This window comes from Bufo gargarizans, chromosome 9 (genome assembly GCF_014858855.1).
Source record: "Bufo gargarizans isolate SCDJY-AF-19 chromosome 9, ASM1485885v1, whole genome shotgun sequence".
Classification (NCBI taxonomy): domain Eukaryota; kingdom Metazoa; phylum Chordata; class Amphibia; order Anura; family Bufonidae; genus Bufo; species Bufo gargarizans.
Genome location: NC_058088.1, coordinates 2521063 through 2642958, shown reverse-complemented (window position 1 = coordinate 2642958; position 121896 = coordinate 2521063). Strand labels below are relative to the sequence as shown.

The window sequence follows — 121896 nt, the reverse complement described above, 5'->3', positions numbered from 1 at the left end:
CATAAAAATTTGGGTCGTTAAACCACCATGTGCGCAGAATCGCTACAAAAGTGTCTGGAGATTTGGGGGTTAACCTATTCTGTGATCATTGTGGATGAGTAATGATAATGAGCACTTGTATCAGTCATGTATTGTCAGACGTATACTGGAGGAGGGTAGGGGGGCACCATTGCTCTGCGCTCGCTGCACTAATCCTGAGTAAGCATTTTGTCATCCAGATAATCAGGGATAAACCACGGCTTGTTAATTATATCTACTCAAGGGCACAGGGAGAATGGAAAGTGTTAGCGAGACGTTTATGTACAAGTTCATTATCCGTGGAAGTGTCACGCCGGGACACGGGCAGGGAGGACATGTCATGTTCGGGGAGCAATGCAATCATGCAGATTTCTTATATGAACGAACAAGTCCATGCATAGTCGTTAAAGATTAAGATCGGTTCGGTAATTAGCACAGGAAACGGATGGAGGTTTATCTGCTGGAAGTTCAAAGGAATGGAAAGACAGTGTAACCAAGGATCAGATTAAAGGGGATTTCTGTGTTCATGATATTGATGGTCTATCCTTTGGTAGCAGGCGTGCTCGGTATCAGGGACAGACTGGCCATTGACCCTACAGGGAAATTTTCCAGGGGGACGAGGAAGCCCTCCTCATGACCACCAGTCAGGCACATAATGACCCTCAGTATTAATTAATGCTAGGAGTATCAGGTACTTATGCACCTGGCCGGTGGCCGCAAGTGCTCTCCTGCGTTCAACTGTATCACCATCCTCAGAACAGTGATACAATTGAATACTGTGGCAGGGGTGGCAGTATATTGTTCTGCACTACGGTATCTGGAGCTGCTGGGGTGGTATTGTGTGCTGCACTGTGGTATTGCTGTCCCTGCCCACTTCTGTTGGCCCTGCTTTTTGTCAGTTTGGACCCGCTTACAACATGGGGCCACTTTTAGTTTTTTTCCAGGGCCACTTTAAATTCCCAGTCCGCCCCTGCTCGGTATTAGAGCTTTGTTCCATTCAAGTGAGCGCCGAACTTGAGAAACGTAGTAAAACTGCATTCACGCAGTCAGTGTGTGATCAGTGATTTCCATCAGTGATTGTGAGCCAAAAATAATGGAAAGATTTTCATCTGTTCTGTGATTTTGACCCACCACGAGTAAGGACACGTAACCTGTCCAAAACCCGTAGGCATTGTTTGGATCTTTTTGCAACCACTTGTTATGTATGGATTTTCTTGAATAAAGCCCTGATTTTTGGATCCTGAGATGCTATTTTTGACCCGCACCTGGTTTTGGCTCAAAACTGATGAGAATCACTGATAAAACATTGACCAAACACTGACTGCATGAAGCGGCCTAAGGTTGATCCAGAACTGAAAACAACCCCTATGAGATACTTACCATCTGTAAACATTTTGGGGGGCAACAATACCTTCCTGACTTCAAATATGAGAAAATACCATTAAATGTCTGGGTCAATGACTCATCTCTAGTAATCTAGTAACAGTGGTCCCTCAAGTTGCAATATTAAAGGGGTTGTCCAGTCGGATTACATTTTTATATATGGTGAGTTAAAAAAAAAGAATCATTACTCACCTACTCTGCCACTTCCTTTCCAATGCTTACTGGGCTCTCCACTTCCTGGTACCGCCTCCACACACATGAGATGGTTGCTCAGCCAATCAATGGTCATGGCAGTCACTCGCCTCAGCCAGTGATTGGCTAATCAGTTATCTCTAAGCATTTCCTGCATGTTGAACCAGGACCAGGAAGTGGACAGCAGTGGAGACCCAGCAAGGGTTGGAACGGCAAGAGCAGGGATTGGTGAAGGTGTGTAATGCATCATTTTTTTTAACCCACTCTGAGCCATATATATGTATAAATCTCTGATAATTGTGACATTATACTCAGCAACATATGAGAAAAAAAACTGGAATAAAGAATTTTTCTGATCCTTGTTTTCTGGAAGATATGAATTTAATAACGTTATTTCTGTTCACGTCCTCATTAGTGAAATAACAAAGAATTGGTCAGGCAGCCATGTCATTAATAATCATCCAACTTATAATCATTGCAAAAGAACAAATTATTATATAAGGTCCTGCTCCTCCGTAAGTGTCCAATTTCCAGCTCATCAGAAATGATCTGCACTTGAACCAATATAGGACAGAGTAAAAAGAAAGTGCAAGATATACTGTAAATAACACAAGGGTGGTATTGCTGGATCATGAATGATTGAGGTGTGTCCAATTGAGCAATCTGTGAAGTCATAATGGGTATCCATTCCCACTAGGATGGGATCTCTTGTCTGTTCCTATAGAAGCTTGGTACACCATAGTCCTATGTAGAGCAGTGATGTTCTTCAGGAAACAGTCTTGGCCTCCTAGGTTGGTGCTCTGTTTGACAGGTATGCAATGAGGGCCACCACCGCACCTACGTAGGTGCAAATGCCAAGGAAGATGGACAGAACAGCCAGCATAAAAGTTTGTCTGGAAGCCACACTTGCTCCGTGGTAGTCACCTTGAGCTGAGGCCTTGTTGGTCTGCAGAGAAAGGCAAGTCTCTATTACCAAAGTGGAAAATAATCAAAATTGGCAAAATTATTTGGTTTGCCAACATTCTTCTAGGTTCTTCTCCAGAATTAGAAACCAGTCCGGTGTAATCCCTGTCAGGTGAATGGTTGGTCAACCAACAGTTATCTAATGTTTGTGGCCAGCTCAATATATGATAGGTCTCAAGAACAACACAAGACCAGCCTAGCAAATGATGGCAATGAATGTACATGATACTGTATGTAGCGCTATACTGTAAAATGGTGCTAAAATGAATTTCTGATTTCAAGACCATTTCCACTCATTATATTTTTATACATGGATGTAAATAGCCTCCCAGAACCCCCCAGGCTATTGTACAGCAACATTCATAATGCATGTGGTGAACCACCTCTTGGTTCTGAATGTGCAGGAAGAATTGAGTTACTAGATGAGTTTTTTTTTTTTTATGCAGCCTTTGGCCTTGAAAGAGAAGCTTTAGAATAGTTATGTCTGGCCACACTTTAGATATAAAGAGTAATTATTGGGATAAACACTGGAGGGAAGGGGGAGATTACATTCATCTGTCTATGGCCACCAAGGGTTTATGTAGGTTGAGATCATGTCCCATTTACGCAATCTATGGAGAGGACAATACGAAATATTATGCTAATATTCCAGTACTCTTTGTGATGTGAACATGTGACAGCATCTTCTTCCCAGTGTTGCAGTGTTAGAAAACATTGGGAATCCAAGGGTCATAAGGAATGGAACGCAGTAGCTCAAGTTGGGTCAATCAATATCCCTCACCAATGTGTGGAGATGTGGAGAAACCATCTTTCCACAGATATTGCAATGTTAGCAAACATTAGGGGTCCAAGCCAAGGGTCATAAAGGATGGGACACAGTAGCTCAAGTTGGGTCAATATCCCTTACTAATGTGTGGACGTGTAACTAGGATCCATCTTTCCATAGATACTGAAATCTTAGCAAACATTGGGGATCCATCCAAAGGGTCATGAGGAATGGGGGGACATTAAGCTCAAGTTGGGCCAGTATCCCTTGATGTGATGAACACGCGGCGGCTCCCACTTTTTTCCACTTTCTTTATTAACAAATAAACATGGGAGATCCAGCCTAAGAGTCGCAGGGAGAGAGTGGCACTAGGTCAGGTTGGATCGATATACTTTACCAATGGTGGAGTGATTATTCGGAAGCGTCATCTCACTATAGACACTGCAGGGGTTATGACAAGAAGGGATAACTAGCTCCTATTGGGCCAATATCTTTTACCAATGGTGATGGGGACATGTGTGGCTCCTTTTCTTCATAAATAGCAATGTTAACAAATAATGAGTAATCAGTCCAAGATTAATGAAGCAAGGGGATCACTATTTTAGGTTTAGACAATAGTACTTGACCAATGGTGGTAGGACCATGTGGGGACTTCCTGTCTCTATATATATACTGGAATGTTGGCAACCACTAGGGATCAAGCCAAAGGGTCATGTCTACATACCCTACTAAAAATAAGAAGTAGAGATGAGGGCCTCTGTGTAGTGCTCTACTATCATGGATGATGGAGATGGGGGTGCAAGGGTGCTGGCCCTATATAGATATGGCCTACACAGACGCTGTTATCTATACATTAACATATCAGTTCTGCACAAGCTTAGAAAAGCATTGAGACATTATTTGTTCTACTCTGAACCTTTTTTTCCTGTCTTTGTCTTATTCAATGTTCTCTGGAGCAGAAAGCAATGTTGCCAGCTCTTACCTTTTGTGACAGGAAGAATGCAGCAATACCCAAGGGCCAAAAACAGCACAGCATGGAGAAAACAGCCAGTCCCAGGTAATCTTGGGGCAAGAGCAGAGAAAAGTGACTCTCGCTGTCTGTGTCACTCTCACTGGATGAATCGTTCTGTGGAGAGAGACAGAGGTGACACTCAGACACTTTATGAGGTATCTCAACATACGTGCACACAATAGTAATGGACGTTATGGGGCATATAGAACAATTTCTGGAAAAGTGTGGAAGATGCAAAAATTGACATTCAGAGTTCCATACGTTGCACATTTTTACCCCAAAATATATATAGTACTGTATTTTATAAATGACCCCCCCTATAATGTGGCCGACTGACTGGGCATGCGGGTAAAGCCTGAGGAATTGTATATGGTAAGCTTTCCCCAGTCCTCCAAAATCACAGCTGATCAATCTAGCTGCGAACAATACCCGATGCCAGTGGTGGCGAACCTGTGGCACATGTGCTAGAGGTGGCACTCAGAGCTCTCTCTGTGGGCACGTGCGCAGGGCCGGATTATAGGAAGGCAGGCCTGGACTGGCAATCGGTTGGCCAACCAGTCCGCTCTTTAAATGTGAGGCACGGTGACGCATCCTGGCTGGCGGCACGCCCACCTTCTACTAGCTTTGTGTGGGCAGCCGGCAACATTGCCATGCGCAGGAAGGAGTGCTGACGTCAGCCCTCCCACCTCCAGCCTCAGGGTGCGGTGGATTACCATACTGTCTGTGACCACCGAGTCGATGTAGGTGGGCTTCAGCCCTTAGGCCTGTATATGGACTTCATATTATGGAGGTCCTCCATTGGAGGATGTATGTAAGGAGATGATGAGCTATGTAATATACTGCCCTGTTTATGGATAATGTGTATATATGGATGTAGTAAGGAGACCGTGAATCCATATACAGGGCAGTATAATACATAGGTCATGGCTGCTGCCCAAATCTCTGTGCAGCCATTTTATGTTTGTAGGCTGGTGTAGGCTGGTTTGTTTGGCCGGCCCATGTTAATGTATAAGTGTTTTTTTCTAAACTAAAACCTCAATATTCAGGTAAAATTGCCGTGTTGGCACTTTGCGATAAATAAGTGGGTTTTTGGTTGCAGTCTGGGCACTTAGGGGATTTATCAAAACTGGTGTAGAGGAAAACTGGCTTAGTTGCCCATAGCAACCAATCAGATTCCACCTTTCATTTTTCAGAACTCCACTGGAAAATGAAAGGTGGAATCTGATTGGTTGCTGCATTCTTCTTTACACCACTTTGATATATTCCCCCCCCCCCCCCCCCGGCCTCTAAACGGTTCGCCATAACTGCCCTATGGCATAATGCCGCCATTCAATGCCTAAATAATACCACTGCATAATCCCCAGTGGTTTTAAGGTTAATTCCAATCTAGGCTGTTAATAGGAATTTAATAGAGACAATCTTGTCGGTCTAGGGTGCCACATTTTGTAGAAATATCCTTAGTGCTCAGGGGTAGTGAAGGGGTGAATAGAGATATCTCTGGAAGAAAAATGGGTTAATGGTCGCGCCTTTGCTGATCTTGAGTAGTGAATTGGTTAATTGAGATACCTCTAGTGGTCTAGGTTGGTAAAAGGTCTAGGGGTGTGAAGGGATTAATGATGTTATCTTTGGTGGTCCATTTTAGTGAAGAAAGTATCGTTAAATCTCTGGTGGTCTACAGCAATGAAGGAATTAATAATTAAATCATTGGTGGTCTGCAGCAATTAAGAGGTTACTAGTTAATCTCTAGTGGTCTACAGCCATGAAAGGGCTAAAAAAGTATTGGGTTGGTTTATGGTCCCTCCCTTGGTGGTCTAGGGTAGTGAATAGGTTAATGGAGACATCTCTGGTTGTCCAGGCTAGCAAAGGGTTTAATGTTATTATCCCTTCTTTTTTTTAGGGTGGTGAAGGAGTTAGTGGTGATATCTCTGGTGGTCCATTTTAGTGAAGAAAGTATTGGTAAATCACTGGTTGGCTACAGCAATAAAGGGGACTCAGTGGTTAACTCCCTGGTGGTCTAGGGCAATAAAGGGCAAAATCCTAGATTAGATGGTGATAGCTCAAGCCACCATGCCCCCGTCTTGGAATATGAGGACCCAGCAGATGTCACCTTCTCGCCCTTTTTCTGGGAGGAGGGAATGGACATGCTTTCCTATGGTCCTCCTTGCATGTTGTCTTGCAGATATACTCCACATCATGGACACAAGCCCTACTTCTATGGTATGCTTGTCCTTGGCTGGCACTAGATGTCTCACACTCTACCCTCCTGTGCTGGCATCTAGACACCACAATACACACCCGCAAGCCGCAGTCTTCTCGCTGTAATTGAATGATTGATTCGTTTCATTACTGAGTAAGTGTTAAAATGAAAATACCATGTAAAGCGTTTCATTACGGCTTCTGATGGCCAATAAGCCTTTAAATGAGCGGCTAGCCTGGAGGGATTTGATCATTTACCTTATTGACGACGCCCGAGAACCACTGGATCATGACTCTGGCCGCCCCATAACGTACCATGTCATGCTATGTTGGGTGGCATCTGTGACTGGCGCCTACTGTGTTGGGGTGGTTGTTCCACAAGGTTATGAAGACATACGTGGATGCCGCACACTGTTATGGGGGCATGTGTTACCATAATGGGGCATCTGGGCATTCTCTAAGGCAAGGTTCCTCAACTCCAGTCCTCAGGGCCCGCCTGCCGGTCATGTTTTCAGGATTTCCTTAGTATTGAGCAGGTGATATAATTAGTGTCAGTGCATCTGGACTTACCACAGGTATTCATTCTGTGGGATATTCTCAAATCATGACCGGTAGGTGGGTCCTGAGGACTGGAGTTGAGGACCACTGCTCTAAGGAACATTGGTTACAAGAAATCCGCTACTTTGGTGTCACTCGGACGATAGATAAATAAATCTTCTTTATTGGAATTAGGCATAAGATAACAACGCGTTTCGGGGATACCAAGGTCCCCTTTATCAGGTTAGGCTTGCTGGATGCTCAAGTCTTCAGGATTTGATAAATCACTTGGCTCAGGCTCAACAAAAAGTAGCCTGTGTACCTGAACAGTCTGACCGCTAATCTAAAACGTGACTGATAATAATAATACTGTGCTGAAATCAGACATACACGGAATTCGGTGCACCCTTGTGCACTCAAAGTACTAAACAGAAAAAAACAAAAACACAGTAAATAGCAGCTTCTTGGTGGTTTCCATATAGCAACATTAGTTTTTTTTCCTTAGTAAATCAAGAATTAAAAACATATAAGGCACTGTTCACATTAGTGTTCTGGCTTTTCTTTATGACAGAGCCATAAAAACTATTCTGGATCTGATCTTGAAGGACCTCATTGCCTTATAATGTTGTCCATTCAGTTTCTATAAGGGGTTCCACTAGTTTTGATATCACGAATAGCGCTGCAAACTAGGTTAATATACATATTAGCGGCCCTCATGGAAATCATGAAATATTAGTGTGAACATACGCTTACATAAAGGCTAGATTTTGCCATCGTTGTTGAGTTGGTCCTGTGCTCTTTGAAATAGGCTCTATGTGTACCTTAGGGTGTTTGATTTTGCAATGGAAAAAAAAAATTTAATGTAAAAATTTTGCAGACTTTTCTTACGCCCCTGGTCTCAGTGATGTAAAAGATTTATATACCTAAATGTCAAGAAGATTGGATAATATTTAGTGGTTGTAAAAATAGGCAAAAAATACGTTTTTTCAATGCTAATTACTTTTATTGGGAAAACTAGAAATCACAAACTTAAAATAATATTAAAACTAGACACTAAGATTAATAGGTAGTATGATAGGCAAAACATGTGTTATATTAATCAACTTTGAACAATGCAATCCCTTCTTTTGTTAGCTTGGTGACGACTTTTCTGTGATGCTCGATGACCCTCAACAAGAATTGTTTTTGTTTTTCGTCCCTGACCGATTCCTTAAACTTTTTTATCAGAGCAATTCCTCTTTCTGCAGTATCATTGACCACCTTCACATGGCTTCTTAGAGAATCACTGCAGTATTCTGTCACGTTGTGGATCCCAAACAATTCAAAGAACACCTTCATTTTATTAGTAACGTAATGGCTCGGGTCTTTTCCTTCAAAAACTAGGTTTTTACGTTCTAATCGTTTCATGTCCTTTTTCTTTGCAGGTTTGGTTTCTAAATTTTTTTTCATATTTTCCTTAACAGCCTGAGTAATACGTTTGTCCAAAAAAGCCAATCCTACGTTTGTTTCTGACAGATACCAAAGGTGTCTCTTAGCAACTGTGAGAGCACTTTTTTTGACGTCCGCATCTGGGTAAGTGCTCAGAAGCTGTAGCATATCCAAATCATTCTTTGGAGTCCATCGACTTACAATTTCCTCGTGCAAAAAGTGAACATATATGAGGCTGACAAAATGTGCAACCCGTTTCATTCCTTTCAATTCTCGTTGAGGAATATTCAACTGTTTAGTGAAGAGGACAATTTTAAGTGCATATATTGCCTTTGCCATCCACATTGCTTGATGCTGAGCCCCTGGGATCCTAAAACTGAAGTCGTTTTTAGACCAACCTCCTAGGTACAGGAGTGAGAGTACAGAAGGAAGATCATGTTACCACCATGGGCAGACTGGCCATAGACCCTACAGGGAAATGTCCTGGTGGGCCGATGCTCAGGGGGCCACCCTCATGGTGACCAGCCAGGTGCATAAAGATCTCATGCTCTGAGCATTAACCCTGCAATCTGGGTTGTGCTCCCATGACCACCTGATTAGCTGCAAGCTCTTCTGTTGATGTCTCAACCAGATCTGCTCCTGCGCCTTCCTGTTCAGATGCGTAATGTACATTAGGTGGTCATGTAAGATTGCGGAACCGGCGGTGTAACAGCATGGTAAGCAGTGGAGAAATGATGTTCCTTCCACAGGGTGTCTGAAAGCTAGAATTGAATCAAAGCCCTGGAGAACCCCAAGTGTCAAGAGCTTCAAAAAGCATGAATGTAGGTTGTTTATCTGGTATATAGTGGTGGGTAATCGATCCCGGAGCCTGAGGCTGGTGGTATGCATAACTCCTCAGCACATCTTAAGATATGGTATTTGCTCCCAAAAATTAAAAAGTGGACCATTTTTTAAGAAAGCAGGAGCAGCCAAGGGGAGAGGGAGACAAGCAGCTGCCAGGCGCTGCTTATCTCTTGGCAGACCTAGAACCAATATGCCTATATTTGCCACCTTCCCTTGAATATCCAGGAGCTTCTCAGGAAAAGGGCAAAGAATAAGTTGACAAATCTCCCAGAAAGCTCCATGAGCTCTCATTTTATGTGGCACCGAAATGCTGTTTATCAGACGTAGCAGTGGCACGCATATTTGCTCTAAACGGGCACGACAGAAATTTGGCAAGTATGAATATACCTGATCCTTGATTTGCACCCATATGCTGCCAGAGACAGTCAGATTGTATTCTGATGACAGGTTAAAGGGGGCTTCCCGTCTTATAAATTTACTGCATAATCACAGGATATGGCTTAGGCTACATGCACACGACCGTGCCGTTTTTTGCGGTCCGCAAACTGCGAATCCACAAAACACAGAAGCCGCCCATGTGCCTTCCGCAATTTGCAGAACGGAACGGGCGTCCCATTGTAGACATGCCTATTCTTGTCCGCAAAACGGACAATGATAGGACATGCTATATTTTTTTTGCGGGGCCGCGGAACGGAGTGTTGTCCACATCTTTTGCGGCCCCATTGAAGTGAATGGGTCTGCACCTGAGCAGCAAAAACTGCGGCTCGGATGCGGACCCGAAAAACGGTTGTGTGCATGAGGCCTTAAAGGGGTTGTCCCTCGAACCAGCACCTGGATCTGAATACTTTTGTAATTGCAAATCTATCTGTAGGGCGCCACCTGCTGTTTGCTCTTTTTCTAAAAGTCTCTGTCCTTCTCACTGAGAGAGGGGCACATACTCAGTTCCATCCTTCAACTGCCACCAGCTGCAGCAGAAAGAACATGCCCCTTGAGAAAGGACATGCCCGCTGAGCTGCCAGCTTGAAATAAATCTAGCAGAGCAATAAGAGCAATGAATGGGGAGATTTTGGGATCCATGTGAGGTACAGGGCTGGTTCTAAGTTTGTTAGAAAGAGACTGGTCTGTATCATCTGATTTTATATTTTTACATTAATCATGGGATAACCCTTTTAAGGGGGTTGTCCGGGAATAAATAACTTTTGACAGGTGCCCGCAACCTGCCTCCGCTATGGGAAGAATTATACTTACCTGCTCACCTTACGGTCTGCAACTTGTTTACTTCCTTCCCGGCATGGGCATGATATCCTGCTCCACTGCAGCCAATGACTTCAGCGTTGACGTGTCCACAAGAGACACCTCCACCGATTCGTGTCTTCACTGCCCTAGCTCGAAATGCCGGGAAAGGCATGGCAATCACTGGTCTTAGCACTGACCTGTCTCATTTCCAGAACATTGAACCGGGACAGGAAATGGTGAGCAGTGTTGGAACAGCAATGGAGGTGACTTATGCTGCTTTTTAAGCTTGCGGGTTTGAAGACAATACAAAACATTCATTCAAAGCTGAACACAGTTTCTGGTCTTCCTCACTGAATGACACTAAATATCTATAGAGTGCAATGATACTGTCCCTTAAAGGGGTTGTTCACCCAAAGAGCCTTTAGGGCAAACACCACTACGTGGTCAGATCTGCGGTTGGAATGATACTTACCTGTTCCCCGCCACTGGGTCCCGGCTATTTTGCTCCTCTACTGCCTCCGCTCTCTGCGTGTCAACATCTGGTTTAACACAGGTGCCATGGCTGCTGCAGTCAATGACTGGCTGCAGCTGTGACATGTCCCCCATGCATCATGTGATCCAGTGACGACGCATGGGGGACAAGTCACCTCTGCAGCCTGTTATTGGCAGCAGCAGCCATGGAAATTAGCTGTCTTTCCAAAATAATGGAAAACGGTGCCTCCTGTTGGAAGGCAGCTATCCTGTAAGTCAATGTCCGAACTTTTAGAGCAGGCCTTGAAACATAACTTAACAGGTAATGAATCCCAGCAGCTGTGTCTTGCGTAAATAAGCTTCTTTTTTAAATATACTTTTTATTGAGATTTTGTAAGCATTTACAATCATGAGACAGTATACAATATCAAATGATCACATAGGTATAGCAAGCAACAATCCAGTTATACATATCCAGATTTTGATCAAGTATACTTTTCCTACTTATCGCCCAGTAGAACACCCCCTAAACTCCCTCCCTCCCCAATGACCCTTCCCCCCTCCCCCCACCTCAGGTACACTTCTTGCACACCCTCCCTCCCTTACATCTTCAATCTATCAGAATACAGATATAGCAAAGTGGTCAGTGCTATGTCACAACACGGACAAATACTTGCGCTGCTGCTGGTCCCGGAATAGTGCGGTAGGTTTCACACTGGCAAAGTTAGATCAATAGGTTTTGGAACCGCGCTGCTGGACACTATGTGTTCCGGTTACAGGTGAATGATACAAGGGTGTCCACCCTCTCCTCAATGCCAAGGAATACGATCCTCCCAGATCTCCTCCTCTACAGGGTTTTAAGATGATACGAAGAATAGTGAAGCACCCTTGAGAATCTTATCTTTAAAAGGTTTTATTCTACTTACAACAGATCAGTAGACAAAAAGGCATAAAATACAAGTAGATCGTCACAATCCTGCCCGACCCGGGTTTCGCTGCCTCGCTTCTTTGCCCCTGAAGAAGCGAGGCAGCGAAACCCGGGTCGGGCAGGATTGTGACGATCTACTTGTATTTTATGCCTTTTGTCTACTGATCTGTTGTAAGTAGAATAAAACCTTTTAAAGATAAGATTCTCAAGGGTGCTTCACTATTCTTCGTATCATCTTAAAACCCTGTAGAGGAGGAGATCTGGGAGGATCGTATTCCTTGGCATTGAGGAGAGGGTGGACACCCTTGTATCATTCACCTGTAACCGGAACACATAGTGTCCAGCAGCGCGGCTTCAATCTATCAGAAGCCTACCTAATCTCTTGGCCAGTTTTTCCTTAAGGTACCATTCTGATTGTACAAAGGGGCTCATGACACCTTTCATTTCTTCATCCGAGAAGACCGTGCTTATAAACACTTCCCATTTGTGGAAAAATGCGTTTATTTGTTTTCCCTTTAATTGCTCTGCCTGCAGTTTCTCCATCTCAAAGCACATTTTCGTGTGCTTAAATATATCAGCAGCAGTGGGTACACTCTTGCTTAGCCAATCTCTAAAAAGACATCTTTTTGCTGCCAATATCAGGGTATGTATCAACGGGGTTACTGTCACCCTATCCGGAGGCACATGAAATAGGAACAGCTCAGGTACTAGTGGGAGCTGCACTTTAAGATGCTGTTTAACCTGCGATCTGACCATTCTCCAATAACTTTCTGATTCTGGGCATGCCCATACACCATGAAATAGGTCTGAGTTTTTCAGCTTGCATTTAGGGCAACTATCTAGCCTTTCAGGAGTAGCAGAGCGTGAGGTACAGTGAAATCCATATATAGCCTTATGGATCATTCGAAAGTGCGTCTCCCTCCAGATCTCGTTAGGTGTAATAGTTCTAATTGTGTTCCAGCCTTTTACAATGATATCCCTATGGTCCATTGAAGGGAATTCCTTGCTCCAATGGGAGAACATCCGTCCCTCCACCGAGGATAACTTCTTATCCCTAATGCCTTGATAAAATTCTGATAGGGATTTTTTCCCCTTACCCGTGCCTATGAGGGAATCAAAATCATTGCCAGGCATTTCTTTCGATAGGTTAATTACCCTCCTTCTATGAAAACCCTGAACCTGCCAATAAGCTAGCGTTTGTTTTGTTCTATCTAAATGGTATTTCTCTGTGAGGTCAGTGAATGAAAGATAGGTCCCCTCCCTGACGTTCCACATGTCTTTCACTGTGACTATGTTTGATTGTCTCCAAACTCCAAAATGTTTCGCCTCTAGGCCTGCTGGGAATTCCGGGTGTCCCCATATGCTCATATATTTAGACAATAGGAAGGGTAACGCAAATAACTTTCGCGTTGCTTTCCAAGCTGCAATTGTGTCTCTGATCATAAGACTATTTTTAGTAGGAAGGGGAATTGCACTTAGTTTAGTGTGTAATAAAGAGGCTAAATTCCATGGCTGTACTAATTGAGCCTCCAGCATATAGTTAGAATAAAAATTTGTTTTAAATATCCAGTCAGCGCAATGTCTTATAAGACTGGCTAGGTTATAGCTACGTATATCTGGGAAATTTGCTCCTCCTAAATGTTTAGGGATCTGTAGTTTGGCCAATGAGATCCTGGATTTCCTCCCCCTCCATAGGAAGGATCGGAAGGCCGCTTCCAGTATCTTAATGTCCGCATGTTTTATGAGAAGCGGTATCGTCTGTAGTGGGTAGAGGAGTTTAGATACACTCATCATCTTTAGTAGTTGATTTCTTCCTCCTAGTGAAAGAGGGAGTTCCCTCCACCTCTCAATGTCTGATAAAATCTTTTTTATCAATGGGGGATAATTAAGTAAATACAAAGACTCCGGAGTTCTGCCAATATGTATCCCTAGATACTTTATAGATTTTTTTGCCACTTGAATGGCACAGCCAAGAGCCTGGTCAGGGTAGCTCTGGGACTTATTACCCAGATATAAAATTTCAGATTTGTCCTCATTTACCCTGTATCCTGACACTCTGCCAAATTCCTTCAGTACCTGAAATAGCCTCGGTACATCTCTGGAGGGTCTTTCCAGGAACACCAGCAGGTCATCTGCGAATAGGGCATGTTTCACACGGATGTTACCCACTTTAATCCCTTCTAGTCTATTATCTCGCTCTATCTTTCGGGAGAGTGGCTCAATTGCAAGATTAAATAAAAGCGGGGAAAGTGGGCATCCCTGCCTGGTTCCCTTCTCTAAGTGAATATTTCCTGACAAGAATCCTGGTGTATGTATCCTTGCCATGGGGTTTGAATACAAAGTGGTGATGTACTGTCTAAAAGGACCAATAAAACCCATGGCATCCAAGACCGTGTCCATCCATCCCCAGTCAATGTTATCAAATGCTTTTTCCGCATCTATCGTGATGATGGCTGAGGATGGATGTGCACCAGGCCTCAACTTTACCTCATCCAGTACCGTCAGCACTTTGCGAATGTTGGTGACCGCCGCTCTCCCTTGCACAAATCCCACTTGGTTGGGAGTAATCAGTCGCGGTAAGATGCCCGCCAACCTATCTGCCAGTATTTTAGACACTATTTTAAGATCCACATTAATCAGTGAAATGGGTCGGTAAGAGGCTGCGTTAACCGGATCCCTACCTGGCTTAGGTAACACTTTGATAAATGCTGTGTTGGTGAGGGAGGACATTTGAGAACCCTGCATAAATCCCGTGTATAGCTGGGACAGCAAAGGAGCCACTTCTTCAGCTAAGATACGATAAAATTCCCCGCTAAACCCATCCGGCCCCGGGGCCTTGTCCAGCGACAGTGCCTTAATGGTGGTTATGATTTCTCCTGCTGGAATGGGAGCATTCAAAATAGCCCTTTCTTCCTCGGTCAATATTGGAAGGGGGACTGACCGTAGCCAATCCTGCTTCTCTGAGTTAGGTAGGGAAGTAGAACTATATAACTTACTATAATAACCTCTCAGTATGTCGTTTATTTCTCCTGGGTGGGTTCTCAGTTCCCCTTTGTCATTTTTTAGGGCCAGAATGCTAGTCAATGGTCTACGACCCCTGGCCAATCTGGCTAGTAACTTTCCTGCTTTATTTCCATGTTTATATAGCTGCGACTCCCATTTTGAGTGGGCTATGCTTTCCCATTTCTGCACCCAAGTTTCATAATCCCGTTTGGCCTGTGTCCAATAATGGCGTGTTGAGGTGTTAGGCTTATCTTTAAACATCGTATAGGCTGTCCTTAGGCTATTGCTGAGGCTCTCTATTTTCTGTTTAATGGCTTTCTTCTTACTGAACATGTACGCCATTATTCTCCCTCTCAGAACTGTTTTGCCCGCATCCCACAGTATCTGGGGGTCTACCGTTCCTTCATTGTCTTGCTTATACTCTAACCACCATCCCTTTAACATATCTCTGAACTCCTCGTCTCGGATGAGGGTGGAAGGGAATCTCCATATAAAATCTTTCCCTCTGGGGAGATGGTTCCTAAATAATACCGAGATCGGTGCATGATCTGAAATGATCATGTCTTCGATCTTAGGCTCCGCAAGCCTACCCCCTCCCTCCCTGTTAGAGAGAATGTAGTCTATACGTGACCAAGTTTGGTGTGCATGCGAGAAAAAAGTAAAGTCCCTACCTTCCGGATGGAAAGTTCGCCAGATATCTATAAGACCAGATTCACTTACAAATTTCGCAAAATGAGCATTCTGTGGCATTACTTTAGTTTGTTTCGACGTTTCCCCACTTCTATCTTCTCCCTGATCTTTCACTGCATTCATATCTCCCATTACTAGTTTGATCCCTGTGCCATCCTTCGAGATCTTATCCTGTAGCTCCCGAAAAAATTCTCCATTAGTCTCATTAGGGCCATATATATTGTAAATATTTACTTCCCCTCCCATTGAGGACAATCGTATCAGGGATATTCTACCTGCCTCATCATGAACATGCTCAATCACCTTATAGGGTAGTCCCCTTTTAATCAGAGTTAATACACCTGCTTTCCTGGCCACCGCTTCCGAGCCATAGATGTCTCCTACCCAATCTTTCTTCATCCTAAAAAAATCTGTTTGTTGCAGATGAGTCTCTTGTAAAAGGGCTATATCTGCCTTAAGTCTCTTCAGGTGTCGCAAGACCAACCTGCGTTTATTAGGGGACCGCAGGCCTTTCACGTTCCAAGAGATAACTTTAATGCAACTATCCATATTGAAGCGTTCCGATAGATTTACTAATATTCCTCACTGTGCAAAAGGTGTACCTATCCCTTAACCTCCCCCCAAAACATCCCCCCATCCCGCCCCAAACCAACCACTGAAGCAAATCAGTGAGATGTATGATGCATCCCCTGATTTTTAGCAGTTTCCTAACTCCCCCACAACCAAAACTTTGAACTTCACTTTTTTCCAGCAGGGAAAAGCACATAAATTGCCAACCTCACTACTTCTCCTACTGCCGTTCCCCCCAAGCACTTTTATGTATTCATGACATATAATTCTTCACTTATCTTATGGCACAATAAATGATGGAAAGGCTCCACCGGGAGACACCTCCACATGGCAACAATACAACAAGAACATAATGCACATAGTGCACATAGTGTAGCCCTATGTAAGACTCAACAATAGCCCCCCCCCTCTTTTTCTTCTTCTTTCTTCTTCTATATTTTTTTTTTTATTTTAATTTTATTTTGTATATATTTTTATTTTTTTTTTTTGGGGGCCTTAGTAGCTAATCCCCTCCCCCAGTTTCTAAATTAACGTCCCTTATCTAATGTCCATAAGAGAAAATAACCGGAATGAATGCTATCGCAGCATAGCAAGATACTCATCTTCCTCTCATCCGGAACAACACCTCTTCATCCGGCATCTTGCGGAGCTGGCGGCATCTGATCACGATCTTGGGCTGAAGCCGACCTCATGGAGCGGGTTTCTCTCTGGTCTCGTCGCAATGGATCCTGGCCTTCCGAATAAGTAATGGCAGGTAAGTTCTTGGAACGGTGAGATGGCTCCAGCAACATCCGAGCAGCTTCATCTGGATCCGTGTAAGATGCCGTGTTCCCATTAGGGTAGAAGACCCTTAATATAGCCGGGTAAATCAGCGCGAATCGGCGTTGTTGTTTGAAGAGTTGGGAGCAAATGGGCGCGAAAGCTCTCCTTCTGCGAGTTACCTCTGCCTAGAAATCACCGAACAGTAAGATCGAATGCCCCCTCAATCTCAATGCCGCTCCACCTTTCTTGTATGCTCTCAGGATTGCCGTTTTATCGGAGTAGTCAAGGTATTTTACTATGACTTGCCGTGGCTTATTATTTCTGCTCGGCGCCTCTGGGTTCAGTACCCGCCTCGTGGCATTAGACGATCCTTGAGGGGGACCAACTCTGTGTGCTCTTTCTGCCTTGCAGCGTACGTTTATCCCAAGAGCTCTAGGAATTTCGTTCTCGCACATATCTATCAGCTCACCAGGTAAGACGCTTTCTGGTAGGCCTACTATCCGTAGGTTACTACGGCGCGATCTATTTTCCAGATCGTCAATTTTATCCCATAATCTGGTGTTCTCTTCCAACGCTTCTTTGAGTCGCATATGTACGGCTTCCTGGTCTGATTCCACCGCCACTAACCTCTGTTCAAGATCATTCAGTCGCGACCCATGTTGCACCAATTCAGCTTGCATGGCTGCAAATGACTGTGTGATCGTGGAAGACATAGCCTCCTGAAGGTCTGGGAGAATGCGGGTGGCCACCTCCAAAGCCAGGTGCTTGTAATCAATTTCCATCCTCCCGACTTCTGTAACTTCGCTGCGGGCTCCTAACTCTGCCATCTGCGCTGCCTGTGTCACTTCATCCAGTTCTTGGCTATCCGCCATGTCTGTCAGCGCTGGTGCCTTTCCCGCCTTCATCGGAGCCTCTTTTGTTGTTTTTTTCCCCATCTGAATAAGGTAACGGTCCATATACCGGGTCGGTCACCAATAGGTAGCTAACTGTACCGAAAGTAGTGTATTTTCAGTCCGGTAGTCTGGGGATTAGCCGAGTTTTGTGCAGTGGGGTACGGAGCCTCTAACTCACGCTCCTCACCATGCTGGCGCCGGAACCGGAAGTCAATAAGCTTCTTTTATTTTCTCATGAAAGCAAAAGTCCTACAACCAGGACGCGTTTCGGCATGCAAGCCTTTCTCAACAGGTACATCCAACAAAAGAAATCAAGCCATATATGGGGTCTAGTACTGCCATTAGGGACATCTCCACCCTTTTCAGTGGGTGGTGTTCAATCAATAATCAATCAACTAATGAAGCAAAGTAACATAAAGTGAAACAAAGTAACATATGGCAGATCATTTTTGGGTAGTACTAAAGCTATATTGAAACAACAGCGGATATCCACACCACGGATGGGTACATCCCCCTGCCTCCATTGTCTACAGTGCTCCCATGTAATTAAAGGCCCTTCGTTTCATCCTCCACATACTGGAAAAAGCTTTAGAGTAGTAGTTTTTTTTACTTGCAACTCGGCAAATGTAATATATCTCATCAAATGCCCTTGTGGCCTGTTATATGTGGGTGAGCCGATGCAGGCAGTGAGGGATCGGATTAGTAAGCATAAATCCGATTTTAGGACAAAAAAACTGATGTTACCGGTTCCATATCATTTTGATAAATTGAAACATACCGTCGCACAACTGCGATTTCAAGTATTAGAGCAGGTGAAGAGCCATAGGAGAGGGGGAGATGTCAAGAGGCTTCTCCTTAGAAGAGAGGCCTTTTGGATACACACCCTTGATACACTGCACCCAAGGGGCCTGAATAGGGACTATGAGGTCACACATTTGTGAGGTTTTCATATATACAGTGGGATGCGAAAGTTTGGGCAACCTTGTTAATCGTCATGATTTTCCTGTATAAATCGTTGGTTGTTACGATTAAAAATGTCAGTTAAATATATCATATAGGAGACACACACAGTGATATTTGAGAAGTGAAATGAAGTTTATTGGATTTACAGAAAATGTGCTATAAATTTTTAAACAAAATTAGGCAGGTGCATAAATTTGGGCACCACAAAAATGAAATTAAATCAATATTTAGTAGATCCTCCTTTTGCAGAAATTACAGCCTCTAAACGCTTCCTGTAGGTTCCAATGAGAGTCTGGATTCTGGTTGAAGGTATTTTGGACCATTCCTCTTTACAAAACATCTTTAGTTCATTCAGGTTTGATGGCTTCCGAGCATGGACAGCTCTTTTTAAGGCACACCACAGATTTTCAATTATATTCAGGTCTGGGGACTGAGATGGCCATTCCCGAACCTTGTACTTGTTCCTCTGCATAAATGCCTTAGTGGATTTTGAGCAGTGTTTAGGGTCGTTGTCTTGTTGAAAGATCCAGCCCCGGCGCAGCTTCAGCTTTGTCACTGATTCCTGGACATTGGTCTCCAGAATCTGCTGATACTGAGTGGAATCCATGCGTCCCTCAACTTTGACAAGATTCCCAGTCCCTGCACTGGCCGCACAGCCCCACAGCATGAGGGAACCACCGCCATATTTTACTGTAGGTAGCAGGTGTTTTTCTTGGAATGCTGTGTTCTTTTTCCTCCATGCATAGCGCCCCTTGTTATGGCCAAATAACTCAATTTTAGTTTCATCAGTCCACAGCACCTTATTCCAAAATGAAGCTGGCTTGTCCAAATGTGCTTTAGCCCACCTCAAGCGGCACTTTTTGTGCTGTGGGCGGAGAAAAGGCTTCCTCTGCATCACTCTCGCATACAGCATCTCCTTGTGTAAAGTGCGCCGAATGGTTGAACGATGCACAGTGACTCCATCTGCAGCAAGATGATGTTGTAGGTCTTTGGTGCTGGTCTGTGGGTTGACTCTGACTGTTCTCACCATTCGTCGCTTCTGTCTATCCGAGATTTTTCTTGGTCTGCCACTTCGAGCCTTAACTTGAACTGAGCCTGTGGTCTTCCATTTCCTCAATATGTTCCTAACTGTGGAAGCAGATGGCTGAAATCTCCGAGACAGCTTTCTGTATCCTTCCCCTAAACCATGATGGTGAACAATCTTTGTCTTCAGGACATTTGAGGGTTGTTTAGAGACCCCCATGTTGCTACTCTTCAGAGAAAATTAAAAGAGGAGGGAAACTTACAATTGACCCCCTTAAATACGCTTTCTCATAATTGGATTCACCTGTGTATGTAGGTCAGGGGTCACTGAGCTTACCAAGCCAATCTGAGTTCCAATAATTAGTTCTAAAGGTTTTGGAATCAATAAAATGACAACAACAACAGTGCCCAAATATATGCACCTGCCTAAGTTTGTTTAAACAATTATAGCACACTTTCTGTAAATCCAATAAACTTCATTTCACTTCTCAGATATCACTGTGTGTGTCTCCTATATGATATATTTAACTGACATTTTTTATCGTAACAACCAACGATTTATACAGGAAAATCATGACGATTAACAAGGTTGCCCAAACTTTCGCATCCCACTGTATAAATATGTTAATATAAATGTTTAATATACCTCTTATATATTCTTTTTAGACCTCAGCCTTATGATGAAAAGGACATTTAGATTCTCCAATAAGGTAGAAAACAATCTCTGCCATATGTTACTTTGTTTCACTTTATGTTACTTTGCTTCATTAGTTGATTGATTATTGATTGAACACCACCCCCATTGGGGGTTGCTCCTCTCCCGTGCAGCGTACAACAGAAGGTGAAGTGCTGACCTGTTTCCCTCCTTGAAACATAACTTAGGTTGTAAGCTGTACTGGACAATCTACTACCAACAGCTATGGCTGTTGGTGCTGTACCCGACCCCATCCTGGTTAAAGGGCCAGATCCAGATCGCCCAAACTGCTTTACAGCACAGTATAGTTTAACCTTGGATTTCCACCCTCTGGCAGCGAGGGGGTTACACAAGCTCCCATTTACAATTAGGGCTCATTCAGACGACCGTATGAATGGGTCCACACCCATTCTGCAATTTTGCAGAACAGGTGCAGACCCATTCATTTCAATTGGGCCACAAAAGATGCGGACAGCACACTGTGTGCTGTTCGCACCTGTAGTTCCCTTCCGCAGCCCCGCAAAAAAGATAGAGCATGTCCTATTCTTGTCCGCAATTGTGGACAAGTATAGTGATTTCTTTCATAGTGGCGGCCTCGTGGTCCTCAAATTGTGGAACGCGGACCACAAAAAAATACGGTCGTCTTAATGAGCCCTTAGAAGAATAGAACAATGTTGGTGCTTCTTCTGCACTGGCTGGGTTTGGGGTGGCCCCAACACTACCCTGGGTCCTCCTGACACCGTTGAGGTGTCACCACATGTTGCTGCTCTCCGGAAGGGATGGTAAGGTGTGGGACACCCTAATGGAAGATAAGTCCAGAGAGTCAGGGTCTGCAGTAAATCAGGGTGCTTCTTTACTGGAGGAATTCAGGTGCAAAACAATACAGACGAGGCATAGGGCTGACTTCTCCAGTCTCCTCCCTGGCAGAAGAAGGATTTGATGCTAAGGAATGGCCTGAGCTAGCTGTCTCTCTCTCTCTCAGAAGGCTGGTACCCTGGCCAAAGGCTGGTGATTCAGGGTCTGTGGCAGAGTATTCTCATCTCAGCGTCTTCTTCTGGTCACAATAGTCTTGCAGAGTCTCCTCTTCTAAGCACTGTTCCCTAACTGCAGAACACTAGGGGATCTGACTGCCATCCTTCTATACAGTGTGTGGCTAAACTAGCGAGAGGGAGGGGTGGAGTGGAGAAACTCAACACAAACAAATGCAATGTTACAACTCCTGTCTCTCATAGACTTGCATTAGAGCTTCAGTGATAAACAATGGCAATGACACAGCAGTTTTTCCAGACAAAAACAGGTTTTCATACATAATAACAGAGCTAAACCAGACACTGAAAAGGTGAGTCTGTCTGGTTTTGGTGGCTTATAGTAGCTGTGGAAAATTACTAGCTTCTCATTATTAGTTAGAAAGTCCCAAAAGTCTCTCAGTGTTTATTAACCCTGTGCCATGTAAACACAGTGCAAATGAACAGGACATTTATCCCACCATACAAATGCAGTTACACAGTATTAGTCAATGCAAGTTAACCCTTTAAAGTTAAATAAAGTAAGGAGTGGATGACTTTGCATAGGGAAAAATGTCCACAAATGTCCAGACTTCAAAGTACTTCAAAGTACCCCGGTGACTACACATCCTGTCTGACTTGCAGTACCCCAGACCTGAGAGTATGTGCAATGTTTGTTATATTTTGCTATGTTCCCGTTTACCTTGCACACCAGCAGATAGAGTATAGCTGGCAATGGTTGGCATTAGAAATGGGACAAACCATCCCATTCCTCCCTTCTTGTTAGGAGTCGGTGGGTCCTACTTCTTACCAGGAGGAGTAGTCTTAGCTAGGACAGTAAGGAGGAATAAAGCAGATGCCAGAGCTCCCACTCTGAGGTTCCTAGGGACCAGTTCTTGTCCCAGTTCTTCTGTGAGACCACTATTCCAGAGAGTCTGCAAGAATACCAAAACTCCAAATATTGTAGCATTTACAGTGAGTGGAGTGACCCACTACTACAGCTATACAGACCCTGCTGTGTGCGAGGGACTACAGCTGACACACCCATCACCTACATCACTTCCAGACCAGACCAATTCAAAAGACTGTATTTTCACAGTGGACACCTATATCCACAAGTGCTAGCTGTTAGCCAGAAGTCCAGGAGAGAGACATCAGCAAGATAACATACCAGAGGTGCCATTATCTGCTATTGTACCAGCCACTATACATTATCTGAGGAGACAAAATTTCACTATATAGAACTACTGCTGGTTGGACTACAACTCCTATTTTGCATTATTTTACGTCTGGTCTGATTGCTTAAACCACCATTTCACTGCACCGATCCTCAGGGAGAAACGGCCTGAGGGAGTACACCGTGACACATCATCTTATCAGAGCTACTACAACTCCTATCGTCTGGACCAGATCCCCAGAGGCTCTCTTTGTAGCTGGAGTTATCTGAATGTACATATTTTCATATAATTACATTTCTGTAACTAAAAGACGTCAATCATATGGAAGGGGTTTAAACACTGCGTTACACTGCTGCCTCGGTAGACTATCAAGACCATAAACCATGCCGACCTCCATGTATTTTATGTGAAAATATCAGCAAAGATGGTTGAGATGAAGGAAACTCATCCGGCCACAACCCCCTCCCTTGTGGCTCCTCTGTCCCTGGCTCGCTGCCTATCAGCTTGTAAATGACCTGACAATTGTAGGGCAGCCAAGCGTGCAGGTACTGTCTGTCAGACACAATGCGAATAACGCTGCCATGCTGAGCACAACACCATCACACCAACCGATATACAGCAGCAGCAGCAGAGGTGGGACTCGATGCACCAGGGCTCCAATACAAAATCTGCAACGGGGTCTCCAACTATCATATGTTAGCTATTATACTGGTGTCTTCTTATATGACAGAGGGATCTTTGGACCCACGCAAGCACCAGTGCACCCCTGCACCCCATATAACTACACCCCTGACAACAAACAAAGATACAGGAAGATAATACAGGTACGGGCACAGGGCTGTCTGATGATGCAGCATCCTGGTACCAAACACAGGTAGAGCTCATGGAGGACTGCTTTCCTGTAGCCTCCCAGACATTCCAGGAGAGATGGCACATATGATTTATCTTTCTATCTAGCAATCTATCTAATTACCGCATTTTTCACCCTATAGTGTGGGGAAAATGTCAGTGAGTCTTATGGGGCGAATAATAATGAGCCCTTGCACTTGCATTATGGAAGTGCTCATTAGTACAGGAAGACCAGGAAGCGGGGAATGCAGCGCTCCCAGGCTCTGTACTCACTGCTTCCTGGTCTTCTTCTATCAGCTCCGTGCTGTGAATTGTGTACAACGTGAGGATGTTGGCACTCTGTGACCTCACCCTGTGCGATGTCGGGTCACAGCACAGCGCACGGTAGGAAGAGCCGGAAGAGTGCTGGATCCCTGGAGGGCTGTGGTCGCCCGGAGCAGGACAGGTAAGTAGATATTTTTTTGGTCTGATCTGAGGTCTGAATAGGGGTCTTAACATTGGGGGTCTGATCTAAGTGTCTGATAGGGGTCTTATTAACATGCTGGTTTGATCTGAGGTTTGAATGGGGGTCTTAACATTGGGGGTCTTAACATTGGGGGTCTGATCTTAGTGTCTGAATAGCGGTCTTATTAACATTAGGGTCTGATCTGAGGTCCAAATAGTGTTCCTAACATTGGGGGTCTGATCTGAGTTTTATGAATGAGGGTCTTATTAACATGGAGTTCTGATCTGAGTGTCTGAATAGGGGTCCTAACATGGGGGTCTGATCTGAAGTCTGATTGGGGGTCTTAATAACATTGGGAGTCTGATCTGAGGGCTAAATATCTAATTATCTATCTACCAATCTATTACCTAATATCTATCTATCTGTGTCATATTGATATCACAGTGGGGTTTGTCATATATCAGGGTCATCAGTATGTAGACCTGTATCTGTACCTCCATATCCAGCACATCATCATCCCGGACATCACAGGAAACAGTGTGAATGTCTTTCTCTGGGGTGTACAGTAACTTCTTGCAGAGATCTGGACTCCCCTGAGGGTCTACAAATGTAGTCTCTGAATAGTCTTTTCCTTTCCAGACCTGGGGATCTGTTGTCTTCCAAAAAGAGACGTCTGCAACCCTCCCACCCCCAGAATCCACAGTCCTGCGGAGGCTACCTGGGTCCAAGAACTGCTGGGGGAGTTCTCCACCTTGCTGTGCGCGGTGTGGGAGACATTTCCAGATGAATCCTTCACCCCCACCATCTTTAGAGAGGAGAGGGGTAAGCATACCTGTCCCCATCGACCTGTCCAGTAGGGGGTGCTGTAACTCATGCAGATACTCCATTAGCTTTCACTATCACTGATGACGCCAGAGGATTCTGAGAGAAGTCATTGTCCAATCAGTAAAGCGCAGTACTTGGCCTTGCCTTGGCCCCAAATTTCTGGACTTTCTTTAATTTGCTGCTACAAAACTTGCATTCTTCATGATTTCTGTATTTAGGCGACTGTCATCCCCTGATTATATGCAGCAGATGGGTTCTGGTATGAACATCATGTAGGAATCATTCATTGTTTACATCTCTCCTGTTCCCGAAATATTGAGGCCAGGATTTTCTGTAAACAAAAAGGAAAGGAAATAATTAATAATATACCCTCCAGGGCCCAGGTGTAGTGACCTGCTGGTTCACTTCTAATGGGTTGATGCCATGGCTCACTTCTTAAGAGTTAATGCTATAATATGTTATGATTCACTTCTAAAGTCATTAGAATCTTTACTGAGATGCTCACTATGCACTTTCGTTGGTACAAATGGCTAATGAGACTTTACTATGCTAATACTATGTATTCCAAAAGGCTGTATATAAGTAAGAAATAGTTAGTAATAGTTGCCAAGTGGTGGGCTGGCCCCACTTTTCCCTGGCTAGAGAGTTCCTGGCAAGTGTCCCTATAGCGTGGACGTGTATGGTGCTGTTGGTGTGTAATCCAGATAAGTAAATGCAGGAGAAAATAAATTCTTCTCAATGGGGAGATCATCCCAGTGAGTGAAAAACTGCCATAAAACTTTGCAACTTTGATCCAACCTCTGAGGGAGAGAAGTACTGACTCTGAGGGAGAGAAGTACTGACTTTTGCAGAAGGTTGAGGACCATAGAGGAACAAGATACAAGCTTGGATAAAGACAGTAAAGGTAACGCATATAGATGTTGACTTTACTGCATATGGATTGGGTTAAATTGCTTCTGGCAACCACCACATGACTGAGACGGACTGGTCATCCATCTGCACCCCACAGTTGGGCATTGCAGAGAGATATTGAAAGAAATTACACAACTATGGCCAGTTGGAAAGATTGCTTGTATCTGTGGGAAGAGACTCGGGAAGGATCACCATAGTAGCCATCCTCTATACTCAGCCTGGGAACTGAGCCTACTGTTTGTAATTGCACTGTGGCACCCATCAGCCACTCAGTAAAAGAGAGACTATATTTTACTATTACCAAGTCAGCTTGGTCATTTGTCTCCATATGCGACCCAGGCCCCTGTTCTCCTGCCTTGTGCCCGTCTACCAATTCATCTAAAATCAAAGGCACCCCAGCCAGTACCAGATAGGAGACCCCAAAGTCTCAACAGAACAAGGATTGCATGCCTCCACCCACTGCACAAAGGGCCAGGGGAAGTGTTAGGGCAGGGAATAGCCACTGTGAGGATTACAACCACCCTCATGGTCACACCCACCACTATTATCCTACTCTGCCTCATGCCTTCCCTGCTGGCCGACGCATGGCACAGGAAGGACAATAAGCGCAGTTTCACTTCCTGCCTCCCTATTGCCTGCCCATCTAATACTTGCACTCACCTCCTTGCTTTTCTACTCTCTTCTTTCACCTGCCTGCCTCTCTACTGCCTTCTCTCACCCATTTGACTTCTACTGCCTACCTTCACCTCTCTGTCTCTCTACTGCCCTCATTTACTTCCCTTCCTCCCTACTCTCTGACCTTATCTCCCTGCAATTCTACTCTCTTTCCTCACCTCCCTGCTGCCTTCAGTCACCTCCCTGCCTTTCTGCTGCCTTCCCTCGCCTCCCTGTCTCTCTCCCGCATTTCTCACTTCCATTTCCTGCCTCCCTACTGCCTGCCCTCACCTCCCTGCTTCTCTACTCTTCCCTCCTATACTTACCTCTCTACTGCTTTCCCTCACTTTCCTGCTGTTCTACTCTCTTCTACCTCACCTGCCTGCCTCACTACTGCCTGCCCTCACCTGTCTGCTTTTCTACTCTTCCCTCATCAACCTGTCTCTCTGAAGCCTTCACTCACTTCCCTGCTTCTCTACTGCCTGCCCTCATCTCACTGCTTCCCTACTATCTTCTCCGCTTTCCTGCTGCCTGCCTCATCTCCCTGCTTCCCTACTATCTTCTCCGCTTTCCTGCTGCCTGCCCTCATCTCCTTCTTCCCTACTATCTTCTCTGCTTTCCTGCTGCCTGCCTCATCTCCCTGCTTCCCTACTATCTTCTCTGCTTTCCTGCTGCCTGCCTCATCTCCCTGCTTCCCTACTATCTTCTCTGCTTTCCTGCTGCCTGCCTCATCTCCTTCTTCCCTACTATCGTCTCTGATTTCCTGCTGCCTGCACTCATCTCCCTGTCTCCCTACTATCTTCTCTGCTTTCCTGCTGCCTGCCTCATCTCCCTGCTTCCCTACTATCTTCTCTGCTTTCCTGCTGCCTGCCTCATCTCCCTGCTTCCCTACTATCTTCTATGCTTTCCTGCTGACTGCACTCATCTCCCTGCTTCCCTACTATCTTCTCTGCTTTCCTGCTGCCTGCCTCATCTCCCTGCTTCCCTACTATCTTCTATGCTTTCCTGCTGCCTGCCCTCATCTCCCTGCTTCCCTACTATCTTCTCTGCTTTCCTGCTGCCTGCCTCATCTCCCTGCTTCCTACTATCTTCTCTGCTTTCCTGCTGCCTGCCCTCATCTCCCTGCTTCCCTACTATCTTCTCTGCTTTCCTGCTGCCTGCCTCATTTCCCTGCTTCCTACTATCTTCTCTGCTTTCCTGCTACCTGCCCTCATCTCCCTGCTTCCCTACTATCTTCTCTGCTTTCCTGCTGCCTGCCTCATTTCCCTGCTTCCCTACTATCTTCTCTGCTTTCCTGCTGCCTGCCCTCATCTCACTGCTTCCCTACTATCTTCTCCGCTTTCCTGCTGCCTGCCTCATCTCCCTGCTTCCCTACTATCTTCTCCGCTTTCCTGCTGCCTGCCCTCATCTCCTTCTTCCCTACTATCTTCTCTGCTTTCCTGCTGCCTGCCTCATCTCCCTGCTTCCCTACTATCTTCTCTGCTTTCCTGCTGCCTGCCTCATCTCCCTGCTTCCCTACTATCTTCTCTGCTTTCCTGCTGCCTGCCTTATCTCCTTCTTCCCTACTATCGTCTCTGATTTCCTGCTGCCTGCACTCATCTCCCTGTCTCCCTACTATCTTCTCTGCTTTCCTGCTGCCTGCCTCATCTCCCTGCTTCCCTACTATCTTCTCTGCTTTCCTGCTGCCTGCCTCATCTCCCTGCTTCCCTACTATCTTCTATGCTTTCCTGCTGCCTGCACTCATCTCCCTGCTTCCCTACTATCTTCTCTGCTTTCCTGCTGCCTGCCTCATCTCCCTGCTTCCCTACTATCTTCTATGCTTTCCTGCTGCCTGCCCTCATCTCCCTGCTTCCCTACTATCTTCTCTGCTTTCCTGCTGCCTGCCTCATCTCCCTGCTTCCTACTATCTTCTCTGCTTTCCTGCTGCCTGCCCTCATCTCCCTGCTTCCCTACTATCTTCTCTGCTTTCCTGCTGCCTGCCTCATCTCCCTGCTTCCCTACTATCTTCTCTGCTTTCCTGCTGCCTGCCTCATTTCCCTGCTTCCTACTATCTTCTCTGCTTTCCTGCTACCTGCCCTCATCTCCCTGCTTCCCTACTATCTTCTCTGCTTTCCTGCTGCCTGCCTCATTTCCCTGCTTCCCTACTATCTTCTCTGCTTTCCTGCTGCCTGCCCTCATCTCCCTGCTTCCCTACTATCTTCTCTGCTTTCCTGCTGCCTGCCTCATCTCCCTGCTTCCCTACTATCTTCTCTGCTTTCCTGCTGCCTGCCCTCATCTCCCTGCTTCCTACTATCTTCTCTGCTTTCCTGCTGCCTGCCTCATCTCCCTGCTTCCTACTATCTTCTCTGCTTTCCTGCTGCCTGCCTCATCTCCCTGCTTCCCTACTATCTTCTATGCTTTCCTGCTGCCTGCCTCATCTCCCTGCTTCCCTACTATCTTCTCTGCTTTCCTGCTGCCTGCCCTCATCTGCCTGCTTCCCTACTATCTTCTCTGCTTTCCTGCTGCCTGCCCCCATCTCCCTGCTTCCCTACTATCTTCTCTGCTTTCCTGCTGCCTGCCTCATCTCCCTGCTTCCTACTATCTTCTCTGCTTTCCTGCTGCCTGCCTCATCTCCCTGCTTCCCTACTATCTTCTCTGCTTTCCTGCTGCCTGCCTCATCTCCCTGCTTCCCTACTATCTTCTCTGCTTTCCTGCTGCCTGCCTCATCTCCCTGCTTCCCTACTATCTTCTCTGCTTTCCTGCTGCCTGCCTCATCTCCCTGCTTCCTACTATCTTCTCTGCTTTCCTGCTGCCTGCCCTCATCTCCCTGCTTCCCTACTATCTTCTCTGCTTTCCTGCTGCTTGCCTCATTTCCCTGCTTCCTACTATCTTCTCTGCTTTCCTGCTGCCTGCCCTCATCTCCCTGCTTCCCTACTATCTTCTCTGCTTTCCTGCTGCCTGCCTCATTTCCCTGCTTCCCTACTATCTTCTCTGCTTTCCTGCTGCCTGCCCTCATCTCACTGCTTCCCTACTATCTTCTCCGCTTTCCTGCTGCCTGCCTCATCTCCCTGCTTCCCTACTATCTTCTCCGCTTTCCTGCTGCCTGCCCTCATCTCCTTCTTCCCTACTATCTTCTCTGCTTTCCTGCTGCCTGCCTCATCTCCCTGCTTCCCTACTATCTTCTCTGCTTTCCTGCTGCCTGCCTCATCTCCCTGCTTCCCTACTATCTTCTCTGCTTTCCTGCTGCCTGCCTTATCTCCTTCTTCCCTACTATCGTCTCTGATTTCCTGCTGCCTGCACTCATCTCCCTGTCTCCCTACTATCTTCTCTGCTTTCCTGCTGCCTGCCTCATCTCCCTGCTTCCCTACTATCTTCTCTGCTTTCCTGCTGCCTGCCTCATCTCCCTGCTTCCCTACTATCTTCTATGCTTTCCTGCTGCCTGCACTCATCTCCCTGCTTCCCTACTATCTTCTCTGCTTTCCTGCTGCCTGCCTCATCTCCCTGCTTCCCTACTATCTTCTATGCTTTCCTGCTGCCTGCCCTCATCTCCCTGCTTCCCTACTATCTTCTCTGCTTTCCTGCTGCCTGCCTCATCTCCCTGCTTCCTACTATCTTCTCTGCTTTCCTGCTGCCTGCCCTCATCTCCCTGCTTCCCTACTATCTTCTCTGCTTTCCTGCTGCCTGCCTCATCTCCCTGCTTCCCTACTATCTTCTCTGCTTTCCTGCTGCCTGCCTCATTTCCCTGCTTCCTACTATCTTCTCTGCTTTCCTGCTACCTGCCCTCATCTCCCTGCTTCCCTACTATCTTCTCTGCTTTCCTGCTGCCTGCCTCATTTCCCTGCTTCCCTACTATCTTCTCTGCTTTCCTGCTGCCTGCCCTCATCTCCCTGCTTCCCTACTATCTTCTCTGCTTTCCTGCTGCCTGCCTCATCTCCCTGCTTCCCTACTATCTTCTCTGCTTTCCTGCTGCCTGCCCTCATCTCCCTGCTTCCTACTATCTTCTCTGCTTTCCTGCTGCCTGCCTCATCTCCCTGCTTCCTACTATCTTCTCTGCTTTCCTGCTGCCTGCCTCATCTCCCTGCTTCCCTACTATCTTCTATGCTTTCCTGCTGCCTGCCTCATCTCCCTGCTTCCCTACTATCTTCTCTGCTTTCCTGCTGCCTGCCCTCATCTGCCTGCTTCCCTACTATCTTCTCTGCTTTCCTGCTGCCTGCCCCCATCTCCCTGCTTCCCTACTATCTTCTCTGCTTTCCTGCTGCCTGCCTCATCTCCCTGCTTCCTACTATCTTCTCTGCTTTCCTGCTGCCTGCCTCATCTCCCTGCTTCCCTACTATCTTCTCTGCTTTCCTGCTGCCTGCCTCATCTCCCTGCTTCCCTACTATCTTCTCTGCTTTCCTGCTGCCTGCCTCATCTCCCTGCTTCCCTACTATCTTCTCTGCTTTCCTGCTGCCTGCCTCATCTCCCTGCTTCCTACTATCTTCTCTGCTTTCCTGCTGCCTGCCCTCATCTCCCTGCTTCCCTACTATCTTCTCTGCTTTCCTGCTGCTTGCCTCATTTCCCTGCTTCCTACTATCTTCTCTGCTTTCCTGCTGCCTGCCCTCATCTCCCTGCTTCCCTACTATCTTCTCTGCTTTCCTGCTGCCTGCCTCATTTCCCTGCTTCCCTACTATCTTCTCTGCTTTCCTGCTGCCTGCACTCATCTCCCTGCTTCCCTACTATCTTCTCTGCTTTCCTGCTGCCTGCCTCATTTCCCTGCTTCCCTACTATCTTCTCTGCTTTCCTGCTGCCTGCCTCATCTCCCTGCTTCCCTACTATCTTCTATGCTTTCCTGCTGCCTGCCCTCATCTCCCTGCTTTCCTACTATCTTCTCTGCTTTCCTGCTGCCTGCCTCATCTCCCTGCTTCCCTACTATCTTCTCTGCTTTCCTGCTGCCTGCCTCATCTCCCTGCTTCCCTACTATCTTCTCTGCTTTCCTGCTGCCTGCCTCATCTCCCTGCTTCCCTACTATCTTCTCTGCTTTCCTGCTGCCTGCCTCATCTCTCTGCTTCCCTACTATCTTCTATGCTTTCCTGCTGCCTGCCTCATCTCCCTGCTTCCCTACTATCTTCTATGCTTTCCTGCTGCCTGCCCTCCTCTCCCTGCTTTCCTACTATCTTCTCTGCTTTCCTGCTGCCTGCCTCATCTCCCTGCTTCCTACTATCTTCTCTGCTTTCCTGCTGCCTGCCTCATCTCCCTGCTTCCCTACTATCTATTATGCTTTCCTGCTGCCTGCCTCATCTCCCTGCTTCCCTACTATCTTCTCTGTTTCCTGCTGCCTGCCTCATCTCCCTGCTTCCTACTATCTTCTCTGCTTTCCTGCTGCCTGCCTCATCTCCCTGCTTCCCTACTATCTTCTCTGCTTTCCTGCTGCCTGCCTCATCTCCCTGCTTCCCTACTATCTTCTCTGCTTTCCTGCTGCCTGCACTCATCTCCCTGCTTCCCTACTATCTTCTATGCTTTCCTGCTGCCTGCCTCATCTCCCTGCTTCCCTACTATCTCCTCTGCTTTCCTGCTGCCTGCCTCATCTCCCTGCTTCCCTACTCGGTTCTGTGTCTCTCCCTGTCTGGCTGCACTTCCTTGCCTCCCTTCTGCCTGCCCTCAGCTCCCTACTGCCTGATACGTTTTTCCAGCTTGTTGCCTTTCTCTGCTGCCTGGTCTCCCCTATTTCCCCATAGGGTGAGTTATTAAAGGGCTCCTCCTAGTTTCCTATAATTAATTATGAATAAATAAAGAAATATAAACTGATCCCCGCAGATCTGGCATATGGTTCCCCCACTTGTTCTGTGTTATGGGCTCTCTGTTCTAATGGAGGGGCCTCTTCTATAATGTACCAAGCAGAAGGCTATGGAGGCAGCCATACCACTACGTCCATGAAGCGGACGCCTATTCCAGACCTTCATGATCGACCCCTTTAAGGTCTGTCTGTTCTATAGCCCCCATATGTCTGCTCTGTATGTATAATAATGTATTCCAGCTCGGCCGCCTTACTTCATAGCCAGAAACAGAACGGTTATATTTAGTGCCCAGTGAGATAGAAATCTTCTTTGTACATATGTTATGTGACGTCTGTCCTCTCCCCCTGCAGCGGCATAGGAACCGTGGAGAGATCCGTGTGAGATTATTACTCGCAGCTAACCTACAATGCTCCTCTACTGCAATTAATATTCCTGTTACTAGGGATTTACCTGGTCCTTCTGTGAAGCATACACTGTCATCAATTATAGATATACCTACCAAGACTAGAAATCAGGCTGGGTATATTGTACAGATGATGTACTGAGAGATATGACAAGTGCGGTTGAGAAACTGAGGTTGTATTAGCTTTGTAACGTTCTGGGTGATGGGTGTCTTAGCCGTATTCCCTCCCCTTACAGCAGTGTCTGTAGATGCTGGTCAGAGCTTCTCAAGACTTCACTTAAGGCTAAAGAATATGTGATCGCTATGGAGGATCTGTAACAGTAGCAGGAGCTTTGCAGGTTGCTTCCTCTCCTCTCTGTCTGATCTTGGAAGGATCAGGACCAGCCTACCCCTACCAAGAGGGGAGAAACAGGGGGAGCAACCCTGTTCCTGGCTAACCTTTGCCAACCATTCCTTGCTGGGAACTATGGCGATAAGCAAACAGTAATTTATATATATATATATTATACATAACAACACAACTTGTGGGGTACTACATAAGGCCTCATGCACACTGCTGTATTATGGAAGTATGAGGAAAACACACAGCCCCCATAGCCTGCAGTGAGCCCACACTGTATCTTCTGGTGCTCCTCCTGGTGCCCTGGTGTGAAGTTCAACCAAAACATCTAGGGGACAACATAGCACCTCAATGCAGCACCACATGGCGCACACAAAAAGCATACAAATCTGTAGAAGTTTGGGCTCTTTGTGCCACCGTATAGACTCTATTGACCATAATATACATCCTCACCATTTTCAATATTTGATTGCTGCCAGTGAATGGAACCACTATTATTTATATCCTGAGGCTGATAATCCTTCCAGATCCTATCCTGCTGACACAGGTCAAGGACTTGTTACAAGAGAGAGAGATCGGATTCACTGTAAGGTTACCGCCAGATGGCACAACCAAGCCGCGATCCACCCAGTGACAGCCAATGGACACACAATTTTACAGCACAATCTTGCAGTCGTTGGCTGGTGGATGGGGCTAGGACACATGCAGCCAGCGGTGCCATCAGGCGATACCCTAACAAGCTGCTTATTGGAAATGACCAGGAAGAGTTTTCAGATGTGCAGCACCCTAGACCTGGAGACCTGGAGGCATCTGCAATTGCTTGTATTTTTTATGTTGTAATGTTATTTTATGTTCTGCCGTGCATTCCAGTAAGAGGATGTATGGTTGGCAGGGACAGGGCTAACCACCCTAATCCTCCTGGGTCCTGCTTCCAGCCAGGAGGGGGAGATCCAGAGTACAGAGTATGGAGGAAGGAAGCACATGCTAAAGCTCCTACTCCTAGAGCTTGATACTTTTCTCCTGTGAGACCCTTATTCCAGAAAGATTGCCAGACACAAGATACAGCTGTCCCAAAAGTTACAGTGGCTAAAGTGAGAAGAGAGTGACCAGCAAGATTTAGCTTTACAGACCCTGCTGCACGGTGAGGTAAAACAGTTCAGACACCCATCACCTAGAATAACCACCAGGCCATACTAACTTCAATTCTGTATCACACAGTGGACATGTATATTGACAAGTGACATTAAATTGCCACACCACTCCCATCCTCTGCATCGGCTCCTCAGGGGCTTGCTGCAGACGTCAATAACAATGTTTCACCATAGACGCTAAGTAAAGAACTTGAAAATTTTGAGAGACTGAAGCCCAAAAGTACATTTTACAACAGTTATGGGAATTTCCTTTTTTTTTCTTCTAAAGTTTCTGTAGTAATTCAGACTTGGCTGGAAAACCTTCCCATATACCAAGCAAGACAACCTGGGTAGTCCACAATGATAAAATATATGCAATCAACGATTTCTAAGCAATTACCTTGTAAATAGTTCATCTTTGCGAGCTCATGGCTGTTAGTTTCAAGGAGATTCGAAAAACATGAAAACAGCGCCACACCGATCCACAGGTTGCGTGTGGTATTGCATTGCTCAGCCTCATCCACTTCAATGGAACCGAGCCGCAATTCCAGACACAACCACCGCTGGACCCTTTTGGAAAAAAGCTGTACTATTTCTACAGGAACCACATGTATTCCAGGTTCTAGAGCGAGAAACAAACATATCTAAGAATTTGTAAGGTTCCCCCTGGGGGCAGCCCCCGTTAAGCGAGTGAGCTTGCATGATAACGTGTCAGTCACAGGCAGAGCGGGGACGCATAAAGAGCAAGCAAACCATGTAATAAAATATTAATAGGCTTTTAAGGCAGCTGTCTGAGTGATGGGAGCCCCGGCCACCTCGCTCCCTCAGTGCGTGGAACTGCAAGTGGGCATATAACATCTATCTCACTGCTGGAACATGACAGAGCCTGGCAGGAGGGGGGGCACCGGGGTGCACGGGCTGCCGGTGCCCCCATCTCCAACACTGTGACATGCAATAATTCAGCATTCACAGCCTCACTTTATATTCTCTTTGTTGTGTCAGTAGCATTTATTGCTTCTCCTCTGCGGGTGCATTAGATATTTAAAACCAACCAAGTCTTCTCTGCGTAGGCAGGAAATTTCACAGGGCGCTCTCTCTGCGTGACTCACTGAGGTCCAGAAATTTCCTAACCTTGGCAATGTGGCCGTCTGGGAGGCATAATCATAACGAGAGGAGAAGATTATTAATAAGAATGGTGGCGATCACTCATCCATCCTGACTATGTTGTGTCCTAGGGCCGACCATCCATGGGTCGCAAAGGCAGTGTGAGTAATGAGACGGGAGGGGATGGATTAACGAGCCGGTATGGGAGGCCTATTTACCATGCAAATGGAAAAACATCAGCAAGGAGGAAGCTGCATCAGGCAACGTTCTACTATGGTGACTATAAGGCCCCAGGTTCATGTGCCGGCCCCGGCCTCTGGGTTTTACGGAACTCTTTAACAACACGCTTAGGGCTCATTCACACGAACATATTTTTGTTTCCAAAAATGACAAAGACTATAGAAAACAGCGACTCCACCTATCGACCGAATGGATCAGGGTGCTCACCTCCCGGTCCACCCAGACTGGCAGTCCTTGTCTATCGCCCAACGGTGGGCTTCAACAGAGCCAGATGGAAGGGCAAACTTTTCACGCCAATATTAGCACCACACAATGTCCCAAATCTCCAGGATAAGTCCCGCTAACTCAGCCGGATAACCAGGTAGCAATAATAGTGGAGGATATCCCTTACCACATTCCGTCACCTGCTGGATCCTACGCTCTTACACTACGCGGTGTCCCACGTGGTATGGGGTCTCTAACGTGACGTCTCACGTGACTCCTCGGCTTGGCAGCGGTGTGATGTCAGACGCTCCCTGCGATCCTGCCTCCTCTCAGAGGATCGGACACAATTCAAGACAATATAGATAGTCCATAAGGGAGTAATCCTCACACGCATAGATATATCCTGTAGGTGAATCCTGGTGAATGGGACAAAGGCTCACTGTCACCAACAGAACCAGACGCGTTTCAGGGTATACATTGAAATGAATGGGTCCGCATCCTATCCGCAAAAAAAAAAACCTGAACGGACATGGAATTAAACAACGCTCGTGTGCATGAGGCCTAAATGTGATGACTCATTGTTACCACACAGTGAACGCCGCAAAAACCGAAAACCTTTAAAAACAATGGCGCAGTTTTGTTTTTTCCAGTTGACATTTTTTAGGTTTCCTCGTACATCCTATGGAATATTAAAATGTGTTATTTGAGCGTGCAGCTTGTCCTGCAAAAAAAAAAAAAAAACCCTGAACAAGAGACGGCTTTTGGATGACGGGTTGAAAAAACTAAAACGCAAAATGGCTGCATTGGGAAAGGTGCGGGGGGGGGGGGGGTATTTCTATATTGTGCTCTGATACCTTGTATCATTATTATACTCTATGTACTAGTTATTGCACTAACTCAGCACATATAGAACAGTATTTGCAAGAACTAAAAGGGGCGATAAGTAGTGAGAGCGGCCCACAGAGCTCGCACTCTAATGGTCCCTTTAAGGCCACATTCTTCCCGTCACTTTTTTCTTTTTTTTCTTTCGCTGTCTTGCTCCAGATGAACCACACACATGCAGAATGAAACATGATTTCCACTGAAGTGGAAAAATCTATGTAGAAAGACGGCCAAGCAGAAGGCCTGGGGGGGGGGTGGCATTAATATAGATAACCTGTCGATACTGCTCGGCGTGTCCCTGACGCTGGAGATATGTAGGTCACCCGTCTGCTCTGTGTCATTAACCTTGTAGGAATCTATGAAATATTTACGCACGGGAATGAATGCTTTCCTGGTATCAGATGTCCTGGAAATGGATTTTCTCCTGCACGGCCTGCCAATGGTGTCGCTCCAAGCTCTGGGACCCAGATGCAAATGCTGTACTAGGGCCCAAAATAAAGGGGTTAAAGGGGTTCTGCCATATGTGACGGGACCTGCGGGTGATATGTTATGACACCATTTTGTACAGAGACTAATAGGACGTCCACAGAAGTGCATGAGCCTGCATGATGTTTGTGATATACTGTATCTTGTCTACAAAATAGGACATGTCCTTATCACAGCTCAGGGAGCATGTCCTTTCTGCTGCAGCTCTCTCTCTAACACAGCTCAGGGGAAGTGTCCTTTCTGCTTTAGCTCTCTCCTTGTCACAGCTCAGGGGCAATGTCTCTTCTGCTGCCGCTCTCTCCCTGTAACTGCACAGCTTCTAACAGTAGATACGGCTGATGGCAGTGGAAGGATGGGACTGAGCATGTGCGTCCACCTCAGTAAGGTGGACAAAGACATGGGCAAAACAGCAAACAGCAGGTGGTGCTAAACAGATACATTTTTATTGAATAACTCAGTGGCTTTACTAAATTTTTATTACAAGCAAATAGAAAAGTATTCAGATGAAGGAGCTGGCTTGAAAAAATGAACAATATTTTTTGTGGGACCACCTATTTCAAGGACATTTCCACCCATTAAGTGGCAGTCTGACATAGGGCTCATGTACCGGGCTGTTTTACCGGTCAACATCCCGCACATTTCTCGGTCCTTATTATAGAAGTTCCTATTCTTGTCTGCAAAATAGGACATGTCCCTATCACAGCTCAGAGAGCATGTCCTTTCTGCTGCAGCTTTCTTGCCTTCTCTGTCTTTCTTATATAGAGAGAACCCTGGTATTATTATAGCCCAGTCATTACTCTCATTGAACCATGTCTCAATAACAGCCACTAAATCTATATTCTCAGATGCCCCTGTGACTTATTTGTATTAATTTTAGACAACTGACTTAGAACCTCTTCCTCTGTAAAGACACATGCATCAAAAGATTCATTCGTTTTCCTTCCTAACTGAGGTCCTTTTCCTTTATTTTTCTTTGTAAAAACTGAACAGAAGTATTCATTGAGGCAGTCAGCTAGTTCTTTATCTTCTTCCATATACCTTCCTATATGGACTATATAGTCACTTTAGCAGTAATATAGTCCCTATAGTGGTAATATAATTCCGATTAGCGATAATATAGTCCCTTTAGCGGTAATATAGTCCTTTTAGTAGTAATATAATCCCTTTAGCGGTAATATAGTCCCTATAGCAGTAATATAGTCCCTATAGTGGTAATATAATTCCGATTAGCGGTAATATAATTCTGATTAGCGGTAATATAGTCCTTTTAGTAGTAATAGAGTCCCTATAGCTGTAATATAGTCCCTTTAGCTGTAATATAGTCCCTTTACAGGTAATATGGTCCCAATAGCGGTAATATAGTCCCTATAACAATTTCTACAGTACCTTTGATTTTCTCCAGTGGCACACAGAGGTATTATCAGTCAGATTCATAGGAAATAACTCAGCACTGCTACATCTGACAAACTCGGCGTTAGCGTTCATAACCTAAATCCTTACTTTCCTATTGGGGGGTTTGTATCGCCTAATGGCTCTTAATAGGATAAGCCCCCGGTATGCTCCACAACATAAGAAAATCAATACGGATGGATCTGAGCAAGGAAGACAAAGCCCTTCGAGTTCCCGCTCGGGTCCTGAGCATGAAGGCTGCGTAGGAGGCAGGGCAGATATCTATAAGTCGTTTAATGCCTCATTTTGCGGTAATCTGTACAAATGGCATCTTTTGTCGGTATTTTCGGATAAGGTGAACTTAGTCCTCTGGCGGGGGACCCGTCTGTCCTCGGAGTCTAAGCCTCATTTTATCCTATATACCTTCACTGGTTGCAGCTGCTTTACGTTGCGAAAAAAAAAAAATCCAATTTATTGTTACTATTCTTAACCGTGCATCTGCGGGGGATTTGTGAACGAAGAAGGCAGGAGGCGCAGAGGATGTATAGAGAGCTGACCTCTCGGCTTTCTGCTTCATTACAGATAATCCATTAGCCGAGTTCCTCTACTCGGGAATACAGATGTGAGCGGGACCGCAGTGCCTCACATCTACATTGCTGCAACGTCTCATTATTACAGCGCTGGGCAATCAATAGCAATCCCGTTATATAGCAAAACCTATTATTGGACATGATAACCCATCTCCAGAGTGCCTTATAGCTCTGCCGTAAGAGGGGAAAATCAGCTCCTGCACTGACACCCATCATTGGAGGTGTCCTACTATACATTTACCATAGGCCAATGTCCTAAGGATGAGGGGTTTCCTGGTCATCTTCTAATCACACAAGCAGGCTGCGGTGAAGACTTGAAGGATGCCACCGAGCAGAGGGCACCTAGCCTTTCTGCTGCCTGAGGCAAAAATTTAAACGGCACCCCCCCTCTTCCCAATGCCAATTTCTTAACCTAACCCCTTCCTTTCAGCCCATGGCTCTTCTGCTGCCCCCCTCTTGCCCCTACCTGGTGCTGCCTGAGGCGATCGCCTCACCTGGCCTCATTAGTGGTGCACCCCTGCCACCGAGGGGCGATACATACAAACTGAGCACGAGTCCTGTCGCTCAAGTCTCGGGTCAAGCTGCATGCGTAAAGGGGACGAGACAGTTTACCTAAAAGCGTTATCCCAGGAGTAATGTAAAAAAAAATGAAAATCAGACACCATATAGGACATGACAATCCCTCTCTAACAAAGCTAGAACCAGCCCTGTACCTCACATGAATCCAGAGATCTCCCCATTCATTGCTCCAATTGCTCTGCTAGATTTATTTCAAGCTGGCATCTCAGGGGGCGTGTCCTTTCTGCTGCAGCTCTCTCCCTATCACAGCTCAGGGGGTGTGTCCTTTCTGCTGCAGCTATCTCCCTATCACAGCTCAGGGGGTGTGTCCTTTCTGCTGCAGCTCTCTCCCTATCACAGCTCAGGGAGTGTGTCCTTTCTGCTTTAGCTCTCTCCCTATCACAGCTCAAGGGGAGTGTCCTTTCTGCTGCAGATCTCTCCCTGTAACTGTCCCAGCTTTTAACTGCAGATACGGCTGGTGGCAGTTGAAGGATGGGACTGAGCATGAGCCTCCACCTCAGTGAGGTGGACAAAGAGATGAGGAAAAAAAACAAACAGCAATTATATTTAATTAAATAGCTCACTGGCTAGAGTGAATGTTTAATTCCATGCAATTACAAAAGTATTCAGATCCAGTTGTTGGTTTGAAAAATGAAGAATATTTTTTATTGGACCACCCCTTTAAAGGACATTTGCACACATTAAAAGGGTTTTCCGAGACTTTACTACTGATGACCTATCCTTATCTGATCGGTGGGGGTCTGACACCCTGGACCCCACTAATCAGCTGTTTTGAGATGGCACCGGGGTTCCTGTGAGTGCCACAGCTTTCTCACAGATCACCAAGCACAGCGGCGTACATTGTATAGCGGCTGTGCTTGGTATTATAGCTTAGCCCCATTAATTTCTATGGGGCTGAGCGGGGCCTAAGTCATGTGACCGATGAACGTGTCATCACAGGCCTAGGAAAAGCTGCGAGAAGGCTGTGGCACTCACAGGAGGACGGGAACCAGTGCTGATCGGCGGGGGTTCAGGGTGTCAGACCCCCAACCATCAGAAACACCATTCATAGTGGGGTCTGTTCTTGAGATAGAAGCGGGTCCCAGAGTGTATATATATATATATATATACAGACGTGGACAAAATTGTTGGTACCCTTTGGTCAATGAAAGAAAAAGTCACAATGGTCACAGAAATAACTTTAATCTGACAAAAGTAATAATAAATTAAAATTCTATAAATGTTAACCAATGAAAGTCAGACATTGTTTTTCAACCATGCTTCAACAGAATTATGTAAAAAAATAAACTCATGAAACAGGCATGGACAAAAATGATGGTACCCCTAACTTAATATTTTGTTGCGCAACCTTTTGAGGCAATCACTGCAATCAAACGCTTCCTGTAACTGTCAATGAGACATCTGCACCTCTCAGCAGGTATTTTGGCCCACTCCTCATGAGCAAACTGCTCCAGTTGTGTCCGGTTTGAAGGGTGCCTTTTCCAGACTGCATGTTTCAGCTCCTTCCAAAGATGCTCAATAGGATTGAGGTCAGGGCTCATAGAAGGCCACTTTAGAATAGTCCAATTTTTTCCTCTTAGCCATTCTTGGGTGTTTTTAGCGGTGTGTTTTGGGTCATTGTCCTGTTGCAAGACCCATGACCTGCGACTGAGACCAAGCTTTCTGACACTGGCTAGTACATTTCTCTCTAGAATTCCTTGATAGTCTTGAGATTTCATTGTACCCTGCACAGATTCAAGACACCCTGTGCCAGACGCAGCAAAGCAGCCCCAGAACATAACAGAGCCTCCTCCATGTTTCACAGTAGGGACAGTGTTCTTTTCTTGATATGCTTCATTTTTTCGTCTGTGAACATACAGCTGATGTGCCTTGGCAAAAACTTCGATTTTTGTCTCATCTGTCCACAGGACATTCTCCCAGAAGCTTTGTGGCTTGTCAACATGTAGTTTGGCATATTCCAGTCTTGCTTTTTTATGATTCGTTTTCAACAATGGTGTCCTCCTTGGTCGTCTCCCATGTAGTCCACTTTGGCTCAAACAACGACGGATGGTGCGATCTGACACTGATGTTCCTTGAGCATGAAGTTCACCTTGAATCTCTTTAGAAGTCTTTCTAGGCTCTTTTGTTACCATTCGGATTATCCGTCTCTTAGATTTGTCATCAATTTTCCTCCTGCGGCCACGTCCAGGGAGGTTGGCTACAGTCCCATGGATCTTAAACTTATGAATAATATGTGCAACTGTACTCACAGGAACATCTAGTTGCTTGGAGATGGTCTTATAGCCTTTACCTTTAACATGCTTGTCTATAATTTTCTTTCTGATCTCTTGAGACAGCTCTTTCCTTTGCTTCCTCTGGTCCATGTCGAGTGTGGTACACACCATATCACCAAACAACACAGTGATTACCTGGAGCCATATATATAGGCCCAATGGCTGATTACAAGGTTGTAGACACCTGTGATGCTAATTAGTGGACACACCTTGAATTAACATGTCCCTTTGGTCACATTATGTTCTGTGTTTTCTAGGGGTACCATCATTTTTGTCCATGCCTGTTTCATGAGTTTATTTTTTTACATAATTCTGTTGAAGCATGGTTGAAAAACAATGTCTGACTTTCATTGGTTAACATTTATAGAATTTTAATTTATTATTACTTTTGTCAGATTAAAGTTATTTCTGTGACCATTGTGACTTTTTCTTTCATTGACCAAAGGGTACCAACAATTTTGTCCACGTCTGTATATATATAAAAATGATGGAAGTTCAGGGCAGCACACCTGGTGAAAGGTTCTGGGTGCCAGCGGTGTCGACACCAAATCCAAAAGTGTCAATAAACAAAGAAATAAGCACACCGCAGCACATCCATCAGGTGAAAAAATAGTGGGATCCTTTATTCACCCAAGTAGCGACGTTTCGGTCCGTTTACTGGGACCATTTTCAAGCGAGTGCCACAGCTTTCTCACAGCTCACCAAGCACAGCGGCGTACATTGTATAGCGGCTGTGCTTGGTATTATAGCTTAGCCCCATTAATTTCTATGGGGCTGAGCGGGGCCTAAGTCATGTGACTGATAAACGTGTCATCACAGGCCTAGGAAAAGCTGCGAGAAGGCTGTGGCACTCACAGGAGGACGGGAACCAGTGCTGATCGGCGGGGGTTCAGGGTGTCAGACCCCCAACCATCAGAAACACCATTCATAGTGGGGTCTGTTCTTGAGATAGAAGCGGGTCCCAGAGTGTATATATATATATATATATATACAGTATATGTGTAGATAGATAACACAGCATATGCCATTTACAATACATTATGTCATAGCTCACCACCTCCCCCTCCCTGCAAAATGACCTCTGCACAGGTCACACAGCAAGCCTGCAACGCCTAATACGGCTTATGTGAAGAAATTATCTACATGAGACAATTCCTTTAGGCCCTTAAAAACAAAACAATTTTGGCCTTAAAGGGGTTATCCCACTTAGCGTTTCTATACTTACCTGCTGCCACCGCGCGTTCGCTTCCTGGATTCTGGCTGGGGGCGGGCTTCATCTTGATTGAAGTCTTCTCCCGGCCGTGCCGCGCGCTGGAATGAATGCGCACGCCGCCGCGCATGCGCAATGGTGACTTATTCCTACAGAGCCGGCGTGCGCGTTCGCAGCTCTGTACTATTCTGGCCGGGAAGAAGTCACTGTCGCGCATGCGCGGCAGCGTGCGCGTTCAGAACAGCGAGCGGACCGGCCGGGAGAAAAGGAGTCGTCTTCTGGGCAAGCGCGACCTTCCGGCTTTTCAAGAAGAACAGTGGTCGTAACCAGGGGAGACCGAGTCACAACAATCAGGTAAGTGGGTATGAATTTTATCCTAAACGGTGGGGATTTGTTAATAAAGTATATTTACAAAAATGATCACTGTCAAATCATTAACAGATTTAACAGTGATCATTATGATGGGATAACCCCTTTAAGGACTGAGAATTTTTTTTTTTCATTCTTCCCTACCCAAATCCTGTCAAGCATAGCTTTTTTTTATTTTTATTTTTATTTTAATTTTAAGACTACGTAGCTATTTTTAGTAGCTATAATTTTGTCGAAGAGCCACCCGGGCTTTATAGAAAAGCACAATCCCTGTTAAAGAGCAGCTGTCCCCTCTCCTGACATGTCTGTTTCTTGCATTCCCTATGTAATAACAATTCATCTCCATGTAGTGCCCTTCCTTTATTATTCCTGTTAGAAGTTATGAAGGAATTCCTAGCAGTCTGCAGTGAAGGTCCAGATGGGTATTACCAGTTGGGAGTGTTAGGGACACCCCCCCCCCTAACCGGTAACACCCATCTGGACCCTCACTGCAAACTGTTGGCAATTTATTCATAAACTTCTAGCAGTAAAAAGAGGAATGACACAACATAGAGTTATCCGAAAAGATTCTCCAGAATTGTTATTTCATGGGGAATGTAGTTACTGAAACAGACATGACAAGAGAGGTGATTGGTCCCCTTTAACTCTTTCCTCCTCCTCCCCTAGTTTATCTTCACCTCATGTACATGAAGGTGCTCGGTGTCGGACTCAGGCTCCTGGGGCCCACCACAAGAAATGTTTTTGAGGCCCAAACCCTATATCATTAATAAAGTTTAATAGGTTTAAAACCATAGAGACAGACCCTAGTGGCAAATGATTGGCTCCTGGATCTTTGGGGCCCATTATAGTATCAGAGCCTGGGCCCACCAGGGGATCTTTTGGCTCTATGAGGCGCCATATACTGTATGAACGAGGAGGTATACTATATTTAGTGCCGTGCTTGCTCCAGGACAGGTTGGGATGGTCCATGCTGTGGTCCATACCTTGTGGTCCATACTGTGCAGTATTATTTTCAGTTCCTGTGCCGCCACTAGAGGGAGCTAACCATAAATCGTTTTATATATCTAGTACGCAGCACTATGGGAACTGTACACCTCCGCTTTCAGTACAGAACCCTTAATGACAGCTGCTGGTGGCCACTATGGCAGCATCAGCGCAAGCAGGGAAATTAGTTTAGGCTTGGTCCCCATAGCAGTTGCATGTCCTGCCATTGACCTAGAGTTCTTCTTCAAGGTTGTCACACTAGGGCATTTCTGATATTCGCGTTTTAAGCTTCGTGCTTTACCTGAGCAAAACTGCAGCGTTCAGGATAACAAGCAAAGGACAAAGCCTCTCGGTAGGATTTTAGGTTCCTCACATCTGCTACATGGGGAGCTTTAATAGCTGTCACTGGTTGTTGTCTGACTCCCTTGAGATGAACTGGTTAAGCAAGAAGAAAAGCGTTTCATCACCAGCTGTGGAAATTCTATACGGAAGCTTTTGCTGAGGTGAACAAAAAAATAATTTTTGGGGGAAGATCATTAAAATGTATGTTTTATCCAGAGCTTGAAAACGACCATCAAATATTTAAAGGGGTCCACTCCTGCCTTTACGCCCTTAGGGGTGTCATATTATAGGTCCCCAATGTCTCCTCTCCCCATTCATTTGGCCCTTATGCTATGTGTGGTCTTGTGGTGATCCGCTGATCCCTGGGGTGTCATACTTTCTACTTTTTTTTACAAATTAAAGCCAGATACTGATTAATACTCCTTTTTTCAGTATTTTTTTTTTCTAAATGTAGATTTTTTTAAACTCTATTTTCTGTATGTGATTGTGGGGGCGGCCATCTTGCCTGAGTTGTTGATAACAGCATTTATAAATATGCCTTACAGCAGCCACATGGTCCACAGGATGCTGTAACCTGGAGCTGACTCGTTGATTTTTATGGGAGAGTGTTGTAGGCATGCTCCATGACCTGTACAGAGGTCATTGTGCAGGGAAGGGGAGGAGGTGAGCTCTGCATGGTGGCATGAGACGAGGCACTGTTCTCAAAATAGGAGTGGGTACCAGAGGTGAGACCTGCACCTATTGGATATTTATGGCATATCCTGTATCCAGGTGGGAATATCCCTTAACCGCTTTTTGATTTTTACTCCCCAATTTCCAATAGCCATAACTTTTTTATTTTTCCATTCATGTAGCCATATGGGGGCCTAATTTTTGTGGGACAAGATGATTTTTTTTTAATGCCATTTAATTTACAATGTCCTGTATTGGAAAAAGGGAAAAAATTTATTGTCGGGTAAAATAAAAACAAAACACAATTCTTCCATTAATTTGGGTTTTTTGACATCACAGCATTCACTGTGCACTAAAAATGACATGACATCCTTATTCTGTGGCTCAATACAATTGCGGCAATACCAAACTTGTATAGTTTTTATTTTGTTACTTAATTAACTTTTTTTTTAAATAACAACCTTTGAAAAAAATCTAAATTTGACGGCTTGTTTTTCGTGTAACAAACTTAGTTTTTCTTGGTACAATTTTTGTGGTATGTACGACTTTTTGATCTTTGTTATTCAAGTCCAGACATATGTCATAGTCCAGACATTTTCATATACCTAATGTGTTTAATTTTTTTACTGTTTATATATTTTTATATGTAAAATTGGGAAAGGGGGAGGGGGCGTGATTTAAACTTTTAATATTTTGGTGTTCTTTTAAAATGCTAAAAAAACTTTTCATTTAAAGGGGTTAAATAAATAGTCATGAATAATGTCTATGACAATACCTTTCTAATAAAGCCAGAACCAGCCCTGCACCTCACATGGATCCGGAGATCTCACCATTCATTGTTCTGCTGGATTTATGTCATGCTGATGGGAGTGTCTTTTCTGGAGTATTGTCCCTATCACAGCTCAGGAGGCAGTTGAAAGATAAAACTGAGCATGTGCGGCCTTCTCAGTGAGCAGGACAAAGAAATAAGGAATTAAGTGGCACTATAAAGATACATTTTACTGAATAATTCAGTAGCTTTACAAATTTTTAATTACATGCAATTACAAATGTGCTGGTTTGAAAACTGTAGAATATTTTTCATGGGACAACCCCTTTAATAACTACTTCGATCCATTGTCCTATTCACCTTAATAGAGATCTATTATGGTGAATAGGATACTTACACTGTCCCTGCTGAGCTGTGCTTTGTGCACAGCACAGCAGGCAGCTTACCATGTCAGGCCTGGAAGTATGTGGCCGAGCATGCATGTGTTCTCAGTACCAACAGCTGCCGGGCCTGGTCTGATGGCGGCTTACTTTCCCCAGACCATAAGGATCGGGTAGTTGAAATCCAATATGACTGTTCCTTATCTCCCCCAAAATCTATCATCTGGGGTCAGTGGCGTAGCTAGAAATGACTATGCCCCACAGCAAATTTCTGAATGTGGCCCCCCTCCACCAGTAATTTTTTCACAACCCCTTCCTTTCATGCCGCCCCCATTCCTGTGGCTAGTAAAGATTGCTCTCTCAGACCAGGCCCGGCAGCTGTTCCATCCGTTTTATACACTGTCTATACTGTCACTGTATATCATTTCATTGCGTAATACTGTTGAGGGGGTCCGGACCAAATCTTGTAGTCCTTCTTCTCCTGGATCGGCCCCTTCTGGGTCAGGGCCCCAAAGCTTCCCCTATAGTTACACCCCTGTTAGGGGTGCGTCAGGAGGCCCCCACATACATTAGATGGTTGTCCGATAGTGCCAAAATTGGCGGGTTTAATCGACATACAGTACAGACCAAAAGTTTGGACACACCTTCTCATTCAAAGAGTTTACTTTATTTTCATGACTATGAAAATTGTAGATTCACACTGAAGGCATCAAAACTATGAATTAACACATGTGGAATTATATACATAACAAAAAAGTGTGAAACAACTGAAAATATGTCATATTCTAGGTTCTTCAAAGTAGCCACCTTTTGCTTTGATTACTGCTTTGCACACTCTTGGCATTCTCTTGATGAGCTTCAAGAGGTAGTCACCTAAAATGGTTTTCACTTCACAGGTGTGCCCTGTCAGGGTTAATAAGTGGGATTTCTTGACTTAAAAAAGGGGTTGGGACCATCAGTTGTGTTGTGGAGAAGTCAGGTGGATACACAGCTGATAGTCCTACTGAAAAGACTGTTAGAATTTGTATTATGGCAAGAAAAAAGCAGCTAAGTAAAGAAAAACGAGTGGCTATCATTACTTTAAGAAATGAAGGTCAGTCAGTCCGAAAAATGGGGAAAACTTTGAAAGTGTCCCCAAGTGCATTCACAAAAACCATCAAGCGCTACAAAGAAACTGGCTCACATGCGGACCGCCCCAGGAAAGGAAGACCAAGAGTCACCTCTGCTGCGGAGGATAAGTTCATCCGAGTCACCAGCCTCAGAAATCGCAGGTTAACAGCAGCTCAGATTAGAGACCAGGTCCATGCCACACAGAGTTCTAGCAGCAGACACATCTCTAGAACAACTGTTAAGAGGAGACTGTGTGAATCAGGCCTTCATGGTAGAATATCTGCTAGGAAACCACTGCTAAGGACAGGCAACAAGCAGAAGAGACTTGTTTGGGCAAAAAAAACCACAAGGAATGGACATTAGACCAGTGGAAATCTGTGCTTTGGTCTGATGAGTCCAAATTTGAGATCTTTGGTTCCAACCACCGTGTCTTTGTGCGACGCAGAAAAGGTGAACGGATGGACTCTACATGCCTGGTTCCCACCGTGAAGCATGGAGGAGGAGGTGTGATGGTGTGGGGGTGCTTTGCTGGTAACACTGTTGGGGATTTATTCAAAATTGAATGCATACTGAACCAGCATGGCTACCACAGAATCTTGCAGCGGCATGCTATTCCATCCGGTTTGCGTTTAGTTGGACCATCATTTATTTTTCAACAGGACAATAACCCCAAACACACCTCCAGGCTGTGTAAGGGCTATTTGACCATGAAGGAGAGTAATGGGGTGCTGCGCCACATGACCTGGCCTCTACAGTCACCGGACCTGATCCCAATCAAGAAGGTTTGGGGTGAGCTGGACCGCAGAGTGAAGGCAAAAGGGCCAACGAGTGCTAAGCATCTCTGGGAACTCCTTCAAGACTGTTGGAAGACCATTTCAGGTGACTACCTCTTGAAGCTCATCAAGAGAATGCCAAGAGTGTGCAAAGCAGTAATCAAAGCAAAAGGTGGCTACTTTGAAGACCCTAGAATATGACATATTTTCAGTTGTTTCACACTTTTTTGTTATGTATATAATTCCACATGTGTTAATTCATAGTTTTGATGCCTTCAGTGTGAATCTACAATTTTCATAGTCATGAAAATAAAGAAAACTCTTTGAATGAGAAGGTGTGTCCAAACTATTGGTCTGTACTGTACATCTAATGTGTGTGGCTGGTTTAACATGCAGAGTGATACATTCAGGAGAGGGAGCCCCATTGCAAAAAAACATGGTGGCCTCTCTTGGTTCTGGTTCACATCATTGCGCCATAGCTGGATTTCTCAGAGTTCACTCCCTACTTATTGTAGTAGAAAGGACGAGAATCTTCCTCATTGATAACTGATGTTACCGTTATTGGGGACAGGTGGAGCTCTCTGCAGGCACCATCCATAAAAGGGGGCACTGGAGCAAACAGCAGGCCCATCCGGAGACCTGACTGTCTACTGAATACTTAGAATTCTTTGGACAGATGTCTCATTCATTTAGACTGGTAAAATAAGTGTCCCTTATTCATATAGTTAAATAAAATCACTTATATATCTGCGTAACTTGAAGCTCAATGCAAAATTTGCAACAGAGCACCCGACCTACCATGTGCCTTGGAGGAGCCTTGGAGTCCCCTCAGACACCAGGTGAAACTGCTACCTCTGCGCCTCGGTGCATCCACAACAAAGGTGATACCGATGTAACCATCATAAAGAAATCCGCCAACTCTGCGGCTGAATATAAGGGGAATCCTCGTCCCGTCTTCTAAGTCGCTAACGATAACGAATCAAACCATGAAATTCCCTGCAGTTTTAATGATGTATTATTTTCCATAGAGAGGTGTTTTAAAACCCAACGATCCTCTTGTAATCTGTGGATTTACGTCGTCTGGATCATCCTTCAGACAAGGTAAGATGCTAAAATAGCATTTAAATAAGAGGCAGGGGAACATCTTTCTTTGGATTAGCCGTATAAAGGTTTGACTTAAAGTGAAGCCACTAGAAAATAACATAAATAGCGAATCCGTACGTTAAAACCTGGGCATAGAACCCTTGATGAATCCTAGAGCTATAAAATTATAAAAATATAATCTCTGTCTTTTCGGAGTTACATATTTGTTTCTGGGAAAGGTGACAACTATTATTTCATTACAGTTCCCCCAGGGGTTGTCAATCCGTTTTTCTGGACATTTACCCAATTATGCAGTGACATATCTCTGGCTGCTATGTTACTACATAAAAATAGGCGAAGAGAATGAAAATGCTAGGCGACAGCCCCAATGAGAGCCATAATGGCAGCCAAATAGGTTTTCACCTGACTTCTTGCTTAGGATTATGTTCTTTTAAGGAGTTCTCTTGTTTAGAATACCCTACAAGAGCATTTACTACAGTTTACTACAGGAGGGTGTCTTCTTCAGGACCTCCTTCACTTCGCCAGAGGAGACTGCTGAGCAAGAGAGTCTTCCTCTCTGGAGGACCCAACTTATCTGTTCCTTATATGGACAAGCAGTAATTTCAATGGACAGCATGTAATACCTTGTTTCACCTGTGGTGGTGCTACAGGGGAATTGAACACTTGCTGCCTAGTTACCTCTCATATTACAGAAGCAGGATATCTTATTTTTGGCACACCATTGTAAGAAAAATGGATTGTGAAAAGTCCTCCTTCCCTCTGGTGTCATCTGCTAATGACCAGATGATGCCTGTTTACACGATGGGGATATCACACTAACAAATGATAATTTTTAGGTCATCATGAAAGATTCAGTCACTGACAAATGAGCAAATTCTCACTGATCGGGCAATCTCTGCACATGTTTATGCTGGTCAAAGATGGGGCGCATGTATTCCCAAGAGAGGAGATAAAGTATGTCTAACCTGATATTTGTAGGAGGCAGAACAAGAAACATGAAGGCAAAGTGACAACTGACACCCTGTAATAAGACAATGAGAGCATTTGTTCCTCGCTGCGATGTCACACCTGAGTGAAGGGTGACAGGTGTTATGGATGGGGGACAGATGTATCAGCAGATGGTAGCTCCATGTCACCAGGAGATTTCTAATAGCTGGAACATGATGTATGCAACATGCCTTGAATACAAAACAGATTACAGATTGCTAGCTCTGCAGTCCACAAAAACAGAGAAACTACATGCCACATGTACCCATGTTCAGTCATAAAAATGTAGTCTTCTCTAGTATTCCTCAATTTTACCCAACACTACATTGTCTTAGACCATTTGTACAGGGACAGTCAAGCATAGAAGGTGGAAAGGTAGATTTTGGAGGACATTTGTTCAGGCATGAAGAGACAGTGAATGGGAAATATGAGGAGAAAAATGGGTAAAGGACATGTTTAAAGGTAAGGTGAGGCAAATGGTGGAGTAGATTTGAGTTGAGGTGAGATGCTTGGTTAGGAGAAAACATCAGGTCACCATGAGTAAATGGAAGACAAAAGAATCCTGAGGAAGTTTTGTTCAACAAGATACTTAATGGTGAAGGTTAGGAGACCACGGATGTGAGAAGATTACAAAGAACAAGGGATGGAGGACTGAAAGTATATTGTTAGTTAAGGGGATGTGTGGATACGTAGAGAGGTCTATTAAGAGAAGACACTTCAAAAAACGACCATTAAAAAGACAACCTTGGTTGTGGATGGGATTAAGATAATAAATTAAACCAAAAAAGTCAAGAGTACAGATTGAACTGTACACATATACTGTGGTAGAGAAGGTGAATGAGGAGACACTCAGGAACAGGGAAGGGTGTTTATAAATTGAGTCATCTCAATGATGAAGAAGGCTCAGGAGACACTCTTATTAATTGGAAAATGAGTTGAGATTTACGATGTGAGTGAGAAATGGGATTAATTCCATATGATAAAATAGCAAAGAACACAAAGCCTTATAGTCCTTAGAACAAGGGGTCTATCTACTGTATAATTATACATTATGAGACAGCTACATTCGAGATGGCATCGGGATGTGTGACCATAAACTAAATCACTGTTCCATAATATAGGGTATTAAAAGAGGTACAAAAGCACAAAGTTTTAAATTATACATGGCTATATGGGCTATATTTGAGTGCCCTTTCCATACCCAGAATCAGCAACTATCCATCCGACCTTCTTATGAATCATTAGACAATACCATACTTTACATTATTAAAAAGAATAAAGTATATAAAATGCAAAGTAGAATAAAAACATAGAAATAATTATTTCCTTTTAGGACACCCTCACAGCACTGAATCAAAATATTTTCAATGTGAACCAACATACATGTCATTGATAACATGGATGTTAAACAATGGTCTTCTTGTAGACCACCTCTCACATTTTACATTATCTCCTTGTGACCTTGAACATAAGGAAACGAGTATAAACTATTAGTATTAGCATCATCATAGGAGGTTAGGGGTCACCTGGAGATGTGAACGTTTCATTCCATCAAGTGAGATCCCAGAAGTAGACATTCTTTAAACCACCTGTTTTGAGGTTCCACAAAGCTATATGGGATCAGGATGGAGATCTTGGATGATGTGTAGGTCTATTGGATGTAGACCTATATGTCAGATACGCAAGAGGAGCATATACTCAAAAGTTCAGAATATACGTGGCCAGGTTTGTGCAGGGTCTGGGGGATCAGGTTTAGAAATGAGTTTTGGTGTAGGCTCTATGGATTAGTGTATTGTGATGAAGACGTTGATGGACAGGTACAGGTGAGGGATATCTGAGTTGGGTTTGAAATGTTAATTGGAAGAGTCAGGGTCAAGAAGTGTAGGGGTAAAAAAAAATTCCGTGTAGAGGTCCCCAGTGCTACCATCCTGTACTGCAGTGATACAGTCTTCTCCTTGCCCATATACCCCAGGTACCCTCACCTTGGTGCAGTTATAGTTCACATACCTGGATACACAGAGTGGCAGTGTGCTCTGTCCTCCGCTCGGGCTGCTTCTGATTCTCTGCTAGGAAAGAAGGGAGGGAGCAGAGGATGCTGTGCTTGTGCTGCTGTAACCCATTCAATGCCAGAGTGCTATACGACTGCTGACAAACAAGCAACGTGTAAAAAGAGACCTGATTTATTCTCATGTAAACTGCATAGTAAATGCCTGAGGAAGCAATGGCCCTGAATGCTTTAACCCCATATGAGCAGCAGACAGAAATAAATTTTAGCAATTGTTGACACGCCAGGAGCACCTAAAACACCTGGAGACCCTAACAGGACGTTCGAAAGAAACACCATCAGTATGGTCTCCAGGAGTCTAAACCAAATTTACGGACTGCATTATAATTATATCATGGTGACAGGAGAAGGCTAACCTGGTAGACTGGAATCTGCTTGCTCCCATTCATGAAAAGGTTAATCTTGCACATACAAATCCCCTCTATTTAATCTCTTGTAATCCACATGTCAAGCAGTGTATTCCCCTCCGGACAGATGTGCGACATTTACTAAGTGTCCTTGCATGACATCATTCAGTGGTCCTGCTCCCCCAGCCCCCTCCTGAAAACCCAATGGCACATGACTACACAGGGAGTATTCAGGGAAATTACACTACAGTCATCTCAACCGCATTTACATCGGATCGCATACCATCGTAGACTTAGATGAAATGGGTTCATTTTTCTATCTTGGGGATCAACCTTGTAAATACAATTCAATATGGAAAATACTGGGCCCAGCAGAGCTGCTGGCCTGGTGGAGATCCAAAAAATTGAAGCACTTGGCCAAGGAATGGCATTCATCTGATTCTTCCTCTGGGCACAAGTTTATACAAAGGCGTAACTCAAAGCAATAAAGGGTCCCCCCGCCTACTGTTTGCCATTTATAGCAGTATAATCTGGTGTTGCAGAGCATCTTTTGGTCCCCTTGTGCATCAAACCTCAGAGGCCTCTGTTATATCTAGGCTAGGCTTTCACCCATGACCCTATGAGCACCTGGTTGTGCACCTCCTATACCTAAAACCCAGGGGTTATATATCTGATGAATAGGTCATGATGTATATTTGTGCTCCCATTGCTGGTGGCAATGGAGCTCATGGTGACACTGATGGGTTTAATGTCTTATGTGATATCATCCTGTTCACTGGTCAGATCTTGAAGAGGGGTTTGTTGGGTTTTACAGGCCAAGTTGGGGGTTGTTGTGCTTGATGCATCGATTTCAACAGAATTACATCATGTCCAGTGCTCAGGTCTCATTGGCAGATTTAACGTCTATGTTGCCTCCAGGATAACAGATTCATATTATGGTGGCGACCAAAGATTCTTTTAATCATATGTGAAATAGAAGGTCAACTAAAAAAACTAAGGCTGGTCATATACATTAGATAGATGTGGGCCGAACAGAGGAAAAAAACGCTGCCAGATACCTCTGATGGAGGCTTGTCTCCCCAAGAACAAAATAATTGGGCATGATGAGCTCCAACTTGATCAACCCTTCTCTCCCCCAACATCTGCCTCTCTTGGGAGGCCTCCTTTCATATTAGATGGTCAGTCTATCCTGTGGACATGAGCAGGTTCAGCCAACAGGCATAACAAGCATGCTAGGTACTGGAAACTTTGAACAAGCAAGGAAGCTACTGTTGGTAGATCTTTTTGTGAGGTTTGGAAATTCCCGGTCTTCATGTGATAATGGTGGTACTAGTATGGGCCTTCAGTTTTTTCCATGGTTTACCTACTACAGTTTGCCTCCTCACTAAGGCTATCTAGGACTGATAAAGCTGTTTCTGAAGTAATAAGATGGAGAAAAACTTTTCTTTTTATAGCAATTGGGTTTCTTGCTCCAACACTATATACAGAATAAATCAATAGCATAAGCAGAGTCAATGGTTTTGGTCAAGTAACATTAAAGAAGTTGGAAACCTGTGTCCTGCAAGGGCTATAGCTGGGGAAACCAAAGGTCATGGAAACCTTAGCTACATCTCTGTATTGTGATATATGAGAAGAAGAGCAGCAGGTAATGCACGCATATAAAGAAATGAAAGAAGGAGAAGACAATCATCAAGAGAGTGGAGACCCTGTCATTAGGAAGATGTACAGTATGGTTGCACAGTGTTTACAAGAGAATTGTTAAGAGGAGTTGAACAGAATGAGTCAACCAATGTACTAATTATAAATATCCCATGAAACAAAATCATCATTTTTATGTTATATGTAATTTTTAAAATTCTAAATTATTTTATAATTATAATGACAGCCTATTTGCCTGGCTTTTTGCAACAGCAGTCCCAGAGGTTTGTTTTACAGCAGTCGCCTAAAGAGTAGAGAACGATTCATTGAATTGTAAAGGACAGTGTAGTGAGCGTGCTCTACTGGGAGAGGGGGAAAGGGAGGACGGGTTGCGGAGGAGGGATTACCTTTCATTATAATCCTCCTGATCATGAGATGCCTTGCAACCCTGCCCCCTATGTACACAGCACAAGCTGAAAAGTGCCAGAAAGTGTCAATCTAATGTGAAAACACAGTGACTATATTATATATAGATTTTGACAAAAAAAATGTAGTAAAACAACACCAAAAAATTTATAAAAAAGTTGATAGATTACAATTCTTGAATAGCATGTGCCCTGCTAAAGATATTCCCTTGTCTTAAATGGATTTTCTAGGAATATTAGGAATATATGAAAGGCCCCTAGCCTGCAGTACTTACTGAACGATTCATACTTACCTGCTCCCTGCTGTCCTGGGCACTGGCTCCTGTTCCTCCATCTTCCAGTCCCTGGCTTGTGCTCTTCTGGCTGGACCATGGACATAGTCCTCTGTGCCACTGAAGCCAATGATTAGCTTCAACGCTCACTCATTGTCTGCAGCAGCGCCAGTGACCATGTCCATGCCTGGCCAGAAGAAAAAAAGCTGGAAGATGGACAAGAAGGAGCCATCACATAGAACCGGTGTGGTGGAGAGCAGGTAGGTAGTGATGGCCTTGCGGTTCGCCCAGCAGTCAATTCACGGAGAACTTTGCACGTTCACGATCCGCCGAACATATGAACATATGGCGACATGTTCTTTTGCATTGTGCCGAACTTTGACCCATGACACATCCATCAGGTGGGACAGGGGCAGACAATTGAGACATTTCAGCACATGGACACATCCTCAACCTTATAACAGAACTCAATCTGGCAGTCATTTTACATTATGTTTTGCCAGCGTAGGGAGAGGTTGCATTTTGGAGCAGGGACAGGCTGTTAGGAACTTAGGGACACCAAATGCTAGCTAATAGGGCCACAAAAGTCATTTTAAGGACTGGTAACGTTGTGCTATCTATAGGTGTGATACATACAGGGGTGTGATATACTTATAATATACTTTCTAACATAGAAAGTATATAATAGTGCATTTGTATGCTTCCAGAAAATACTGATTGAGGCCTGCCATATATCAGCTTCCACAAAATAGTGATTGAGGTTTTCCATATACCTGCGTCCACAAAATTACTGCTTGAGGGTGCTATACCAGCTTCAACTAACAACTGATTGAGGCCTGCCATATATCAGCTTCCACAAATACTGCTCTTCTCTAGGGACTCTGGCACAGGGTCATTTTAAAAATGACAGGCAGAGAAAGAGGCTTCAGCAGGGGTGGTAGGGGTCGGGCAGGTGCACCAGGCCGAAGCCTAAGTGGAAATTTGGAGAAGGTGCGTGCGATTACGTCAAAGGACGCACCAGAGTTGGTTGAGTGGCTCACTCAGCCTTCCGCTTCTGCACCCTCCTCATCCTCTGTATCAGTACCCTCCTCACTCTCTGCTGTGTGCACCCCCAAAGACACCACCACCACCATAGCCCCTCCACTCGAGTCAGAAGAATTATTTTCCCATCCATTCCCAGACCTTACCGATGCGCAGCCATTCTTGGCATCGGATGAGGAAGAGGAGGTAGCAATGGCCGCCACCCAGCAGTATGACAAGGACGGTGGTCCCCGCTGTTGCTGCCTACTCCGAGATCTCTAATGTCAGTGGTGGTAAAGGTTACAATGATGACATGTCGATGGATGTCACGTAGGTGCCCACAAGAGAGGAAGAGGAGGAGAGTTTAGAGGGAGAGACAGAGCAGCAGATAGAGAGGAGAAGGAGGAGAAGCAGGCAGAACTCGCAGTGCACAGGAGGCAAAAAGCAGACTACAAATGTGTCTGCAGCGAGCCATTCACCATGCACGGTCACATCTTGCGCTCCCAGGATGCCGGCACATGGCTCCGCAGTGTGGGCTTTGTCAGCTGCTGACGATAGTGTTGCCATCTGCAGCCTGTGCTGTCAACGCATAAGTCGCCGTAAGGCCAACACACAACTAGGGACGACCGCCTTAAGAAGGCACCTGGCCTCCCATCACCGAGCCCAGTGGGAGCAACGCCGTCTGAACCCACAAAGCCACACTCCCGGCGTTATTGTTTGAGCGAAAAAAAAATATGTCGCCGCATAATCCTCTTGCTCAACGGCTGACCACTGGCTTGTCGGAACTGCTAGCCCGCCAACTACTGCCATATAAATTGGTGGACTCAGAGGCCTTTAGAAAATTTGTGGCCATTGGCACAATGCAATGGAAGGTCCCCAGAAGGAAATATTTCTCCCTGAAGGGCATCACTGAACTATATGGCCACTTTCAGGGGCAAGTTAATCTATCTCTGGCACACAGTGTCGGTGCCAAGATACATCTGATCACAGACACGTGGTCTAGCAAACACAGGCAGGGAAGGTACATAACTTTTACTGCCCACTGAGTGAACTTTCTGACGGCCATCAAGCATGTAACCCATTGCACCCGTGTGGATTTGGTGTTACCGCTAGGGATTGCATGCATGCCGGCCCCTTCTTCTCCTCCTTCTACTCCATCCTCCATCTCCTCCTCGGCTGACTCCTCCTTTTCCACCGCTACCGCCTCTTCCGCTGCACCCCCCAAGCTCCCCAGAACCTATTTGACATGCCAGGTGAGACGTTGCCATGCTGTGCTGCGACTGTTGTGCCTGGAAGCCAAGAGCCACACTGGTCCTGCACTGCTTTCAGCTCTGCGGTCACAGGCCGATCAGTGGCTAACCCTGCTCAATTGGACAGTTGGTAAAGTGGTGTGAGACCATGATGCCAATCTGCTGAGCGCACTGAAATAGGGCAAAAAGACACGTGCCGTGCATGGCACACGTCCTGAACTTAGTCGTGCAGCGATTCATTGCCAAATACCCCGGGGTCCAGGACATCTTGAGGCAGGCCAGGAAAATCTCTAGCCATTGTAGAAGATCTTACACGGCCATGGCTCGCCTTGCTAACTTTCAGCGGCGACACCACCTGCCCGTCAGACGTCTGATTTGTGACTGCCTGACGCGCTGGAACTCCACCTTGTATATGCTTGATAGGCTTCTCCAGCAGAAACTTGCCGTTAATGACTACCTGTACGAACTCTGCAGCAGGACAGGTTCTAAGGAGCTTGTTTTGTTTTCACCGTGCCAGTGGCTGCTCATGCATGACGCATGCAGACTTCTGTGGCCATTTGATGAGATCACCAAACTGGTCAGTCGCAGCCAGGGCGCCATCAGTGACATCGTACCTTACGCCTTCTTTCTGGAGCGTGCATTGCGTCGTGTCATTCATCAAGCTGTCGAGAAGCAGGAGCTGGAAGATGAGGAAGTTGCTGCAATGCTGAATGAATTCCCAGGTGGGGGCTACTTCATCTGAGACAAGTCAACAGGAGTCTGAAGAGGAGTCAGAGGAGGATGGTGTCCGGGGAGAGGAGGAGTAGGAGGAGCAAGAAGAGCAGGCTTTTCGGGGATCCCTGGTGTTGTCCGTGGCTGGGGGGAGGAGACCGAGGAGCCAGGGCGCTCCACCACTTCCAATTTAGTGCAAATGGGGGCCTTCATGCTCCAGTGTTTGAAGAGGGACCCCCGTACAAAAAGCATAAAGGTCAAGGACCTGTACTGGGTGGCAACGTACTTAGACCCCCGGTACAAACAAAAAATGGTGGACATGTTACCAGCATCGGAGAGGGCTGTCAGAATGCAGCATTTCCAGGCCTTGCTGCGAGAGATGCTGCATTCTGCTGTTGCGGGCACTGGCAGAGGAATTTCCACCCACAGCGAAACAGGTGCGGGTACCAATCCTACCGCGCCTGCAAAAAGAGGGCGGTTTGAAGATGTGTTGGTCACTTTGGATATGAGATCATTCTTACAGCCAACCCATCCACAGCCGCCCTCAGGATACAGCCTCAGGAAACTCCTAGACCGACAGGTGTCCGACTACATTGGGTTAACGGCCGATGTGGACGATCTGAGAAGAGTGGAACCCCTTGTCTACTGGGTGTGCAGGCTTGACCTGTAGCCAGAGCTGGCACAATTTTCCATGGAACTCTTAGCTTGCTCCTCGTCGAGTGTCCTGTCCGAAAGGATGTTCAGCACAGCAGAGGGATCGTGACCAATAAGCGCACTTGTCTAGCTCACGACAGTGTGGACTACCTCACATTTTTTAAAATGAATGAGGCATGGATCTCGGAGGAATTCAACACCTATGATGACCACGTGTAATTGAATTTCCTCATGCCAGCCCACACATATTCGCCATCACACAGAACAAAGAATGGTCCTTGCCTTATGTATATACAGCAGAATAAAAGGCCTTTTATGTCATGTGAATGCCTAATTTTTGGGGCCTGTACTGGCCTACAGTGACATATTTATCGTGTGACCGCCTAATGTACCTCCAGCCACAGAATCCACAGTGCTGTCAGGTGAATGCTTATTGCCTAATTTTTGGGGCCTGTACTGGCCGACAGTTACATTTTTTATCTCTAGACACACCCCTGTCTCACTCCTCTGCCTCTCATTATGGTGGCGTATGAACTGCATTCACCATAAGGACCTTCTAATGTCACAGGGTCATGTGACTGTGCCCCTCATTCCGTACTGTGCCCCCTTATACCCTGCATTGTGCCCTCTTACCACACCCTGTACAGTGCCCCTAGTCATTCCCTGTACTGTGCCCTCTTATACCCTTTGATCCGGACACGGTATGGCGGTGTTATCCGGTCACTGTACAGAGGTGTTATCCGGTCAATGTATGGCGGTGGTATCCAATAACTGGATGGCCATAACTGTATCCCTTTCCCTGCCCACGCCATCCTTTTTTAGACCTGGCATGAGCGAGAAAAATATGCAGATTGCAGGTGCTAAGGACCTTTGCGCCACAATCTGTGTCAGAAATACGCCTAACATAGACGTATTTCTATATAATAAATGACCACCTAATTGTATTATTATTCGGGGGTAGGGCTAATATCTTTATATTATATAGATTCTAGTGTATTATACTGTGCCCTGTATTTCCCAGTAGAAAATGATCCTTGGGAAGCACAGTCCTCATCCCTGACCACCAGGACCAGGTAGCGCTCTGTCAGTACATGGCGGCCTCCCCTCTCCGCCATGCTGCTCCCCTGTGTACTGGTGCTTATTCTGACACTAGGGCTGGGTTCACATCCTATTTTGCCATCCATTTAATGCATACCAAAAATGTATGCGTTAACAGATGCCTCAGACTGATGCCGTACAGTTCCGTTCACCATACAGTTCCATGGTAGAAAAAAAAATTACGTTAACGTATGCATTTTTTTAATGGACTCTGCAGGATACAAAAATGTGGAGTGCTGCATATTTGTATACATCAAACCGATAGGAAATAAAAATTGCTAGGCTCCGGCAGGGCACATTTTTGAGAGTTTCCCTTTAAGACGCATAAAAATGGCCCCTTATTAAAATACATGGTTTTTGTGGGAATTTTTGCCAATGTCCACCTCTGGTATATCACTGTCCATGTTGTGGGACTATTTGTGTACTTCTAGTAAGTGTTTGCTGGCTGCAAATATGACCTGAATGTTTTTCAGGTTCGCCTGCCATTAAAGTGGCGGTTCGCGAACATTTGATCGTGAACGCGCGTTCGCGAATTGTCCCGGCTGATGTTCTTGTCCCGGCTGATGTTCGGTCATCACTACAGGTAAGTATGAACCTTTCAGTAGGGGAAGCAGGCTAGGAGGCTTCCATTAATATTCCTGGAAAACCCCTTTCATGGTTTTATACTAGAGGATGTAAGTACCCCCAGTCAACTCTATTCCTTCAGGACTGAGCAGGATAGTCACCGCGCAACCCTTCCTTCAGATCAGGATACATTATCTCTGAACACATACAACCGCAATGGCTTGTGAACATTCCTGATAACATGCATTATCCTCAGCAGGCTCCCCTAGAGACGGGGCTATGCTTGACACTCAGCTGTATGTGTGGAGGATGCGGCATCTACTGTGGTGTAAAATCAGTATGGAGCTTCTGTTCATGCCGTCTTCCCCCAACCATCTGCCCTCATATAGGGCACCCAGGACTTATGCCACGAAGATGTGTGCAAACTGTAATTACTCCAGAGTAGAAGTCTATTCTCCTATACAGAGGTCACCCCAGTAATTCTGCTCCATCTAATTAAAGTCTATTGTCTTTTGGGTTGAGTCAAATGTAGAGAAGAAACAATGTACGGGATAATAGGCTGGAATACAATGCACACATGATTATGTCTGACAACTGCATGACTAATATAGACTCACATATCTTCAATTTTCAGTCTAGATCATCTCTCAGATAGAGTCCTTCTATTGGACAACTCTTATTCGCCCATCGCTCCCTGCATCTCCAGTCTTGCCATTGTTTTTGTGTGCATAGATGAAGTCGTCTGTATACCTAAGACTAATTCAGCTCTTCTGCATCCATGGTCATTTATCAGATCACGTCACAAATTGGTAACATTTGGATGTTCAGTTCTGTATTTAGATGTGAGCCTGGCAAGGTGAGGGTGTGATGGGGGATAGGATAGGTGGCTTCTGATGGAACAGTACTGTTGTCATGGCAGCTAAAGTTCAAGGACATTTATAAAGGGCATCACTAAACCTTTCATCTTATGTTTATTTGTAAGGATAGGCGAGGCGGCCAAGAGATAATAATGAGCTGGAGAAGACAGGAACAAGGGAGAATGTGTCTACTGCAGAGGACGGAACGAAGAAGATTAGAAGGACATGCTTATTAGAGAGAGAGGTCACACTGGAGAAACCATGAAGAACATAAGAAGAATTAGATGAGGGTCATGTATTAAAAGTGTTGCTTCCATGTTAAGTTATCAATGATCCAGGAGCAGGACAAACTCCTTTGCTGATGACATTTCAGAATGCCCAGATTGGACCCTAAGGTTCAGCATGATAGCTGTTGGATGGACAACCATTCTCCATCAATCCCTAGCAATCTGACTACTAGAAGCCCAGGATGAGCTGAGGATGAAATTGGTAGTGACTCTGGCTGCAATACTCATTCACAATGGCTTTCTTCACACCAATGTTCCCTAGTGCCGGGGCAGTGATAGGAAGGCGCACCATTTCTTCCCTCAGGAGGTTATCCTAATGTTGGGTCTCCTGTCTGATCGTAGTTGGGGTGCCCTTGGTGTTATGTGTGTTGTACGGATGCAAGACAGGATATGAGGTGGTGTTGCGACTAGTGAATGCTGCTGAAGTTAGTAAGAAGGCCGATTGAAGTCTTTAAATCAGAATGGGAGTTGTAGTACATCCAACTACGGTATATCAAGACACAGTTCGAAGGCAAGTCAGAGCGCAGTCTCTTCCCAATAGCTGTGTATTAGCAAACAGCAACAATAATGATAATAAGTGTGTACCTGTGTTGATTCTAAACACGCAACCTCTCCAAGATGGTCACAGACTACAAACCATCCACACACATAGCAAGAAAGTGTGGTAGGCGCAAGAGAATATAAACCATCCACATGCAAAAAGTCTCACAATGAGCTCTGCAATGTCCAGACTGAGGGATGCAGATCGTCAAATGGTTTGCCAAACCGTTACCTAAGTGTGAAAAGTTCCCTTAACTATTAACCCTTTTACAAGCAGCAAAGTCTCTACAGACATAAACAGAAAAAACTTGCCAGCACACATGGTCTTGTGATCCTGAACAGTCTATGAATACCTTCTCCAGCTTTCCCTTAGGGATTGTTTTTTCAACAGGATTGATGATTCTCTTGGAGCTGTCATAGCATCTGCCCTGAATGGTAAGCAGAACTAAAACTCTGAAGTGACTGATGCAATCCTGACTAGAAAGCCCCTGAGAGGGGAAAGCTAATTCCTTCTGCTGAGTCAGGGCATAATTCACAGTGCCACCTACAGACAGCTTTTGGGAACACATAAAAAGCATAATACAAAGAATGAACAAATTAAATAACATCATACCAAGAACAGTTTGAAAGTACCCTATTCTGGGGTACTACATGAACATTCCCCTTGCCCAGCCCTCTAGAGTTCCAAAAGTAATCAATTTATGTTCATTCAAGAACACGCATATATTGATAAGGCCCCTGGGCATGAGTTACGATATACTTGGTTTTATGAATCTGCATTTGTTGACCACTTATCGCATGAAGTTTACTAGGGGCTGCAGGCCTCCTCTGGTCATGAGGTCTAGAGTACTGTCAGTCAGGCCAACAATGACTGCAAACTTTCTTCTCCTTTTCAGAACCTTGACAGAGGCCAAACTCTTAAAATGTTCTTTATGGGGCAACATATCAAAATAAGAACATATAATATATTCAGGATCAATGCAGTAGAAATGTAGCATTAAAGAATAAGGCCAGAATTAGACATAAAAAAGTCTCTTTTAAGTGCAACGTAAAACCTTAGGTACATTCAATAGCAGCTGATTTAAAGTGCATTTTTCTGGTACCAGTAAGGATATGGAGGCAGATTGGACGGCTGCAATTTAGCACTAGTATTCTGGGTGATAGGTGTCTTAGCTGTAGTCCCTCACCTGACAGCAGTGTCTTTGATGCAGGTGTTAGCTGGTCACTCTACTGCCTGACTTCTCAATTCTTTACTTGAGGATAGGTTTTGAGCTCTTGTTCTCTCTTCTTTGTTTTACAGGAACTTTCCCTCCTGGAAGGAAGCAGGACTATCCCACTCCTACCAAGAGCGGAGGAACACGGAGGTTAGCCCTATTCCTTGCCAACCCTTGCCCCCCATACCTTATTGATAGATATAGTCAAATGACAAAAATACATAACAATTTAATACATAATAGCAATATAAAACAATATAAACTATATACACTTCGAGTTCCCCCAGTTCTGGGGTACTGCACTAATAAACTGTGTTATACATAGGGCAATCTGCATATCCTTTTTTCCCAGGAAGCATTGCTTTGACTGTAATACCCCCTATGACAGTTCTGGACCTCTCCACAAGGAGAAACGGTGCCCAGTAAGACTTATGGGTGGGATATGGCACAGGGATGTTCTTGGAATTCCTCCCTCCTGACCTAGTTATTATAGCCTAGAGTGGTCCTTTAAGTAAACCCACGGCTGAGACGTTCCAACGTATCTGAATCTCAAAAAATCTTAAAAGCAGAAATCCTGTCTAAAGTTAGCAATATGTTAGCAATAAGCGTGGATGAGAAAGACGGACAGATGGGACAGCGAAACTTGGAAAGACAACAGAGAGAGGAGATGAAATCTGTTTTTTGAGTGTTCCCTGGTAAAGTTTTGTACACTGTGTTCTGGGCTCTGCGCAGCGCGGATAAATAGCTGGCACCTAATCCATTAAGATAAAACAGCGGAAAATGCAACAAACACTGAGAATCCTCAAAGAACAGGACGGGATCTGCAAATACACCGCCACACGGATAAGGTGGGGGGGAGGGGAACCAGTGCAATGACCTGTGTGAGAACCAGGTAAGAGCCGCCGTGTGTCTCGGGCAGGTCTGATCGGGTGTTTTTGGCTCCTCCTCCTTTTGCACTCATTTTTACAAACCTTTTCAGATGTCCTATCTTCTTTTTCACCAGACTAGCACTGAAAAAAATGAAGCAGTCCAAAAACAGGACTATTGACCCAAACTCTTCGGCACACATTAACGTGACTAATCTCTTGCGTTTATGCCGAGATATGATGTTTGAAGTTGCAGGCCCACAGCCTGAGGCTGCACTACTGAGAGATTGTGATGGCAACATGCCCCCTTCTGCCGTCAGATGCAGCGTTGTCATGGTAACCCCGGGTGGAGCGAAATCATCAAATACAATATCTATATCCTAGGACTTTCACCCAGAGATATTACTGACAATGCAGTCGGAACAGTGACTAGATCAATAATAATGAGGCCGCTTACTGGTGGCGTAATGTCACTTGATGCGTCTTGTTGTCTTGTCTTTATGGGGGGTACGTATCACACCCGGCACTCCAGAACTCTTGCTTCAAAAAGTCACAAAATGTGGCATCTTTGCGTTGAAAAAAATTGGCGCCATTTTGCATTTTTACACTGCGCTGCAATTCAAGCTGCATCATCAACTTTGCAACTTTTTAAAGAGTCACAAAACAATTGGAATCCCGCAAAAGAGTGGCGTAGAAAGTGGAGAAACGTCTCAAGGCAGAAGTGTTAGACTTAAAGATGCACCATGAGGATTTTTTTTTTTTTACATTTGCCCTCCAGTCAGGTGTACCTGTCGAAAAATCCATACTTGTCTGCCAGCCACCGCTCCTTTCCAGATACTTGCCCCCCTTTGCCGGTTTTCTGGTCCTTATCTGCCAACTTCCACACAGATGAGGTCACATGTGCCGTTGCAGCCAATTACTGGTCTCAGAGGTGATGTGTCTCCAAGTGGCACGTGGGCACATGTCAGTGCTGAGGCCAGTCAATGGCTGCAGTGGTGCACGTGGCCCTGCCCATGCAGAAGTTGACAGACGGAGACTGGAACACCAGTGAAGACAGCCAGGGAGCGATGGAGCTGGAACAGAGCAGGTAAGTATTGTAGAGAGCCACAGGGGCGACGTGGAGGATGGGAGTAGTCGCACTCACAGTCCGGATGCTCCCTTGGCCTTACAGTTATGAGAAGGGCGCACCTCTTCTTCCCTTCGGGGCACAACCTGGTTTTGGGGCTCCTGCCTGGAGTTAGGTGGGGTGCAATTGGTGGTGCTAGAATTTGAGGTGCAAAGCAGGGTTCTCTAAAGCGAGGTGACAGCAGCGCAGATGTTGGTGCAAACAATGCTAAAACCTGGTTTTAGTGCCACAAGTCCACTGTACTTTACTGCAGCAATCAGTGAACGATTCACACAGTCACTGCACAAATTAAATGCAGCCTTTCCAGTTGGCATATGTAGTTCCCAGCGCTGTATATGGGAGGCTGGTTTCTCTGTTAATCAGCAATTTATTACTCTTAGGGCTTATTTGCCCTTCTGTAGGCCGTCCATGCCCGTATTGAGGGCTGCAAACTTGTATTGATCCACAATCTGAAAGATACAGCGCTGTGCGGAGGCACGGATTGAAAGCCCACAGAAGCACTACAAAACGCTTCTGTGGGCTTTTGGGTCTGTGCCTCCTCACCGCAAAAAATGATCAAACATGTCCTATCTTTTGCCGTATATTGCAGATGGCGGACCCATACACGTCAATGGGTCCGCGACGCAATACAGGATTTGCACTGGTGCTTATGGCTATGTGAATGACCCCTTACTTATATCAGTATCTCCTCTAAACAGGTGATCAGGCTGTTCTTCTATGTGATGGGAAGCCTGAAGCTTATAAGCTCCCACAATATGCAGTGAAGTCCGTAGCCTCAATGCAGGTGCTTTTCCTTTCTCTGAAACCTCCTTGTTTGTCCGCTGAGCTTCTGGCTGGATTCAATAACTCACTTAAAGGGGTTGTGTCACGAAACATATTCTACATTTTTCAAACCAGCAGCTAGGTCTGAATACTTTGGTAACTGCATGTAATTAAAAATGTAATATAGCCAGTGAGCTACTGAATAAAATGTATTTGTATAGCGCCGCCTGTTGTTTGCTCTCTTCCTTATTTTTTTTTTATCTGTCTCACAGAGCTGGTCAAACATGGTCAGCTTAAATATTCAGCAACCACCAACCATATGTTCTGTTAGACCCTTTGGCAGTTACAAAGAGAGAACTGCAGCAGAAAGGACACATCCCCTGAGCTGCCAGGCTGAAGATAATCTAGTAGAGCAATTTGAGCAGTGAATGTGGAGATCTCAGGACCCATGTGAGGTTCTAGCTTTGTTAGAAACATATTGTCTCATGTACTACATGATGTCTGATTTTCATGTTTTACATCAATCATGGCATAACCTTCTCCAGTAACAAAAATTGTCTAAAATGTGATATAAAAATGAGCAGCAGTGACTTACGACAAGAGGTGCGAGGCACGAAATGTAAATTTCTCATACATAATTCCATTCCGGTATGGTGCATCAGACTGTTAAATAAATAGTTGCGTTCAATCGAATGAAGTCCTGCTGAACGCTAATGGATGTAGCAAGAAGGGAAAAGGTACACAAGTAAAATGTGTTGTAAAACAGGCGCAAACCACAAAGCCGTGACAAATGTATGAGCGGCTCACTGACGCGTCTCAATTCTGCCTTACATTCTATTACCTATTTCTCTTCTCAACCTTTACTGTCAGAACATTGTAATTAGGCAGCCTGTAATTAAAGCGAGGAACTATCACAACATCCTGGTAAACATCTTCTATACCATTACCCAAGTGCCGAACGACAGTTATCTGCATGGCTCACATATTTTCACTGTGATCCGGTTAATTTTTATTATACATTTTGTACAACGAATTTCCCAATGAACCGGCAGAATTTTATGGGTCCGCCTATGGCACATGCACCTGTCAGGAGGACAGGGGTCCCGTAGGATGTTGTAGACACAAGAGGGAAGAATAACAGGAGAAACTTAGTGCATGGCTCTCACCATTAAAGACTGTGGGAACTATGGAAAAAGCCATGGAATTTATGGCATAGGCTATGGGCCCTACCTATCCGATATGTATGGCATTTTCTAAGGACCCCTATTTATCAGCCAATCAAGGCATATTTCAAGGAACTTCCCCTATCAGACATTTATGGCATTCTACCAACCAGCACTTTTCAGACATTCATGGCATATTCTATAAACTCCCACCGATCACTTAGGGCAAATATTTCTCCTTTCAGAGTGGAGACCACCAGCTGGTGTAGGGAATCTTACAGGCTATGCTCGGAGAAGCCACCTACAGGTAAATCAATGTCCGACCAATTGGAGAGCCTTGAAACATGGCTGTCAACTACCTCAAAGACTTCACACTCTGCCAACCAGTACCACGTTCTGTACTGATGAGCGAGAAGAACCCAGAAACAGCTGTCTACAGATAGGAGTCTCTTGCGTTTGGATAGTCCTGGCAGTTCTTGTCACTGCCGGGCTGTTGTTTCCATAGCGAAGCAGGAAGCGCTCTCTGTTCCCTGCTTCACTGTTCTTCTGAGTGCTCCCCCTGCTGGCCACACATCACACTGCTGGCTGTAGGAGGAGCGCTGAAGATCCGGGAATCGGCCTCCAGCACAGCCAGCAGTGCGATGTGAGTGTGGGAGTGCGTCATCAGGAAAAAAGGTAAGTATGTGTTTTTTTTTGTTTTTTTTTTATAAAGCTGCAGACTGGGAGCAACAACTACTGTGAAGGGGCTGTGGGCATAACTAATTTGAGGGGGCACATATCTGGCATAACTACTATATGGGGGAACATATCTGGCCATAACCACTGTGAGGGGGTACATAATCTAGCATATCTACTGTGAAGAGGCACATCATTTGGCAGAACTACTGTGAGTGGGCACATAATTTGGCATAACTACTGTGAGGGGGCACATAATCTGGCATAACTACTGTGAGGGGGCACATAATCTGACATAACTACTGTGAGGGGGCACATATGTGGGCATATCTACTGTGAGGGGGCACATATCTGGGCATAACTACTGTGAGGGGCACATATCTGGGCATATCTACTGTGAGGGGCACATATCTGGGCATATCTACTGTGAGGGGCACATAATCTGGCATAATTACTGTGAGGGGCACATAATCTGGCATAACTACTGCGAGAGGCACATAATCTAGCATAACTACTGTGAAGAGGCACATTATTTGGCAGAACTGCTGTGAGTGGGCACATAATCTGGCATAACTACTATGAGGAGTCACATAATCTGGCATAACTACTGTGAGGGGGCACATAATCTGACATAACTACTGTGAGGGGCACATAATCTGACATAACTACTGTGAGGGGTACATATCTGGGCATAACTACTGTGAGGGAGGCACATTTTTGGGCATAACTACTGTGAGGGGCACATAATCTGCGGACTGAAAGACATAATGGGGGCTGGCTGAGAGACATAATGGGGGCTGAGAGGCATAATGGGGACCGAGAGGCGCATAATGGGGGCTGAGAGGCATAATGGGGGCTGATGAGAAGCATAAGGGCTGATAATGGGGGCTAATGAGAGGCATGGGCTCTCATCTGAGGTCTGATTGGGGGTAATTTACATTGGGGTCTGAGCTGAGGTCTGATTGGGGGTCTGATTTGAGGTCTTATTTACATTGGGGTCTGATTGGGGCTTTCAGCTGAGGTCTGAATAACATTGGGGGTCTGATTGGGAGTCTGACCTGAGGTGTAATGGTAATGAAAAATATTTTTTTTCTTATTGTCCCCCTCTAAAACCTAGGTGCCTCTTATAGGTCTCCTGAACTGCAGAGAGGTGCCCACTTACAGCCCTGAGCCCAGCTGCCCCCTGCCCAGAGCACTGATCCTGAGCCTGCTGGAGTCTTCAGAACTGGAAGTATTTACAGTAATTCACTATAAGCTATATTTTATATATTACTTGTTTTATGTGAGTAAGGCTGCTGGGTGGTTGGAAAAGGTGTGTGTGTGTGGGGGGGGGGGGGGGTGGTAAAGAGAAATTCTGTACCAAGTGTAGGTTATGTGGGTGATGCAATATATGGGTGGGGCTGTGTGTGGGTGTGGCTTGAGGGTGGGCAGGACACAGGGGCCCCATAATCTCCTATTGCACGGGGCCCATGAGTTGTCAGCCCGCCCCTGCCATAGTCATGTTTTGAGGCTCCCTTTAATGGGTCAAATATTGACCCACCTATAGCTGGTATTAAGGAGACAGTTTTCTTCCTTCTGGATGGGTGCTAATTTGCTCCCACCTGTCAGGCATTTGAGACAAATTCTATGAACACCCACATATCCAACTTTTATGGAATATCCTGAGATATCCTGTACTTCCAGAGATTTCAACAAAAACTTTTTTGGGTTCTTAGGGAGTGAAAAAAATACTTCCTCCCTCACTGATGCCACCACTACGCTACTCTCAACACTCACAAGCAAGTGCTTCCAAAGTTAAGGCTTCCATGGTCTATGTGAGAAAATACATGAAAAAAGTCCATCTAATTTAACCTATTATTCAGTTGATCCAAAGGACAACCACCAGAAACAGAAGCCGATTTGCTCATCTTAAGGCTTTTTTTTTTTAGGGCAAAGATAACCTAAACGAGAACTCATTCCAACACTTGCTCCTGATCACTATCCTATGTAAACAGATCAGCTTTTGGCTCAACGTTGGTTTACCCTCATGAAATTAATTATGAGCACCGTTCGACTTGCATATTGTTGATTGATGCTTGTTATGGGTAGAAAATCTGCCCGTGTGAAAGAACCCTACCCAACTTCAAATATGGTCTTTATGTATGTCCCATCTTAACCACCCACTAAAATACTCTTCTACTTTGTATTAAGAACATCTCTAAAACAACCCCCGGTCATGCCATCATCAAGATTAATCGTGCCATTTAATGGCAAAGCAACTAAAATACGTGATAAGAAATCTCAGTATTTAGTTATCTCAGTGTTTCTTCTGTGTTCTTCAGGGAAATTACAATTCTGTATTATAGTCGAGATGATTTATACTTGAAATGCATCATCTCTTTACTGATCCAATGATAAAGCAATACAATCCATATTCCTGGATAATTGCTTGAAAGAACCAAGTCTGAAAAATCTTGTAGCAGTTTTTGAAAAAATAAAGTTGACAATTGTCACCAGTCCTCATGAGATGTCTGCATCTATGAAGACCCCCATATCAGATGACCTTGTTAATCCTAGAGAAGATGCCTTATTGATTCCTTTATGTGATTTATGAGAATGCACCAAAATTTAAAGTCACAAGATTTGTACCTATGACACTGGCTGACCTGTTGTATGTGCGCTTGGCAGCTGAAGGCATCTGTGTTGGTTCCATGTTCATATTACTATATGCAAATGGGCCTCTAGGAGCAACAGGGGCGATGCCATTACACCTAGAGACTCTGCTCTGTCTGCAACCTCCACATCCTTTTTACTTTAGGAGAAGTCAGGAACAGGTGTGATCATGTTTACATTGCCTTGTTCTGTCAATCAAAGTGGAGAGGACATCTCCCCCGACATCTGCCTTTGTGAGACAGTCAGAAGGCCCCCATACACATTAAATGCTAGATTGATCGTGCCAAAATTGGCGGATCTCGACGACAATCATCTAAAGTGAATGGCCAGCTTCACCAGTGACCAAATTATGGGAAGGTTCTTCTCTTGTATGGGACACTTGGGGTGGAATGTGACACATGACTTTAGAAGAACATCAACATGTGGTGAAAACATTCAGTGGCCTGCAGAGCTGAAGCATGTGTTAGTTGTGGATTTTACTCCATACACTGAATGGGTGAGATTCGTGGTAAAAATAGGAAAACATAATAAGCATGCTGCAGATTTGAAAAACCACTGCATACTTGTCTTTCCACATTCATTTTTCTCCACTAGTTGTAGTTGGGTTTTTGAAGCTCATATATTCACCCTTAAGATAATCATAAAAAAATATCTTATTCGTTTACAGTGGTAAAAAGTCTGAGCTCTCAATTCTAGTCTCCTTACCCCATGAAAGGACTAGGCCCTATGAACCCTACCAGCAGCTGTTTTTGGACTGCCCCCAACTGAAAAAGAATTTTTCCAGCAGGGACCATTTTCATTGTCCTATGGTTATCCGCTCCTGCTGTACTAATACAGCAATGATTACTACCTAGGTTAGGTGTTTCGAGAATCTTTTTTGAAGAATTTAGACTCCTTTATGGCTGCGTCCAGGGGCTTAACTATAGGGGAAGCGGCTGCTTTGCCCACATAGGAGGAGGAGGACTAAAAGATTTTGTCCGGGCCCCCTCAACAGTATTACACAATGAAATTATATACAGTGACAGTATAGACAGTGTAGAAAATGGATGGAACAGCTGGCAGGCCTGGCCTGAGAGAGCGATCTTTACTAGCCACAGGATCGGGGGCGGCATGAAAGGAAGGGGTTGCGAAAAAATTAGTGGGGGTGGGGGGCTACATTCAAAAATATGCTGTGGGGCCCAGTCATTTCTAGCTACGTCACTGGCTGAGTCGGTCTCAGCTCCATTGGAGTGAGTGCGGATTTCATTTTTAGAATAGCCGAAGAATTGTAATTTAATTTTTTTCTGCAATTTGCCTTCGTGACAAGTATTATAAATGACCTGCTATAACATGCCTAAAACAGGCCCTGGAGGGTTTACTGCTGCTTATGGAAATAGAGAAAAATAATGTTGTTGTTTCAGCCAGCGCTTGCTGTCGTCAGAATACTAAGACTAGGACCTTATTGCCGAGAAAGTTATTTTTCAGATGAAAAGTTTAACTAATGAAAGTGTGCAACGCGGGAGACTGCAAGAAGACAGATGGGAAAACACAAGTACCAAAGGATGAGAGGTTTCTCATGAAAGAGCTTGGCAGATTGTGGCTCATTGTGTAGATAAGTGACATTTTTATCCTATAAGGGTAGGATCAGACTGCAGAAGGATTGATTAATAACCTGATAGGGTCTGAGGCTGGTAATCATGGCCGTCAACAGGCTTGAACAGCTGTGGGGGTTCTTATCATAATCCATAAATCACTGTGTTCTGGAAGAGAAGGCTTGAGCGTATGGAAAAGAGAGAAGATATTATAGTGCGGAGAAAGCAGCATAATGAATAGCTTAAAGCGGTGATGCTGAATCAAAGTGTGGCTCGCGACCCCCAGCTTTGTGGCTCGCCATAGAAGTCCCCAGTTATGGCCGTATGGGTAAGGTGTGATCAGTGACAGTATTGAAGACATCTCCTAATTCCTGAAAAGCACCATTCTAGATGGTATTATACCAGTATGTCAAATTTCACACTACAATCTGCAAATCCGCAAAATGTGCAAAGCTTTTTCATGTTAGCACTGGTGCCTTGCAGCGTTAGCCTCCTAGGTTTGAATCCGACCAAGATCAACATCTACATGGAGTTTGTATGTTCTCGCCGTGTTTGCGTGGTTTGCCTCCCACACTCCAAGGACATACTGATAGATTGTGACCCCACTGGGGACAACGAGATGCTAATGTCTGTAAAGTGCTGCGGAATATAGTGGTGCTGTATAAGTGCAGAAAATAATAAATAAATAATAAATACAAGATTTATTGTTTCTCCGCAATTAAAGGGGTTGTCTCATTTTAACCATTGGTGGCATATGTCCAGAATGGGACCGCCAACGTGAGCGGAGAGCAGCTGTGCTCTGCTAAGGGTACTAAGGGTAATGTGGTAGAGCTTGTGTGCTATCGTTGCCCCTTTCTTAATCTCTAGATTAATCCATATTCACCAGATACAGATACCAGCTCCAATCCCTTCATGCTTGAGGTGTTACTTGACGATGCAAAATCTGTAATAGATCCCCTACCGAGTGCCTTTAATAATACTGGTGTCTTCTTATGTGAAACATTTTGGCCCCTTAGGGCACCAGAGCCCGGGTGTGACTTCTTCACGGTACCCCTATAGCGTTCTATAGTTGAGTGGGTAGGTTAGTGACATGAGGATGCATCGGGAACTTTATTTACCCGACAATGAAGCAGTAGCCGGGAAGAACACCACAAAGAAATGAATTTAACTCAGCGTGCCACTAATTGCCTATTAAGCAGGGTCACTCAGCGTCCGCCCTCAGCATAGGTGAGACTCCAAATAATTAGCGCAGGAGGGTTGGCGAATGTGTGAGATTGGATTGCTTTTGATTGCTTCTATGCGGCGCTTGCGCTGTGTCCTGATTGCTGTAGGACATGTTGACTTAACCAATAGGAATGTGTTTATCTAGCTGTATGAAAAGACACCGTCGCGTAGTTACAGCCATAAGAACATGGTGGTATCTCCAGGGGCTTGTTACTGGTAGACTGGAATGTCATTGTAAGAGGGGTTAATAACTGGTACACATCACATTTATGTATCCAGGTATTGTAACCACGTATACCGCCTAGGTGACCATTGATTTCAACTGATACCTTATAGTGCCAACTTTTCCTGCAGCACCAAAATGTTAAAGGTGTCGTCTCACTTCAGCAAGTGGCATTTATCATGTAGAGAAAGTTAATACAAGGCACTTACTAATGTATTGTGATTCTCCATGTTGCCTCCTTTGCACATTATGCACTTCTTGTTTCTAGGAGTTATGACCACCCTGCAATCCAGCAGTGGTGGTCGTGCTCGCACACTACAGGAAAAAGCGCCGGTCTCTCTGGTGGTCGGGACTGTGGGAGTTTGCATAGCAGCAGCTCCCACGATGGCCACCTTGTATCTGCTCTGCAGGGTGGACAACCACTTTAATTTTCCGAGAAAATAGCATGTGGATGGAGGTTTCCCCAATGAAAATAGCTGCACATGGGAGGGTGGACACTTGAAATCATAATTATTCTTACATCATAGAAGGAGAACAGAATAGGAATATTACCAGTCATGCAAAAATGTAAAACAGAAAAAACTCAAGAAAAGTGAGAAGAAGAATATGGACTAGAATATTATGCATGTGCAAGATTGGAAAAGTTACAATGAAGAACTGAAAATGAAAGGAAGGTAAAGACGAAAAGAAATGAGCTTTGGACCTAAAAGGACTTGTAAGGGAGGTAGGAAGGAAGGATATAAAAAGTGAACTAGGATGAAGTTTCAATACTATTCCATATTAACCCCGATGACACATCCATAAGAAAATATTCATGTGGAAAAATGGTTGAAAACAAAGGAAAGGAGGAATGAGGGGAAGTAAAGAGAAAGTAAGAAAACAGTAAGAAAACACAGACTTTGGATGGAAGGGAAAGAAAAAATGAAGTAAGGAAGATAGGAAGGAATGAAGACATAAAGAAATGAAGGAAGGAATGAAGACATAACGAAATGAAGGAAGGAATACATAAAGAAATGAAGAAAGGAAGAAAAGGAATAATGACAAAGAAATAAAGGAAGGAAGGAATGAAGACATAAATAAATGAAGGAAGGAAGGAATACATAAAGAAATGAAAGGAAGAATAGGAATGAAGACATAAAGGAAGGAATATAGGAAGGAAGCAATGAAGACATAAAGAAATGAAGGAATGAAGGAAGGAAGATATAAAGAAATGAAGGAAGGAATGAAGATATAAAGAAAGGAAGGAAGACATAAGGAAATGAAGGAAGGAAGGGAGGAAGAAAGGAATATATAAAGAAATGAAGGAAGGAAGGAAGCAAAGAAACAAGGAAATTAAAAGGAATGAAAGAAATCAACGAGGAATGGGAACAGAAAGAAGGGGAAGAATGAAGGAAGAATGACAAGAACGAATCAAGGGGCAAGAAGGGAAGAAACAACAGAGTTTGGAAGACAGTTAAAAATATAAAAAGAAAGAATAAACAGGAAGTGAATGAAGGAAGGATGGAAGAAATTGAATGGAAAACAAAAGGAAGGAAATCAAGGATGGAAGGGAAAAAAGGCATAGGAAAGATGACAAGAAGGAAGAAATGGACAAGAAGGAAGGAAGTACAGACTTTTTCTAATTATTCCCTTCTCCAAGATCTTTGTGAGGTTCGTCATCTGAAGTTGAACTCATCTACAAGCAGCATTGCGGTTCCAAAACCTTTAACGAGCAAAATTAACCCAAAATGTTCTAGTTGTACATGGATATTAAGTGATTGCTTTGTAAGAGTCTCTTGACCAGATACTTCTATGGTGACTTAGGATCCATCCCGAACTTGAAGTTCATAGAATGTTTTCTTTTTCCCCAAAATATAAAACCAACAGCGCGGATAACAATTGTAGAGGTAAATTTCATTAAAATTGTGACCGGACCCCGGCCGGCCGGCTTATGGTGCTAATATGTGTCTTATGTAAATATCAGTTCTGTGCAGCCTGTTATTAGAGGTAAAATGTTTTACATTCTAAAATAAAGGCACGTTCTCCATAAGCCTCTGATGTATTAAGTTCAGAGAATTAGGTCATGGCTGTGGTTACAGCCGATTTGATTACACAGTGAATGGTGATCTGGTAATAATTTATTGATATGCAGTCTCTTAACTATGGAAGAGCCATTCACATGTATCATGTTTTTACTTAAAGGGGTATTCCATTTTTATTTTATTTATTTATTTATTTGTTTATATGATAGGAAATTATACGATTTTCAAATTTACTTGTATTTGCAATTTTGCTTACTTACCTTTCTTATATCAGGTTTTTGACCCTCATCTGCACAGCAGAATGGTATAGCCCCTGAATCAGTCAGTCCTGTTTAACAAATCCCTGGCTCAATTGAAACATGGCATCAGTCAATGGTGGAACTTTCAACAGCTACTTAACTGTATGTGTGTTTACATGGCTGCCTGTTTCTAGGTGATATGTAAAATGGTTGCCTGTCTCTTTGTGACCTTGTCATGCTGTTAATAAAGTTAACTGTAGAAAAAAATTGCAAACGCAACACATACAGGGTTGACAAGAAGAACAATGTCAGATGGGTGGGTCGGGGAATTCGCAGGGGCGGGGCTTAGATGCCTTGATTTTACCAACTGAAACGTTGGTGAGTATGCATGTCGATGCAGCTCTTTCCTATTTACTGTGATGTTATACCCATGGGCGGGGCAGTGATAGGGCAGTGTCTATTTAACTAGCTAGGTGGGAGGGGCTATATTCTAACTAGCAGAAGTGCATCATGGGTTTGGTTGGTTACTGCAACAGGAAGTGCTGAATACAGGATGGAAAGAAACCAGAGTGAGCGGTTTACATGGTGAAAACAGGACTGCATGGGGAACATGTATATGAGGTAAGCAACTACATAAACATATCTGTTAAAAGCCATAGTAATCATGGAAAACGCCTTTAAGCATCACTTTGGAGCCTTTGGAGGGCTAGCAGTTGCATCCCCATGATCAGAAAGTGATGGTATATTGGACATACAATTCGGCTGAAGGCTGCCGGTTGCAAATATTTTTTGGATAGCCCAGGCGTGTTCACATTTTGAGAGGAGATTCACAGAGTGTCATGCGAAGTCCTAAATATTCGGCCGAGCTGATCTCCTGTTCTATATGTTTACATCTCTTGGATCTCTCTAGGGAAATGTATGGCAAATCAATTCTAAAACATCCCATCAATACCACCAGATCATGTATTCCAGCCCTTTGGAAATCCAAGTCCTCTCAATTCTTAACCATTGGGTTAACAAAGTAGATGACATCATTAGGAGTGAAGAGCTCACCACCTTATGCCATATTCACATGTCAGTGTTTGGTCAGTGATTTCCATCAGTGATTTTGAGCCAAAACCAGATGTGGCTCTAAACACAGAACAGGAGCAGATCTTTCCCTTATACCTTATGTCTGTGGAGGCTCCAGTCCTGGTTTTGGCTCACAATCACCGATGGAAATCACTCACCAAAACACTGACATGTGAATGAGGCTTTACTCTGTGTTATCCTTCATGTCTGTGTGGTTACTAAAGGGAAGGGGGCAAATGTGTGAAAGGCGGTGTCCAACACGCCAGCCATTTTGAAAGCCACCGTCTTGGAACCAAGTCAATATTTTCAAATGGGAAGGGGTACATGTGACATGTTTAATCAGGAATCGAAATGTGTGCTTAAATGTCCCATACCTTTATTCCTGCCAAAGTTATTAACAACTTTTTCTTTGTTACAGACACAGAAATGGAGGGTACAGAGACTGTGCTCATTTCCGTGGTTTACATAGTGGAAATCCAGAGAGCGGCGCACATGTAGCACTTGATCCTGGATGCCTAAGCAAGCATTTCTGCTGCGGTATTGCTCTCATTGCATTGTGAATGGGAGAAGAGGGTCGCCTTGATGAAACAATGGGGAGCACATCAAGCCTATCTTGTAGTGGGTCATCATTATGTATGTCACATGCACCCCTTCCCATTTTGAAAATGTCGACTTGTTTCCAAGATGGCAGCTTTCAAAATGGCCGTTGTATTAGACAGTGCCTCTTACAGATTTGCCCCCTTCTCACTTGCCAGCGTTCTCCATTTATTCTGTCTCCATACGTTTGGACCACCCGTACTTTCAAGGGTCTGTTCTTCTACAGCCATTCATTAATCACTATCTAAACGATTCATTGCGGCATTGCTTATATATTCCTTATTACTTAATCCCAAAAATTAAGAATTGAAAAAACAAAGCAATGTGATAACCGAGCAATACGCCATCACTCTATGAGTTCCCTTGATGTAAGCTTCGATCAGCTTTTGCTATTCCAAATTTTGAGGATTTGTTGCTGAATTAACAAACTCAATAAGGCAATTAAGGACAGAAGATCGCGGTGTGGATTGTGTGATGTTTGTTATGTAGCTGGATCTCTCTTTACTGGGGTCAACGGCAGCAACATCATGAATGAAGGCTTCACAGCAGGAACGTGGTTTCGGAGCCACTCATGGTCAATTTTATTAAAGGCTGCAAATAAAACAACATAACAACAAAATAAATCCTTTCCTGTCCACCACCTGTTACACCATATATATTCCTGTCTGAGATCAGGTAGTTTAAGAAAACACGCAAGCAACCTTTCGAAGGAGTTGTCAAGTGTTTTTCAAATAGCGCCCAATGGGGAAATTAAGTTACCTGCTCTCCAACTCTTGGTTCCAGCTCTGTGGGTCCACCAATGTTTTCACTACGTTTTCGGTCCCTGCATGTAAACTTTTGGCATGGATGGAGGTCATCTACACTGCTGCAGTCAAAGACATGTCCCCTCCAGTACTATGCGCCAACAGTAATTTGTTGCTTGGGGACACTTCACAGCTTCAGTCAGTCACTCGTTCATGCTGAGAGTTGGGGGCGGAAGTTCAATGAAGACAGCGGTGGACCCACAGAGCTAGAATGGATAGTAAGGGAACAGCTAAGGACGCATCCCTTGAAAAGTCCAGGTGGTGGGATTATTTAAAAACACTTGAAAGTTGGACAAAGCTATGACTATAGGGTAATATAAAGTTGGGCGTAAATTAAGGTAATATATTCACCCTATGGTTAGAAGGTGCTGCTATCATCAATATTAGGCTACTTGTGGTTCTAGATCTAAATGATGAAGAAGAAAGAAACACATTTTATGACTCCACCTACTACTTTTATTTAAAAGGATGATCCCTTTGTGTCACAAGGAAGCAAAATTATAAACCCATCACAGATCATCTGTAATCTGTGTTCAACTTCCCTGCAGCGCCACCCCAGGAAGAAGAAAGCATTGCATAGTGGCCAGGGGGTGCACCACCAATGAGGCCAGGTGAGGCGATCGCCTCAGGCAGCACCAGATAAGAGCAAGAGGGGGCAGCAGAATGGAAAATGGGCAATGAGCGCTTTCATTGTGGCAAAGGGGTTAGGTTAAAGGGTTTCTACCACTTGCATATCACATATTTGGTGATCAGACACTAGCGATCCGCTAGTGTCTGATGTAGCTTACAAGCTAATTATTACCTTAATCCGTTCGGCCCATACCTCAAAAAAAGCACTTATATCTTTATGCAAATGAGCCTCTAGGTGCTATGCAGGCGTTTTTCCAGCACCTAGAGGCTCCGTCTACCTTGCAGTTTGCCGCCCAGCGCCTCGCTCCAGCACGCCCATCTCTTACCGTATTCGATCCTCCCCCTGCTTCAGCCTTCAGAAATCCCGCGCCTGCGCCGTTCGTCGCGGCATTCGGAGGCATTCGGCGCAGGCGCAGTCAATGTCTGACCGCTCCGTGCTCAGACATTTCCACTGCGCCTGCGCCGATGTCATCGGCGCAGGCGCAGTGGAAATGTCTGAGCACGGAGCGGTCAGACATTGACTGCGCCTGCGCCGAATGCCGCGACGAACGGCACAGGCGCGAGATTTCGGAAGGCAGAAGCAGGGGGAGGATCGAATAGAGTTGAAGATGGGCGTGCTGGAGCGAGGCGATGGGCGGCAAACTGCAAGGTAGACGGAGCCTCTAGGTGCTGGAAAAACGCCTGCATAGCACCTAGAGGCTCATTTGCATAAAGATATAAGTGCTTTTTTTGAGGTATGGGCCGAACGGATTAAGGTAATAATTAGCTTGTAAGCTACATCAGACACTAGCGGATCGCTAGTGTCTGATCACCAAATATGTGATATGCAAGTGGTAGAAACCCTTTAAGAAATTGGCATGGGGGGGCGCCGTTTCAGTTTTTGCCTCAGGCATAAAAAGGCTAGGTGCACCACTGATAATGGCCATTTAAATCAATGAGCTGTCAATGTAATGCATGGACATGCTGAGCCCTCCTGAGCAAGCGAGACTCTTAGTAGCCAGTATCTGCTTTGGCTACTAGATGAGGACACTAATGGGGAACTGCACTCTATAAACTTAAATTTGCCTTGTAGGATAATTGTTTTTTTAACCATAATATAACACATGGAACTTATTGGATATATACTACTTACACGCACATGAAGCAAAAAATAACCAAAGTAAAATGTCCTAAAAGGTTCGCACACATATATTGCTAGCACAGCTTTAGTATCAACCAAATTTTTCACCATCTTTGGCTTACCATTGGCTTATGTGGATAGTGATGCATTGGTGGGTAAGCATATACCAACACCCCATCATAAAGTCACCCACTCTCACCAATACCGTAATTATTAACCTAGTACACAAGTCGGTCTGTAATAAAGACATATTACAACCTATCAGGGAGCTGTCACTGTGTATAGGTTACTATAACCATGATCGATTAAGATGAATCACTCTTTCAATTCTGCTGATAGCTCCCATCACGATGAATGATCTCAGGCTCATACAGTGTTCTGCAAATTGTCCCCTATGTCCGAAATGTCATATTGATTTTTTTTTTTCTGTTTGAGGGAGAGTAGCAAAAGCTCATAGTAGTGAGTGAAGTCATCACTACCAGGGTTGCCAACCATCCAAAAATTTCTGGACAGTCCATAAAAATAGCAACTTTTGAAAAAATGTTTTGAATCTGGTGGTTCTTGACTAGATTATTGTGGTGGTAATTATCATCATTTTACAGCTCATAGTAAATGCTGGTAACAAGTTCTTATAAGTATATTGAGCTATAGACCTGTATTACTTTGAATCTTTATAATTCATTATGTTTTTTTTCAATTCGTCTCTAAAAAATGTTGGCTGACCGTGAATTTGGAAAAAGTTATCCAGAAAAAAAGAAAAATTCTGGCTGGCAACCCTCACTACCCTGCCATTTCTCTACTATGATATAGAGTAATCCATTGGCAATCATCTGTGCAAAGATAAACCTATACTTCCAAACGTTGGACCATTCATGGTACATTTTTAAGATGCATTTACGTAGCTGATAATACTACAATGTTAATCCCGAGGAAGGTAAAAGCCCCTGAGGTTGGTACCACTTGCCACATTTTAAAATAGCTTCTGGACACCAAATTTGGTAAGCAGAATCAAACCCTGGATCAAAGTCCAATCACCAGATATCTAGTACCCATAACTTGTGATTACTTTCAAGAAAGTCATCAAGGTCCCTCTTGAACTTGTACAATGAGTCAACCATCACAATCTTCTGTGGCAGAGAGTGCCATATTTTTTTTAAAAATTTAATCTGTCTTGGTATTGCAATCCACTCATCCCCTTAATTACCTTGGTCATCTAGTTGAGCTATATCTTTCTTATAAGTAGTTGCCCCCATGACACTGACTCTAATTCACCCATCAATGTCCACTTTGGGGCATATCTGCATAGGAAATATTCCTCTAAGGTCCATTTAAAGAGGCTAACGGACAGAAAATGGGACAGTTAGTAGTCTAGTGCCAATCATAGAGTTCAGATGTCCCATTGCTACTGTTATATAGATATATAGACCCTGGTTTATTAAGATCAATGTGTGCTACACCGGACTAGAAGAGCCATGCCCTGCCAGGCAGGCATTTAAGTTATGACTAGGCACTGGCCACCTCTGGCAGTCCATGCACCAGACTGAAATCTATTCAAGCTGGCGTAGATTTCAGTCTGGCATAAATAGTGATAAACGTGCTGGGACCGATGGCCTCGTCCACTCCCTACCATCTCCATGACCCTTTTCATAAACTGAAAAGGGCTGCATAAAAATGCCAGTTGCTACTATGGCCAGATATCTCCCATAAGGGGAATGGTGAATTGTCTCCATAATGTATATTGAACATAGAAACTGCATAAAAGGGTTGTCCAGGATTTTGATATTGATTGACTATCCTCAGGATAGGCTATACATATCAGATCGGTGAGGTTCCAACATCCTGCATCTGCACTGATCAGCTGTTTTATTGTAGTTCCAACGCTGGAAGTAGGCACCGGAATGACACAGCTCCGACCATTGATAACTGCTAACTGCAAAGATGCTCCCATTGAAGATACCAGATCCATCTACCACGCTATTGACTGAGCCGTCTATCTTCAGTGCCTATGTTTGGAGCCAGAGCTACCCCAAAGCAGCTGATTTGCATAGTTGCGGGGTGTCAGACCCCCCTGATAAGCTGTTTTGTTGTACAGTAGCTCTAGTGCTGGAAGTAGGAACTAGAACAACACAGCTTTGTCCATTGATAATCAGATGAAGGTGGTAACTGCAGTAATGCTACCATTAAAGTTACCAGGTCCATCCACCGCTCATTGGACTGAGATGTGTAGTTTCAGTGCCTACGTTTGGCTCCAGAGCTACCCAGTCACACTCCACCGATCTGACATTGATGGATACTAACGATAGGTAATCAATATAAAAGTCCTGGGCAACCCTTGTATTGCAAAGCTCATATATCACTCCCTGCTATACGTTGACAAGATACTTGGCCCTTTAGTTCTTCACCAGCATGAGATCCATAGATTGACAGCCTTTGACTAACAGGGCATGCTGTGCCTCATAGCGATTCAGCCATTAACCTGTAGGCGCTGACTGGCATTGACACGTTTCTGACCGACATGGCACACTGAAACAACGCCACAATAAACGGAGACCCATAAGTGGATCCACCTTGCTTGATGGCTTCCCCCCCCCCCCCCCCCTTCTCTCCAGCACTCTTCCTCATCTGCTTTGGTCCATTACTTTCCGTTTATATCACAAATTCTCCTCTCGTTTGGTTCTCTGCGCACCCGCTCCCTGCCTGGTTGCTCAGAATCATTTGTGAGTGTTCAGCACCTGCTGGATAAACTCCCAGTTCTCATCGAGGACTGGACTCCAGCCAGCCGCTGACAAAACCCGCATCCCGGGCAGCCGCATGACCATTGTTCACGGGAGCTCTGCTGTGACAGGCCATGTTTTAAGACACATACAGAAAAACAATAATACAAAGAAGCACGCAGCCGACTCCGACGCTGGAAAATGTATTAAAATCCCACTGCTAACACGTTGTGTCACTCGTCACATTCTGTCAGAGACAACTCGGGGACTCCTGGGCTCCAAATGTTCTCAGTCTAAATATAAAATGCAGGAATCAGACTGATGTTAAATATACAGACAGGAGAGGAAGATGACCTACATGTAGCCGCTCAATCACTTCCCCTAGAGTCTTATCCTCCAGCTCAGGCACATTTATCAAGACACCTTCCCCATCGCTACACCTTCCTGCCATCCTGGCGCCGACCCTGCTATTCTTGTACTGACCCACATACAACCCTGTTCTTCAGGGTCTATGAGGTCTATGAAGAACCCAAGCAAAACTATATTTAGGGATCCAAAACAGTTAAAAATGGCTCAGAAAATTCTACAGCTACAATATGACAAGACAGAAGGATTGCCTGCCCAGGCCTGGGCTACAGGGAGATTTACAAAACCGTTACGCAGCCATTTTGCCCTGTTCCCGTCTTTGTCTTCTACAATCGTCCCTTGTATGCAAGCAATGGCCTGTACTGCAGCTACTCATCAGAGGGCTCTGCACGGTCCCAAGTTTTACAGGGATTGTCCGAAATTTTCAGAGGAAACCCTGGGAAAATATGACTTGTTCCAACCTAAAAATAGGTGGGGCTTATGTAATTTCTGCCCAGAAGTGGGTGTTTTCAGGTCCAGGTTTGGGTTTAAATGGCTAGAATTTAATACCACAAATTTTGACAAACATGTTATCACCAACCTGCATGCTACGTCATGACTTGTAGAGCTCTTTTATTGATGCGTGTTCCAAAACTATACCACAACACCTGAAAAAGGGATTGTGCAGCGAACCCCTGAGGAGCCGGTGCAGAAGATGGGAGTGGTAGTGACCCTGATGGGTGCTGGTAGTTTGAAGAATCATGCCAGAAGTATAGGTATAAAAGTCTCACTTTACTTGCAAAATATAACTTGTGGCACATCCAGCAGAATTAGGTACAAAGTGCAGGTTCTGGCACCAGATGAGGAGGTGTAATGGCTGGTTTGATGGCTATTTAGTTGCAGTTGCAGGCACTTGTGTATATATAGTTTTCCACTGTGATTTTTAGACTTGATGTTTGTCTGGCTTGGTTGTGAGCTAGGTGATGGGTGCCTGAGCCATAGTCCCACACTGGCAGCAGTGTCTGTAAAGCTGGAATTTCACTGATCAGGCTTGACACCCTGATGCTTTCTGAAAGTAGTGTTCTGGTTTCTGAAGATCTTCCTGGTGATGGTCTTACACAAGAATTAGATATGGTTCCTAGGAGTAGAAGCTCTAGCATGTGCTTCCTCTCCCTTCACTATCTGAACTGGAACTCCTCCTCCTGGCAGTAGTTGGACTAGCCCACTCCTACCAAGAGGGAAGGAACAGGGTAGTTAGCCCAGTTCCTGCCAACCATTCACGACCATTACCTCCTCTGCTAGAACATATGAAAATACACAATGTATAATAAAACATTTTCAGATACCCCCAAGGGTGTAAAGTGAGGGAAGGGAATTTTCCCATCCCTGTTGTGGTCACTAATCCTGTATTTGTCCCTCAAATGTAACGTACATCACTGCATATTAACAATATACTGCATATTAACGTATTAACGATGCTGGTGTTCTCATATAACTTGAGGGACTCTCAAAGATAAGGGTCAAGCTCAGATTTTAGCCCGTGCCACCCCAACAGATATGCTGCTGGCGCTGACCCAAGACACACCACACTGGCCTAATATCTTGATTCCACGATTCCCGTGATAATAATTACACTACACCACTAGGCTCTGCTATTCCAAGATATGACCTCGTAGAACTCGGGAAGAAACCTGCTAATGAAATAAGTGTCAATTACATGCTAATTAGGAGCTCTTCATCAAAAGTGCTACAACATCTTCATTTGCGTCTCCCTGTGCAGCAGGTGTAGTGGAAAGCACTGTCTTAGAGGTTTATCTGGGGAAGTCCTAGAGGACACTTCTTCCATAAGGTTTTGGATTTAGAGAATTATTATTTTTCCAGCAAATGGTGACTAATCTTGCCATTAGATATATATATATATTTTTTTTCTCCTATGTGACACTTGGCTGTTCTAACCTTGGTCTTCAGCCTCCTTTGCTATCCAAAATCTTTTCATGTTCTTTTCATTCAGGCCTCGTCTCTCTCTGCTGATTTTATTTTCTTAAAAGGTTCTGAAAGCTTTAATGGAACAATATATCAGTCAGAGAGCGAGAGAGAGGAAGGGACAGGGCGAGGGAGGGGGGATGTGAGGGGTAAAAGAGATATAATGAGGATGAGAATTAACAGTGTAGGAAACAAGAGCATTAGTGGGTGGAAAAGACAGAGACCAGAGGGAAAGAGATTCGAGAAGAAGGGAGAGAAGACGCAACACGCTGAGGAAAAGAGAAAGGAATTAGATGGAGAAAAGCCGAAACAACAGGGAGGTCAGCCAGAGGGGAGGCCTGGATGGGAGGAGTGGTAGTTGTGGCTCTGAAGGTGGTAGTTAGTGTTGAGCGAATTGATCCGGACGAAGTGGAATTCGATCCGAATTTCAGGGAAAACTCGATTAGCCGCGAAGCCAAGTTTTTTCCCTAAAAAGGCAGTAAAAAATAAAATCATACTTACCCCATCCATTTGAGCGCGAAGAGCCGGCTGCTCGATTGAAGATCTCGCATGAAATCCTGTGCACGGTGACGTATGATGTCACCACACGTCATCTAATTTCGCTTTAGGGCCCTTTCACACTTGCGTTATTGTCTTCCGGCATAGAGTTCCGTCGTCGGGGCTCTATGCCGGAAGAATCCTGATCAGTTTTATCCTAATGCATTCTGAATGGAGAGAAATCCGTTCAGGATGCATCAGGATGTCTTCAGTTCAGGACCGGAACGTTTTTTGGCCGGAGAAAATACTGCAGCATGCTGCGCTTTTTGCTCCGGCCAAAAATCCTGAAGACTTGCCGCAAGGCCGGATCCGGAATTAATGCCCATTGAAAGGCATTGATCTGGATCCGGCCTTAAGCTAAACGTTGTTTCGGCGCATTGGCGGATACGACTTTTAGCTTTTTCTGAATGGTTACCATGGCTGCCGGGACGCTAAAGTCCTGGCAGCCATGGTAAAGTGTAGTGGGGAGCGGGGGAGCAGCATACTTACCGTCCGTGCGGCTCCCGGGGCGCTCCAGAGTGACGTCAGGGCGCCCCAAGCGCATGGATCACGTGATCACATGGCACGTCATCCATGCGCATGGGGTGCTCTGACGTCATTCTGGAGCGCCCCGGGAGCCACACGGATGGTAAGTATACCGCTCCCCCGCTCCCCGCTCCTACTATGGCAACCAGGACTTTAATAGCGTCCTGGGTGCCATAGTAACACTGAACGCATTTTGAAGACGGATCCGTCTTCAAATGCTTTCAGTTCACTTGCGTTTTTCCGGATCCGGCGTGTAATTCCGGCAAGTGGAGTACACGCCGGATCCGGACAACGCAAGTGTGAAAGAGCCCTTAGATCTTCAATCAAGATGGCGGCAGCCGACTTTTCGCAATTAAATGGACGAGGGAAGTATTATTTTTTTTTTATGTTACACTGTAATATCAATGTCAGATGCCGCGATCAGCTATGGATGTGGCATCTGAGGGGTACAATGACGGGGGCGCCGCTCCTTGTCATTGCACCCACTACTTACAATGAAATGTGCTTCATGACGAAGTAGTTCTTGTCGAAGCAATCATATTTTGGAATACTTTACTCATCACCAGTGGTAGTAGTACTCACAGATGACGGTGGCAATTTCCACTCTGGCGTTCCCTATGGAAGCACCTTTTCTTCCCTTGGGCACTCCCTGGTATTAGGGCTTCTGCCTGGTGGTAGTTGGGGTGCTCTTGATGGTAGGTGTCCTATCAGGGAGCAAGGCGGGAAGGTAGGTGCAGAGGACTGGCTGATGTATGGTGGATTCAATAACCAAGTCTTTCTTTACTGAAGTGAAGATGGGAGTAGTAGTACATATGTAACGCCCCAGAGTGGCATTACCACTCCTTCACCCCGCTATTATTTCTAAACGTAATCTTATGTATTTTGTTCAGGTCCTATACACTGTGCATTTCTAATGTTTGTAACTGTTATGTTCCAATGTAATGTGCCTGGTTCACCAGCAGGTGGCAGCAAATACGGCAGAGCTGTACTTAGGTAGAACGGAGCTTCCCATTTCATTCTAACCCCCTCAGGAGAGAAGTGGGTGAGTCCTACTTCCTGCAGGAAGGGTGGGTCCCAGTTTCTAGTCAGTTCTAGCTTACCCCCTCCTTGCAGGGCACGTCTCAGCTGGACGTGTCCAAGCCAGCCAGAGCACCCTTAGCTCTGCTGGCCATGGAGGCCAAAGCTTAGAGCCTCAGGAGCCAGGAGGAAAGTTCCCTGGCCTAATCTAGAGACAGACCATGCAAAGAGATGTGCAGCATATAAGAAGAAGCAAAGATTCTATTTCAGCCTGTCAGTACAGCAGAGCCAGAGAGAAACAGATGTGGCAGAGATGAGTTTGCCTGCCAGTTTTAATGCTAAAGCCTGCTGGGACTAAGACAAAGCTTGAAGATTGTTTCTAATAAACGTTTATTCAAGTAAAACTACTGTTCAACTTCATTCAAGGTCTGGACTCAAATTATTTCCTTCAAATCCCTCAATTATTCCCCCTATTTATTGCTTCGAAGCCAAAGCCCGGGGTCCAGCCGTATCCAGGTAGGAGCACCGTGACACATATAAAGGGACATTTTAGGCCGCACTATACCACTCGGCATTCCTACACCTGGGACGCGCGTTCTATATATAGAGGCCCCTAGGGGGAGGCGCCCGTTGCACATATGACAACAAAAGGCACAGTTCCAAAGTATATCATAGTGTAAACCTCCATAGCAGCATATGGACAGCAAAAAATTATGGTGGTGGTAGTATTCCCTCTCTCTCTAAAGACACGTTTCCGTCTCTCAACAGAATCATAGGCATGTAATGAGGTTTTTTTTTATCTCTCTCTGCAGTTCCCGGTCTGAGGGGACCAGATTTTAAACATAGATAGCCAATCCGTTTCAAAGTGTAGTAGAAGGCTTTTATAACATTTCCTTTCACAGCAGCAAAGTCTTTCTGCCATAAACAAGGATAATAACTTGCTGTCTGAATCCAATGCATGGCCTGGATAAGGTTCTGGTCTCTGGACCTTCTTATCTCCTTCTCTCAGGGGAACTCTGGTAGCAGAGTTGCTTCCTTGGTTGTGGAAGGTTCTCACATGCAGGTCTTGTCTCTTACTCTGCTAGACTATGCTCTGCATGACTGGGTTGGACAGCAAAAGTGTGGGGGAGAAAGCAAAAGTGTGGAAACGGCAGGCGGCAGTCTAAGCGACAGGAGGACGCATATATGTGACTCTCCCTCCATTGGGGAATCCACAGTTCCTCCATAATGGACTGCCCGAATATGGCATCAAGCAGGACACAGTAACTATACACCATCTAATATCTACTTTATCTTGCATGATGTTAATTATAATTTGTATCTTATAACGACCCCCTGACGAACCAGAAGTGGGGAAACGCGTCGGGGTAAAAATATAAAATTCTCAAGACATCATTGATAACGAATTCCCACTCTACAGGGCTGTACAGGGCCAGACAGGGAAGGCACGGGGACAGGGTGATCCCACCATTAGGGTTCATCCCTGGGCAGAGGATTATCATAGGGCGGGTACAGGGAAAGAACTATCCCGAATACCCAGATCCATATGCCTTGGGCAGAGGTGTTTCACCCTCTACCCAACCACAAGCCTAAAAAAGTCAATAACACCATAGGAATTTGTTACGTATCTATCTATATTAATAGTTTTTTGCACCAATTCACGGTGATAGCTGGACAACACCTTGTCCTATTATTTGTTTTGGGCATCCAGTTATCAATGGGTGTTTATATTATGCTTTTTTAAATTAAATCAATAAAAGCGAATTTTAAAAGGGTCCACCTCAGGATAAGTATTCCTGTTTTTACCCACCCTATTGTGGGCGAATGGGCTTATTTTTTAACAACACTTTGCTAGCTTTGGTTGTGTGGAAAGAAGTGACGTGGTTTTAGAGTGTAGTATTCAGTATGGGGAACTGAGGCAATGACTAAGAACATTAGAGAGAGATTTAGCAAACTGGTGTAACGTAGAACTGGCTTAGTTGCCCATAGTGCAGTGTTGCCACAGCTAGGGGTCCCTTTAAGAGGGAAAAAGAGTTTACTTGTTTTGTCGTGATGCAAGGGGCCCCTTTTAGTGATGCTGTGGGTGGTACCCAGGTGTAAGAATGCCAGAGTGTTGTAGGGTGGCCTAAATGTCCCTTAATGGTGTTGCACGTGTCATGGTGCTCCTACCTGAATAGGCTGGCACCCCAGGCGTTGGCTCTGATGCAGAAAAAGGGATAGTTGATAAAAGGGGAAGATGAAATAAATTGAGTCCAGACCTTGTGATGAAGTTGATAACTGCTTTACTTTTCATAAACGTTTCTCCAAACAGTTTCAGACTCTGGCTCTGCTGTGCTAACAGGCTGGCTATAGAACTCAACTTCTGCTTTAGGCTTGAGACAAAATGTAGCGCGACACATGTCGTCATGTAGCCCTAGCATTAAAGGGGCAGGGCGCTGTGGAGGTCACTGTTAAAGAGGCGTTCACTGTGGATGTTACTGTTGAGGGGGCAGGCCACTGTGGAGGTCACTGTTAAAGGGGCGGACACTATGGAGGTCACTGTTAAGGGGGCAGGGGCCACTATTAAAGGGGCAACTGCTGTGGAGGTCACTGTTAAGGCAGCAGGGTACTGCGGAGGTCACTGTTAAGGGGGGCAGGGGCCACTATTAAAGGGGCAACTGCTGTGGAGGTCACTGTTAAGGCAGCAGGGTACTGTGGAGGTCACTGTTCAGGGGAGTGGGGTGCTGTGAAACTCACTGTTAAAGAGGCGGGCTGCTGTGAAGGTCAAAGTTAAGGGGACGGGCTTCTGTGGAGGTCCCATTTTAACCCCTTAAGGACCGGGCTCATTTTCACCTTAAGGACCAGGCCATTTTTTGCAAATCTGACCAGTGTCACTTTATGTGTGAATAACTTTAAAACGCTTTTACTTATCCAGGCCATTCTGAGAGTTTTTTCGTCACATATTGTACTTCATGACACTGGTAAAATGGAGTAAAGATTTTCCATTTTAATCCATTTTTTCCAGTAACAAAGCAAGGGTTAACAGCCAAACAAAACTCATTATTTATTGCCCTGATTCTGTAGTTTATAGAAACACCCTTATATGTGGTCGTAAACTGCTGTACGGGCACACGGCAGGGCGCAGAAGGAAAGGAATGCCATAAGGTTTCTGGAAGGCAAATTGCACCCCTATAGTAGAAACTCCCCAAAAGTTACCCCATTTTGGAAACTACTGGATAAGGTGGCAGTTTTGTTGGGACTATTTTTAGGGTACATATGATTTTTGGTTGCTCTATTATACATTTTTGCGAGGCAAGGTTACAAAAAATTGAAATTCTGAAATTTCATCTTCATTTGCCAATAACTCTTGTGGAACATCTAAAGGGTTAACTTTTGGATATGTTATTTGGATATGTATCTAGTTATATGTAATTCTTGGGTAATTTACATTGGACCCATTGAGTGTGGCAACTTTCGGATTTTCTAATCCGTCTCCTTGTTAGTATGGTACGTGCGAGGGTGGGGATTATTTCCCCGCTACACGGGGTTCCATGTCTTCCCATGACTGTGTGCCTTAAGTTATTTTTGTCTATATTTTATGTATTAATAAAACTGCATATATTTTATATTAGTGTTTTTCAAACTTTTTGGGGGGTTATTGGTTGTTTTTTTTAGGTCATGTGTTATTTTTATAGAGCAGATTCTTACGGACATGGCAATACCTAATATGTCTACTTTTTAAATGTATTTAGGTTTTACACTATAATATCCTTTTTTAAACAAAAAACAACAACATTTTAGTGTCTCTATAGTCTGAGAGTCATTTTTTTTATTTATTTTTAGCCGATTGTCTTAGGTAGGGGCTAATTTTTTGCGGGATGAGAGGACGGTTTTATTGGCACTATTTTTGGGGTGCATATGACTTTTTGATCGCTTGCTATTGCACTTTACATGATGTAAGGTGACAAAAAAATGGCTTTTTTTACACGTTTTTTTTTTTTATTACTGTGTTCATCTGAGGGGTTAGGTCATGTGGTATTTTTATAGTTCAGGTTCTTACAGGCACGGCAATACCTAATATGTATACTTTTTTAATTTATTTTAGTTTTACAAAATAATATAATTTTTGGAAAAAAAAAGTAGTACTCCATGGAAGTGTGGTACTCCCTGAAGCAACCGTCAATGCAGAGGCCCGGATAATTGGGGCATGTGTCACACTGAGTGGTGGTGTCCTTCCGTATCCCCCTGCTGTGACACACTCTGCACTTTTTTGGGGTACCGTCCCTACTTTCCAGTATGGGGGACCACACCTGGAAAGTGTTGGCCAGGGACGATCCGGGCGCCTCCAGTTCCCGAGGTACTCCGGCCTGCTCTTTCCCGGTCAGAAAAGATCAGGGCCTTGAGGACTGCCTCATAGAACTGGAGGAATGTGTTGCCAGCGCTCTGGGACGTGTTGCCAGCTCTCCGGGACAGCTCAAAAGAGCAAAAGAGTTGTACAAGGCAACCTGTACCAAGTAGACCGCCACTTTTTTCTACCATGCACAGGTTTTGCGCATGGCGTTATATGGCTTGAGGACTTGATCAGAGAGATCAACTCCTCCCATATACCGATTGTAGTCGACGATACAATCGGGCTTGAGGACCGTTGCCGCTGTACCTCGCACAGGGACAGGGGTGATGCCTTTACCGTGAATTGTGGACAGTACAAGGACATCCCTCTTGTCCTTATATCTGACCAGCAACAGGTTTCTACTGGTAAGGGCACGGGTCTCACCCCTGGGGATAGGTACGTGGAGGGGGTGGGTAGGGAGGCCGCGTTGATTTTTCTGCACGGTCCCGCAAGCGGACGTGGATCTGGCAGCGAGGTTACTGGAACAAGGGGATACTAGGAAGGTGGTAACCCTTGTGTGGGTGCATAAGGTCCCACACAAGTTTTCCGCTAACACCCAGAGTGGGGGGACATTCTGGGGGTTCAATACGGGAATCTCGCTACTCGTACACACAAAACTTGTAAGTGTACCCTGAGGTACTCTCACAAAGTTTGTACAGCTTCACGCCATACCTCGCCCGCTTAGAGGGAACATACTGGCCTCCCCTTGAAAGCAATGAGAGACTCATGAACAGCGACCTCCCTTCCAGGTACATAAGCCTCCAAAAATTTGGCCCTGAAGTGATCGATGACCGGCCTGATTTTGTACAGGCGGTCATAGGCAGGATCACCTCGGGGGGGGACATGCTGCATTATCTGCATAATGCAGGCACTTCCGAATGGCCTTAAAATGGGAACGTGTCATGGCCATACAGTAGAGTAGGGGTCTGTTAGAGGACGTCCCCACTCCAGTACTGCCTGACACTGGGTTTTTTGACTAGGCCCATGTGCAGCACGAGGCCCCAAAACATCCTCATCTCGGCTGCACTGACCGGAGTCCAGCCACCGGACCTAGCCAAAAAGGTGCCCTCGTGTTGAGCAATGAACTGTTGGGCAAACAAGTTTGTTTGCTCCACCATCAGATTCACAAAGTGGTCACTGAAAAAAATAAACTAAAAAAGTCATATTCAGTGAGGCCCACTATGGGAATCTGGATTCCTGGTTGGCCAACAAAGTCAGGAATCATGGGCTCAAAATTCTCTGGGGTACACCAGACAAGTTCACCGGTACTTATCTGGTGGGCCGGAAATCTAGTACAAGCCCCAGGGCTGCTCATACTCGTGTGGGCCACAGGGTCCCTGGCATGGGGATCCCCTGGCTCCGCCGCCTTGGGGGCTCCTCATCATCACAAGATGATGGGGTCATCCTCGTCCTCACTGGGGCTCTCGGAGTCGGAGAGCAGCTGGGTGTATGCCTCCTTGGCCGAGAACATTCGGCGGGCCATAGGGGAGTGTGTGTGTGTGTGTGTGCATGTGTGTAAAACTTTATTTAGTGTGCGTGTGTGTGGGGGGATGAGTGTTCACGTTCACTTATATCCTACTCTAACCCACCCTAAACCTGGGGGGGGTCTAGGGTCACACAGCTGAGTGTGCTGTGGACCCCAGACACCCAATCAGGGTGAAGCACACAATAAAAAACTTTTTTTCCCCCCTAAACTATCTCTCAGTCTCCCTGCCTAATCTAACCTTTCCCTAATCCTGTCCCTAGACACTTTTGAGTGCCAGGTGGCACTATGGTGGCTCACGTGGGGGTGCTGGTCTCAAAGGTGGACAGACGGGCTCCTCTCTCCTGGCTCCACGGAAGCAGTGTGGAGGAGCAAAGCAGAGCTGGGGAAGTTAACCCCCGCCTGCCCGTTCAGCCAATAGGATGCGATCCTGAGAGGTGATGTCACCGCCACCTCTCAGGATCTAAGGATGGTGATTGGTGGTATATTATCACACCACCGATCACCATCCTATTCCGGGTTATCGGGTCACCGGAGACACAAATGAAGCAGAAACGCAGCAAACCGCAGGTACGGGGGGGTCACAGGACCCCCTCAGCATTGTCACAGTGTGCCTGCTGAATGATTTCAGCAGGCACTCTGTTCCGCGCGGCGGTGATCGGTGATCGCAAAGACACAGGGCGTACAGGTACGTCCTGTGTCCTTAAGGACTCGCACATCAGGGCGTACCTATATGCCCTGTGTCCTTAAAAGGTTAAAGTGGCAGGGCACTGTGGGGGAAGGGGTCATTGTTAAGGGGTGTGGGACTGTGAAGTTCACTGTTAAGGGGGTGGGGTGCTGTAGAGGTCACTGTTATGGGGGATACTGTCGATATCTTTTAGCGACACACACAAACATTAAATGAAATAGATGAAATATATCCGTGTGAAGCCGGGTCCTTCTGCTAGTAGGGAAATATAATATGGGCTGCAATTAAAAAACAGTTTTGCTGCTTTTTACTTTACAGCAGTTACATTTACTGTCAACAAGGTGGAGACCTATGCTCAACTTTGCTAGAGGGTCCTTTAAACTTTAGTTATACCTCTGATCAGAATATCAATCTCAATATTAGAAAAGCAGGTATCAAGATACATCGTCTTCAAAGAGAAAAATGGAAAGATCAGGTTTCCCTGGAGTGGGGTGGATGGGATTTACCGTTATGGCCCATAGGTCAATGCCCATATTGAAGTTGACTGATGGTAGGTGCGACAACAGCTGGGAAGAATAAATGGGGGGTCTGTTTTTGCCAGTCCCTACTTATTAGGAGGGTTCATAGACAACAAGCTGATCACAAAGTGTCCTTCTTCTGGCCCCCTCAGCAATTAGCAGTAATCTGTAGCGAAACCAGGCAGCAAGTGTTCAATTTCCCTACAGCGCTACCACAGGAAAAATGAAGTATTACACATTATCCTTTCGGATCAATAGATTGTCTGTGTAATGCAGGACAGGACAGGTCCTCCAGAGGAGAGAAGCTCAAATAAGGATCTCAAACAGACACCCCCTCCAATAATTTAGAATTTTCTAAACTAGACATTCCCTTTAAATAATAAATGTAAAATGGAAGTGATGGTGAAGTTGGGAAGGGGTTAGGACAGAGGTGACATTAACAATGATTGTATGAGGAGATGCAGGAGGATGAGGGGTATTTTACAGAGGGACAGTATTCAGCTTATGTTCTTCTATGTGGGAGATAGAGAAGCTGCCTCTCTCTCACTAATTGGATCCTTTATCTCCAGCTAGTTTTTATTTTCCGCTATATATCTCTGACCGAAGCCTTGCTGGTATCTCAGTGTGTCTGTATCTTTATTCTTCATCCTTCTCTCCTCATTGTCATTGTCTTCTCCTCCTCCTCCCTCTCATTCAGTTACATTCTCAAAGGTCTTTCCTTCCATTATAGGATAAAATCATGCATAATATATAGTCTGATTTTCTTAGGAACCTGGTGCTCTATGGTTGCAGTGGCTGGGTTTGGGGTGGCCCCAATGCTATGCTGTGTACCCCGGATACTTCATTGTGTCACCATTTGCTGCTGGTAAGCTGAGGTGCACCCTAATGGGACATAAGTCCAGGTAATCAGGGTTTGCAGTAAACCTGTGTGCTTCTTTGCTGGAGGAATTCAAGTGCAAAACAATACAGGCAAGGCACTGGGTTGCCTTCTTCAGTCTCCTCCCTGGCAGAAGAAGGGTTTGTGCTGAAGAAAGGCTAGCTGTCCCTCTCTCTCTCTCTCTCTCTCTCTCTCTCTCTCTCTCTCAGAAGGCTGGTGGCCAAAAGGTTGGTGACCCTGGGTCTGTAGCAAAGAATACCCAAATCAGCGTTTTCTTCCGGTCACTCATGCAGTCTGTCAGAGTCTCTTCTAGTATACACTGGTCTCTATCTGCAAAGGACTACAGGCTCTAACTGTTCTCTTTATATACAGTTTCTAGCTGGAATAGAACCTTCTAGTACAGGCATGCTCAACCTGCGGCCCTCCAGCTGTTGTAAAACTACAACTCCCATCATGCCCTGCTGTAGGCTGATAGCTGTAGGCTGTCTGGGAATGCTGGGAGTTGTAGTTTTGCAACAGCTGGAGGGCCGCAGGTTGAGCATCCCTGTTCTAGTAGGAGGCGTGAAGTGGAGAAGCACAGCCTAAACAGAAACATTGTTGCAATTTCAGTTTGCCATAGGCTTGTAGAGAATTTCTATACAAGTCAATGGTAATGACTAAGCAGATTTTCCAGACATAAAGAAGTCTTCAGAGGTAAACAACAGAGCTAAACCGGACAGTCAAAATGTCAGTGTGTTTGTTTTTTCTCTCTCTCAATCTTAGCTTTTAGTCCCTTATAGTAACTGTGGAAGATTTCTGACTTCTCAGTGCACAGAATGGAATGTCCTAAAGTCTCTACCTATTAGGCGGCTGTGCATTAACCCTTTCCACTTGGCAGATATAGGGCAATAACTGTGCAAATGAACAAGATATATTATAATAAACATATAAAATGCAGTTGAACAATACAAAACAGTTTAAGAGTAAATAACGGCATAAATCACAGTGCAAGTTAACCTTTTCAAGTGCACTAAAGTATTAAGTTGATGTCTTTGCATAGTAGCAATAGGGGCAAATGTCCACAAACCTCAATAGTCCAAAGTACCCTCGCTCCATGATACTACATGGTATATGGTGACCATCAGGCCCAGACCAAGGTTGGGGATGAATCCCGGGCAAAACATTGTTTAGGTCTCTCTGCCTATAACATTGCTACTAACATACATGGCTTTATCTTGCAGAATTTGCAACAGAATTTATTGAGAATCTATCGTATAATATGGGAGCAGCCTGACTGTTCTTGATGCCTGATGTTGGGGAAGACAAGGACATATTGGCCCAGATTCACTATTGACTAAGTGCCTCAATTCTGTCTTCAATTTATTCACATTTTACCACAAAATGTCACATCTTGTGTTCTTTTTTGTTCACCAGTTGGCTTGAGATGCTGAGAAATGGGCATGGTTTACCATGAAAGGGGCATAGCCTAAAATGCAACTTTTTTCTCCAAAATGCACCAATATTTGTGGCCCACAAATCTGAAAATGTAGAGAACTCAAAGTTGTCTTAAACCTTTAGACAGACAGTCTGCAGAACCACCAGATTTATTATACTACCAGAGTCAAAGTGATCATTCTGGCGCATTCGAAGACTCCCTATCAAGATGTACTTTTCTGTCAAAACTAGGACATTGTATATTAACATATAAACACCTTTGTGCCCCGGGAGCAAAGTGGAGCTTCAAGTGTTCGACAGATGCTTGTTTTCTTCTCTCCACAGTAATTACTGCTGGGGAACTGGGAGACGGAAGCAATAGATGGTGGCGGCCTCCGGGCAGTTGACTCTTTTACTCTCCTTCTAATCCAGCCCTGGTGACCATGATAGTAAATTTTGTGAGAAGACAAAGTCATGTGGAACTCGCGGGTCTTCAACTTTGTCTTCCAAACTTAAATCCAAAACTATGATGAGGTAGATCTGTCTTATAGTCCCTAAGGGCTAACAAAGTATTCCAGATAACAAAGTAAGCTGAAATGAGCTTGGCATTTCCGTTCAGCACATAGCAGTTGGGTTACGGGGCACCTTTATCTCAGGACTGAAGACCCATCCAAGCTTACAACCATCAAAACTATTATCACCCCATCAGAAATGAAGAATATATACCTGTGGAACAAGGTAGATGCCGTTTCCCTATAATAGTAGTTACAGTGCTAACCCTATCCACAGGATGCGTCTGGTATTGCAGCTCAGCTCCACTGAAGTGAATGTCGTTGAACATTAGTAATGCCAGACACAACCCATCAAGAAGTATGTCCCTGTGTTGGGAAATCCTGGGCAACCCCTTTAATTTTTATGTTTTTTTTCACAATTTGGGTGTAAGTTATCAAAAGCGGAATTCCTATTTCTACTCATGGTGTGATATTTATGTCGCAGAACCACTGCCTCTATCATGTTCTTCTATCAGTACAGGACGTATTAGAACATGGGTTCCACTATGGCTTATAGGCTAATGTTCGTCTACACCTTTGGGCTCACACAACCCCTTTAAAGGGGTTATCCCATGAGTAATGTAAAACATGAAAATCAGAGCTATCATATAGTACATGACAGTCTCTTTCCAACAAACTTAGAACCAGCTCTGTTCCTCACATAGATGGAGAGATCTCCCCATTTATTGCTCTGCTAGACCTATTTGAAGCTGGCAGTTTAGGGGGCATGTACGTTCTCAGGGGGTCTTCTGCTGCAGCTGGTGGCAGTTGAAAGATGGGACTGAGCATGTGCATCCATCTCAGTGAGCTGGACAGATAATTTATAAGAAGGGCAAACAGCAGGTGGCGCTAGACACATAGATTTCAGTGAATAGCTCAGTGTCTATACAACATTTTTAATAACATGCAATTACAAAAGTATTCAGATCCAGGTGCTGGTTTGAAAAATGTAGAATATTTTTCATGGGACAGCCCGTTAGACTTTTCTCTTAGATCTTGTCCCGATTACTGCATTTTCTCATTATCGCTAGGATCCGTCTTTCTGCCTTCAATAAAATCCTGTTCTGCTTTTCATGGAGATCTTTTTCTTTTATTCTCTACTATCTTTTATTCTCTTTATGTCTCTTTTCTCTTTGTTCTCATCTCCAGGCGCTCATCGTTCGTCCTGGCTGCTGGTTCTGGTGTTCTGGGGGTCTCAGTCGTTTCAGATTCCCGAGAGGGTGAGAAAGTCAAGTGATTTTGGTTTGAGGTTGTCACTAATTAACTTTCTGTGTTAGTTCTGCGCTCCGTACACACTGTATAAAACGAGTAGTCCTCCTGATAATAAAGCAGCTCATTCCAGCTAATATAAGACGAGCACAGTACAAGCAATGTCTTCCACTTCTCCGGGAGATCTGAACCTGAATGTGAATAGTGTCACCGCAGCCGATCAATGATCTATTTATATACGCCGAGAGCATTCATTCGAGGTATGGAGTCTGTAGATCTATCGTTCGTGCCTGTGCAGTCCCCCACCGGGGGAAGGCAATGACAGGCTTCAAAAGTCGCCTTGATTAAAAAGGAATAATCACAGTTGGTTAATTAAAATTACAAATTATTACAAATAATTTATATTTAACCCTGGCACCGGTAACCCGTTAATATTTTTCGACTCGTTCATTTTAATATTTCTGTATTAAAGGGGTTGTCCAGTTTAGAAAACCTATTTTTATATACTCTACTCGGAAATTCTGAATAAATAGAGCGGGATTAATAGAGAGGGGAGATCAGTTACAAAGAGAGTCTCTTGCTCTGGAGGACCCGTCCTGTCCTGCTTTAGGGCTCATGCACACAAACATGTCAGCAATGCAGGGGCACCGACTGTGTGCTCACCGTCTGCGTTCGTGGACCCATTCACTTGAATAGGTTCCGTGATTCGCATACGACGGTCTGCACCGCAAAAAAGTAGTGCATGCACTGCTTTTTTGCAGTGTGGAGGTACGGACAGAAAACCGTACTCCGTAGTGTTTCCGTGCCTCCTTTCTGCACCGCTCCTTCCAGATTGCGGGCCTATCCAAGTAAATGGGTTTGCATGCATGATGTGGTGCACAAAAGGCTGTTGCCCGTATATTTCGTACCCGCTGTTTGCCGGGTAACGTCCGTGTGCATGAGTAGATTAAATTTAATGATCTGGACTGACATTCTGCTGTTTGGCCACAAGATGCCGCTGTTTCCTAAACACAGCTACAGACTGCTTATATTTTCATATTCTTGAGAGGTGGAGTTACACAGAGCCTGGAGAGGAAGGGAAAGGAAGCAGCCATCTTAGAGGAAGCTGAGACTGAGGAACTGTGTCAGCAGAGAATCCGACGGCATACAGGTGTGGGAGCATACCTCAGTGATCAGAGCAGCAGCTAAGTGAAGCTGATTGTGTCCAAGGCCCTGATCCTGTCCAGAGGAATGAGGATTGCTTTCAGGAACGCTGATGAGCAAAGCAACATACACTGCAGTACTGCATGCTTGTTGGAGAGGCATTTGTTCTGTTCACAGTCACCAGCAGAGGCAGAGCGGATCCGGGTCGGTAAGATCGTGCACGCATCTCATTACAGTGTTGGTGCCTAGAGACTGAGACCAGGCCTGTTGTTAGTTAGATAGGGTCTCTTGTTTGTGTCAAGTGTTGCTATTGTTCATTGCAAGGACTCCATAATTTAAAGGGACATTTCACACCAGAGAGCTGATAAACTTCCCCACAAACTCAAGCCAGGCTGGCATTTTGCTCAGAATGGAATACTCAGGCATGTGCTACAACCCCTGTTATGGGAGGAGGAATCCTGTAGAGCACTGTAAGATTGTGAGCTGTTGTGCTTCATCACCAGGCTAGCCCGTACCACACACCCATACAGGTATTCTTGTTTTTTTTAGGGTAATAGCAGGTTAGGTGTGAACAGGTTAGGTGTGGCAGTTTAGTTGTGCCCGCCAGTAGGTAAATGACCACACTTTCCTCCTGCATCCATCGGAGGGCGCCGCTCTGTGCAGCACAAGGGTCTCGGCTATCGGGCTGGGTGTATGAAAATTTATTGTATATTCCCAGCATTTGTGTTTGTGTTCATTACCACGTTTAAGTAAAATTCTGTTTTGCCAAAAGCTGGTGGTGGAGGTGCTCGTTCGTGACTTCGCTGTATCCTGGTGACCCCATCCCGATACACGGCTTACATCGGCGCTAAAGGGAAATTGAACACTTACGGATTACAGCTGATCGTTGGGGATCGCAGGAGACACTTTGGGGGTCATTTACTAAGCTATTACAGATGTATATGGCGGCTCAACAGTTATCTATCGTCGACTTTGCCCTGCTCACACCAGTTCTAAAATTGTGGGCAGGGAAGGGGACGGGACGGCAGTTTACCATATGAGGCGGAGAAAAAGGTCTAAATGTAAGACAGCTAGGAAGCGGTTTTCCATTTAGAAATAGCGCTGGAGGTGCCGAAGTTATGGAGAGGCCTGCGCCTCTTCATAACTTTGGCGGATCCTCCACCACCTATGGAGACTAAAGCGCCGGTCTTAATAAATGTGCCCCTTTGTGATTGCGCTGCCTCCAGCAGTCCTGGATTATCAGTGATGTTCCCTAATTTTCAGGGACAATGCTGGCAAATTTGGGTTGTCCCAGGCTAAAAAGGATGGGTTTTATGTAAGCCCCACCCAGAAATGGGTGTTCTAAGGGGCGTGGTTTGCCTACAAGAATGTTCCTACAAGAATGTTCATAATTGTATGATAGTCTTATTGTCATAGGGACTGTACAAAGCGGAGAACCCCTTTATGGAGCAATTACAATCAATACTGATATTACATTTAAAGAGTCACTCTACTGTCACACAATTTCATTTCATTTAATAGAGAATGGTGTAAGTAGCAAATTTCTAAATCACTTCATTTAAAAAATCTGCCTGTATACACCTGAAAAAAAAAGCTGGAAAGTCATGGTCACTAGGGGTCTCATCTCCATCTAAGTTGCAGTTCCACTGCCTGTTGTCAGCTGAGCCCTGAGCCCGATAAAATAACTGCTTCTACACAACATTTGAATATTATAGGAGCCTCCTGTGTGTCAGTAAGTGTGATCTCCCCCTCCGTATCTGTTCTGTGAGCTCCAGAGCTGAAAACAAACATAGTGGGAAGTAAGGGAAAGGACGTCACAGCAGTACAGTGCTGGTAGATTCCACAAAAGGGATATGCCCACTGCTTCTGAGAGAAATGCATCTAGCTGTGCAGTTAAAACATGGAATAAAATAGCTAAGGAAGACATTAGGGAAGTCCAAAATGCACCTGGTCCTTCACAGTTATGATTCTACAAAGAAGCACAGCTATTATGGAAACTTTTTTTTTGAAAATTCAGGTACACTTTAAGGTTAGGATCACACATGCTGGTGCTGCAATGCCACCACATCAAAGGACAGATTTTTAGGAATGACAAGAGTGAAAAGTGCCTGACAGCCTCCATCCTCTAAGGGCCTCCACCGCATCTTCACATTGAATTACAGCAACATTCAACTAAATATCTTAGGCTACTTTCACACTAGCGTTTAGTCATAGGGGCTCAATACCGGGAAAAAAAAAAAAAACGCTTCAGTTTAGTCCCCATTCATTGTCAATGGGGACAAAACTGAACTAAACGGAATGCTCCAAAATGCATTCCGTTCTGTTTAGTTGTGTTCCCTATACCAGAGAGCAAACTGCAACATGTTGTAAGTTTGCTTTCCGTCCTGGGATTCGGAGCAAGACGGATCCGGCACAACCCCCAATGCAAGTCAATAGGGATGGATCATTTTTCTGCCACAATAGAAAACGGATCCGTCCTCCATTCACTTTCAATGGAGTTCAAGATGGATCCGTCTTGGCTATGTTAAAAATAATACAACCAGATCCGTTCATAACGGATGCAGATGGTTGTATTATCAGTAACGGAAGCGTTTTTGCTGGACCCCGCCGGATCTAGCAAAAACGCTAGTGTGAAAGTAGCCTTATACTTGTCTTAGAGCGGTATCTGGGCATTGCCTGCCGTTGTTACATCTGCATTGTATGGCGGCATTATATGAGCACTGTATGGCAATATTTGTACATTCTGTAATAGTTGTGAGAAAGACAATTGTGGTTGTGCTACTGTTTGTAACTGATTATAGGATTTTCATTCACTCAGCCTGGATTGTCTAAAATAGCCGTCCATGTTTTCCTTCTACAGCGTTCACTTACTGTTTTACCCAGGGGCTTCCTTGATCTGTCCACATCCGGAAATGCTGTAAATGTCAACGGACACACTTTATTTCTTAAGAACATGATCTGTTTCTATGGGGACCCTCGGCATTTGTGGTTGTGTTCATTACCACGCTTAAGTAAAATTCAGTTTTGCCAAAAGCTGGTGGTGGAGGTGCTCGTTCGTGACTTCGCTGTATCCTGGCGACCCCATCCCGGTACACGGCTTACATCGGCGCTAAAGCGAAATTGATCACTTACAGATTATGGCTGATCGTTGGGGATCGCAGGAGACACTTTGGGGGTCATTTACTAAGCTATTACAGATGTATATGGCGGCTCAACAGTTATCTATCTGCGACTTCTCCCCGATCACGCCAGTTCTAAAATTGTGGGCAGGGAAGGGGACGGGACCGCAGTTTACCATATGAGGCGGAGAAAAAGGTCTAAATGTAAGACAGCTAGGAAGCGGTCTTCCATTTAGAAATGGCGCTGGAGGTGCCGAAGTTATGAAGAGGCCTGCGCCTCTTCATAACTTTGGCGGATCCTCCACCACCTATGGAGACTAAAGCGCCGGTCTTAATAAATGTGCCCCTTGGTGATTGCGTTGCCGTCCAGCAGTCCTGGATTATCAGTGATTTTCCCTAATTTTCAGGGACAATGCTGGCAAATTTGGGTTGTCCCAGGCTAAAAAGGATGGGTTTTATGTAAGCCCCACCCAGAAATGAGTGTTCTAAGGGGTGTGGTTTGAATTTCCTCAATTTACCTACAAGAAAGTTCATAATTGTATGATAGTCTTATTGTCATAGGGACTGTACAAAGCAGAGAACCCCTTTATAGAGCATTTACTATCAATACTGATATTACATTTAAAGAGTCACTCTACTGTCACACAATTTCATTTCATTTAATAGAGAATGGTGCAAGTACCACATTTCTAAATCACTTCATTTAAAAAATCTGCCTGCATCCACCTAAAAAAAAGCTGGAAAGTCATGGCCACTAGGGGTCTCATCTCCATCTAAGTTGCAGTCCACTGCCTGTTGTCAGCTGAGCCCTGAGCCCGATAAAATAACTGCTTCTACACAACATTTGAATATTATAGGAGCCTCCTGTGTGTCAGTAAGTGTGATCTCCCCCTCCGTATCTGTTCTGTGAGCTCCAGAGCTGAAAAAAAAACATATTGAGGGAAAGGACGTCACAGCAGTACAGTGCTGGTAGATTCCACAAAAGGGATATGCCCACTACTTCTGAGAGAAATGCATCTAGCTGTGCAGGTAAAATATGGAATAAAATAGCTAAGGAAGACATTAGGGAAGTCCAAAATGCACCTGGTCCTTCACAGTTACTGATTCTACAAAGAAGCACAGCTATTATGGAAACTTTTTTTTGAAAATTCATGGACACTTTAAGGTTAGGATCACACGTGCTGGTGCTGCAATGCCACCACATCAAAGGACAGATTTTTAGGAATGACAAGAGTGAAAAGACAGCCTCCATTCTCTAAGGGCCTCCACCGCATCTTCACATTGAATTACAGCAACATTCAACTAAATATCTACTTTCACACTAGCATTTAGTCATAGGGGCTCAATACCGGAAAATAACGCTTCAGTTTTGTCCTCACTTATTGTCAATGGGGACAAAACTGAACTGAACTGGAATGCTCCAAAATGCATTCCGTTCTGTTTAGTTGTGTTCCCATACCAGGAGAGCAAACCTGCAACATGTTGTAGTTTGCTTATCCGTCCTGGGATTCGGAGCAAGACGGATCCGGCATAACCCCCAATGCAAGTCAATAGGGACGAATCCGTTTTCTCTGCCACAATAGAAAACTGATCCGTCCTCCATTCACTTTCAATGGAGTTCAAGATGGATCCGTCTTGGCTATGTTAAAAATAATACAACCAGATCCGTTCATAACGGATGCAGATGGTTGTATTATCAGTAACGGAAGCGTTTTTGCTGGACCTCTGCCGGATCTAGCAAAAACGCTAGTGTGAAAGTAGCCTTATACTTGTCTTAGAGCAGTATCTGAGCATTGCCTGCCGCTGTTACATCTGCATTGTATGGCGGCGTTATTTGAGCACTGTATGGCAATATTTGTACATTCTGTAATAGTTGTGAGAAAGACAATTGTGGTTGTGCTACTGTTTGTAGCTGATTATAGGATTTTCATTCACTCATAGCCTGGATTGTCTAAAATAGCCGTCCATGTTTTCCTTCTACAGCGTTCACTTACTGTTTTACCCAGGGGCTTCCTTGATCTGTCCACATCCGGAAATGCTGTAAATGTCAACGGACACACTTTATTTCTTAAGAACATGATCTGTTTCTATGGGGACCCTCGGCATGTCACCACTCTTCAAGAGGACCTGCAACCTCCCCTGACATGTCTCAGTAACTATTTGTATTCCCCATGTAATAACAAATGTCGATCATCTGTTCTTATGACTCAATGTAGTGCCATTCCTTTATTATTCCTGAGTTGAGAATTAATTGCTAGCGGTCTGCAATGAAGGCCCAGGAGGGTGTTACCAGTCGGGGGGGGGGGGGTGTCTGGCATTATCCAATCAGTGCTGCCAGTGTCAGACTGTGCTGGACCCCCCCCCCCCCCAAATGGTAACACCCAACCGGACCGTCACTGCAAGCTGCTAACAATTCATTCATAAACTTCTAGAATGAATAATAAAGGAACTGTACAGCATATAGTCGTAAGAATAGATGTTCCAGAAGGTTAGTACATGAGGGACACAAGTGGTTACTAAAACAGAGGTGATAAGGTATAGAAATTCACCTAGACCTGCACTTGTGAATATGTCCTAAGTATATATGGATATAGCGTCCAGCCTGCCATGGCAACTGAGTGGGGGCTCCGATTGGAAGGCATCACTCTACCTTCACTCACAGGTGCCGTGATCAGCGTTGATCGCGGCACCTGAGGGGTTAAATGACGAGGGTGGCGTTCTCGCCGATCCCTGTCAGTGCGGGTGGGTGTCGGCTGTATGATACAGTGGGCACCCGCTGTGTATGCCCGCTGCTCATGCATTATGACGTACAGGTACATGATAATGCGTGAAGGGGTTAAATACCGTATAATTCTTATATAGTCAGTCTACTCCCATCATGCCACAGGATGGAGCAGTTCTCCTGTGCTCATTGTCACCCCCTGCTGTGTAATGCATTTTTTGTGACCCACTGGGAGGACTGGGCGAGGGGACTGACAACTGTTGTATGAATATTTCTGGCCTGAAAACAGAGTTGTCAGCCATCTCAGCCATTAGTCTTGACAAATTAAAGAGACTATTAAGGTAATTAATTTATCAAACTGGTGTAAAGTAGAACTGGCTTAGTTGCCCATAGCAACCAATCAGATTCCACCTTTCATTTCCCAAAGGAGCTGTGAAAAATGAAAGGTGGAATCTGATTGGTTGCTATGGGCAACTAAGCCAGTTCAACTTTACACCAGTTTGATAAATGACCTCATATGTTACTACAGAAATGCTAACTACTAGAATACTGCCCCCTATGGTCAACAAAACGGACCTGAGTAATAGGAAAACTAACAGGAATTGCTCTTTAACGCTTGGTGGATTGTGCAGCAGCTGGAGTTTAATGTGACTCGTGTGATTGCATGGTTGACATAACGTTCACCTTCTTACCGATCAGAGCGCAGTGAGGTGGAATCTAATGGAAGAAGCGACTCTGCCCCCTTCAGGCTTAGTATACAACACACATTTTATGACTCCGGAATGATTAAAGGACTTTTGCCAGCAGGATCAACCCTACCAAACCCAGCATAATGGATTAAAACCTGCCTTTCTTCCACCGATCTCTGGAGACTTTTAAAGATTATAAAAATTAGAGTTAAAAGGGATTATCCCATGACTAATGTAAACAATGAAAATCAGACATTATATAGTATATGACAACCTCTTTCTAACAAAGCTAGAACCAGCCCTGTGCCTCACATGGATCCAGAGATCTCCCCAGCTCAAGGGGAGTGTCCTTTCTGCTGCCGCTCAGGGTGTGTGTCCATTCTGCAGAAGCTCTCTCCCTGTCACAGCTCAGAAGGCGGTTGAAGGAGGAAACTGAGCATGTGCGGCCATCTCAGTGAGTAGGAAAATGAAATAAGAAAAAGAACAAACGTCAGGTGGCGCTATACAGATACATTTTATTTAATAACTTTTATTGAATAACTGGTGTGAAGACTAGAATATTTTTCGTGGAACAACCCCTTTAAGTGCACAGAGGGTGGGCCCTAGCCACTTGGTGCCTCTTAGCTCCTCTTCTCTATTTCCATACACACTCCTCCTTCCACTTGATTGACAGGGTCAGGTGTACAATTTTTCATCTCGCCTGTCCCTGTGATTCCACACCTGCCCCACTCTGTTCATTCTCAGTGCATGCGCAGCAATTATTTTGTGGCCAAGTATAGAACATTTTTTATTTTTTGCAGTGGACATACAGTTGCGGAAAACACAGATTATCCATGTGCTTTCTGCATCCATATGTCAGTTCCGCAAAAAAAAGATAGATAATGTATGTCCGCAAAATGTGGACCATTGAAGTCAATGGGTCCGCAAAAAAAATAAAGACAGTGCTAAAAGAGTTTTACAGGTTACCTAAAATGAGACCCATGCCACTAAATGCCTTAAACGTAAAAAATATCCTAGCACCCTATACTCACGTCGTTCTTCTCCGCCGTTCTCTGTGCCGCAGTTCCTCCCACTGAGTGTATACAAGGCTGCAGCAGTGACGTGCAGGTATATGGTACATGATCACTGTCCTCAGCTGTCTTGTACACTTGCATGTCACTGCTGCAGCCTTGTGTACAAATATCGAGAGGAGGACCAGAGAACTGTTTTTGGGAAACCTAAGTGACAACCAATCCATCCATCACATGGGTTGTCACTCTGTTTTCCTATCCTTCTCTGAGGCAAATCTGCCTACTTAAAAGGCTATGTACACCTTTGAGGGCAATTTATTTTATTACTGCATTTTACTCATTTTTAACTAAAAATATTTTTTTCAATTGGTCTTTAGTAAAAATTTTGAGCCCTTTTCTCTGTACAGCCTTGAGATTCTCTCCAGCATGCTATTTTTACTGTGTTCCTTCAGGCATCTCAGCCAACGGGCTCCTTATCTCTGATTTCTGACCTCCTAAGAGCTCATTATAGGTCAATTCTTATCTTACTGATAAGAACGTGGCTTAAAAAAGTGTTTATGACAGTGTTTAGTAATTTAGAGATAAGGGTTTTTGGATGACCGGCACAAAGTGAAAGTACGATTCACACAGCTAGAAAAACAGTTAACCCTTTGTGACAGAACGACTGAATATTTTAAATAAAGACCAATTGAAAAAATAATTTTAAGCCCAAAATGAGTAAAATGCATTCATAAAAAAATTGCCCCCGAAGGTGTACATAGCCTTTAAGCATTGGGGACGTCTCATTGTATAAATTAGCTGTGTTTGCTCTTCAGAGGTTTGCTATGACGGCCATACTGGTATCACCCAACAATTCCAGAAAGACATAAAAATAATTACCGTCTGGCGGCACAATTGGACACTATGCATTAGAGTCTGTAATATTATGGAGCACACTGTAGAATTCGTAGATAACCCGAGTATATACAGATAAGCTGAAGAGTATTATGTCTAGATATCCTGAATATTACAGGCTGCAGTTTTGGAGCATTATGAGATGATCTGTGCTCTTTCCGCATTCACCTCCTGTGACACTAATTGTACTGGGGAGAGACGCGGCACAATCATTAGCAGGTTCAGCCCGGGGGTGAAGACCTGTAATGTTATCTCAACAATTCTTCTGCACACACAGGAATTATCTGCAGCAGAAGGAAAGAGAATGGGAGTTTCTGTGTACGGTAGTATACGGTAAGTATTAAGCTGAGTTCCCCATGCAGCACAATTTCTTACAGTAAAATGGCATACACCATGGCAGAACCTGAGGCATCCCATTATCAGCCAGTAGGATCTCTGCTGCGCCAATGGTGTCCATCATGTGATGGAACAGAAAACCCGAAAATGGCAATGCAGTCCATAATTTGAAGCATTATAGTAGGTAAAGGAACACATCTGGTAAAACATGCAGGCAGATTAGGGAGAAAGGTGCTGGTCTCCTTATAGATCACGAATAGTGATGCTGGACAGCACGTCACTAGGGTATAGGCGACATCTAGTGCCATTTTAGAAAGTTGCAAGTCAGTGGCTGCTGCAGCAGAGGAGAGTGTCAGAGAGGCTGCACTATTCCAAAGGGAAAAGCGGAGGAGGAAAGGGAGTCTCCCTTTAACATATGAGCTTAGCAGAGTAGTGCAGTGCAATGAGTGGTGGCAGTGCCAACGATAGAGGTGCTCGTGGTAGCAGTCCTCACTCTGGCGGGTTCTGGGACATGCAGTGAATTGGGGGTGCACTCTTTCTTCCCCTCAGGGCACATGCTGGTTTGGAGTCTCCTGCCTGGTGGCAGTTGGGGTGCCCTTAATGTTGGTGAAATAGTGAGGTGTAAGGCAGGGCGTCCTGGAGGTGACACGGTGCAGTGCTGTGGCAGTGTAGGTGATAATGTTGAGCAATGATGAGGTCAGGTACGGTAAAACAAGGCAACTGGACTTTACTGAAGCAAATCAGCAGATGGTACACACATGCACATATGCATAGACAGTTTCCAAAGGCTTTGTGTAAGCAGGAATTGACAATAGGGTGTTTCTCCCCGAGTCTCTTCCCAATAAAACTGTACTATCTTCCCAATCATGCCTTTTCTAGCTTCTCTTGTACAATTACTATTTCTACAATACCCTCTACGGGGTGCAGATGGACGTTCTGTCTCTTTAGGATGGTAGGGGACCAGAAGCTCATTACACCAACCAAGATGCAGTAAAGTCTACAGCAAAAGTACATGCATTACCTTTACTGACATATATCCAGCACTTTTCCTTGCATGGCTGCTATTTTATTTCAGAAGCTGCTAGCAGTCAGTGTGTGTGTGGACCCTATTGACGACGGAAAACCTAGGAGACAAGAGCATCTAACACAGCAACCTAAAGGGGGTTGTCTCACTTCAACAAATAGCATTTATCATGTAGGCAAAGTCAATGCAAGGCACTAACTAATGTATTGTGATTGTTCATAGTGCCTCCTTTGCTTGCTAGATTCCTTATTCCATTGCATACCCTGCTTGTTTCTAGCGGTTACGACCATTGTTGCAGTGCAGATAGGAGGTGGCTAGGATGGGAGCTGCTGTGCATGCATGCCTATGTGTGCTCCCACAGTACGGCTACCAGAGAGGCTGGTGCTTTTTTTCCTATAATGTGCAAGCACGGCCACTACTGCTGGATTGCTGAATCTGCCGGAGGGAGTCTATCTCCTGCAGAAGATGACCTGCATAATCGATGGCTGCAGTGATGGACAAGCTGATGTGAAGGGTGGGAGAAGAGCGAGTCCCCCACCCTGCCCAGGTGCCAGATTAGGAAAGCCAGGTTCATTTGGACAGAAGAGGCAGCTGGAATAAGTAGGGTCAGTTCCACCAGGCCTGAAGAGGAGCCTAAACCCTAACTTATGCATCAGGAACATTTGACTCAGAGGGATGTGTAGAATATGGCGACGCCTGGGAGATGAAGTGGAGCTGACCCACAAGAAAGAAAAAACCACAAGCCAAAGCACTTGAAGCCTGGAGGCCTGTAACAGTGTCCCTGGATCAGGATGGTCCCCCTTGGAACAGATATGTATATATATATATATATATATATATAGAATGTATACATTTTCTAACTCCTATGGGCAGTTAAAAGATGCTCCGACTCCATTACTTTCTATAGAATAAAGACCCGACATACTTGTTTCCAATTTTGATACAGCTTCATGACAATTGCTCACATGACCTACTTTTGATCCATTACTGCTTCCTGTTCCAGTTTCTTGAGTGTATCTCATCCAGCTCCAGTGCACTTAGCTCCATCCTTAGGATCTCTGTGCCTGGTTGGACACTTGTATGTGATGTCAGTGATCCTTTTCCATACATTGCACAGTCTGGAAGACAGGACAGTTTTGACCATTGATGAATGCAACATCGGCAAAAGCCAGGAAATTGGATGTGGATGGCATCTGCAGTAACGCATTTCTTTGTAAGTAGCGGGTGCAATGACGGGGAGTGGCGAAATGAAGCTGCGTAAAAATTGGAAACAAGTATCTGGGGGGCTTTATTCTATAGAATATAAATAATGGAGTCAAAACATCTTTTAACTGCCCATAAGAGTTAGATTGCGGCATCTGAGATGAAAAATGGGAGCTTTCAGGGGTTAATCAATAAAAATAAAAATAAAACATCTATTTGAGCGTGAAGAGTCCACCGTGATCATCTTGATTGAATTTGGATACTTCAATTCGATCAACCCTACTGGTGATCCAGGGTCTGTGGCAGAGTATCCCCGTCTCAGCGTCTTCTTCTGGTCACTTTGTTAGTCTGGCAGAATCTCCTCTTCTAAGCACTGTTCCCTAACTGCAGAACATTAGGGGCTCTGACTGCTGTCCTAATATACAGTTTCTAGATAAACTAGCCCCTTCTAGAGGGAGGGGTGGAGTGGAGAAACTCAGCACAAATAAATACAATGTTACAACTCCTGTCTCTCATAGAGCTTCAGTGATGCTCAGTGGCAATGACACAGCAGTTTTTCCAGACAAAACAAGTTTTCCGACATAATAACAGGGCTAAACCAGACATTGAAAAGGTCAGTCTGCCTGGGTTTGGTGGTAAACAAGTCTGGCTTTTTCCCTCCAAAACAGGCTCTTCTTTAAACCCTATGGTAGCTGTGGAAAATTACCAGCTTCTCATTATTAGCTAGAAAGTCCCAAAAGTCTATCAGTGTTCATTAACCCTTTCCACTCTGCTGTGCAAATGCAGTGCAATTGAACAGGATATATATCACAACATACATATAAAATGCAGTTACAGAGCATTAAACAGTATAAGTCAATGCAAGTTAACCCTTTACAGTGAAATAAACTAAGGAGTGGGTGACTTTGCATAGGGAAAAATGGCCAAATGTCCAGACCTCAAGGTATCCCTGCTCCAGACTACACATCACATGATCTGCAGTCTGATCACAAAAACTGAACAATTTTGGCCATGTAAATAAATTATTACTCCTTGTTGGGGATCTGATTTTAGATCCAGGAAAACCTCCCAAGAGCGCAGCCACATCTGGCATAAATACCGCAAATTCTCCGCCGCGGAAGTTGTGCTGCAGCATTTACAGTACAAGCAAAGTGGATGAGATATCAGAAATCTCATCCACATGCTGTGGAGAATGCCTGCAGTGTAAACTGACTTGTGAAGCAGGATTTCATTGCCGGGCATGTCAATTTGTGTTGTGTATTCTACCCATGGCTTTCAACCTTTGCAATGCAAAGGCTGAAAGCAGCATAAGGCTCGTTGCGATGCTGGCAGAAATGTCGCTGCAAAAAAACAGCTATTTTCATGAAGATTTTGCTGTAGTGGATTTCGGCCTGATCTACCGTGCCTTTTTTGCCGCATTATGTGGCTATACCTTAAGGCCACCTGCACACGTTGCGGAAAAAGCATGTTTTTTCAACGTGGATTAACATGCGGAAAATCCACAGTGTAGTACAGCACCAGCAAAGTGTATGAGATGACACAAATCTCCTGTACACTTTGTGGATTGTTTCCATGCGGAAATTAACCCGCTGTGCGGATTTTCAAATTATCAGCATGTCAATTATGTTTGCGATTTTAGCTGCGGATTTCACCCTTTTCAATGGAAGGATGAGATCTGCGGCAACACCGCATCAAATCCGCACCAAAAAACGCTTTTAGAAATTGTGGATTTTGGTGCAGATATGGTGGAGATACACACATAAATCTGCACAGAAATTTGTGCGGATGTGCGTTCACCCGTACGGTGTGCAGGTGGCCTCAGGGTAAGTTGACCAATAGGGGATTTGTAGAGGACTTGCTGCTGCAGATTTCTGTGCAGTCAATCCATAACATTTTACAGTACCGGCATGATTTTCAGATATCTCATACACACAATGCGAAAATGCAATGCATTGCACAGGGTGAAAATCGCACCAAAATCTGGAGAAATCTGCGAAGAAATTTCTGCTGCAGAAACATGGAAAAATCCACAGCGGATGTGTGCATGCGCCAAGAAGCGGTGAAGCCAGGAGATATACGCCAAGCTTCACCCCTTATGCACCATGGCTGAGACACTGTGCTCATGCACGCGAATAAGTGACAAGGGAAGATGACGTGGACACAGGACCGAAACGTCCGTCAAGGGGAAGAGGACAGGAAAAGGGTGCAATGTGCATGACCAGCTGCAGGGGAGATCCTGCCTCCCTCACTTCAAAGAGGGAATTTACACACATGGGGGGGGGAGGGCGTGGAATAAAGTGGCTGTTTGCGACAATCACGCTAAACAAAAGCAGAAGAAGGGTCACCTTGGGAAACCCATGACAGAAGTAATAAGGTAATGGGCATAGTAAAAAAAAAAAGGAAAAACGGGATGTCAGGTGCCACTAAGCTTGTAGGCTTGGGAATATGTACGATAGATAGATAGATAGATAGATAGATAGATAGATAAATAGATAAAGAAAGATATTAGATATATAGATGGATAGATAGATAACATATTAGATAGATAGGAATAAAAGAAAGATAGATATAGATAGATGGAATAGATAGATAGATAGATAGATAGATATAGACTCAAACTTATAGAAACAAGCTCCACTCTAAGGTAATGGGCATAGTAAAAAAAAATGGAAAAATGGGATGTCAGGTGCCACTAAGCTTGTAGAATTAGGAATATGTACGATAGATAGATTAAGAAAGATATTAGATAGATAGATAGATAGACAGATAAGATATTAGATAGATAGGAAAGAAAGAAAGAAAGAAAGAAAGAAAGAAAGAAAGATAAGATATTAGATAGATAGGAAAGAAAGAAAGAAAGAAAGAAAGAAAGAAAGAAAGAAAGAAAGAAGAACGAAAGAAAGATAGAGATAGATAAAGATATTAGATAGATGGAAGAGATAGAGAGATAGATAGATAAAGATATTAGATAGATAGAATAGATAGATAGATATACAGACAGATAGATAGATATAAGAGATAGATAGATATAAGAGATAGATAGATATACAGATAGATAGATAGATAGATAGAAGAGATAGATATATAGAAGAGATAGACTCATACTTATAAAAACAAGCTCCACTCTTAGTTTTTGGTAATTAGGCTTATGGAGAACGAGGTCACACTGTGTATCTAATCCAGGCTGCCCGGTAACAATGTGAACACAAAGTTCCCTCACTAATGAGGCTGGACCCCTACTTCTGTGAAAATATACCATTATAAAAATGCCGCCCACGATCCGCAGAGACGCGTAACATTTCCACAAAGCTAATTGCATAAGGCACAGCTGGGAACACAGTCTGATTAATGAGACTCTGTAACTACGGCAAAGAGAACCACAGCCTGGGCTGTCGGGGAGGGAGGACAAAGGATCGGAGCACTAGGACCCACACAGAAGGGATAGGGTTAAACGGACTGGGACTACGTGAATGAAACCCAACGTATTTCATAGATATGTGGGTCCTCCCCAATCTGCTTCACCATGCCCATGCAAAACCTAATGACTATTGTTTCCTAAGTGACAAAAATTCTGATGTCTGAATGTTTTACTACCAGGGGTGGATTGTCCATAGACCTTAAGGGAAATTTCCTGGGGGCTGCCTGAGCCTTCCTCACGGCTGGCCAGTGGAAGTTTTTGGGCATGTATTTTGTGCTATCGTGCGATGGACTGTGGTATTTGGCTCTGTTGTGGTGATGATATAATGTGCCACAATATGATATTGAAGGCCCTGACTTCCATCAATTTGGATTTGACTACAAAACGGGCCACTTTTTGTATTTTTTCCAGGGCCACTTTAAGTTCCCAGTCCGCCCCTGTTTACTACCATGGACATCATGATGAATCCTAATGATCCTTATGAACAGTTGGATCTTTAGCTATAATCATTCAGACCGGCTTAATGGGTTATCCAGTTTAGAAATCCCATTTTCACTTACCCCAGTAGAGTGAGAGTGCCTTCTTCAGGATCCTTATCTCTTGGCCAGACATTAGAGTGGTTACAAAGAGCGTCTCTTGTTCTGGAGGACCCTTCCACATTATACAGACAACCCGTTCATTTCAATGGACACTTTGTCATTCTCAAATATTTAGGAATACATTTTCAAATTGGATAATGTTTTGGGGGATGCACAGAATATTTTTTCATGAATAGACATAAAAACACAAAAACAGCCTAAAAAATCTAAAAATAGGCATCTAGGGGTCTGAGCCAAAATCACTTGTGACATTTTTCCTGTAGGCACCGGGAATTAGATGTCAGATCTCTGCCCTTTTCTGCAAAAAATTGGAAAGGAGCCTTTTTCTAACTGTGGGTTCATGATCTGCCAGGAACATTATGGATCCTGTCCAAGTCACCGCGTTCTGCAAAAATGATTTATGTGAATTGTATATGAAGTTACGGAATCACTAAATACTCCTGGGTCCTTCTGCATCTTAAAGAGCCGCTGTGATAACGACATCAATAAATTTACCTCTTTTTGCATTGTTTGTTCCACAAGCAAAAAAGAAAAAAATCTATCAATATAGAATGTCCATTAAGAAAACTGTGAAACAGAATTTTGTCTCTAACAAGTCCCCAGGCCCAAATTAGCAGAATCGTGGGGTTCAAAGTTCAACCGAATTAATGATGGAGACCGCTAGTTCCTGTCTCCAGATTGATATACAGGATTTGTTATATCAGGAGCTGAAAGAGCTTTGTTTGACTCCCACTTGATCCCTGGTATCGGTGCTTGGAAACAAGAAGCTCCAGATCTGATGGGATTGAAGAAGTTGTGACATATAGGGAGGAATTTATTAAGGCCGGCATTTCATACACCAGTGTTAATAAGAACTACGCTGGCGTAGGATTCAACAAGTTTATTAAGAGGCACAGGCCTCTCCATTGAAACATCTTCTGGTGGTCAAATCGACTCCATCTACATGTTAGCATGTATTGAAGCTATAATTGACTCCAGTTTCTGAAATTAAATTATAGGAAATGTTATTGTTGGCCTCACTAAGGCTCCATCAACTTTTTCCAAATGTGGTGAGAGACGCATAAACTAGAAAACACTGCAAAGAAGGGGGTCAGTCAGCACATCCCAATGCGCAGGTCCACGCCGCCATGGCTAGAAACACAAAGAAAGAAACACACAATGCAACAGCACTCTGCAAACCAAATAAAGTACAATAATGCCACAGTAATAGAAAATATTCTGGTGCTAATGCTACGCTTATTTTGTAAAATTTAGATTCTTGGCAAATACATTCCATACAAAAGCATTTGGACCCGTCTGCCACACGCCAAGGTAATCTCTGTAAGACGGGAACCTAACACTAAATGCTACCTGTTATGTGCCATAACGACCACCATAAAATTCAGGGAGTGCAGGTTCCTGAATATTATGGTGGTCGTTATGGCACATAACAGGTAGCATTTAGTGTTAGGGTCCCGTCTTACAGAGATTACCTTGACATGTGGCAGACGGGTCCAAATGGTTTTGTACGGAATGTATTTGCCAAGAATCTAAATTTTGCAAAATAAGCGTAGCATTAGCACCAGAATATTTTCTATTACTGTGGCATTATTGTACTTTATTTGGTTTGCAGAGTGCTGTAGCATTGTGTGTTTTTTTTCTTTGTGTAAACTAGAAAACAGTTGCACCCTTATGTGCAAAATGCTAATTGCGCAACAATGTGAGAATTTTGTAAGCCCCATTTATGTAATTCTGCCACACAGCTCTTAAAAAATTCCCCCATATAAATTTGAAGACTCTTGTAGGTGAACAAGAAACGTGGGACAGAATATTTTTCCAGTGGTTAAAACAGGGGTGCACCTTAAATGATGCCAGGTGAGGCGGCTGCCCAGGCGGCAGCATCAAGGGGAAAGTTGTGAGTTGGTTAAACCTGGCTTGATGGTGCTTAATTGTACAGGTTATTCTCTCCATGAGAAACCAAAGCTAATTCCCAAATAAATGTACTAAACCCATAAATGAACAAGCTACAAAGTCCTATAGGGATATATGGATCCTCACCATATTACCAAAATAGACTAGCAACAACAAAGTATAGTAGATAAATACATGATTTTATTATAACCAACAAAATACACATGATTGACATAGCACAATAAATAAAAACATAGTTAAAAACCAACCAGGCTGGCGGTGCGTGGTCGGCAGACCATTACATAAAGTGCAAGTGCAAAAAGGGTCAGATTAGCAAAATGTTTAATACACCATGTTATATTGCCAGCAGGTATAGGCACCTGTGATACAATTTAGAGCACACTGCGGGTGTCCAACAATGTATATGTGGAGCAGAAAATGAAAAACAAAAAAATTTGTGGCAATTCTGGAGGAGCTGCTCAGCCCATGACACTGTAGCGTGTCTTTAATTAGGGGAGCAGCCCGACCGCATGTGGACCGCAGTAATCGACTAACCCCAGCAAAATATGCATACAATGGAGGATATCGGCGCGGTCCACATGCACCACGAGAGCAAACTACACAAAATGTAGCAATCATATAGAACACACGGAGAGAATGCACCAAACAGATATAACACTGACTATGCTGGCAAGACATAAGTAAAGGTATTAAAAGCTGAGACTTTTGCCAATATGTTCCAGTCATGGAGATATCGGAGCCCACATGCACCACGTCACGGTATCTCAGCATGGCAAGGGTCCTAACCACTGCTCTGACTATGGTGTGAACACGGTCTGGGGATGATATAATTCAGCTCACAGCCAAGCTCCCCACAATTGCCCAGCATGAATACTGCGGTTGTACAATGTGGATGAAGCCAGGCCGTGAGCCACACCCACACCAGACCATGTGAGGGAGGTTACCAGGTGCAAAAAAGTGTTGGAATGCCAAGTAAAGGCAAACACACTCAAATCTAGCAAAGCAGAAAATGAAAAACAAAAAAATTTGTGGCAATTCTGGAGGAGCTGCTCAGCCCATGACACTGTAGCGTGTCTTTAATTAGGGGAGCAGCCTTGAGTGTGTTTGCCTTTACTTGGCACTCTAGCACTTTTTTGCACCTGGTAACCTCCCTCACATGGTCTGGTGTGGGTGTGGCTCACGGCCTGGCTTCATCCACATTGTACAACCGCAGTATTCATGCTGGGCAATTGTGGGGAGCTTGGCTGTGAGCTGAATTATATCATCCCCAGACCGTGTTCACACCATAGTCAGAGCAGTGGTTAGGACCCCTTGCCATGCTGAGATACCGTGACGTGGTGCATGTGGGCTCCGATATCTCCATGACTGGAACATATTGGCAAAAGTCTCAGCTTTTAATACCTTTACTTATGTCTTGCCAGCATAGTCAGTGTTATATCTGTTTGGTGCATTCTCTCCGTGTGTTCTAAATGTATATGTGGAGACCACACACAGTGTTCAAGACATGTGTACTTAGAAATGTATATGCATCAACATGAGTTAATACCAATAACAATACAGTAAAGTTATGCTGAAAAAGTAACAATGAGTGTTAGTACTGACCACGAAAGAGTCCACAACAGACACAAGCACCACCAGTCTGCTCCCCAGTCCATACCCACATGTCAGCCTTCAAGTCCTGCTACACCAACCCTCCAGCTCTGCTACACCAGCCCTGCAGCTCCGTTACTTCAGGCTTCCAGCTGAGCTACACTGGCTCTGCAGCATTCATGAGTTGTTCTCTCCCATATCCATGAGTTCTGCTCTGTAACATCCAAGTTCGGTCCCTCCATACCACTGCCCACAGCTCTGCTATACCAGCGTCGATAAACCTCCATACTCTGCTATGCTACCCCATGCTACTACCAAATAAACGGCTTAGAGGATCCACCTCACCAGGTGAGGACATAACAGTGCCTCTTGTTCCAGAGGACCCAAAATGTCCATATATTAAACAGTCAACTCACTGATTCTAATACAAATTGTGTAATACTTCATGATCCCTGCGGGGTCACTGCAGGGAAATTGAGCACCCGGTGGCAGATTCCTTCACAGCTGATTTCTTGAGGTTCTCAGCAGTTGGACACCTTGTGATCAGTTTATTGTTGGAAAGCCCAAAATCCATGTATGACCAAAAAAAGTAATAGATACTCATAGATTTTATGGGGCGATCTGAAGTCCTCTGGGATGTGTTGCCCTCTTAGACCCATGCCTACAATTTTGCCCTCACCAGCTCAGTTTTGCTGGGGCGTTAAGGATGCCATGTTATACTTCTCTTTCTCGGTGACATGACAGAGGTATTGGTTACCTTCCGCTCAACCCCTTCACTACTTAACTTACCATTTACATCGGCCCCTACCCATGCCTCCTCAAACTACACCTCCGGGACCTAACCAATGAGACACGGACACCAGATTGGATTAAATCGGCCACAGCAGCCGTTTTATTAACATAAAATACACATATAAATACTTAACCTTTATTTAATACCATAAACATAACATAACATATGTATCCATATGTTCCACTTCATATATGGTTTGCGTACCTATACATTTTCCTCTCCCCTATGAAAATATGAAATATAGATAACCAGTCATGCATTAAAGAAATATCGAGAGAGATGAGAAGCAAATTCATAAAAATAACAGAAAATACGTAGGAAACAGAGACGGAAAACGGAAAAGAGACATTTATGGGTCTACTATCACTTAGAGTCATATGAATGTAGGATTAAGTTAATGTATAGAATATATAGGGATAGAAAACTGTATGTGCATATTGTTTGCAATGGCGGGTAATTACGCCAAAACCGCACTAATACCGCAGGAACATTTGCGGCTTTTTTTGATGCCTCCCAGAAAAGAGACCACATAAATGGTAGCTGATACAATGTAGTGCACTTTATGAGAATGCTAGTATTATCTATGTTATTTATATTTACGATTTTGCGATTTTAAACAATGTAACTATGTCAAGTTAGCTAGTGGATGGGATGGGATATATTAAAATATAACCATGTGAATAGAGACGGACTATCAGTGACTTCAAATCCGCACCAGGTTTTGTGGGGAAAGAAATGATCCCACACCGGATTATGGAAACCCGATCAGTAACTGCTATATAAAGAGAGAGACACAGGAGACTCATTACCACTGAGGAAGGGGTGATAACAAGCCCCGAAACGCGTTTGATGTAAGACCCCCCTGATGGACATTGACAATATCTACTGAAAGACCTCAAGTGCCGAAACCAACCCTGACAAACAAAGACCCGACGCGCATATAAACAGGATTACTGCACGATTTCACAAGAATTTTCTACACGTGCAAACAAAGTTCAGCGCGGAAGACGGAGATAATACACTCATTAGGTGCCGGCTCTTAGACCTTACGGAGTGGCACCAAAGAGTGACCAAGGGGAACGGCAGAAGCACATACGAGGGCTATACACATTTATCAACTGTACCGAATCATCAGCAGAATAAAGCACCTATGGGAAACAGCCAGCGAATTTCAGCTGAACAGTGAGTACAGCGGGACGCCGCTAATTCAATCACTGCAACCCACTATAAGTTTGTTACTTACCCAATTGGAGGAGACGCGAATTTTGGGGTTCGTATACCCAAATGGGACATTAACATTCACTCAATCTTTAGAGTATAAACTGGATTAACATCCAGCAAAAAGACTTTATCCCAAACCATCCAGAGGGTACACATTTTAGCAAGCAGTTTTAGTGCATTTTAGTATCAAATTGTTAAGATATTCCGGATTTTTATTTTTTATGTATTTATTGTTCGAATATACTGCTGATTTATTGTTAATAAACTATATGGTCACATATAAAGTGAGAGTGCCCAGTATTTTGTATACCATATAAATACTTAACCTTTCTTTAATACCATAAACATAACATAACATATGTATAACATATACTAATCAATTAACGAGGAAGGTCCTTGAAGCCCCAAAACAAAAGAGTTACCCCGCCGGGGTGAGCCATCTTGCCTCCAGCCATTGAGCTCCAGCTCAGAGGCACCACTGATGGCCCTCAAAACCCAGCCACATTCCGACCACCAACCATGGGAGTCCAGCCTCAACAGTGGAGTTCTCCCATCCTCTCCACCTGAGAATCTCACCAACTTCAAGGACCTCCCACCGGCACAGCCGCCGTGAAAAATTGCAACTCTACCATCACCCAGCCCCACAAACCCACCAACCTTGCTTTACCTTAAACTCCTCTTCCATCAAACGTTACCAAGAAACCTCCTCAAAACAGGGTGGATGGGTGGGAGCTCTCGATTTTTCCACACCAAAATGGCCCCTTTCTTCCCCAAACCTGCCTATTTAAGCCCCCAATAACCACCCCCCTAAATTGAACTGGCCAATCCCTAAACCCCAGAGTCTCCCTGAACCAAGCACCCATCATGATAGCCTCCCCTATAGGCTCCCGCCCCCCCGATCCGGCCATTACTTGACGGAGGTATTGGTTACCTTCCGCTCGATCCCTCCACTACTTAACTTACCTTTTACATCAGCCCCTACCCATGCCTCCTCAAACTACACCTCCCGGACCTAACCAACACCAACAGACACCAGATTGGATTAAATCAGCCACAGCAGCCATTTTATTAACATAAAATACACATATAAATCCGTAAAGCAGTCTTGATGCCTTCCTGTGAAGCCAGACACCACATGTCCAGCCCTACCGCGTTCAGATGAACACCATCAGCCCACTAGGAACCCCCAACCCCTTTTTCAAGTTCCACGTGCCTCACCGCAACTGCCCCATTCCTAGCCATAAAGCGCCAGATTGCCTGATTAACCTTCACCCGAGCCCTATTCAAAGCCTCTACTGATCGGGCACTCCGCCACACCTTCCGCGGAACTATATCTGACCAAACCGTCACGAGCTTCGGAAACAACGCCCACAACCTAAGTAAGTCAAATTTTATATCTCTCATTAACTCCCGAAAAGGCCATGCCCCTAAATCGCTGCCACCTACATGCAACACCAACACGTCCGGCGCCCTATCTAACTTGACAAACCTTTAAAATCCAGGCAAAACCCCACCCCACACCATTCCCCTATGACCTAACCATCTAACCACCTCTACTGAACGCTCAAACCCAAGCGGCTGACCATCCGGCCGAACCTCTGCAAGAATGGCTCCCCAGAAGACATATGAGTGTCCTAAAATCCATACTAACGCTGGATCCGAACCTGCAATGAGAAAAAAAAAAAACACCAAGAAGCAACCCAGCTGGAAGCACACTAACCCTCACCTCAACATCCCCCTTTTTTTTTTTATTAACTCCCCATTTTTTACAGCCACTCCGGGCGGATATATGACAGAAA

At 44.6% G+C, this 121896-nt stretch overlaps 1 protein-coding gene across 1 annotated transcript; it reads right to left on the bottom strand.

The window, feature by feature from the left end:
• Positions 1–1964: 1964 nt before the first annotated feature.
• TMEM91 (transmembrane protein 91) lies at positions 1965–52582 on the bottom strand. The gene is made up of 4 exons (XM_044268377.1): positions 52519–52582; positions 24542–25203; positions 4305–4448; positions 1965–2539 (listed from the first exon to the last, which is right to left on the bottom strand). Exons 2-4 carry the CDS (start codon positions 24932–24934, stop codon positions 2381–2383), a joined length of 696 nt encoding a protein of 231 aa, XP_044124312.1. The 5' UTR covers positions 24935–25203; positions 52519–52582; the 3' UTR covers positions 1965–2380.
• Positions 52583–121896: the final 69314 nt, after the last annotated feature.

Bases quoted from the DNA above. Each gene is read 5' to 3' on its own strand.
- TMEM91 (XM_044268377.1), bottom strand. From the start codon at position 24,934: ATGGAGTATCTGCATGAGTTACAGCACCCCCTACTGGACAGGTCGATG. The intron at 4,449-24,541 runs GTACAGATACAG...CTCTCTCCACAG, and splicing joins ATGATGTGCTGGATATGGAG to AACGATTCATCCAGTGAGAG. The intron at 2,540-4,304 runs GTAAGAGCTGGC...CTTTCTCTGCAG, and splicing joins CATTCTTCCTGTCACAAAAG to ACCAACAAGGCCTCAGCTCA.